A 110,827-nucleotide genomic window follows, 5' to 3' on the forward strand; every position below is an offset into this window, starting at 1 on the left:
TTTGGAGACAGTATGGTTAATTGTGCTTTTTCATAAAATTAAATGGATGATTATTGATAAAAGGACCTAGATCAGTTGACAGATAAAATATATGTCATATTTTGAGATTATAATTAAAAAAAAACATATTTATTGTTATTTTAAAAATATATAATGTTCATTAATATTCTCAACTAACATATTTAACACAAACACTGTTTTGACCAAAAACTTGGTCCAATATATCAATCGAAAATAGATCGGATATATATTTACAATAAAAATTAATATTTTTTATATAAAAATAATATTTTTCATCAATTAATTCAAATATGATATTTATTTCACAAAATTAATTTATAAAACTGTTTATAAGAGTTTTCGTGTGAGTGATATTAAAAAAATAAAAAATCTCATGTATAAATATTTAAAAAAAAATCTCGTTTTTTAATTTTAAAAAAATTAGATATATTTAATTTTACGTGAAAGTTCATTAATTTCATATGGATGCACATCGTTATCCGGAGGCGTGCATGCAAATACTTACAAAATGGGACCAAAAATTACATAAGATAGCCCTATGCTATGGCTGAAGCTCATCAATATTCTTTCATAAAAGGATGCAAAGTATTAATTAAAATTCGAAAATTTTAATGGAACATACATTTCGTGGTTATATGATACACAAAGATTTATATTTATAAATTCTATAAATATTAAAGTAAAGAAAGTCCACCGTCTCCAAATTTCTCCGGTAATGAGATGCTACGGTAATCCAATAAATATCATTTATCCAAAGAATTAGTGGATTTATTCTAGGAGAACTCTCAAGGAAAATTCAAGTGGTTTATTGAAACGGATAAAATTATAGGGAAAATGAAATTAGTGTTGGATCCCGGTTTTCTACACGCCCAAACGCAGCGGAAGTTTTAAAATTTTTATTTTATTTTGACAATCAAAATATGTTTTGCTTTGGACGCTCGTATGATTTTATCATAAACATTCATAGGATGTTAAGTAATATACCTTTGGTGAACGATTCACACGGCTCCAACTATTCTGGGGTTAGCGGAGATAGCTCTTGATGAATTCCCTACGAACTTTCTTCGAGTCTTCTTCTAACAAGTCCACGACCAGAAGATTTGTTCCTCTTTCAAATAGCACTAGAATATTTGAAAGAAGTTTTTACGTTGAGATCTAAAATTTTTGAGAGAGACTCAAATCTCCTTTCTTGAAAATTGGCCAAAATATTTTGGAGGAACTTTTTAAGCAATTCTCGTGAGTCACAAAGATTGGGAGACTTGGAGGCTACCACTTTTTATTTATATATTATAAAACAAGATCCTTTAACCTAAATTCCATAATTATGGATTTAGGTTCCTTAATTAAATCCAATGGGCTTTGTTAATTAAATGGACTAATCAAACTAGTTTAATTAATTATATTAAAGTCCATTAAGAACTTTAATCATTTAATATGTTGGACTTGTACTCCTACAAGCCCATTAAATATATCTCCCATCATATTTAATTTAATATTTAATAAACTCAACTTTTGAGTTTAATAAATTAAATTCATAATAAATTCAACATTTGAATTTATTATTAAAATTATAAATTCAACTCCTTGAATTTTATCATCTCCGAAATTTAATATTTAATAAACCCAACTTTTGAGTTTAATAAATTAAATCAATTATCAATTCAACATTTGAATTTAATATTTAAATTATAAATTCAACTCCTTGAATTTATCACCTCCAAAATTTAATATTTAATAAACCCAACATTTGAGTTTAATAAATTAAATTCTCAAATTTTATAGATTCAACTCCTTAAATTTATTATCTTCAAATTTCATAAATTCAACTCTTGAATTTACTATCTTATAAATTCAACTCCTTGAATTTATTTTCTCAAAATTTAATTATCATAACCTCAACTGCTTGAATTTACAATATCATAATATAAATTCAACTCCTTGAATTTATTCTCTCAACGGGAACAAACGATCCAGTGCTTGTGTGACCCTCAATGGTTCAGGGATACAACTAGCCGTGGGTTCACAACTCTTTGTGATTAAGGACATAATCCTTTATCCGGGCTTACCCTAGTTAGCCTCATTCTTTTCATCAACACCTTGATCAAGAATGTCAGAACTCATTTCTGATTGCACCCATCGGATCATGGTAAGAGCGTCTAGTAGCATCGCCCCATGATCCCCTAGGTATCACTGATAGTGCCTGCAAGAACCAGCCGATTATGATTAACGTACATTACGGTCCATTCATCTCATATATCCCGATCGAATCTGCAACCATTGGTTCATCGAGGGTTGCATATTAATTCGATAACTATGTGATAACTATACTAGTGACATCGCGTGTGCTATTGGAGAACTCCTTCTCCAACGTACATCTCATACTCTGGCCAGAAATTCCATGCACTATTATTTCATCAGATCATATAGGATATCCACACCCGTAGGTGAGCGGTGAATCCCCGACTACAATGCACTGGCTCCTATATGTGTCGCAACTGTACCCAACGTCGCCACCTGATGACTCTCCTGGAGCCGGTAAACGAGTCAAAGCACAACCCTAGCATATAGAGCCTCAGTGTTGTCCCAGGTCGTAAGGACTAATGGTGTACAATCATAACCACGGACTCATCCTCTCGGTGAATGATAACCACTTGGAAAGTCCGAGGGAGGGTTGTTCGGTATAATCATCATATGACTACCCATCTGCATGTTTGGACATCTCCATGCCCTTACCAAGAAACGCAGTACACAACATCACAGATGCTAGTCTCGAGCTCAAGCGGCCTTTATCCCTGTTTTAGGCGGCTGAATCGACTAGGAACGAATTTAGAATATGCAGTGTTTACAAATGAGTTTCAACATCGAATTACGATTCATTTGTATTAAAGCATAATCAAGGACTTTATCTATGCTGTTTGCATGGGTATACAGATAAAGTATAACAAGACCATAAAAAGTTAAATTATATTAAAATAAAGATTGTTTATTACAACTGAGTCAATAAATCACTAGCCAACCGTTGGCTTGCAGGACATCTACTCTAACAATCTCTCATTTGCCCTAGAGCCAACTACCCGTAATCCCATTGCTTCGCGATGCTTTTCAAACAATGGTCCTGGCAAGGGCTTTGTAAGTGGATCAGCAACATTTTCTGCAGAGGGGACTCTTTCAACTGATATGTCTCCTCTTCCCATAATCTCCCGGATGATGTGAAATTTCCTCAGTACATGTTTGGATCGCTGATAAGACCTTGGTTCCTTTGCTTGCGCAACGGCACCAGTGTTGTCGCAGTAAACCGGGACTGGATCAACTCCATTAGGAATAACGCCCAACTCTTGGACAAAATTCCTCATCCAAACTGCTTCTTTCGCTGCAGCAGATGCAGCAATGTACTCAGCTTCAGTGGTGGAATCCGCAACGATGTCTTGCTTGGAACTTTTCCAAAAGACAGCCGCACCATTAAGCATGAATACAAAACCAGAGGTCGATTTCGAATCATCTACATCACATTGGAAGCTAGAATCAGTGTAGCCTTCCAATTTTACTTCTCCACCCCATAGACCATGAACAAGTTCTCCTTCTTAAGTACTTAAGAATATCTTTCACGGCCTTCCAATACATTGAACCAGGGTTTGCCTGATATCTGCTTGTAACACTCAGAGCGTAAGCAACATCAGAACGGTCATCAGTAAAGGTAATGAAGTAGGATTGCCCATATCTTGTGCTAACACTTAGCGGGCCACAAACGTCATTGTGGATCAAATCCAGTAGACCATGTGCACATTCCACGTTTCCATTGAATGGAGTCTTGGTCAATTTTTCTTTTAGACAGGACTTACAAGTAGGTAGAGAATTTATGTCTGACAAGTCAAACATGCTTTCTCCCACTAACTTGTGCATCATTCTTTGGGAAATATGACCTAGTCTAGCATGCCATATTTGTGTGGGATCTGGATCATCTAACTTTCTTTTTGTTGAAATCATATTTACTTGGACATTCACTCATCATTTCCAGAACATTTCTGGCACATATAATTTCTTATGTCCGGACTTCTTGCAGTAAAATAAATATATTCTAACTTATCGAGCTTTGTAGGCCTTTTAAGTGTCTTTCAGAGTTTGCTTCTTATTGAGATTGTTTTTCTTGTGAGGGGTAGAACGTTTCTTTCCCTTACCTTGTGGGCCATTTTCGTCTGACGAGAGGGCCATAAGAAAAATAACAATTCCCTGTTTTATGGTGATCTCATAAGTTATAAGCGTATTGACTAGCTCTGCAAGGCTATCATCTATCTTATTCAAATTGAAGTTCACCATAACCCCGTCAAATGAGGATGAGAAAGACAACAAATTGATGTTATCTAGTAACTCATTAGAAATCACATATTCCAGGCCCATCACATTCTTAATAAGCCCAGTCATACGTACACCATGCTCATGGGCCAAAGCCCTGTCTTGCATTCGTGTAGTCATGAGCTCCTTGAAAGTGGTGTGCATAGTTTCATGCACCATGCAACTCTTGCACGTACATTCGAATGTCAGCAGCATTCAAAATTTCCTCAAACTGTCCCTACAGTCCATTTGACGTAAAAGCGAGCACATCACACTTTAGCTTGCATACTATGATCCTACTATCTTGTATGCTTTGTCAGTTCAACATGACTGACATTAGTGTGTATGCCATTTTCTCTGAATTCAGAACAATTTTCCCAACCAGTCTTGAAAATTAGATTCGATTAGCTTGTTAATAACATAATAGGATTATGTGACGAAATAGAAAAATATACTGATGTGAAAACAGAATAATTGTTGCTGATTATTTTAAAATAATTTTAAGATATAAAATATGGATTTTATTTCATAAATCTCCCCCCCACTATTTTGACATTTCCAACACCCTCTGATTAAAAAGGGAAATCGTATTTCCTTAGTGGGCACGTAGAGTCCAATTAGCCAATTATAATCCCGAATAATATCAGCCAATTATAATTTCTAAAAGGTAGAGTCCAATTGCATCCCTATGCAACCTCCGCGTGTTTTGACTTACGTTTAATAAGGACCCAATAATATGACGTCGTTTATTTTCGCGTGTCAAACCAACCCATCAATATTGAACTGTAGTAGACGGTCGCCATGAGTTCCCCCAATAATATGAGCCGAAGTCATGGGAGTTCCACTCAATTCACATCATATGTCCGGTGGAAGTCACAGCTTTCCGGCGTACAGGCCTCCCCAATAATATGAGCCAGACACTGTCCGCGGGTAGCGATCAACATGCAACCCCGGTTGATGGAAGGCAACGAAAAATTAAACTCCTTTAATTTTTACTTTTACGGTTTGATATGAATTTTGAATCATATTCAAAATGAGGGATTTTAATTTTAAAATTGTCTCATTATTTTAATTTAAAAACGTGTGCCACGAGTTTGTATGTTTGACGGATTCATGCAACCATTGGTTCATCGAGGGTTGCATATTAATTCGATAACTATGTGATAACTATAATAGTGGCATCGCGTGTGCTATTGGAGAACTCTTTCTCCAACGTACATCTCATACTCTGGCCAGAGATTCCATGCACTATTATTTCATCAGATCACATAGGATATCCACACCCGTAGGTGAGCGGTGAATCCCCGACTACAATGCACTGGCTCCTATATGTGTCGCAACTGTACCCAACGTCGCCACCTGATGACTCTCCTGGAGCCGGTAAATGAGTCAAAGCACAACCCTAGCATATAGAGCCTCAGTGTTGTCCCGGGTCGTAAGGATTAATGGTGTACAATCATAAGCACGGACTCATCCTCTCGATGAATGATAACCACTTGGAAAGTCCGAGGGAGGGTTGTTCGGTATAATCATCATATGACTACCCATCTGCATGTTTGGACATCTCAATGCCCTTACCAAGAAACGCAGTACACAACATCACAGATGCTAGTCTCGAGCTCAAGCGGCCTTTATCCCTGTTTTAGGCGGCTGAATCGACTAGGAACGAATTTAGAATATGCAGTGTTTACAAATTAGTTTCAACATCGAATTACGATTCATTTGTATTAAAGCATAATCAAGGACTTTATCTATGCTGTTTGCATGGGTATACATATAAAGTATAACAAGACCATAAAAAGTTAAATTATATTAAAATAAAGATTGTTTATTACAACTGAGCCAATAAAATTTCTAGCCAACCGTTGGCTTGCAGGACATCTACTCTAACAATTAGCATACAAATATAGTAACTTCGAAGGTCTCTAAAATTTGTTATTTTCTTGTTTTTTTCTATAAATCTATTATAAAGAACAGTTCATCAATTACTCATGCAAAGTCAGCATATCACAGCACACAACAGCAACAAACAAGAAAGAATATTATTTTCTGCAAACAAAAATAATAATAAACAAAGAGAATCTAGATAAAGCTAAAGAAGGACAAAGTGAAAGATCTGAAACGTTGATGGGGTGAGTTCACTTTAAAGGAGAAAGACCGAGGAGCTGCTGAGGTGGGTGGGTGCCTTTTTACTCTTCCGAAGTTCGCGTTTCTTTTTCTATTTCTGGGTAAATTTTATTTTGATCAAAATAAATTCTTTAACTTCTAGTTCAAGTTGATTCTCAGTTAGTATGTCTGTGGACGTATGTAGTTTTTTTTTTCGGGGAAATTTTGATTATCCGAGGTTTAGAATTTTTGTTTGATCATTAAATGATTTGGGATTCTTGAATTATGGGATTTTTGTTTACTTCTTCCGGTGAATTCTGAGAAATTTAGATTATGGAGCAGTTACTGTTGATAAGCATGTCGAAAGTTATGTGTTCTTGATTGTAATATCATGATCCCTTATAAATTTTCTTTCCACTAGTTGCAGAAACAGGGACAGCTTGAATTCTATATTCTGTCTTAATATTGAACTGGTTTCTTGAAATCGGTATCATTCAGTTCCGGTTCAGCTTCAAATTTGCTTTGCCGGTGCCATTGCGCGTCTGTGACTCGTCAAGATGGCGCATACGGATTCGAGGAGAATGTATTCTTGGTGGTGGGATAGCCACATTAGCCCGAAGAATTCAAAGTGGCTCAAAGACAATCTCACGGGTATAGCTTCTGATAGTTAATTATGCGCATATGTGATATCTTAAATTCCATGCGTTTAGAACATAGTATTTCTTTGTGCTGTTGTAGATATGGATGCCAAGGTCAAAGCTATGATAAAGCTGATTGAAGAGGACGCCGATTCGTTTGCAAGAAGGGCGGAGATGTATTATAAGAAACGGCCCGAGCTCATGAAATTGGTCGAGGAGTTCTACAGGGCATATCGTGCTTTGGCAGAAAGATACGATCATGCCACTGGAGTGATTCGGCATGCCCACAGGACAATGGCAGAAGCGTTTCCGAATCAAGTTTCCTTGACGTTTTCTGATGATTTACATTCGAGTTCTGTTTCAGGGACAGATCCTAGAACACCTGGGATGCCAACCCCATTATGCATGATAAGTGAAGCTGATAGTGATATGCAGAATGAGGATCTAGGCTCAATCTTTTCTAAGAGCGACTTTACCGGTGAATCGGATTATGTCACAAGAAATAAAGTTTTGAAATTGAATGATCCATTTGGTTCGATTGATCGGGTGAGAAAATGTCTTAATTTTGAGGGGGTGGTTCAGAACAATAGGAACATTTATGTCGAGGATCAAGAATTGCCAGAACCGGATCATGCTAGTGAATCTGAAGATACTCAAACTTGGGAGGATTTTCGAGTACTTAGAGACCGTGCAGAAAATGCAGAACAGGGTGTCGAAATTCTTGAACATGCCATTTCCAAATTGACCGAGGAAAAAGAAGCTGCAGCTTTGCAATATCAGCAATTAGCGGATAAAATTTCTAGCCTAGAACAGACACTTATATCAGCACAGGTGGAGGCTAAACGTCTCAATTCCGAAATAGAGGATGGAGAATCCAAGTTAAAGGGTGCTAAAGAACAATGCCTCGTGCTAGAAAGATCGAATCAATCTCTTCATTTTGAGTTGGATTCTTTGATGTTGAAGATGGGAAATCGAGAACAAGAGCTTACTGAGAAACAGAAGGAACTGGGAAGACTCTGGGCTTGTGTTCAAGAAGAGAGATTGAGCTTTTTGGAGGCTAAAACAGCTTTTCAGGAAGAAATTCGGTCCAAGGCTTCTAAGCTACAGAATAAGGCTCAACTTTTGACCGTTGCAGAGACCAGTGTCCGGAGCTTGGAAGATGAAGTTCGAAAGGTTGAGGAAGAGAACAAGCAGATTCTTGAGAAAAATTCCATTTTGGAGTGCTCCTTATCAGATTTGAATGTAGAACTAGAGGCGGCTGGAGGGAAAGTAGAAGCATTGGAACAGTTCTGTGAATTTCTTATGAATGAAAAATCCACTCTTGTTGATGAGAGAGCCACACTCATGACTCAACTTAAGGAAACAAATGGCAATCTCGTAAACCTCTCGGAAAACTACAGTGTTCTAGTTAAATCCCTTTCGGGGTCACGCCATCAGCTTGAAGCTTCAAAGGCTAAATCAAAAATCTTGGAAGATTCCTGCCAGTTGCTCGTAAATGAGAAAGCCGATCTGATCAATGAAAAGGATGGTTTGAAGCACCAGATGGAAAACAAGCAGGTAAAACTAGAAGAACTTGTGAAAATTCGTAGTGAACTGGAACATAGATGCATAACTCTTGAGAAAGAGAAAGAATCGAATTGCCGCAAAGTTCTAGAGTTGCAGATTTATTTGGATGCAAAGAGAAAAGAACTTTCGAGTTACCTTCAAACGAGTCATACACAGTTATGTGGTGTTGAAGCTGAGAGGGGACTCTTGAATGAAGAATGTCGACGGAGAAAGATAGAACTTGCTCAAGTTCTAGACAAGGGCATACATGATGAATTAGAGATATTCGTCTTGCGGATAACGGTCCGAGAGCTGGAAGAAAGTAAGCGGGACTTGTTGATGAACAATCAGAAACTGGTGGAAGAATCCATTCTCTCAGAAAAGAAGATCTCGAAGTTGGAGGAATTCAAGTTTCATCAAGAAGTGGAGATCAAATCTTTAACTAATCAAGTTAATCATCTGAGGGCCAGTACTTTTCGGTTATTGAAGTTTGTTGACACTGTTGAGGATCATCCATGCAAGGATGAAACTGAACAAGACCAGCTTTATGCCAACATGCTGTTGAATAACGTTCAGAAAATGAAAGAATCTCTCTGTCAATTTATGGATGAGATTGAAAATGGGAAAACCGTGCTGCATCAGATGGGGCTAGAACTTCAGAAAGCAGAAAAGAAGATTACTACAGCTGAAAAAGAGAAACTAGAGTTGGGAAAAAAAATCAAAGATCTCAGAATAGAATCCACTGTCATTAAAAAGAGTCGAGATTCCCTAAAGAATAGGATTGTTGAACTGGAACTTGAGCTCCATGAATTGCATCAAGAGAAGAACAAGAGAAAAGGCCGAGAGGGTGATTTGCATTCTCAGCTTCAAATCAAAATAAATGAGATAAACGAGCTGGAGACTCGGGCTGCATCAGTATTTGCTCAATTACAGTGCTCTATGGTCATTCAGCTTCTTTATGAGCAGAAGTTTCATGAGCTCCACGAAGCAAATCTTGGCTACTTTGATGAAAACGAATTTCTCAAAGCTCAACTTTCGTGCATTGGTTCTAAAATTGTATCCTTGAAAGAATGCACATCGTCCCTGGAGAACCAGACTGACGTACATATTAAGTTTCAGAACCCCGAAAACGAGGAATTACAAGTACTGCATACATTTTAAGATTTATCCATAGTTTTCTTCCCTCTGCTTTGTCCATAAGTACTGGCTTTAACATCTGTTATGTTCTTTTCTTATTTGTTTGATTCAGGGTGCTCAATTTACAAGTGTTCCCCATAGCATTAATCTGAACAAAGAAAAGAAAACCCCAGCGACAGACACGCTTGCTGACTTGCAGGATGTGCATGCTAGGCTTCAAGCTTTTGGAAAGGCATCAGTTGAGATGAAGGAACTAATGGTTCAGGAGAACACGAATCTACATCTCAAGCTGGAAGCTTTGACGAAGCAAGTTGAATTGTTAAAATCCAAGGGTGGGAAATATAAGAGAAATTCCAAGCCTACATCTGAAATCTCTGAGGCAGATCATAATGTTCTTTTGACAAAAGACATTGTCCTCGATCAAATCTCTGATGATTCTTCTCACGGGATCAGAAAGAGAGAAGAACCGGTTGGCATAGAGAATGAAATAGTCGAATTATGGGAAACTTCTGATCCAAATGGCACAATTGGTCTTATGGTTGGAAAATTGAAAAAAGTTTCTTCTTCTTCTTCTGCACTCGATAAGACTGATATCAACCATGTTAAATCAATGAGGAAGTGGAAAGGTGAGATTTTGATTCCTGATTCAGATTCGCTGGTTGAGAAGGAGTTAAGTGTGGACAAGTTAGAGATCCCGAAGCAACACGAAGATCCCCTTCAAGGAACGAACAAGAGGAAAATTTTAGCTAGGCTGGATGCAGATATCCAGAAACTGGCCAATCTCCGAATTACAGTTCAAGATTTGAAGAGGAAACTCGAGGTTACAGAGAAGGGGAAACGGGGCAAAGATGTTATTGAATGTGAGTCGTTGAAAGGACAGCTTGAAGAAGCCGATACAACCATAATGAAGCTCTTTGATCTTAATGCAAGATTGACTAAAAACGTAGAAAATAGCACATTTTCCGAAGTTGAAGCAAGTACAAGGAGGAGGAGATTGCCGCAGCAGGCACAAAGAATGTCTGAAAAAATTGCAAGGTTACAGCTGGAGATGCAGAAGTTACAGTTCGTTTTACATAAACTCAACCATGAGAAGGAAGAAAAAACCGAAGTTTCTGAGACAAAAAGAAGAGTTCTTTTGCGAGACTATCTATATGGAGAAGGAAGAGCGAGCCATAGGCAGAAAAAAACACAATTTTGTGCGTGTTCCCAGCCTCAGACCTTTCAAGATTGAGAGCTTTTTATTCCTGCTCTTAATATTTCGACAGCTCTACGTATATCATATCTGTATATGCTACCCCTCTTTTAGGTACTTTTATGCTCTTGGCCTAGAACAGCATATTTACGGTTTACATTCTTTACAGTAGATTTTTATGCAGTGTTAGCCGCCAGGAACATTTCTTACACTAAAACTTGTGTGAAAATTACACTTGAAATTTGCATACCTTGCCTTTTGGTTCAAGTGAAACGATACAACAGTAGCGCGTAGAACCATTTTTCTTCAACTTTTTTATTTTTAAAAGCACTGAAGCTGTACAAGTAATCGGTACATTATTTTTTTTATGCTACATAGATTATTTTGGTGGACAAAATTGTTTCCACAGTTTAAATCTCAAATATAAACTGCATGCTGTTTCTCGGGCATACTTATATATATGTATACTCGCACATAAATACCCTATACATTGCTGCTATAACTTTCTGGTTGATCTGGAGCCATGATTTCCTTGCAAGTGTGAAGCATGTAATTGCATGCCCCAACAGCTTCTCCCACGGTTAGAAAGACCCAATCCTGGCCTATAGTTTCGAGGAACTTCGACTTGTTTAGCTTCTTCATCACCTCGGCTCCTGGATTGGCCAGTGCTAGCTGCTCAATATCACACCAAATTCCAATCAAGAACTGAAATAATCTTGAATATTGTTCCAAGTTATTAGTAATTTATTGACAAGCAATGGATAACAGAAAGCTGATTTGAATTTACATTGAGCCCTCTTCGATCGATGATCTTCTTTAGCTCGTCAAGCATGCTGATTCCACTTGTATCGATGTTTCCAACAGCTGCCAAGTTCAAGAATTCGATTGGTTGATATGTTAAGCCTTTACATCTAAATTTAGAAATCTCTAAGACTCACCACTCATATCGAGTATAATATACTGCAATCCCGTTTCTCTCAAAGACTTTATTCGGTCTTCCTCGTCATCTATCCATCTCGAAATTCTGGAACAAGAAAACCATGATTTGGGTTCACAATTGATTGATGATTGTGATGAATTAATGACCCAAACAACAGTTTTTATATTTTTTTTATGTGTGTATTGTTGTTACCTCTCTCTCAAGTAGCTTGCATTGGCAAAATAAATGGGAGCAGTCAATTTCAAGAATTAGAACTCCGGGAACTCTGCTGGTATTGGAATACTGATCCACATTTCTGTAAACCTTGGAGTTGGTAATATTACCAAGAACCAATGTCTTTGGTCTTGCAATAAATAGAAGTACTCTCAAAATAGACAGTCCAATCTGCAAATCTAACTACACGTATTAACGTCATCGTATTCGAAACTTTGAATGGGGTGCAATTTAACGTACTTACAGCCATGACTAAGCCAATTTCGATACTGGCGAAGACTACGCCAAGGTATGCACTCATGCACACGACAAAGTCGAATTTGTCGATCTTCCATAGATGGATGGCCGCTTCATAGTCAATGAGGCCAAGCATGGCGGCGATTATGATTGAGGACAGGACCACTATCGGCGTATAATGGAACAATGGGATAAGGAACAACAACGTTAACATGACAGCAAATGCCATTACAATGTTCGAAACTGCTGTTTTACATCCGGCGTTGAAGTTGACGGCGGAGCGGGAAAACGGGCCTGAAATCAATCAACAGACAATTATGTTACTCATTTTCCTTCTGTATTAGTTTTTTAATTAGAAATTCTAATATATTCAAATCCCAAACCTGTAGTGAGGTAACAAGAACTGCAAGAACCAGCAATATTCATCATTCCAAAAGCAATCATCTCTTTGTTTCCATCAATGTTGTAATTCTTAAACATTGCAAAGCTTCTACCCACTGCTATTCCCTCCTGTCCAAATTAAGATATTATACATTAATTACAGCTTTAATGATATACATGTGCTACACAATAAAGGGTGGGAGATTATTTATATAAGTGGGAGCGAAAATGGCGTACGGCGAGGGCGATGATGCCGGTGACTATTCCTGTTTTGATAGTTGTCGGCAGATACTGTGAGTCGAAGTTTAGATTCATTATTGATGGTGGATTTATTCCTTTCTTCAAATGTCCAATCTGTAAGTTAAATTATTTCAGAACCATGCAAGATCAGATTTAAATATTATTGTCTAAACATGCCCAATGAAGACATGCATGAGCAATTCAATGATTATTGTAAAGAACACAATGAAATATAAAGGGTGGATTAGGTTGTATATAATATTCAAGTCGAAGCAAGCTCAAGAAACGCCAAATTCGAACTCACATGATCAGGTAAGGCTAAACCGGATTTAGAACTGATTCAATACTTGCGACTGGATTAACTCGATTGCGCCGAAAATTGGGATATTAAATTCGATACTATTAAGTGATGAAAGGGAAGGGTGAGGCTCACCACTTGGACCCCATGCTTCTCAGCATGGGTAAGGTATACAAGAAGGCTTCCCAATATCACAGACGTCAATGGAGCCATTGCTGAAATCCAGAATAGATTTGGCTTCTTTTTGCTCTGCATTTCAATTACCAAATTCAATAAAACGTCATTAAAAATCATTGGAAAAATAAATTTATAGCTATCATCTGTTAATTACAATATTTAAAACACAATTAAATTTTTATGAGTTATATATATAAATTGGAGAATAAAGTACAAGTGTCCTACACTTGATTATAAGAATTGAATTAATTCAGACAAAGACACAATTGTCAAAATTTCGAGTTTGACGTTTGTAATTAATTATATGTACACATTCACAAGTAATTAATTATTATACATATTTTGAGGCTCAAAAGGTATTAATAAAGGTAATATTGATTTTGCACTCAATGCAAAAGCCGCCCACCCAATGGCATCTACTTTTATCTTTCGTTATTATGGAGTTGGCTGAATTTGAAAATATTCAAGCCCAGATTGGAGAAAATACTTGAAAGGAATAATATTTTAATTTTTTTTTTAAAAGCATTCTTACATAGCTAAGGTGGGGATTTAGATGACGACAGAGCAAAGAAAACAAAATTCCCTTACAAGAATTAAACATGTATATATAAATATTCCTTCTTCTAGAAAAATGTAAAAGTTCTACTAATATAAGAGTAATAATAATTCAATACGTGAAATATATGCATGCAAATAAAATATAATATAGTATTCAATTTTGAATTAAATTAACCTTCAAAAAAAATTATGACTTAAATTTAAATATATTTAATTATTTAACATTGGCGATAATTTGAATAAAAATTGGATATCGTATGCATGACTAGATAAGCTATGAAAATGTTTTTTTTTTAAAATAAATAATTAAACGTGAAGATTAATATACAGTTCTTGTATGAGATATTAATACGACACCGAATATATCATTGAGATGAACTTACGAAGTATCTGGACAGCAAGAGGTAGAAAAGGAAAACAAATCCAAGAACAGCACTCTCCCATTTCCACTGCAAATTATCAGATACAGCAAACTATTAAATAGACAGATTATTTCAACTGTAAATTCAAGAAAAAGAGATAAATAAACAAGAAGAACCTGATGAATCTGGGTAAAAACAGAGCGTATAACGTCGATAACATCAGTAGAATGAGTGAAATGGGATAATCCAAGTATCCCTTTCAACTGCTGGAGGCTCACCACCGTCGCGGCTCCACCCATGAACCCTACTATCGTTGCATGCGACAGGAAGTCCACGATAAAACCTAATCTGAAGAATTGTACGCAAGAAAACATGAGTAAATTTATCATCATCGATCCAAAAAAATTTCTGAAACACGATTTGGTAAGGATCCCATTACCTGAAAATACCTAAAGAAGCTTCAAAAAGCCCGGCGAAGAGAGTAGCAGTAAAAGCAAGATGAAGATAGAGTGTAGGATTCTCGTTTGGATTCACCACGGCGCTCAACATAGAGGCTGTGAGCAGTGATCCGACGGCCACAGTCCCCACTGCTAAATCTCTTGAACTCCCCATTACAGCATAAATTAATGGCGGAACAAAGCTTGAATCTAATAACAAATCGTCAAAAAAAAAAATGTTAGCTACGAAATTTATTTATATAATAACATTTTCTAGTCAAAAAAATTTATAAACTTTTGCTCACAAAGGCCAAGAATTGGAGGCAAGTTAGCAAGCTTGGCGTAACTAATCCCTTGAGGGATGGCGAGGCTGGCTATGGTGATTCCGGCAATGAGATCAGATTTAAACAAGTCCAATGTGTAACGGGGACCCCACTCAAATACTGGAAAGATGTACTGTAACCCTAATGCAAACTTCTTCCTCGGTGGCTGGTTTTTGAATTGGCGGAGGGGGTCATCGGGGAAAAACGTTTCTTTTAGAGTGTTCTTTAACGACTTTATGAATGATTGTGGTGGAGGAACCGCGGCACGGTGTCTCCCTGCTGGGTCGAGGATATAGTCGTCGTTCGGTGACGGATAAGTATACTCGGCCCTAACCATTTTAGGTTTAGCAAAATGTTCAAAAAAATTCACTTGTAACAGGGATTTTTAAGAATCTGAGAGTTGTGGAGTGAATGGTGCATGGAGGGGAATTTAAAGTGGAGGGGGAATAAGTGTGTCTCTTCGGAGTGTCTACTTGGCAGGGACAAGAAAATAAAATAATATAATATTTTTAAAAACAATAAAGTGTGAGTTAATTCATTTTTATTGGTAGTAGAAAGGAAATTCATCTTTTGATATACCCGTTTAATTAAATATATTGGAAAAAAAATAATCAACCAATTAAATGGAAAAAATATCACTAAAAACATTATTTATTCTCTATTTTTTAGGCCAATAATTATATATTCACATTTAATTTTGATGTGATTGTATTTAATTTATACAAGTGACTACATAAAAACAAACAAACAAACGTGTTCTATATATGTAATATGGATTTGGATAATTTGGAATCTCCTTCAATTTTTATCATTTAATAATTTTTTTTATGATTGATATAAAATATTCGTAAATTGAAATGGAATAATTATCCCACTTAGAGATTCAACTAGTTTATAATTAATCATATTAATTTGAACTAAATGTCGACCAGATTCGAAGATTAAAAGCTTAAATCTAATTTAGTTAATTCTTGTAGCAAGGTGGGCAGTCTTCTTTCTATTGTGGGTTTAACTGTAGGCAGTCAATTGGGTGGGTTCTATAAAACGTGTCACATATCAAACACGTTTACTGCACAACAATACTAACTACTTTTGATTGGGCTTTCTACCATGCCCCAATTAGATTAGTATGATCGCGTTCGTCATTGTTATATAAAGTAAGACGATTCTTACTAACTTTTTTGGTCGACATGTTATATCAGTATAAGTAATACATGAATATCCTCACGCATTAATGTGAGAAGTAGGTATTTTGTGAAACGGTCTCACGAATCTTTATATGTGAGATTGGTCAACCATACCGATATTCACAATAAAAAATAATATTCTTAGCATAAAAAGTAATGATTTTCATGCATGACCCAAATAAGATATTCGTCTCACAAAATACGACCCGTGAGACCGTCTCATACAAGTTTTTGACTAATGTGAGAGTCGCATATTTATAAGACAAATGATTTTTTTTGAAAAAAAAATGGTCTCATTTCTAGGTGAGATTAAATCAAATGCAAGTTTATGCCATTATTAATAGTATTCAATACAGTTAACGAATTCTGTTTAGTTTGTATCCCGGCTAATTTTGATTAATGACGAATATTTATTCCACACAGTAATTATCAGTGTAGGTCGCCGGGCCAGATAACAATCCTTCGATATCTGACCTTTCGGAATATCAAACCGTTCCAGTTCTACCTTTATTTCTGCTGGGTTCTTACTATTTATTTCTTTTCTAAAAATAATTATTTTTATTTTGACTCGCCATCGTGTGATTGGGCAAGCAATTTGAAATCAATTTTGACTCGAAAAAACACGTAACTAGTCTTTGATTTGGGTTGCAATATTTGAAAATTAATGTGTTGAAACTGATGGGCCACGTACAATTCATGTAAATAACAAATCATTAAAAATTAGTTTTGGAGAATTGCTTTACCAAAATAATTAAATAAAGAACGAGTTTTATTTTATTTGTTCCGTATTTAGAGCTGAAAGTATTATTTTTTTGCATAAAAGTAATGCATTTTAACATGTCATATCAAGTAGATGATATGTCCCATAAAATTAATCCATCATACAGTTTCATAAGAGTTTTGTGTTAAAATTAAGAGCATGTTATTATGAAGGTAACAATTTAATATGTATAAAAAAATTTATTTTATCTTCGTGTCTTAATTAGTTTAACTTATATTTTTGCATGTTGTTTTAAATAAATGAAATTGCTAAATCACGACAGTACGATAAAATTATGATTAAAAATTTTCTGATTCTTTAATAATCACGTGGGAATTAGCGGTCAACTAAGGGTCAAAATTGCAAGTGCTAGTTTACGGCGTTCGCGCTTTTGAATAGTGGATATATATTTGATACTAAAATCTTTGTCATATTTATACAAAAAAATTAATAAATATATTAAATAGTTTTATTAAAAATGTTATATTTCTGGAAATAACGAATTTGAAGGGGAATTTTAGGAAATCGACTCAAAATTAGGGGTATTTCGGGGAATACAATATATATAGTAATCGAAACATTCATCTATTTGAGGGGTTTCCTGTTTTAGGAAAACGATTTCTCCTTGGCTTCTCTTATATATGGAGAGATTCGCCACGATCTTAATCATATTGTAAACTCCAAAATCAATTTTATCACGTAATATTATTTTAATTATAATAGTTTTTTTTAAATATAATTATGATAATTAATGAAATCTTTTCTTTTTCTCATTTTACGAGTCTCATAGAACAATAATTGTCTCTAACGAATAAATGACCAATACAATAGTGTTTGAATTGCTCTATTAATACTAACGACAGTTTTTTATATATCAACTAGTGTTTGATCCTTAAATAACTACGACAAAAACTTGTATGAGACGGTTTTACGGATCATATTTTGTGAGACAGATCTCTTAGTTGGGTCATCAATGAAAAAGTATTACTTTTTATGCTAAGAGTATTAATTTTTATTGTGAATATCGGTAGGGTTGACCCGTCCCACCGATAAATATTCGTGAGACCTATTTTCCAAGAGACATACTCAATAACTACACTTAAAAAAATTATAACATGATGATGAGTTGAGTTCTACAAGGGATGAAGAATTTTGTATGTAAAATTTACAAAATCGAATATCGATAGTTTATATAAAATTGTGTTACTATGTTTCTTTAAATAAAATAAAGTATAAAGCATGAGAAAGAGACACAAAACCTTTGCCCAATTTGAAATACAAAAGTAAGTTGACTATATGTACCACTTGCTTAGCAAAAGGTCCCGAAAAAGAATTCTACGAAGAACTCTAATTTGTTGACTATTTTATTAAATGGGACCATACTACTTAATCATTTTCCGAACTTAAATATAATATTCGGTTTTTTTATATTTATAAAGGCAAAAAAATAATAAAAATTGCACGTAAGAACAGCTTGTCAACAAAGTAAAAGAATCCAAAAATGACTTTACTTGTGATTTGTTTTATTTTTTTTAAAAAAAAAATCTATTTTTAATTAATATTTAAAATTTTCAATTAATTACAAGTAAAATCAATTATGTAATATATACTGAATTTGTTTTATCAAAAAAATTCAAGTTCGAAAAGTGGTGTTTGGCGATTCAGGAGAAAAATCTACAAGAAAAGAATGTTATATATGTATAGATAAAAAATCACGGGCATACTTTGACAAAAAGGACACCAAAAATCAAACAGTACCTAAAAAGTATCGATTAAATATTAAACTTATGACTATAATTTAATTTCCAATCTTATTTATAATAATCTACATCATTTATATATTATATAATACTTTTTGGTGCCTTGTAAATTTACAATTATTATTTTTATTGAAGAAAAAAGATGTATTTTCTCACTTATTTTTTTAGTGATTATTGGAATTTAATTAGAATAGCCAACTGGATATTTCTGTTGGGAACGACATATTTGTTCAACATTTTTTTGCTGCACAAATATATATAGAAGATTATACCTACATGTCTTTGCATAGTAGAAAATATTATGAATAGACATATATATTATATTTTTAACTGTTGTCACTCTAATACAAAAAAAAAATACATTTATGATTTATGTATGGTATATTTGTCTGTACAAAATTTATATATGCGGCATCTTAGCACCTAACCAAAGAATTTAGTGTCTTTTATATATATATATATATATATATATATATATATATAAAATTCAATTCGTGTGCGGCATCTTAGCACCTAACCAAAGAATTTAGTGTCTTAAACTCACAAAAAAGGTTAAATAATTTAAGTTTGAAGACTTGACTTTTTAGTTTTTACCAAATTATATGGAAAACGTGAATAAAAAATGATTATTATATCGAATGAGTTCAATATCGAAGACGAAAGCGCATCAATTTCTAGTCTCATTTTCTTACCCAAAATGATTGCTTATTTGAAATGAAACGAACTCACTTCACAATTGGACTTAGGTAAATTTGAAGTTTTTTATTACGAAGAATCGATTGTGCTATTAGAAATATTACTAAGTTGGCCAGCCTTCTAATTGGTTAATTAGATGTATTTTTCATACTACAAATTTTTTTTATTTTGAAATTTGATTATGTGTTTTTTTTTTTCCACTTTCACTAAACATAATAATTGATGTGATCAAAAAATATTAAAATAGCTAAAAACCACCTATAACTATCCATCTTGGCTTTGCAAGACTTTGTGAATAATTACGCATGCACTCCCTCAATTAACCTAATAATTTATTGCAGATATTATTTCGATGTTTAACTTTTCTGTCGGGAAAACACCTACTCAAGTTGAACATTTTACCGGATAAAACCTGTCAATATAATTTTAAAATAAACATTATATATTTATATTACCGTGGTAGTTATTTTCAACTATTTATACAGTAAAATAAATTGTTAAAATAAGTGAAAAGTGCGAGCATGGTTAATAATGAAACTTTTCAGTACTAAATTACAATTTCCATTAGTTTGCTAGAATGCAATGTGGAACTATTAACTTTAAATTAATTTATTTTTTTTCATGATAGTGACATTTTTGTGTAATGAATTCTAATTGCTATTTTAATTGCTAAATTTGTAAAATAATTCAATTACTAATTAAGGTTGACAATAATAAATGTATATGATCCAAATATTTAATATTCATTAGTATAATTGATTAACTCCAAAAAACATCCAAATTTTTACATGTAATATAATGTTTTCTTGAATTAATTTGACCCTTCATGCTCGAATATCAATTGCATAATTCGCTTTTAATTTGTGCAAAAGAGGAAAAGAGATCGAGTGAGTGACATGGAAATCACGATCCCATTAATGTGGCCTCTATTTGGTGGGTCGAGAGACTCTGCATTCGGCAATAATTCACACTTTAATCATACAAAAAAAATAAAATTAAAATTAAAATATTATCGCTATTTTAAACAAACATATTATTGCATTGCTATAATTTGGCGATCCATATTGATTTTGTGCTAATAATTGAGAGAGCGATACATGTTCTGTGGTCCTCAGTGATCAAAGGTGGGAAGACTGTACACCACGGCATCGCGTAATCAAAAAGTGATGATATGATTTGTGTTAATGGACGTACTATATGAAACAGATTTATACTATTACATCCACGAGAATATATGTAGATTAATACCACAATCAATTGTAGATTAATACCACAGTATGTTAAACGTTCAATTTTACAATTGATATCAGAACCAAAGTCACGAGTTCGATTAACATAGATTGTAATGAATGTAATTTAGTGGGATGATGATTGTTGGACTGCAATAATTGTCTTTATTATGAGAACTATTGAACTGTGACATTTTAAATATCGTACAGTTTAAATATATGCTTATCCTACAAATGAGAAACTGATCTTATAATTATTGTAAAATGGTAAATAATCGTACACATTAGAAAATAAAATATTAAGTTATAAAAGGCTTATTTACCTTTAATACAAAGTACAACTATCGTAATAATATTAGCAAAATCCTTATAGACTAGAGGCTCTTGATAGAATATGAAGTAGAAAGGACAATCTAATTGGGAACAAAAGAATTGAAGTTCATAAAAATCGATTATAGACTGTTACAACCAATTACATTAATGACAAAAACTCTTCTGACGGCGGTTTTATAGATCAATTTTGTGAGATGTGTATTCTATTTGGATCACCCATGAAAAAATATTAATTTTTATACCAAAAATATTAATTTTTATTGTAAATATGGACATGATTGACTCATATCACGAATAAAGATCCGTTTTATAATTGGTTCTGATACAAATTATAGAATATATGGGAAGGACTGCTAGAGAAAATTAATACCACATATCTTTATTCCAGAATCAAAAGATCTAACTAAATAAAGAGAAAATAAAGAGTCAACAGCTCAGCCAAGCAAGACAAACATGCATGTATACATGAAAGCATGATCAAATATTTTAAGCCGAGATTTGAATCAGTTAGCCCAAAAGAGAACATTTTGCTTCGTGATTCCTCGAGTCACAAATAAAATTTCCCCAAGTTGGTAATAAACAAGCGGGGGAAAAACCCATGAAGATTGATCAAATCTTCCCAACAACTCTTTTTGTTTATCCGAATGCCACGCTTCTCACGTAGTTTATTTTAAAATTAACAATCATTGAGCACGTATCTATCCATGGGGATTAGAATTGCCCCACTATAGTAATAGATAGCATTCGGGAAAGATCAGACTGTAGTGGTGGGCATGCAAGCCCACTCAATTACAGATCGTGGATGCCAAATTCAATAGGACCTTTTTTTTCCCCTCTTCGCCTTTCAATATTTTATTTCATACTAGCACGGGTGAAATCAACATGCCAAGCTTCTCACTTATTTTTTGTAAGAATATTAAGTATAATTGGTCATAATTTGGACCAACAATTTTTTTTTTTGTTTTTTGAGGGGAGGAGATGACTGTCGCAATTGGGTTTCGAACAGGAGACTCGTTCCAAACTTGAGATCTTGGATACAAGATGAATTTGTTGGATTGAACTTTCGATTCAATATTTCCCCTTCACCGTCGATATGTGTATGTCAAATGAATGGGCCCTTTTTTAGACCAATTTATTAGGAAAGCTAACCAGATCAGCTAGAGGCCATCCAACATGGTTAGTCTTTGGTATAGTGTTGTCTTTTTAACTTGAGAATGAAATTTCATGTGGGTTTCAACTTTCGGGGTCTTGTTTTATTTGGAGATTATATAACCTGTGCTCCTATCAACTCGTTATTTTTTACATGTATTGATCATTGAGTTTACCCCCATTGTCAAGTCAGGCTTTCGAGTAACTGAGCTACTAGCTGCTCGGACCGAACCGACAGGTGTCCGTAAAAAATATGTTCATGAAGTGATATCATTAATCAAAATTATTTTTACTTCATGAGATATTTCTAATAAAACAAATTAACTATATATCTACATTTTTCAAGAAACATATATATATGTATATATGTGTATGTGTGTGTCTCCAACGCTATTTTTTTCCCTAATGGGCTATAGGATCATGATCCACATTCCGCACCCAGCCCATGGTGTCAGCAGGCCCAAATCTGGTTCTGGGTCCATTGGGTGAACGATTTGAAAAGCCCGAAAATAGATCTTTCGGTTTCAGGTATGGGAGATACCAGTGATCTCCTCCAACTTCAATACTCCGATCTCGTACAATTATCGATCGATGAAGTCCCGGCATCTCCCTGTGAAACCTAACGGCTAGAGTTGTTATCTGATCAAGTCTTGCATGACATCTGCTACCTTTGGCGCGAAAGCTCTCCCTTCTCAGTAACCCAAAGCGCGGCTCTCCGCCGGAATCTGCTACCTTTGGCGCGAAAGCTCTCCCTTCTCGGTAACGATGATCGGAAACAGATTCTCATGGTAAAACCCCTTTCTTATAATTAAATCATAATTAATTTACGTTCGCATTTTTTTACTGTGGATATCTGTTTTTGGTGAGTGAGTAGGAGTATAATCTGGGAAGTGGTGTGCCGCTAAAGAATTTGAATAGAATTGTGTCATCTTTTGCAATGCAGATGAAGTATGATCAAGAATTTATTGGTGAATTTTGCGAGTCAATGGAAGCTGAGGCTGATGGTTCAGACTTTAGTAATCTAGGGCTTGCATTTCTAGAATTAGGTTCTTGTATGATGGAATTTGTTCTTCTTTCTCGAGTTTGCGGCAAAAGACTTGGTGGGTGCGAGCTAGAGCATAGCTTTATTGCAATGTGGCACGGCTAAAGCCCGTCTAATACATTATCATTCGATTCTCGATTATGTAGTTATCAAAGAAAAATGTAGAGGAAAAGGTCGTTCTGCCTTTGATAGACGTAGTATCGGGATTGACGATGAATCGGATTTGTGGCAGAAGTGGCATTATGATTATGGGATTTTCACCATTTTGACATCTCCAATCTTTATGTTATCCGATGAAACTGATGCCAAAGAAGGCGACGTTGGAATTATTTTGTGGGCTCACATAATTTAATTAATTGTATAGGACAAGCTATCTAATAAAGGAATCAATAAAGTGATCTAATTAATTATGGGTTTCCAAAGTATTAAATAAATTGGTATGGTCCACCTTATGTGTAGAAGCCCAGCCCAATTAGGTCTTCTATGATGGGTTGAAGACTGCTAAGGTTATATAAGGTTATGGTCCCCAAGGCACAGAGAATATAACGCAGAATACATACGGCACACCGTATTCTAGATCTCTCTCCTTCTCCCATCAAAGGCAAGAATAAGGTGGTCAATTCTCTGTTGCCTTGGAAGATCCATAACTCTGACGCTAGATCAATCAATGGATTCTGGTACGTGTTTACTGTTATTTATATTTTCTGATAATTCGACATGAATTCCTGGCGTGTTGTGATATATGGATTTAATAACATGATTTATAGATTTAATATTATTGGATCTCCAACAAGTGGTATCAGAGCCACGTTCATGTTGAATTATGAGAACTTTGTTTATTGAAGGATCAAAACAGAAAAGTATGTTTTATTCTCAGATCTGAGACGATTTTCTTGTCTATAAATTTTTTGGATTCAGATCGATTTTTCTTAAAATTTTCTGAATTTGGATCTGAATAAATTCATACTCTTTGGATCTAGAATTTTCGAATTTTTCATCCAAAACTCAGATTTATTTTCGAATTTTAAAAAAAAACAAAACAAAAATCGGAAATTCGAATTTTCGGATTCTGGGATAGGCCGCCGGATTCATGGAAAATCGGACGTCGACGGCCGATTTCCGGCGACGAATTCTGAGGCGTTTTGTTCGCAACATTCAGGCGCTTGTATCCATACCGTCTATTGATCGAAAAACACCGTAACATGATCGAATTTTCACATGTATCTCGGAACTTTTATCCTCGCGTATTCCGTCTTTTTTTTGGGAGATTTCGATCGAATTCAGAACTCTTGGGTGGTTGGAGATGGTATGTTAGTGGTCGCCATGGTTATTAGACTCCTGGGTAATGTCGCCGCTGACTGGTGTCGCCGGAAGAGGTGGCGGCGCCGTGTTTAGGGTTAGGGTTAGGGTTTCGAATTTTGGAATTGATTTTTGGGTTGAATTTAAGGCCTTGTTTGGTTGTCCAAATTTTGAAATCCAGAATTTGACCTTAATTATTTTTTTGACTTCCGCAATTCTGATTTGTGAAAATTAAATTCGACTATTTCAAAATTTAATTGCATGAAATAAAATTAAAATGGAATTATTCATTATTTCATCGTCTTTGTTTATTTCGATAAAATATTTGTGGATGAATAATTATGAGGTGCAAATATTTTATTTCTTGCAAATTTAGTCTTCATGCTTTATTTGGCCCAATCAAAGTTAAATTAATATCTTGTATCTCAAATTTGGTTAAATTTGTTCATGCTAATAAAGTGATTTTTTGAGATATGTAGATATTGTTCAAGTTCAAAATAAATTGTGTTTCAATTTATGCGAAAAATAGTCGGCCCAAAGGAAGATTATTTTTTGGCCAAATTTCAAACACAATAGATGATTTTAAAGTATATCTAGATCTATGCGGAAATTAATCGGCTTAAAGGAAGATTATTTTCTGACCAGATTTTAGATTCAATATATCTTTTTCAAGTGCATTTATATCTATGCGAAAAATAGCCGGCCCAAAGGAAGACTATTTTTTGGCCAGATTGCAGACTTTATAAAAAAAAAATTGTGTTTATATCTATGCAGAAAATAATCGGCCCAAAGGAAGGTTATTTTTGGCCAGATTATAAGCACATAATTATGTGATCTTAAAGCGTGTCAAAACTATGCAGAAATTAATCGGCCCAAAAGAAGATTATTTTCTTGCCAGATTGTAGACACATTATATGATATTAAATTGTGTTAAATTTATGCGAAAAATGATCGGCCCAAAGGAAGATCATTTTCTGGCCAAATTTTAGCACAATATGTGGTGCTAAATATGTGATAATTTCGGATTTATCCATGCATGCAATTGTCGGTCCAAAGAAAGGCATATTGTTGGCCGAATTTATTATCAATATTTAATAACCATGATTTTTGAGTGTACCACTTACAAATTGTTATTTTTGTTCAAAGACTAAATATCAATGTTGTGCTAGGTAATTTTTTTTTTATGAGCCGACCACCAGCATGATTATATTTTGTGATTTATTTAATTTAAATATATGCATGGACTATATTTTACTGTGAGTTTTTTTTTTTTTTGGTTCTATTTTGTTATAGCATCTTCTATATCTGCCAATCTGAACAACATTCCAGTACTTAATGGCTCAAACTTCAAGAAATGGAAAGAACATGTTATGATAGTGCTCGGCTGCATGGATTTGGACTATGCGCTAAGGGAAGATCGCCCCGCACTTTTGACCAGTTCAGGAACTGCTGATCAAAAGGGTTCTTTGGAAAAGTGGGAGCGATCAAATCGCATGAGTCTGATGATTATGAAACACTCCATTCCAGATACTATAAGGGGCGCAATTCCTGAAGAAAATGATGCCAAAAAGTTTCTTACTCAAATAGCAGATCGTTTCGCTGCAAACGAAAAGGTCGAGACAAGTACTATTCTGAATAAACTTGTCTCAATGCGGTACAAAGAGAAAGGGAACATAAGGGAGTACATAATGGAAATATCAAATCTTGTGACTCAACTAAAAGCATTCAAGTTGGAATTGTCGGAAGACATAGTCGTGCATTTAGTCTTGATCTCTCTGCCTGCGCAATTTAATCAATTCAAAATAAGTTATAATACCCAGAAGGAAAAGTGGACTTTGAATGAGCTTATTGCGCAGTGCGTTCAGGAAGAGGAGAGATTGAAACAAGATGTGATTGAAAGTGCTCACTTGACATCTAACTATCAAGGTAATTGCATCAGTAAGAAAAGGAAATGGAGCAATAAGGAAGGAAACTCTGGGACTTCACAGCATATGGAGCAACAGAAACAAGATAAAGTGATCACTTGTTTCTTTTGCAAAAGGACTGATGGGCATGTGAAGAAGGATTGTCCCAAATACGCCAATTGGCGTGCAAAGAAAGGGTTGTCTAAGGAGCCGGTTGCCAACTGATGGTGAAAGATACATCTTATGGAAAATGAAAATAAAACTGTTGGTGTTTTTTTTCTAAAGCTTTATTTGGGAACTGAGTTTTTTTTTATTTTATGGTATTTGAATTTGAAAAAAAAGTCCCGGCATCTCCCTGTGAAACCTAACGGCTAGAGTTGTTATCTGATCAAGTCTTGCATGACATCTGCTACCTTTGGCGCGAAAGCTCTCCCTTCTCAGTAACCCAAAGCGCGGCTCTCCGCCGGAATCTGCTACCTTTGGCGCGAAAGCTCTCCCTTCTCGGTAACGATGATCGGAAACAGATTCTCATGGTAAAACCCCTTTCTTATAATTAAATCATAATTAATTTACGTTCGCATTTTTTTACTGTGGATATCTGTTTTTGGTGAGTGAGTAGGAGTATAATCTGGGAAGTGGTGTGCCGCTAAAGAATTGCAATGCAGATGAAGTATGATCAAGAATTTATTGGTGAATTTTGCGAGTCAATGGAAGCTGAGGCTGATGGTTCAGACTTTAGTAATCTAGGGCTTGCATTTCTAGAATTAGGTTCTTGTATGATGGAATTTGTTCTTCTTTCTCGAGTTTGCGGCAAAAGACTTGGTGGGTGCGAGCTAGAGCATAGCTTTATTGCAATGTGGCACGGCTAAAGCCCGTCTAATACATTATCATTCGATTCTCGATTATGTAGTTATCAAAGAAAAATGTAGAGGAAAAGGTCGTTCTGCCTTTGATAGACGTAGTATCGGGATTGACGATGAATCGGATTTGTGGCAGAAGTGGCATTATGATTATGGGATTTTCACCATTTTGACATCTCCAATCTTTATGTTATCCGATGAAACTGATGCCAAAGAAGGCGACGTTGGAATTATTTTGTGGGCTCACATAATTTAATTAATTGTATGGACAAGCTATCTAATAAAGGAATCAATAAAGTGATCTAATTAATTATGGGTTTCCAAAGTATTAAATAAATTGGTATGGTCCACCTTATGTGTAGAAGCCCAGCCCAATTAGGTCTTCTATGATGGGTTGAAGACTGCTAAGGTTATATAAGGTTATGGTCCCCAAGGCACAGAGAATATAACGCAGAATACATACGGCACACGTATTCTAGATCTCTCTCCTTCTCCCATCAAAGGCAAGAATAAGGTGGTCAATTCTCTGTTGCCTTGGAAGATCCATAACTCTGACGCTAGATCAATCAATGGATTCTGGTACGTGTTTACTGTTATTTATATTTTCTGATAATTCGACATGAATTCCTGGCGTGTTGTGATATATGGATTTAATAACATGATTTATAGATTTAATATTATTGGATCTCCAACAAGTGGTATCAGAGCCACGTTCATGTTGAATTATGAGAACTTTGTTTATTGAAGGATCAAAACAGAAAAGTATGTTTTATTCTCAGATCTGAGACGATTTTCTTGTCTATAAATTTTTTGGATTCAGATCGATTTTTCTTAAAATTTTCTGAATTTGGATCTGAATAAATTCATACTCTTTGGATCTAGAATTTTCGAATTTTTCATCCAAAACTCAGATTTATTTTCGAATTTAAAAAAAAAAACAAAACAAAAATCGGAAATTCGAATTTTCGGATTCTGGGATAGGCCGCCGGATTCATGGAAAATCGGACGTCGACGGCCGATTTCCGGCGACGAATTCTGAGGCGTTTTGTTCGCAACATTCAGGCGCTTGTATCCATACCGTCTATTGATCGAAAAACACCGTAACATGATCGAATTTTCACATGTATCTCGGAACTTTTATCCTCGCGTATTCCGTCTTTTTTTTGGGAGATTTCGATCGAATTCAGACCTCTTGGGTGGTTGGAGATGGTATGTTAGTGGTCGCCATGGTTATTAGACTCCTGGGTAATGTCGCCGCTGACTGGTGTCGCCGGAGGAGGTGGCGGCGCCGTGTTTAGGGTTAGGGTTAGGGTTTCGAATTTTGGAATTGATTTTTGGGTTGAATTTAAGGCCTTGTTTGGTTGTCCAAATTTTGAAATCCAGAATTTGACCTTTAATTATTTTTTTGACTTCCGCAATTCTGATTTGTGAAAATTAAATTCGACTATTTCAAAATTTAATTGCATGAAATAAAATTAAAATGGAATTATTCATTATTTCATCGTCTTTGTTTATTTCGATAAAATATTTGTGGATGAATAATTATGAGGTGCAAATATTTTATTTCTTGCAAATTTAGTCTTCATGCTTTATTTGGCCCAATCAAAGTTAAATTAATATCTTGTATCTCAAATTTGGTTAAATTTGTTCATGCTAATAAAGTGATTTTTTGAGATATGTAGATATTGTTCAAGTTCAAAATAAATTGTGTTTCAATTTATGCGAAAAATAGTCGGCCCAAAGGAAGATTATTTTTTGGCCAAATTTCAAACACAATAGATGATTTTAAAGTATATCTAGATCTATGCGGAAATTAATCGGCTTAAAGGAAGATTATTTTCTGACCAGATTTTAGATTCAATATATCTTTTTCAAGTGCATTTATATCTATGCGAAAAATAGCCGGCCCAAAGGAAGACTATTTTTTGGCCAGATTGCAGACTTTATAAAAAAAAAATTGTGTTTATATCTATGCAGAAAATAATCGGCCCAAAGGAAGGTTATTTTTGGCCAGATTATAAGCACATAATTATGTGATCTTAAAGCGTGTCAAAACTATGCAGAAATTAATCGGCCCAAAAGAAGATTATTTTCTTGCCAGATTGTAGACACATTATATGATATTAAATTGTGTTAAATTTATGCGAAAAATGATCGGCCCAAAGGAAGATCATTTTCTGGCCAAATTTTAGCACAATATGTGGTGCTAAATATGTGATAATTTCGGATTTATCCATGCATGCAATTGTCGGTCCAAAGAAAGGCATATTGTTGGCCGAATTTATTATCAATATTTAATAACCATGATTTTTGAGTGTACCACTTACAAATTGTTATTTTTGTTCAAAGACTAAATATCAATGTTGTGCTAGGTAATTTTTTTTTTATGAGCCGACCACCAGCATGATTATATTTTGTGATTTATTTAATTTAAATATATGCATGGACTATATTTTACTGTGAGTTTTTTTTTTTTTTGGTTCTATTTTGTTATAGCATCTTCTATATCTGCCAATCTGAACAACATTCCAGTACTTAATGGCTCAAACTTCAAGAAATGGAAAGAACATGTTATGATAGTGCTCGGCTGCATGGATTTGGACTATGCGCTAAGGGAAGATCGCCCCGCACTTTTGACCAGTTCAGGAACTGCTGATCAAAAGGGTTCTTTGGAAAAGTGGGAGCGATCAAATCGCATGAGTCTGATGATTATGAAACACTCCATTCCAGATACTATAAGGGGCGCAATTCCTGAAGAAAATGATGCCAAAAAGTTTCTTACTCAAATAGCAGATCGTTTCGCTGCAAACGAAAAGGTCGAGACAAGTACTATTCTGAATAAACTTGTCTCAATGCGGTACAAAGAGAAAGGGAACATAAGGGAGTACATAATGGAAATATCAAATCTTGTGACTCAACTAAAAGCATTCAAGTTGGAATTGTCGGAAGACATAGTCGTGCATTTAGTCTTGATCTCTCTGCCTGCGCAATTTAATCAATTCAAAATAAGTTATAATACCCAGAAGGAAAAGTGGACTTTGAATGAGCTTATTGCGCAGTGCGTTCAGGAAGAGGAGAGATTGAAACAAGATGTGATTGAAAGTGCTCACTTGACATCTAACTATCAAGGTAATTGCATCAGTAAGAAAAGGAAATGGAGCAATAAGGAAGGAAACTCTGGGACTTCACAGCATATGGAGCAACAGAAACAAGATAAAGTGATCACTTGTTTCTTTTGCAAAAGGACTGATGGGCATGTGAAGAAGGATTGTCCCAAATACGCCAATTGGCGTGCAAAGAAAGGGTTGTCTAAGGAGCCGGTTGCCAACTGATGGTGAAAGATACATCTTATGGAAAATGAAAATAAAACTGTTGGTGTTTTTTTTCTAAAGCTTTATTTGGGAACTGAGTTTTTTTTTATTTTATGGTATTTGAATTTGAAAAAAAAAACGAAATTTGATTTTAGTTTCATGTTTAGACAAATCAAGTTTTTCATTTATCAATGCGGTATTTTCAGTTTTTCGAAATTCAAATATGTTTGGTATGAGTTCTTTGATTGATAAGCTTGATAAATTGAACATCAATATTTTAAATGACATTGACATTATGCATGCATGAAATTTTGAAATTAAATGCAAATTAATTTCGTATGTTGACTTTAGTGGGAGTGAGTAAATTGGAAAGTCAACATTGAGAAATATATATTGATGTTTATGTGTACATATGTGCTGGTATAAATTTTATCATGTGGTAATCTCATTCGGATTTATAGAGAACATTGTTTAGATATTGTGAACATCATTAGAATGTTGAGCAGATATTTAAGAAACCCGACATTGGATTATTAATCGGGTTATGCGGTACATAAAGTGAACTAAAGATTTTATGCTCACACATCGGAAATCTGACATTTGGAAATAGTTGGATATTTGGAATCCGAATAAAGTTGCAGAATTTTATCACCGGTAATGATCATTGGTTTAAGAAATCATTGAGGATCAATTGTAATAATAAAGCCGCTATATTATACTTAAAGAACAACTGAAACTTGTCAAAGTCAAAATATTTTGATATGAAGTTTCCAGTTGGAAGGAAATAATTCAGAGTGGTTATGTGTCAATTGAGCTTGTTATTGCAAACTCTATAATTGCGGATGCGTTTGTCATGGGTTGGCCACCCAAGATTTTTTGGGCATGTGACACACATTGGTGTTGTCCATATAGTTGATGTGCCTGTACAGTGGGAGTTTGTATTCGATTTGAGCATTGACTCATTTGACATGATTTAAGTTTCTGTACAGGCTAAGGTTTATTTGCATTACTCTGAAATAAAGTGATGACTTTCATTGCGGTTTAGCATTTGGTTGAAAGTCTGTTATTGGACTCTTTGAGTCATTAGGAGGACCAGTTGGAAATACAGGTTTTATTCTGGGATCACATTTATGTATTTCCATGCTACACATCCATACTTGATCTATGTTATTGATTATGTTAATATTGTGATCATTGATGGGTCTAGTGATTTTAAATGTAACGATGACTACTTTGGTTCGATATTGGTATAATCGATAGACCAGATTGTTAAGGAATATTTTGGTTTAGATAGCAAGAGCTCACTCCAGTTTTTGCATATACAATATCCGGATAACTTATGTGGCCCAAGTGGGAGACTGTTGGAATTATTTTGTGGGCTCACATAATTTAATTAATTATACATGGACAAGCTATCTAATAAAGGACTCAATAAAGTGATCTAATTAATTATGGGTTTCCAAAATATTAAATAAATTGGTATGGTCCACCTTATGTGTAGAAGCCCAGCCCAATTAGGTCTTCTATGATGGGTTGAAGACTGCTAAGGTTATATAAGGTTATGGTCCCCAAGGCACAGAGAATATAACGCATAATACATACGGCACACGTATTCTAGATCTCTCTCCTTCTCCCATCAAAGGCAAGAATAAGGTGGTCAATTCTCTGTTGCCTTGGAAGATCCATAACTCTGACGCTAGATCAATCAATGGATTCTGGTACGTGTTTACTGTTATTTATATTTTCTGATAATTCGACATGAATTCCTGGCGTGTTGTGATATATGGATTTAATAACATGATTTATAGATTTAATATTATTGAATCTCCAACACGCGACTCTCCAATGGGCCACACATATTTGCAAATTCTTCATCTGAGGAAGAGTCTCGTCCTTTCGGTGAAAGCTGCTGAAGGGAGTTTCATTGTTCAGGTGGGGAATCCGCGGATGTGTTATCAAAAGGGAAGCTTCGATCCACTCTTCATCGTGTTTCTAGACAGACTTTTGTCATGTTTTTGCAGCCGGCATGGAGCAAGATTTTTTCCCTTAGAGAATACCAAATTGAACACTTCAAAGAAGATCAGAATTTAGAGTCGGATTGTGAGGGAACAGGAGATACTGAGCATGAATCAGATGAATTGATTCGAAATATTAGAGGAACGGTTCCACCACTATCTTCGCGGTTGAAGGATGGGATGACATTTACTGATTTTGTGAAAGAAACCACGAGGAAGTATTATGGCAGCTGTGGATTGCAATCAAGCAGATAGGAAAAGATAATGTTCGACTTACACTGAGTTCTGCTGTGCACTGATGTAGTTATAGTGGGAAAAGTTCATATATGAACAAGGTATTGTCAATAATGCAAGTCTTGGAAAATATCAAGCCGGATTGGACGGTTCACGACTATGGTTGCCTTCAAGGTCCAATGGCAGTTGTTAAGGGTGAGCTCTATATCAAGAGTAACGGCCAAATTTACGAGCAGGAACTGATTCGATGCACACTGCTTAAGCTCAGAGGTTGTCCATTCGGCCACCCCATATAATGCTTGTAATTTGATAGTTGGGGCCAACCTTTTTTGGCATTCCAATACTTTGGATTGAACCATTATGTTGTTCTGTTCTCCGACGTGGATGTTTCGACACTGGGAACTCCTTGTTTCTAATCTTATCCATGATAAAATTATAACTCAAAGATGGCATTTAAAAAAAATTATATCAATATAGTTACACTTTATATAAAAAAATTAATATTTTAAATTTTTAATATGAATATATGTATCACCTGCTTTAGTTGTCTGGATCAAGAAGCTTTTTAATCAATGAGTTGGTATCTATAAGAATAGTTATGTTGTTTTTCTTAAAAAAATTAATATTTCGACGGAGAAAATATTTTTCTTACTGTGTTAAAAAGACAGGTCTTATTTTAAAAATAATAATATTTAAAAGTACTGATGTATCTTCAAACCAGCCCATTACGATTATTGGGTCCGGAAGCAGGCCAATACAATCAAAGCCCTGGATGAGCCCTAATTATCCTCGTTTCTGCGAATCCTGGTTCGAAGAGAATGGAGGAAGAAAGCCAGCAGAAGCTGGAAGCGAAGGTTGTTCCGGCCCTTATTTCAGTCCATCCGGCCCATAAATCGATATCCGTATCCATCGGGTCAGATATCCGGGTTTTCGATCTTGAGTAAGGGAAAAAATGGTATTTTTTTTTTGTTAATATGAGCAAGTCTGCAGTACGTCATGCACTGATTCAATAATTGATTTGAAGAGAACTCTGTGGAGTTACCCTGGTTGATGAAAATGGTGGGCATAAGGATTCAATTCGGGCAATTCGTTATAGCTTAAACGGGGAGATTTTTGTGTCAGCTGGAGATGATAAGCTAGTCAAAATCTGGGATACTAGTTCTTGGCATTGTGTTTGTTCCGTGTAAGCATTTTACTGAGTTTAGAAAACTTTTCTCTAGTAATCAAAAATAGTATGCCGTAGTGTTTACTGAATTTCGGTGAATGATCAGGATTTCAGAAAAAAGAGTGACTGCTGTCGCGATCACCGATGATGGGTCTTTTATATGTTTCGCCGACAAGTTTGGCGCCGTGTATGTTGTGGACATAGGAGACTGTGACAAAAATAGTATGTCTGCAGTTCATAAGAAGGCGGTTCCGACTCTTTCTCATTATTGCAGCATAATTACTAGATTGGTATGGAATTTTTCACCAACATTTATGTGTTTTTATCCTTACTGGTTCTTGTGCAGTGGAATATCATTTGATGTTTTAGCTGTTTTAATTGTTACATTCATTCGGCATTAGTGCATACAGGTTGTGTTCATTTCTTATATTTGAGCAGCATGATTTGTTGTTTCAGTTGCGTTTTTACTCTCATCATGTAATCCATTTTCTTGCTTCAACCAAGATTCTCTTGCAGTTCAATTACATCTGTGATCATTGTGCAGGAGTTTTCACCAGATGGACGATACATCGTTAGTGCTGATCGAGACTTCAAAATACGTGTAAAACAACTTCCACTACTTATCATGGTGCCAGTATCCATCTTGATTTTTGTTATTTGAAACCATTTCTTACAGAAGTTCGTACAGGTCACTTTGTTTCCGAAGAATCCCCTGAATGGAGCTCATGAAATACAGAGTTTTTGCCTTGGTCATACAGAGTCAGTTTCTTTCTTGTCCACTCTTGTGTACTCATAACAATAATCAAGTTCAAGCTTTACGTTCTTTGTTTTGTTAATTGTGGTGGTGTCTCCTGGCTAGTGACTTAAAGAGGGAGGTTAGTTTTTTTGGCTTTGCAGCTTATGGTCGTTAAAGAGTGAATATGAATATGAATATGAAGTATATGTTTAGTTGTAATGGACTCCACTTCTTGCTTGGCTCTCATTCTCTTATGCTGGTTACCAGGTTTGTTTCCTGCCTAGCATTTGTCACTCCTCCGGATTATGGACAGGGCTTTTTGGTTTCTGGAAGTGGTGATTCAACGGTGAGTTAATTGATATACTTCTTCAAAGTTTTATGACTATAACTCCCAAAAATAACGAGCATTCATTTGCCATGGGCTAACCAAATCATGGTGGAATTGCAGGTTCGCTTGTGGGAACATGCCTCTGGTTCTCTTCTAGATACCTGTGAAATTGGTGCTGAGGTAAGTTGCTTGGATTTTTATTAAGAAGTGTATTTCTTGATTGAAATTCACCTTTCCTTGATTCCGAACAACAAATTTGCAATCTGCAATTCGAGCCAAGAATATACCTTGTTGGCTTGTTTTCCATTGAAATTTTCTACGAAAAACTTATTTATTTTTATTTATTTTTTTGGAAGATTGTTATGGCGTTAGAGTTCCTAATTCCAGCTCAATTTCTCTCAATTCTTATCAATAATAAAAATATAAACTTCATGTTTGGTTTAAATTCTCTGTTCTTGAAGGCAGGATTTTTACATTCTGATGGAAGAGAAGATGAGATATTGCCTGCTGTTACAGATCTCTGTGCAACTTCCGATGGTTCACTAGTTGCAGTAGCCATTCAGAGGTATGTGATTTTTGTTGCGTGTATACTTCTGTATGTATGTTGATATTTAATTAAGTTCTTTTCGACCAAAGCTTGTCAGGCGTGATGCTTTTACGATGCAACCACCTTAACCGGACACTCACTAAGATCAAAGTTAGTTCTTGTAAGCTCTTCAAAATTCTTGAGTTGTCTGAGCGAGGTAATTTTCTTTAGTATATAACCCTCTTTTTGAATATTTCTTGCAGGTGGTTTTTGTTGAAGGAGAGACGTTTATTCCAACCAGTGTGGGTGCTTCCTCTTTGGCCCCCATGTTATGGATGGTAATGGGTGCATCCACTTTACACACGAGTGATTCTGAATCTTTGGTTCGTGTGAGGACTATTTCAGGCTTCATTGCAAACAACTTGGAATCAACGGAACATGAGACCCTAGTCTTAGAAGATACTGATCTACCTGGAGGAGGGCCATTGCTTCAAGCGCTTCAAGGCAAGTTATCGATGGGAAAAGAAGCTTTTGTAATAGCTTCCGAGGCAGTGAAAACAGCAACACGGAATTTGTTAATCAAGAAACAATACTCAGCAGAGAGACGGGAGTTGAGAAAACGAGGTAGAAATGATAAGAAGGGCCAAACAACAGCTGAGGAATAATGATTTCTGAAAATCTTGAAGTTTGGCTGGCCAACCTTTAACTTGGTTCGGAAGTCCCATAATATTTTTTGTAGTACATTGAGATATTGAAGTTAAAGTGTGTTAAGAACAGTTGTTCTTTAATGTCGATTTCCTTTAATGTCGATTTCGAGATTAATCATGTAATTCTGTCGTATGTTTTAATAATAAAAAAATTTATATTTTTTGGGACTTCATTGTGCACGGTCTACGCTTGTTCTGGTAAAGCATAATTGTCGTTGCATCACAATAATTTATGCGCAGAATATTTTTAATGATCGAATCATTTCCTCTTATTAACTTACAGTTTGTTTATATTCATCATTTTTTCCACGTACCATTTCTTACTTTCCGATGGTTTTTTTCACGTACCATTTGTTACTTTCCGATGGACTAAGGACTGAATTATTTAACTATTCACTTGCTCAACACCATAACTAGAAGAAATTAATAAAATCGTCACGTGGTCCGTACCATTTCTTGTTTTCCAATATACTTAGGACTGAATTATTTAACTATTCAAAATCGTCGCGCGGTTAGTTGGATGATGCATTTTAAGAAATGATGTTGTTAATTCAAGTATAAAACAAAAATCAAAGAGCACAAAGATGCAAGATGAGAGGATGAGGCATTGGATAACGTACTCTGACGATAGAGAGCTACATAGAGTTTGTAAAATGGTGACACAATATACTGGTACAAATGATATGCTTTGCCCAGGGTCGATTGCAACACAAGTTCAACCGATTTTAACCAAACGAAGCTACGACTCCGTGTTAACTCTGCTCCTGTTAAGAGTGTAACAATGTAAAACAGAACCATCAACACGACTGTTATGAACATTAGTATGCGCAGGTCCATCAAGCGGCGCCTCGTAAAGAAATGTCTTCAATCAAATCCAGCAAAAGCACTGGTTAAGACAGTGAAAATTTCGCATTAGTACAAAGGTGCATGGGGTCAAATCCGAAGGAAACGGGTGAATAGTAAAGATTACCTGTTAACAGCTTCGCGTGATCAACAATTTCCGAAACAAAATGGAACTGATGAACTATGTGGTGTAAGAGATTAAAAACCAAGAGCTAAAATATCATCTAGATACAGGCCACCACTTCAAGAGCATGGGTGACTTTCTCGCCTCTCGGGATATGTTATTTACATAAATATGCAGTAAAACACTGAGCGGAAAGATCATTTGTGTAATCCCATTTTCAACAAAGAACAGACAAAAACTAGCTCAACACAGCTCAAACCTAAAGGACAATCAACTATATCCACTTACCTTCACGTTTTTCTTTTTAAAAAAATCAGAAAAACGGAGAAAGGGAAACACCGCAGGTTAGCACACCAAAGCGAAGATGCAGAGATCAGAACTACTTCTAAAACAACAAAAGACGAAGTTGAGGAAATTTGGATTATTATAAATAGAGAGTGGATAGCAACCTGAAGTTGGTATTTGACCGATGAAACTAAAAAGAAAGGCCAAGTTCAATATGAAGGCTGAGTATGGGTAAAAAAGAGATAGGAAAAACTGCACTGACTGACAGGTTAGGGCTCTATACTATATACATGTATAAGACAAGAACCTAAAATAAAGAAGGAAATACAAATAAACGATTAGGAAAGGAAGATTCTTTGGAGAGCTCAATTGATACTTCCAACCATGTATGGCCTGATTCCAGCTAAATATATTCAGACAAGTAAGCCAAATATCTAATCACGCGGGCTCATCAATCACTGACCAGCACAGCACTTCCATAGCCACTGCCACCACTACTTCAGGAATCCCAAGTGAATTCCTCGTAAGAAGTTAGCTCACGGGCCAATCTTATTAATTCCATACACAATCTACCGCCAACCCCGTTCAGGTTTATTTCATCCTACCCATGTGGACATTGCCCATGATAGGATGGATGGCCAAGATTTGCCCATGCATATATAGGAACCACTTTTTTTTTAAATTGTACGTGTGCCAAGATCTTACACTTTGGTGATTCCTGTGATGAGCTACAACGAATACAGTCTCCATCAGCTCAGCGCACCGAGAAACCCTTCTTCACTCGTTCACAACTAAGTCAAAACTTTACAAAAAGGTATTTTAACAGATTAAGAACACTAAACTGGATCTTAAACAGTCAGAAATCTTAGATCTTCTTCGTAACCACCAAAACCTGATCAGACCTCGATAAACCCAGTACAGCTAAATGCATCCACGACAACCACACCCTGAGTTTCTTCAGATCTACAAGACACCACTCAAAACAAAAACAGAGCAAAATTACAACAGCGACACAACATAAAATAAAAAAAGAAACACAAGTCAACAAAAAAAAAAACCAAAGATTTAGCATATTAATAAATCCCGAATTTTTCAAAAAAAATCACAGAAAAGTTACCTATTTTTTAGTAAGAAACAAGTAAATGGAAGAAATCGGAGAAGCGGTTTCGACTTCAGACTGAGAATATTCGCTCGATAAATATATATGCATGCACGTGCGCTATTTCACGAGTGAAAGAGATGAAGAAGACATTGGTGAAGCTATCCTGTGTGTAAAATGAGAAATATTTGGATCTGAAAATGATTCGAGTCTTGGCGGTACCTTGCTAGGTGGTGAAGATGAATGAAGTTACACAAACACCCTTGCTTGTAAACGCAATTTACTGATTTAAGCGACCTTACGCCGCAAAATTAAATGCCACGCAATCCTATAGATTCCCAATTTTATTTCTTTCCTATAATTTAATTATTATGTATTTATTATTCGTTTGACATATTCAATTTTCGGGGTGTATTCATTTATATTTTCAAATATTTTTAATGATTTTTTTAAATGATAGACTTTCGTGAAGTTTATAGATTTTTATTTACTTTTATGTAATCTTACAGAATTGTAAAACAAATTTCATAGACTCTAATAGACTTTTTTTCAAGATTTTTGTAAACTTTTTCATAGAATATGTGAATTTTGTAATTTATAATTGTGATTTATTTTTTATTAATTTTTTTAAAATAATTATTGGACATAGATAACCTCTTCAATTTTAAATTATTTTTTTTATTTATGAATGTAAATGAATTTACTTACTTAAAATTTAAATCAATTTAATTTGTGAAAAACGACAAATGAACTATCCAATTTATTGAAATCAAAATTTCAATTCTTTATGTCAATTCAATATATTAATGAATAATATTTTTATAAATTCATAATAAACTTTTATTAAAGGAACACTCAAAATAATGAGTAGTCTTTTATAAAAAAAATCTAATTATTACTGACAATTTGATCAACATCGTTATACATTCCATTGGCTTTGATATCCCTCCATGCATTAGCATTTGCTCGTTGTTGTTTTTGAGTATTAAATAACTGATCAAAGTCGTCACCTTCATAAACTTGTGCTGATGAAGACAATTGAGTTTCATTATCTAGTTCAATTTGAAATTCATCAAATTGACACTTCTTTCGAAGAAAATTGTGTAATATAACACATGCCAATACAAGCCCTGTTAGGGTGGGAAAAAATATCGAATTTTCGGTATACCGAGATTACCATAACAAAAAAATATTGAATTTACCGAATTTTAAGTATACCGAAGATTTCGATACGGTACGGTAACAATACCGAATTTTTCGGTACGGTAACGATATCTAATTTGAAAATTTTGGCATATACCGAAATACCAGAAAAATATACAAAAATTTTAAAATATATAATATTTTAAAACAATAAATTATAAATTTTTTAAAATGTAAGGTTTTTTTGGTTCGGTATACCGAAATTTTTGGTATAGTATCGGTATTAATTTGCTTATACAATAATTTAATATATAGATTAACTAAAATTAAAGAAAATAATTAAAAATAAAATGTTATATAATAATTAATAAAAAATTAAATTTTAATTATGTTTTTAAAAAGTACAAATAAAAGGAAAAATAAATATATGGGAAAAGAATGAAAGTTTGTATTGAATTTGGGAGATTTCTCAATTAAATGTACATCCAAATTGTGAGGGCCCGTTATCCTAATAACGATTTATTAGCATGCAATCATGATTAATCAGTAAACAGCGGAAAAGTGAGTTAAAAATTTGCGTTTGGGCCTATAAAAATTTTGGCATGACCTTTCCGTAAATATGACATACCAGAAAATCAAATACTCAAAATAAACAACATATGCCCTCAATAAACATACATCATAAACATGTGCCAACCAGACACGATCATGACATACACAAGCCAAAATATCATAGAGTCGACAAGGCTCGATAATACCATAATACAATCCTTCAAATATATACATATAGTATCTGGGAGACAGCAACGCAACGCAGTACCTAAATACCACTGAGCCCACTGTCAAGGAGCTCTGGTACTTCCTGAGGCTTCCTCTCGAGCGCCTGAGGTCGAACCACCTGCACCACCTGTCATGTCCACATACAAAAGACACGACAACCCGCTCTTGGGGGTCAGTAACCCCAGTACGAGACATCAAGAAACCACGATATATGACATAGAAATGCAATGATGCCATGCATGAATGCAATGCATGAATAGGTGCAAGATATCAAGAGTCAAATGATCGATATCAACAATCATACATATATGCTCGAGCTGGTCCACGACTCAGCGAACCGTGCCTGGGATATGGCCCAGCCTCGAAGCCAGCAACTACCTAAGCCGGACCGAATCAAGGTAGCCAAACATCTCCAGGACACCATATCATATCATATATATAACGGATCTCAACCGAAATATAACTGGATCTCAATAACAGATAGGCTCAATATGATATGTTCAGTGGTATTGATGTGTCTAATCAAAATAAAATGTGTGTGAACCAAAAGAAATATTTTATTTTATTTTGCACATCAATTACCAACTGATAATATGCGAGTCAGCATATAATATCACATAAATCAGCAAATAGCAAATAAATCATACACAGGATCATCAGATGCCTCTGTCAGACATCGTGAAAAATAACTGATCTCTACATACCTCAACTAATTTACCAGTAACTTAAATCCTCAAGAAAGTCCTGAAATTGCCAACTCAGACAAATCAACTGAATATTAATTTAAATGGTCTTATTATCATATAAAAATTCCAGAACCATTTAAATTTACTAAAAATCCAATTTCAACAATTTAGGTATTTTAAATTCCTAAAATTCTAATATTCGACTAAAATGCCTAAAATCAATTATTTCTATTTTATCGTCGCAAAATATTCTTTTTAGCTTTAAATGACGTCAAACTAATATTTAAGCGACTGCGATAAATTCTAGGTTAATCAGATTATAACTTCAACTCGCACAATTCCGGAACCTACAACAATAACCCAATAATTAATCAATAATGATACATTATTTGAGTGGAAATTGAATGAAATTCACATAGGCAACAATTCACACCGAGACAGCTAGTAATCCCAACAACAGTGACTAGAAATCGAGCCTAACCCGAAGCTAACCGGCAACAGGCGGCAAACTCGCCGGAGAAAATGACCGGAATCACGCAGAAAAACGGAGCCGACGGGTCGTTCTCGAAAATTTACAAAAGTAGTACCAAAAGAAAGCTTATGACATAAGGAACAAAACCCTTCAATCAATTTTTACTTTTGAGCGGCGGAACACGGCGATTAAGCGATAAAGCCGGCGGCGTTTTCCGACGGGTTTTCAATAATCACGATTTTACCTAACAAGAGTGGTATCAATGCAATTTCCAACCGTATATTTAGTTTAATTTTTCGATGACTAGGACGGACACAATCGGCTGTCGAAGGGGAAGCGGCGGTTTGAAGATTTTGTATACAGAAAGTTACGGGAAGACCGCGGCTTACGAGGAAAGATGATGATATTCATCTTATATAATATATATATATTAATATTATATGTGTGTTTATCTTTTCTTCTTTTTGGTTCGAACTTGACCAGATCTATTTTATTTCAACTCTCGTGTACTATAAAATTTAAATATTCATTTTAATATCGTCTGTAAACCGATATTCTCTAATACATATTTTTAAACACACAATTTAATTATTTGACTTAATTATTTTAAATTCCTCAATTTAAAATAATTAATCTTAATTATCGTCAAATCACATATAATTAAATCGGGTCATTACACAAATCTTTAGGTTGAATCAAATACTTTTGTTGACATTTTATTGTTGTAACTTATGCTATAATTCTTGTACGTAATAGAATTCCATAGAGTCATTAAAAGTCTATTGACATTTTGAATACCTATAAACTTTTGTAGAGTTTTTAAGAGTCAAGTTTGAATACCACATGACTTTTTAAAACTCTAAAAAAGTTTACATTGAATACCTCTAGACTTTTAAACTCCATAAAAGTCATTAAAAATCTATAACCAATACACCCCCCTTCATCTCCATTTTAACTCGTGAAATTATTGGATTACTCGAGTTCGTGGTAAAAAAAACTTGAAAATGATGTATCGTAATAAAGCTTGAGCTAGAACTTAACCTCGCGATTGAAAAATAAAATTGACTCGTTTTATATAATGTTATTTCATCACACAACTCAATATATAATTACTCGAGGAGTAGATCTATTGTGAAACGATCCCACGAATTTTTATTTGTGAGACAGATCAATCTTACCGATATTCACAATAAAAAATAATATTATTGACATAAAAAATAATAATTTTTCATGGATAATCCAAATAAGATATCTGTCCCATAAAATACGACATGTGAGACCGTCTCACGCAAATTTTTGTCTTACTCGAATAGCTCGCGACCTATTCGAACATAATAATTAAAATTCAGACAAAACTCAAATAAAAAGTCGAGTTTTGATCGAATCTTTAACAAGTTACTCACGAATAGCATGACAAACCTGCTCCCATAGGTAGACTACAGTATCACATAGATAATTTACCTTGAATCAAGATATCGAGTTTGAAATAATATCTCAAATTTTTTACCCAAAAATCATATGATATATTCTCCTCAAACTCAAATATATGAAAATGATAACAACAACAAGAATAATATACTCATTTGCATGTGTTTTGGAGACGAAATGTAGGTGTTATATTTTGCTCAAACAAATATCATTTGCACACATTATTGAAAATTAAACGCATTAAACACCATAGATGAACAAAATATAATTAATCATTGATAAAACATTCAATTTATCTATTTTTTATTAAAAAAATATAAATATTATTTTAATCATTTATATGCTTACAATAAATTTACAGTCGTTTTTTTAAAAAAATAGATGAATCAAATGTATTATCAATAATTAATTGTATCTTGCTTATTCATGACTTTTAACGCATTTAATTTTTAATAATTTATACAAATGAGACTTGTTCGAAAAAAATGTAGCGCGATTTGAAGTACTGAGTATAGCAGAAGATTTTGTTTCTCGTTTTGTGCTTGCAACGCTGAAATATTTATAAAAATGATAAATGTAATGGATGATTTTTTCATATTTTTTTATCATGGATGATAGATTGTCTAAAAATTGAAAAATATAGATATAAATATGATTGAATTTTAAAATATAGATAAAGATATGACGAATGATTTTTTAATATAAAATATATTTTTGGAAAAAAAGGGTTTCATAAATAAATTAATATAATTAAGCATAGTTGTGATTTTAAATAAAATTTCACTTACTCAATTAGAAGATAGTAAGTATAAGATTAAAATTATTTCGTTTATTTATCACAATTCTGATGTCATTATATGTGTATAAAATTTTCTTGAACTTATATATATAAATTGCTAAATTAGCTTTGAAAGCAGCTAAAAACTAAGAATCAGGCTAGGACATATATTTTTGGAACGAGTAGGTCTCTTGTGAGACGGTCTTATAAATCTTTATCTATGAGACGGGTCAACCCTACCGATATTCACAATAAAAAAATATTACTCTTAGAATAAAAAGTAATATATTTTCATGGATAACCCAAATAAAAGATCCGTATCATAAAATATGATCCGTGAACCGTCTAACACAAATTTTTGTGTTTTATAACAAAGGTATCGTGTGTGTCAAGGTGAGTCCGTCTTCCACACGTACCAAGCTAGATCATACTCAAACCTATTCGATTATTAAAGTCTCAATCACTTTTTCAACATTAACAAAAAACGTAGGGGAAATTGATTTCGATGGCAATTTAAACTTAACTTAATATATATGAATTGATCAAAATTTTATTAATCACCAGAAGTATATAAAATTATAACAAAAAAGCGAATTTAATTTTTTAGTGTTTCTTTTTAGTAAGAGGAAAAATAAGATGAAATTGAGTACATGTGCATAAAATCTTTAGAAAACAAGTGCTATGTGAATCTTGTGGATCTCTCTCACAGTTAGTGCCCCACTGTTTTTTTAATCTCTCTTCTCTAGAGTTCTCCCCCAAACTCCATACAAAAACCTTTGCTTCTTCTTATCCGTAGAAATTTTTTTAAAAATCTTATCTTTTTTCAAATTGTTTCTTGGGTTTCTCGATAACCTACTAAATTCTTGATTTTCTCTGAAAAAAAATTTAATCTCGGCTATATCGGCTTTCTTTTTCAGATCCAAGCTTCTTGGTTTGCATGTATATAATCTGAAAACTATATAATCTTTACCCCGATGAAGGTTCACCCCGTACCAAGAAAGCACAACATCGCACTGCGATACGATGTTGCATCAGTGCTCGCCCTTGCAAACAGCTGCCGACAGAAGAAGTTGCGACGGCTGCCCCACATCTTTGAGAAGGTTCTGGAGCTGCCCTTTCACCCAGACGCCGAGGTTTCGATCGACGAAACCGCCGAGGCCCTCCGATTCACAGCCGCCACGGATGACATCAGCGGTGACATCAGGGCCGATGCCGTTGAGATCTGCCCTGGAGTCACTAAGATTGTTATAAGGGGTAACGGCTTCGTTGACTTGTCGGGCACTGAGTTGGAGCTCGATTTGTGGCGGTTCCGGCTCCCCGCTTCTACCCGGCCGGAGCTGGTCTCAGCCGCTTATGACGGCCGTGAGCTGGTGGTGACGGTTCCGAAAGGGGCAGAGGACGACGAAGAAGATGGCCGCGCGGATATTGGAGGTGGGAGGCTTGTTTTTGTACAGTAAAAGCAATATTCATCTACCTTTTCTTCGTATTTGTCGGAGTCTCTATCTTTTAGAAATTACTTAATATATTCGAGTTGTTGAAGTATCAGACATGTTAGAAAAAAAAACTCAATATCGAAGCTTTCGGGGTCGAACAGGAAAAAACAGAAAAGAGCCTGTTTCTGGTTATTTGAGGTTCTTGATTGTTCTCCATTAGTATAATGAATTAGTGAAGTTGTGTTGGCCGCACTACTGCCACTTGGTAAACGTGATTGAAACCAGAAACTATGTTTCAACAAACGAGATTCACTGAAGTTTTACGAGATCTGATTGTTTCAATTTTCAAACCATGAGTTTGGATGCATATTGGGCATCAGAAGTACAACAGTTAGTCCAGTATCTTTCTGGAATGTTTTCAATGTTTATCTCCTGCTACATGATTTTGTATGTTTGTGTTTTACTGCGTTGAATGTGTTCCAGTATAGAACATTTAGAATGAGATTCGTGCACAATGCAATGTTGTGCACTTGTATGTGGCACGGTAATTGAAACATATGGACGGGTTGAAAACAAATACACCAAGATTCAAGGTTTTCGAATTATGTGGCAATTGACGGTGTTGAAATGGCGAAAACAGGTATAACCTTCTCAAGGTTGTGTTGTGTTTAGGTAATGCAATCAACATTTAGCAAAAAACAATGACAATTCTTTCAAGCTTAATCGTGTTGCTCAATAAATGAGTATCCAAGTCAGTGAGTTTTGTTTTGTTCTAGATAGGGAGTCAATTGAAACTTGTTATTGATGAATATGTTATGGTTGATGGTCGAAGTCTTGAGGAGATGGTATAGGCAGGCAATCCATGGCCATTATTAGTTTTTTGTCTTGTATTTTTGGTTAGCTTTATGTTTTAGCAGCTGGCTCACTGGATTATATGGTGCAAAGAGACTGCATTCTCTCAAATTTCTTGAAATTCAATGAAATACATCTAACATTAGCATTTGGAACTACGCCTTCGAAGCCCCAGTATGCCTCCTTTTCTTCCCAGTGCCAATGAACATTTGTATGGTTGTAATCCGCGGCAATAGACCATGCCTGTAGGTTGCATGTGTGTGTGATGGTTCTGTTGTATGCAACGACGACCACCCTTACTTCTTGGCTTCTTGCCCCTGTTACGCATCCAATGGTTGGAAACAATATTGATGAATCGTTTTATACAATGAGAATGGATGTGAAATAGTTCATCCCAAAATTTCATCAATGTCGCTTAACTAACCATTAGATTCAAGGCATGATGAGATAATTCGAGCTTATCATTAACAAGAACATCGCACCACATGCTTGATATTCACCTTTTGAGCCTATGGTTCAAATTATGATTGAGCCGAAACCGGGGAGACCGAAACCATCAAGAACCTAAGCCGCTAAAGCCAAACCGTAACGATTAAAAAACCGGAATCAAACATGTTAGAATCTTCTCCTATTGTTTCCTGAAAGTCCCACTCCTATATCGTTTCTTCCTTGGTGGATGTTGTGTTGGCCCATCGAATTTATGATCCTTACGAAAAGGTGGTAGTGGAGCCTTTTTATTTGTTCTTTTTCCTCATCACACGTATGGACTCAATACCTTCATCTATTATTATTTTCTGTTTTTCGACAAAAGATATAAAGTAAAATCTTAGAAAATATAGATTTTAACCACTGGTTTGAAATGGACGAGGAATATGATATAATATTATCCGTATTTAATTCATGAACATGTCTCTTATGATATGGTCTCACGAAGTTTTATCTGTGAGACGAGTCAACTCTATCGATATTCACAATAAAAATTGATACTCTTGGCATAAAAAATAATATTTTTTCACGGATGACATAAATAAGATATTTGTCTCACAAAATACGACATGTGAGATTGTTTCACACAAGTTTTTATCTTAATTCATTTTTTCGATATTCTCTTTCTTACTTCTAGTTATCGGCATCTTTGTTCAAAAGTTAATGGCCACCATTAGAGATCTATAATTTCTAATGTATTAATTATTTATATATCGATTGGATTTAGAATAATAACATGATATATAGAGGTCTTTGGAAACTGAAACAACTCGAATCTAATTTTAAAATCGAATCAAACCGTATCGTTGGAATCCGTTTTAGACAATCACGGTTTGAATCGATTTTAAAATCAACTAAACCCTAAAAAATGCTTTGGCTTAAGTTTTGGATACAAATGAAGCAAACTAAACAAAAATCGTTAATAATTTTTGTTAATTTTTCTTAGATATGTTTATATTTTATTTGATTTTAAATTTGTATTATATTATTAATGAGCTTTATACCTTCTAATAACATTCCAAATTTATTTATTTTTTCAATTTTAGCACACATAAGTATTACAATCCTAAAAGAAGTTTTTTTATATAGGTTACAAAATTATACTTAAGCATTTTAATATAAGAATTTTATTTATAATAATTTTATTTCGCCATCAAACAAAATATTTACTCAACTTTTATTAATGGTCAACTGTTATTTTTTCCAAATGAATAGATTTAATACACCAATTCTTTATGAAATTTAAAGCTTAAAATTAGTCATTCAAATCAAATCAAATCAAAATTCATGGTTTAGGATAGTCGTAAAAATTTAATGGTTTGATAAACCAATAATATATGATTTAGTTCGCTTTTTATCCAAGACTGAATTAAATAATAGTGAAAAATGTCAGCTAGATGTCAAATAATGGCACTATCAGATCCTTGAATTTTATCTAAGATTGTTCATATACTTTGTTTGAAATCTGTTTTACCAGATTTTAACTTAATGAGGCTTGAGGATAATATATGGAAACATCCTCATTCTTTTCAATTCAAATTAGATTTTGATTCAAGCTATGATTCAGAGAATCAAAGTTCAGTATTGTCATAATTAGAAACTCACTTGGACAGTTTGCGGTGCACAAGCTCTCCTTATTCGTGACCCGTGTTGTGTTTTTGTTGCTGAACTCTTGACGTTACATTGTGGGATAAAATTTTGTTTGGCCATTGACATCTCTAATGTTTGTATTTTCTCGGATTCTTCCGAGTCTGTTCGCTTAGCTCTTAATCTAGATGAGGAGCTTGGTCCAGTAGGGGTTCTAGCCTTGGATGTCAATTTTTTGCTTCTGGACACTAGCTTTATTTTCATTAAGCACATGTATCGTTCGGTCAACTTTGTGGCTCATTTTCTAACTAGCAGAACATTAGATGTTTCTCTAGATTTTCTTGTTTAGTTTTTCGGGATCTCTCGGATTGATTTTATTTTATTTTTTTAATGTTTAAAAAAACATGAATTATTCTAATGAAATAAAAATTATAGCCACGTATTCGCGTGCATGTACAAGTCTGTATTTTGGATATCAATTATTTTAAACTATATTAAATTAATATAATAATTTTGCATCTAATAAATGTCCTTTGACGCTAAAAATTGAGACTGCATACCTATAAGCTGACATAATCTTGCGAAATCTTTTTATAATTTGTTTGTCACCTCTGCATGGACAAATGATCCTCTAGGCAACAGTAAATGTAATTAATGAAGCGAGAAAATCTGAAAATGTCACTAATATATATATCTTTTGTTATATATATACACGCACTGTGTGTCGAATTTTTTTTATATAAGTATTTTGTTAAAATTTAAAATTTTGAAAATAAAATTAAAGTTGATTATTTTTAGTAAGATTTTTTGACATAAATTTAATTTTTCAATTGAAATAAGGGCTGAAAAAGAAGAGGGGTATTTTGGGGATTTTAAATATTACATCCAAATACTATTTTGCTTCTATTTGACTCGACTATTATGCATGCACGCGATGCATGTTTACACAAGTGAAATAATTTTAATCGATTTCTGTATATATTTTTTTACTATTAAAGATATCTAAAAATTTAATGATATAATTAAATAAAAATAGATAAACATTTCTATAAATTGTAAAACTTTTGAAAGTAGATAAGATATATTATGTCAATAACATCAAAATTAGTTAGTCCAAAATTTTCGTGTTTATAATATAATATAGACTAAGGCTACATGCTTTATAATAAATAGGATAAATATTATATATATATATGACAAAATAAGAAACATTTTTTTAAAGACTTTTAACAATAAATTATATAATAATTTGGGTCTTTGGAAATTTGAAGTTTGTCTGGGCTGCAATTTATATACGGGCCTTGAATTGGGTAACGATTGGATCAGATTACATGAAATTAAGCAGCCCGATTAAAAAATCTATTTTGTGCGCGGACTCGAGTTAGCTCAATTTATTCTTTATTATTGCGTTGTGTTGGATCTGCATTGAGGACAACACCTCACTACAACTTCAAAATATCATATTTTGTGCTAATATTTTCGAATTGTTTAGACTCTGATCTTGCCTAATTCTGTGCATATGCATAGCAAACGAACCTCAAAAATTGCTCGGGAGTTTTTAGCCAATTGGTTTGGTTCATCCCGAAAGCGGCTTTCCTTTTTTAAACCAATTTGTTTTTCGAAGAATTCGAAAAACAAATTGGAATTTTTTTTTAAAACAGCTCAAATGTTATTGTACGTGGAATATGTTTCAACCTAGCATAACAATCTATATTTTTTGTGTTCTTTGCATAGATTTATATACAATATTGATATAAAAGAGATCATCCAAATATTAATTATATACGAAATAGACATGACGTATTATTTATTACCTACTTAAACGAGCGTATGTATAGGCTACAACCATGGTGCACTGGTTGTTTCAGGCAGCTAAAAAATAAATGCTTCACCTAATGGCTTAAATCTCAACCAGACGCCATATTTATTGCGTAGAATAATTTCCTCCTAGTTAATTTTTTAAGCTCAAATTTTGGGTAGAAAGGGATTGTTCTCGGGTTATTCGATGCTACTCATATGCATGCATGATCAACCATTTGTTCGAAAAGTATATTTTTCTCAAAACATATTTTCTTTATTATATAAATTTAATTAAAATTTATAAACAAATATCATTCTCATTAATGAAGCAAGATGGTAGGTGAAATGGATGGATGATCCGATCCCCACCATGTGTGATGGAAGATGTTGCCTTTGTAGGGTTATAAAGTTAGTTTCTCCTTCTTTTTTCTCCTTTCTTGTTTCAAAAGCTTTGGAAATCTAAGTAGTATATTTGAAATATATAGTAAGAGGTAACGTAATTGTTTCATTTTCGTTCATTTCCATGTTCCTCGTTCAAAAATTGATTTATGGTGGATTTGAAAGCTTTTCTTGAACTTTTTAAATAATATCAAATTTACATATATAATAAAATTGAGGGTGATGTTAATTTGAGCTAGCAATCTTGGAAAGCAACTTTTGAAAGTAAATGACAAAAGACAGAAAATATCAACTTTTAGAAATTTGTTCCTTTTTTTTTTCTTTTTTGCTGTACCGTTTCTTTTAGGTTTAGGTATTTTCATTAGGAAATAGGAATTACTGATTTTAAAGATATCTACTTTGATTTCATGATATACGTAATACTTTTTACAAACTGTAACAATATGGTCTATATATAATAAACTCCATCTCTAATTTTTCTTATTAAATGTTACTCGATACAAATTATAATAACGTTTTGTTCATGATTCTATTGATTCTTTAATTTGTGCACGTATTATTATTTTATAATACATCAAGAAATATATAAAAAAGACTTCTTTTAATAACTTGCAATTTTTTTATGATCCATCCGATATTCGATACAAAAATATTATATTCAAACATTTTTAATCTTTAAAAAACAACCTGTATGATTTATGATAATATCATAGAACGTAATACCCGCAACCAAATTAAATACCTAATAAAAAACGATTTCTCCCCGACCATAAATACATGCCACCCTATGTCTAAACAGTAACACAACTGAATCCAACTTTCCCCACTTTGCTCCCAAATTCTCTCGATGCCAATGCCAAGAAACCTCAATGGCTGCCTCACCACCATCAAGTCCCTCTCGTCCTCCGATCCGTCAGCGTCGGGAATCAATCCCCGCCGTCTATTCTCCACCAATTTCAACTCCCTCTACGACTCCACCGCCGACTCCGACACTGAGTCCACCTCCACACCCGACTTCGCCACCGCCTTCGCCTCCCAACGCTTCTTCTTCTCCTCCCCTGGTCACTCCAACTCCATCATCGACTCCTCCTCCTCCCTCGCCTCCACCTCATTCTCCACTTCTTCGAACCCGCCGGAGAACCCCGCGATCTTCGGCGGAAGCATCGCCGTCCCCACCTACTCGCCGGACCCCTTCATGGACTTCCGGAGATCCATGCAAGAAATGGTGGAGGCGCGTGAGCTCCACGACGTTGATCGAAACTGGGACAACCTGCATGAACTTCTGATGTGCTACCTCTCTTTAAACCCCAAAAGCACGCACAAATTCATCGTCGCTGCTTTCGCCGACCTTCTCGTCAGCCTCCTGAAGGCTCCGCCGCAAAAGGGTCACCGGAGAAAGCATCTTTCCAATGGCAAATGCAAGACTTCACGGCATCAGTAGTAATACTACATGTAACCTTTTCATTTCACAATTTGCTGATCATCAAAATGGTTGGATTCAAGTATAACATTATTTTTATCATATTTTTTCAACACCTTCCGCTTAATTAATAACTAATTTATAAATAATAAATAAACAATATAATATCAAAATTGTAAATGTTGACAGTTCATTATGTGCAGGACGATATTGTGTTTGGCCCCCACTCCATATTTCCATCACCTTATCTTTTCACAATTATACTAACACAACTCATAAATGTTAATATATAAATTTTGATAATTATTTATATTTTATTTTGGTCCCATTTATACATATTTCTCATCTACTTTCTGCTATAAAATCGATGGGACGGGTTGTCTAGAAATTAAATAACCAATAACTCTTAATTAATTTACTGCAAAATCTTTAATTTACTTTGAAAATTCAGGTTGAGCTGACAAGTAAACTAGCCTGATTTGTATTCTGAGTAAAAGCTGCCATTATTGAAAAACCAATATATATATATATATATATATAGCATAATCAATGTTCATTTGCAACGGTTATATTTATATTGATTATATATTAGTGTAGTTTTTCTTAATTATGCCATATATTAAACAATTTTATTATATTTTTTAAAAATGTATGTATACATAAAGTGCGACATAATATTATAAAATATTTTATCATTAGAATACAATATTTCAAATTTTTTTAATTAAATTGGTTGATTAGGAAGCTAGCGAACTGATTCATTTGGCAGAAGCACAACAATTATGCCTAGGGGTGGAAAAAAATACCGAAATATCGAAAAATCGTATCCAAAAAAAATATCGAACTTACCGAAAAAATCGGTATACCGAACATTTCGGTACGGTATCATACCGTACCGAAATTTTCGGTATCGGTATCGGTATGAAATATTTTTTTTTCGGTATTTCGGTATATATCGAAATACCGAAAATAATTTTTTATTATTATTTTTTTTAAATTTAAGTTCGGTATACCGAAAACATTTTCGGTATACCGACAAAATTTTCGGTGTTGATACGGTACCGGTATGAAATTTTTCCATACCGAAAATTCGGTATACCGAATGTGCGGTATACCGAATTTTCGGTATCGGTATTGATATGAAAAAATTCCATACCGATATTTTCGGTACGATATACGGTACCATAGTTCGGAACGATATACCGTACCGTATCCACCCCTAATTATGCCGAAAAGTGAAAAGTTTCCGAATGTACTTTAGTGACAGCCAAAAACGTAAAAATATGGGCTTATAATATTTTTTACGAATACACCAAAAAAATTCCAACATTGCAAAAAAGTTGAAGTTATATCATGCAGCCATTTTGGCATAGACGGAGACAATTAATTGATTAATAATATATATATATATATATATATAAGACATTTAATTTAAAGATTTTCACGTGCTATTATCGAACAAATCATTAAAAATGGTTGGATGACTCGGCTTTGTTCAAGCAAAGGACAAATATTTGGTTAATAAAGACAAACAATTGTCTTAGAACACTCGAATGGGTGTGTAAACAAGAAACTAAAGAAGGGAATCTTGAAATTGTTTTGCCGCTCTTTGAATATTATTTTTAGTACTGAGAATTTGTTGTATAGGCGAGTGGATCACATGGGGGAAATTGTTCAAAGAAAGTAATTAATTGTAAAACTATGTGAATGGTATATTGGTTGACTTGGTTCTCCGACGACAAAATGCTGGTCTGAATGCCTGATGGTGGATTTTTCAATGAAGACAAGAGATTGCAGTGCTTAATCAAGTCAGTAAAAATCACAGAACACACACACACACACATATATATATATATATATATATATATATTATACAATGAAACGATCATGAGTTATTTCGATTCTTAACTTTCATAACTTGAGTTTTATATATGTAAGTCGGAGCTTGAATTCAAATTGTACCTAGACCCGATTTCTATGATGAAAACACAAATAGATGGTATCCTATTTTTTTGATATGGAGGAAAGGGAGGCTCCAAATGTCTCGAGTATGAGTGTCACAAGGGTTACACAAGCTTGTGGCATATCCAATTTTGAATGCTATGAAAAGTCAAATTCCTTGATAAGTTCAAGAAATTGATCTTAAGATTAAAAAGAAAACACACGTTCACTGACAATGGAAAATTATGGTATTTTGAAAGTCATCAAGCTTTACAATATAATAACACACAAAACATTTTTTTAAAAAAACGAATTATAGATTGCTTTTTTGCATACGTTCAACTATGTCATCAAGCATAGATACAACCAATCAAATAGGGTACGTAGTAGATGTCTTAAGCCAACGAGCCTGTTTACTTGCTGTGAATAGTACACTGGTTGTTGGTTTGGATTCTTTGTAAGATACTTCTAATGAAAATGAAGAATTTGATGATTTGTAGGAGAAAGGCAACAATAAAAAGTCCAGTGTATCAAAAAAGACAAGGCCTTGGCAACTAGATAGTGGAGACGGATTCTTTTGTGGTGGTTGATGCCATTTCATGCAAGCTCCTAACGCTCCTGCTGGCTCGATAATTAACGGGTTCCGTGTATTTGTAGTCAACATAGTTCTGGCACAGTTCAATATTGCCCACGTATAACAAACAGAGTGCACACAGGCTCGCTAAGCGACTCGTGCTTTTCGTAAGAAGTGTGGTTTTTGTGAACTCACTCACTTTGTTTCACGATCAGTGTAAACATGGATATTTTGTATGGCCCTTAAGTTTCAACGAAACTAACCTTAAAACCAAAAAATAATGGTCTTGCTCAAAAACTAAAATACTGGAGTCTAGACTCATTTGCCTATTCCAAAGACAATTTGGCAAGATATGAAAATGTACTTTATTTTTTGCCGTCCAAAATTCCGCGTAGGGCTGATATTTTATAATCATCATTAGTTTTTTCCTCATTTGGGTTTTTTCTAATTTGTTCCTTTTGTAAAGTCTATTTTAAAGCTTCCCTGGGCTAACCCTCGTCCAACATATCAACATGTTAAGTAAAATTTTTAGTTCCATTTTGGAGCAAGAATTAGTTAAAAATGTAGTATTAGCAAGGGCACGGTGTTGCGATTCCTTCATCGAATTATTACCAGAATAACTTTCCAAGCTGAAATTTCAATAAAAACAAAAATCCAAGACTTGAAAACCCATACAATGTGTGCGTTTAACATTAAAAAGGAGATTCATCGAGATGAAAACACCAAAAGACTCTTCCAAATATCAAATTATATGAGCACAAAAATTGGAAGCAACTTATTTCTTCTTGCCAGCCTTGGCAGCATCTCCCGCCTTTGTCTGCTCAAATATAGTATAATTGTAAGTTGAACAGCAGAGGGATTTATAATAAGAAAAAAACGGTGGTGATTTCTCCTTGGAGAGAACGTATTTACTATTTAGAGAACATTGCAGTAGAATATTGTATCGCCAGATGCAGACAATATCAAGGATCTTGACAAAAGGAAGAACGTACCTTCTTAACACCACGGATCTTCTTGGCTCTGTTCTTCCTTTCCTTCATTTGCTTCCTCGACTTCTCAACCTTGGTGTCGAGACCATTCTGCATACGTCAGTTCAAGAGGTTTTCAGAAACAAAAAATAAATAAAAAATAGAAGATTTCTATAACTATTATGAATACTAGAAGTTTCTGTATTATGATCCTCTTTCCCGGTCTTAACCACAGAATTGAAACACCAGCAAAAAGACACCAATTAAGTTTCATTAGTGATGAGTTCAAAAGGCAGAAAGAATGCCTGACATTCTTAAAACCAATACGCATGAGTCATGACAGTGCATTTTATCAGCAAACCGCATGAATGAAATGACCATATTGTGTCATTCAATTCGACAAAAGAAAATAATAGTATGATAGTATAGTAGATAAATGAATTACCCTGATGAGCCTGTATTTTGGCTCAAATTTCTTGGCATTTTCGACAGAATCATATATTAAACCAAACCCAGTAGACTTGCCTCCTCCAAAGTGGGTCCTGAATTTGAACACAAAGATGGCATTTGGATCCTTCACCTCATACATCCTCGCCAATTTTTCCTTCAACTCAGCCTTCAATAATAATATCTCATATCAGAACATTCTCAGATGATTGAACCCGAAGGATCTAAGCCGTATCTAACATAGTGTTGAGTTAACAATGATCAAATTGACCTCAGAAAAATATTTATCATCTAATTCTCGACAAATAAAAACAAAAGTTAAGCTGCGTGAACTAAACTGAGATAATTATGGAAAATTTTCCAAAAAATTACGAAGAATACGAGGTTTATACTTGTGCTAGTTCCGAATCAAAACACAATCGAACTGTAATTGAAGAGATGGGCAACAATTGTGCCATTCCAAACTATATCTCCGCAGTCTGGTAGAAGTAAAACCAATGTAGTGTTTCCACTATTGTATTTTTTTTCACATTACGGCAAAAAAGTAACAAACAGATGTCTTCAAACTAAACCCTAGAAGTGAAATGCATCTGGAAGCCGCATAACATAAGGGTAACATAATTAAGCACCAAAAATTGACCATAAAACCACCAATAAATGAAAGGAAACATCAAATGAGGTCATACCTTAGAAACATTAGGCCTTCCTGGATGCAACACATCAATAATCTGCAGAAATTAAATTATATAAACGAAAACGAGTAAAAAAAATTTAATCATATAGAAAGTAAAATAAAAAGAACATACAAATTGCTTCCTGGAAAGCAGACGATTGGTCATGAACTTCCGTGTTCTGATCGTCACTGCCTTGTCCGCCATTTCCTGCACACAACACAAAAACAGCGAATCTATGAATTTTACTGAAAACGTAAACAAAGGGGAAACAAAGGGTGGATATATGTGGTTACCGTGTCGTTTTATCAGATTCACGCTGCCTTGCTCCGCTGCTCGTCGGAAGCCGAGTGGTGAAGTCCGCTGTGGAGGCGCTTCAATTTTCTTGAAAGGGAACTAAGTTATTAGGGTTTTGACTTAAGGATTTAGCGTTGAAGTTAGATCCAATAATTGTGCAAAGTAGGCCCATTTCTTGTACATCACGACTCATGAGTATAGAATGAGATCTTAAATTCATGACTCAAAACAATTTTCGAAAACTGGTCAAAAATTTGGATGGATGTGGAATTTGTTGAGATATTATGAACGTGTTTACTTGGACAGGTCTATGAACTAAAATGTTTTTTTTTTTTTTTTTTAAGTTTATTGTTCGACTACAAAATCTGTTCAAAAAAATGCTTGATGTTTTTTAGAAGTCAAAATTTCTGATTTCTGGGCTTCTATTTAAAATAAAAATAGAAGCGTTTTTAACATTTATATAAAAGTCAAAACTGCATCTGCTTTTATTAATAAAATCACTTTATAAAATTATATCATTTTTGTTGTGGATTATTGATAAATCAATTAGATATATCTTGGATATTATAATTAAAGAATCAATATTTGAGAGTACTATTTTACGCACGCTGGTTGTGCAGCTACGAAAAGGAATTATTTCTTTCAATTAATGACGAAGTGACCTCAAGAAAACTGGTGTATGTAATATAAATGGTGCATACATTCTACTAGATCAACTAAATAATTTTTATATATGATTCATCGTCAAAATATATAAACATAACCATTATCCTTGAACCCAGACCCTCACCGTTCTATCATTATCAAGCCCAGCAGAAATAATCATATTCTCCAAGGGATGGCACGATACAGATATTACTGTATCAGTGTGGCCTTCGAGTTTCTGAACCATATTTTTACCCTGCAAATCCCATAGGTATACACAGCGATCCTCCGACCCGCTGACTATATACTTTTCGCCTGTCACTGAAAAGGTCGGCATCAAGCAATATACTCTGTTAGTATGACCTGTGTATATCTTCAAGAACTTTCCAGCTGAGTAGTTCCACAGCTTCTACAATCACACAAGTAAAACAACACGATGTATCAGAATTCTTGAAAATCATGATCAAGCAACCTGGGAATTGTTTCCAAAAATCCTATTCGAGGCAGATTTCAATATGTTGAGCAAATAATGGAGTGAAAAATAAAATACAATAAAATTGCAACTTACAAGAGTATCATCAAGGGTAGCGACAAGTATAAATTTCCCATTGGGCGAAAACTTTGCAAACGAAACAGCAGGAACCTTATCATCAATCAGAGTCTTTAGCAAAGCTCCAGTTGCTGTATCCCAAATCTTACAGGACCCATCATGGCTTCCCGAAACAATCAAAGATCCATCCCTATTAAAATTCACCGAGGTGACTGGCATCAAGTGCGCCCGAATTACATGCATCGACTTACCAGTTTTAACATCCCAAACCCTGACTGTATCATCAAAGGAGCCAGAGGCAATAAGATTCGACTGCGGGTTGAAGCTCACACTGAAAACAAAGCCGGAGTGGCCCTTGAGAGTTTTCACGCAATCAGCGGTGCGTGCCTCCCAAATGCGGAGAGTGCGGTCATCGGAGGCAGAGCAAATGTACGTGGAGTCGGAGGACCAGGATAGGTCATTGATGCCTTCAGAGTGGCCGATTAATTGGGATATTTGGGTTAGTGTTTCGGCCGAATAGATGACAAGTGTTTTATCCAAGGAGCCAGAGGCAAAGAGCTTGCCATTGTTGGAGAATCTCACGCACGAGACTGCACGAGTGTGGTTAGTGAGGATTTTTTTCAGCCGATACGGACGGTGCGGAGGTGGTGCGAGGTGGTTGGACATGGCCGTTGGAAAAGAGAAGAAACCAGCGGTGCACACGAATCAGAACACCTGGAACATTTGTGTATTATAGACTGTATCGGTGTGTTCACAAATTCATGAAAGCATCCTATTACAAATGAATGTGATACGATTGTTTGAAAGAAACCAACTCCCAGGTTTTTGAGGTCAGAGAATAATCAACAACGATTTCATTTTTCAACAATCCCCTCACAGATTAACAAAGAGCAAAAGCAAAACGTTGTAGATTGAACAAAAACCCTATCTTGAATTGACTATGTATCTCTGTCCTTCAAAATTAATAACCGAAACTCCGCCGACAAATTTTTTTTTTTATTCACAGGATTTGAAACCACCCCAACACTCAAATTTCATTAATAATTTCTCCCAGCACATAGATCTGCAAACTTAAATTTTTACACTAAACTACCAATTCAGATTCTTCAAAATTGCAAAAGTCAGCCAACAATTAATCATCAACAATAGCAAGATGATAATAAAATTACAAACAAGAAAGCGGGAGATTGAGAATAAACACTTACGAAGATGAGAGGAGATTGAGATTCTCGCCGCTCAGGGCAATCGGGAATGCCAAAAAGGGGAAATTTAAGAATTTGGAGTGAATCCGCAGATAATTTTGAAGAGACGATCGGGCAGTCTAGGTTAGACCCGATTTATCTAGGTTATGGTTAAGCCGGGTAAACATAAAGCCCATTTAGTAAATTTATATTTACATACTTTTAGAAATTATTCAAAAAATTTTTTATTAATAAATCATTTTTTTGGAAAAATATGTATATATACAACACATAAATCGTGCATAATATTTATGTTTATACTATTTATTAATGTTACACGCTATTTACTAACTTTGGTACGATGATAAATTTTTTAAAAATAATTTCCAAAACACCTTCTAACCATCCCCCAACATATACAACATTTTTCTTTACATTTTATTCTTTTTCCTTCCATTTCAATTTCATAAATTATTAATTTTTCATTTTAAAGTTAAAAAAAATACTTCATTTTTTTTAAATTTTTTTACAAAATACAAACATTGTGTTTGCTACTATCCACTGATATTTATTATATACATGCATCCCTTATATAGTATAATGCTAGTAATATATTATATTTACTGTTTTATCTTTATTTCTTTACTATTTTATAAATAAAAGTTGATCACTTTATGAAAAGTGCTTTGGTAAGTCTGTCACACCAAAACTTTCTTCCAAATCCGCCCCAAAATCATCGCAGACTTATTGGTAAATTTGACCTCTCAACTTCTCCTTTTTTTTTCTCATTTGCATCACGTTTGTTCTCCTCCCTTCAGGTTATTGTGTTTCAATAAATTTCAGGAACGGTTATTTTGCAAGACTAGAAAAGCATTTTGAGGATAAATTCGATGGTTTGTGAAGAAAACTTCTTTTTTTGTTTACGTTTTCTTCTTTACCTTCTTATGATTTCATATATTCTATTTCATCTATACATAATTTTCTTATACATCAGCTAATCAATAATTTCACTGTTGGCAGGACACATGAGAAAAGCTAACGATGAAATGGTTACTGTTAAGGAATAATGCTCGACAGATATGAGTTTATATGATAACAGTAGTGTCAGATTATGAATTTGTGTTTTATCAGAATTGAGTGTTGTATTAAATGTTACAACTTTTAAGACAACATGCAGCGAGATATTAGAATTTGTAACACAAATTTACTTTAAAATAACTAAATGAACACGATGAAATTTGCACAAGTATAAATACTTGTGTGGTGCCTCAGGACAAAAATTAATCACTAAAAAACCAATAAGTTTACATGAAAATTCTATCAATAGTGATTATGACTAAAATCAATTTTCTCAACACGTTGAGAAAATAAATGATTTCTAAAACAAAATAATCAAAATAAAACTTATTCAAGAAAGCAACAAAAACGTGATGCCAAAACAGAAGCAACAAAAACAATCTTCAGGCAACTTTGTCATGAATGTTGTTTGTAAATGTCTCCAACATTCAAAACAACACGATGTATTTGCACTCCTTCGATCAGCAGCGACGTTGTGAATAATTTTCTCTGAAAAACTCGATGACTTCTGCCGAAGAGTGAAAAGCTAGAATAATCGAAGCGCCGCCTCCTTTGTTTTATTCTTTCTTATTTATCAACAATTTTTTCTCTCTTAAGAGAATCTATAAGATTAGGAAATCAAGAGTTTATTAGTGCCAACTTCCTTTTAAAAATCAATATCAAAATCTTTTTCGTATACAATATCTAGAAATGTAAAACCATATTTAACTTATTCAAAATTATATAAAGAAAAATCAATCTTGAAAAATAAATTTAATTAGGAAATTATATTTCCTTTCAATAGGACTAGGTATCGTCACCTCAATTCTTGAGGTGTTTGCCCAAGTTTGCAGCTAATTGTTTAGCATAGTAAATATTTTTAGTATTATTGATATGTGAGATAGATACGAAACACCCAATATGATTTCATACACACATAAAAGAGATTCCCCAACAAGAACAATTTTTGTGCCAAAAACTATCACCAAGAACAATACAGTTTTGCCTACCTATCAATCACATATAATCAGCACTTCCTGTTCCCTGACGATGAAAAATAACATGAATATTTTCTATGGTTGTGTAAAGATGATCTTCAAAAGAAAAAGATACAAAAACACAAAAGAGAAGGTTATTTAAGTTGAAAACATCTCTCTTTCTAGCGTCTCTGAAATTCAGAGCAAAGGCCAACTATTTCTCAACAATCCAAAAACACCACAACTTTATAAGTTTTCAAGAATCATAAAATTTCTGCATCTAAATGCGAAGAGTATCACAATATACTTCAATAATTAAAATCCCATTTGAAATCCAGCTTGACGGTCAATTCTGATCCTGTCATAGAACTTTAATTCAACTCACAATCACGAAAAAATTATGCTAGTTCATCAAGTTTCAATATCTTTTCTTTGGAAAAATATCAACATGTAACACAAAAATCAGAGGAGCTGATAAAGTAGCAAAGCTTTCAGGTTAATAGTTGAAACCACGCCACAAATAACTAAACAGTCAATCCCAACGCCACAATCTCAAATCACCAAAAAAATTCAAAAAAAATAAAAAACACAATACAGATAAAAGATACAATTGCACAATTTCCTCCAATTCGCCAAACTATAAGCACACAAATCAACCAATCATCAACAAAAAAGCGGATAAAAATACACAAATGAGCAGTCAAACGATTAAAAATGAAACAATTGGAACAAATATCAAATTACGGTGAGGGTTTCTTTCATGGTAATCGGAGCCTTAGCGGCCGCCATGACGAGCGAGTACTCAGAGCTTCGAGATCGGAGATCCAGATCTGGAAAATGATGGGGGAATCGAGAGCCAAAGCCGACAGTAGATTGGCCATTACATTTAGTCACTGCTCCGTCAATCCAAGAGAAGAGAACACCCCGAGACAAAAGCACGAAGAGGGCAAATCCGATGATGAAGAAAATTGGAAAACAACATAACAAAAACAAGATGAAAATAACAAACACAGTATGAGGCAAGTTATATCCATAATAGAAATCCAAAAATAAGTGAATGAAGTCATGAAAGAAATTAGAATAATAGGATAGACTCCTTAGTTCACATTCCTTGTTCTTTGCTGTGGATATATTGATCTACACTTTATAATATGTTATTTTTGGATTTTAGCTAATTTTTATATAAAATTACGAACAATTATGTTGAAAATATTTGTGAGTAATTTCTTATACTTTCAAATTATATAGTTTGGATGATGTGTGATTTTTTTAAGAAAAATAATGTCAACTATATCAAACATATTTGTAATTTCCATGAATTTCTGAAAGTGGATTAGATGTGAGTTATGAAGTATAAATTTACCAATGGTTTTTATGATATTTTTTATTATATGAAAAAATATTGTTTTGTGAGTTGACATGAGTATTTTTGTAAAATTCAATTGGTGACTTGGTTTCATAGAACTGGACCACTAAAAGTCTCACACTTGATATATATAACATAAATGATAAAATAATTAAATGAATAAAAATAAAAAGATGTGGGGCACATAAAGTGAATTTATGGCCGTAATGAGATCAACATAGCAGAGAAACATAGATGTGATTACATTTAATGACTACATATCTAATGAGCAGGAAAGGGCTGAAAACATTAAAACATAATAAGTAAATATGCCACCTGTTTGGAATGTCCATGAACCAGAGCTATAGTCCAGATGGTATTCTTGCATCTTAATCGAATCGCTTGTGTTAGAAAAGCATTCCAAACAAACATGTTTCATATGACATCCCTTCTTCTCCTGTTGATGAAACATTTTTCTGTAAACTTTGCAGGATATGTATAGATATAGAAAAAATCTTTTGTCAAATCGACACTGGATAAAAGCTTTTCGTACTTGCAGACAATGAGACAAATTTTAGCTATGAATAATGTATAGATATTGCCTTTAAATCAATCGGTAATAGACATGCACCTAGTGGTATTTTTTCATGGATAATTTATGAAATCCTTCGTATATTTTCCCCAACAAACCATAGGCAAAGAGACTAAGCGACGAAAACTTTGTCCATGGAGAGGTGAAATGTGTGATTTGCTCCAATATATATTGAAGACAGTTGATACTAAACAGATCATTCTTGTCCAAAATTGAACTAAACAACATGCACAAATTGATATTTTGGTTAATTAAGATTAATCGATCTTCTCCCAAGATCATATAAATAAATAAAATTCAAATCTCAATCTAAGAAACCCCACTTGGCATAAGAAGAAGAAAGTTAACGATGGATGTTCGTGTGATGATAACCACACTAAAAGGGATCATGTGTCCGATGACATGAGACTGGTAAATAAAATCATACACTGTTCCAATACTACTATGGCAAAAATTCCTATATAATGCATTAGTGTGTGATGGAAGTAAATAGATAAGTCACCGCAACTCCGTTTTTGAATGAGCAACATCAGTTCGAACTTAAACATGTGGAATGGTAATTATTTGGCTCTCATCTATACTATATATAGCATGGCCACAGATACATCCAATCTGTCGACGCTTTGTCACCAGTATTGGATAATATAATTCCAAGAATTTAATGCAGCCTTAAACCACCAAAAAGGATGAAACCACAATGAAAAGATTATACAAGGGCACAAAGCAACCATTCTATTCTAACATCATAAATACATTTGATAAAACTGAACTTCTATGAGAGCTTTATTATCTTGACTTACCAACAATGCCATATACCTTGGCAAAAATTTAACGCTCCAGTGGCACGATTTTCCTCAGCAATTCTTTGCAGCAAGCTCTTGACTTCTTGAGGAGGATAAACCACCAGGTCTTCACTAATATAATATTCAAATTCGAGGGCTCCATTATGTCAATCTTTAGCACCCTAAAAAATCTCTTGTTCCTACCACTTCCAATCAAATAAAACCCTGAAAATAATTGAAGGAAACATCAGACCGCATTAAAAATATGCATTAAAAGCTACCATTAGCCGAATATATTGTTTTTTATGTTCATATATTCCAATACCTCTGATCGGAAGAGGGGCCATATCCCGTATGACATAAAACTTTGTCAATTGCATCTTAAAAGTTTAAATAAAACTATCAAACGAAATGGAGCTCTAAAATTCAAATTTTCAAATCATACTCACACAAAATTTGAATGAGATTATTTTCAATTCTAAGGCTTCAACTATTTGTATCCAAGTACAATGTGAGTTCACCTCGAAGATCGTATAGAGCACTTCCTTAGCAATGCAATTAGAAATGAGCAAGTCAATGCAACAAAATAGAGCGGTAAAATTCTCAGTCACCCAAATTTCAATCAAATCAATCTTATTAAATATTGATTGAAAAAAAAGAGAAAATTAAAACCGATAAACTATACACCCATGATATATACCAAAAAATTAATGGCAAAATTATGCACTGTCAAATGTCAAGCAGAACAATTCTAGTACACCATTCAATTTCTTAAGAAAAATAAACGAACAACAGCGGAAACAAAAAGAAAAAGAAAACTTCTGAATAGAATCTCAGCCATTACTTTCATAACAAAAAGAAACCTCAGCGGTCAAATTCGCTAGCTTCAACTTCTACCATGGAGAAGCTGATCGGTACGAACAAAAAAAGCAAAAACTGACCACGAATCCACTATACACATGCTATTAGCGGAAAAAGAATTCTCCTTTACCTAAAAATTACCGCGCGAGTTCCGTACAGTCGGAATTTCTCCAGAGAGTACGAGTTCGGATCGGGCGTGCTTGCCGGATCATTGCGCTGACGAATTTTCATAGAATTAGGTATGGGTTGCGGCTTAAGATTCACGGAATTTGATTTCACTGTCTTGAGTCTAGCCATTTTGAACTTATCCAAGAGAAAATGAGCTTCCCACTGATAACTTGCTGAATTAAAATAAAATTGGGGAATTACAACAGGTCCTTCGTTTAGACCTTGTGCATTTACAACTTTCCTTCTTTCCGCCATTTTGCCGCAAACAGGTAGGGTTGAAAAAGAAGGAAGATGTGGAGAGAATCGATTGCAATAACCTCAACAGAGCCCTCCTCTTTGACAGCACAAACTCTTTATTTTGTTGGACAAAGAAATGTAGGACGCGTGTTTTTTTTTTTACCGGAAACTGTACATAAACTGGCCCATCAAAATTTATGAAAGCATTGTTGGACAGAGAAATGTAGGACGCGTGCTCTTGCTTTTGACCGGGAACTGTACAGATACTGGCCAAATACAAATTATTGAGGCTTTCATATAAGCAGATATGTAGTTTGTCGTTTCCGTCTCATTTGTTGTTTATTTAATGAATACTTCTACGTGATTTCCCAAATTATGAAGTATAAACACACACAATAAATAACTTCAAATATTTCAAAATTAAAATTTTAATGTATATATCCGAAGTTTAATATCCGCACGTGTAGCATGTGTCTGACTGCTAGTGATGTTAGAATGGACAAGAAATGGAGCGATCGTCATTGAGATTCAAACAAAAGGCGAAATGACCAAGTGATAGTTTTGCGTTCGTTATTTGGATTAAATCATTTCAACTGAAGATCAATTTAGTCAAGAGTTCAAAACAAGGCGGACATTGAAAAATGATCATTCTTGGAAGTTTAATAGCATATCAATTCAATTGAAATTTAAGACGATATGATATCATGAGATGGATGAAAGTTACAGTGTATTATGAGTGACGTCCTCGTCGCAGCCTGTATTTTGATCCATCGGTGTCGGAAATCTAAAGATGACTCATTTTCCCCACATATTCAAGAGATGACTCTCACTTACGTAATACTTTGTCGTACATAATACTTACGTAATTGTTTTGACCAAATTAATGTTCATATATGCATCGAGGTACTTTAAAGAAATTTTCACAACTGTATAATCTCATTTTCTTTCTTGAAACTTAATTATAATTCCACAAATCGACTTATTTAGATGTGTAGATTTACATATTCACATAACTCCTTCAAAGAGTACTTTGGCGATGTGAAAATTGATGGTGCCTGGATTACAATAAGCAACGTAATAAAAACTCCTAGCAATGGCAAGAAAGTTGTGCTTGGTATCACTATCTAAATCCTCCGAGGTTTTGGTCAAAACTGATTGCACTAATTCTTGCATGTCCAACTCGATTTCATCGGTCGTGATTTCCCCCATATCCGTCACGCACCCATTCGCATCCTGCACTTGATCATACAAATCATTCGAGAAAAAAAACGAGTCATTTGTTAACTTGATCTAATTAGACAAAATTTGATAGCATATATATGTATTTTTTATGATCCTATAAGAAGAGTTAACCACGTCTAACCTTTCGGGATTGGAAACTACGAAGTCGATGGCAGACTCTGCTAGTGATCTCCAATAGGTTTTTGTACTTAGGATGAGACATTAATAGCTCCTCTGATATGCAGCCGCTGCTACCTCTTCCTCCACCACCACCGCTGAGATTCAACGTGCGCACTAGCAATTCGGCATCTCCTGTCCCCGTGTAGCCTCCCTCCTCCAATGTCCTCAGCCACTTTTGCCACTGCAAATAGACAAAGTTACTATCTAGTAAGTATTATGGGCGGTAGAGGTTGTTTTAGTGAAGAAGATAATCAAATGTATTATGTTGCCCATCTTTTTTCTATAGTAAAGACTTAAAACACAATATTCCATGCATTAATAAATATTTGGAAACCTGCAAAAATATTCACGCAAAAGGACCAATTTCACTCTCGGCGTCATATCAATATTCCGACGAAAATAAAGCAAAAACTTATGTGAGACGGTCTCACGGTTGTATTTTGTGAGACTGATCTCTTATTTGGGTTATCCATGAAAAAATATTAATTTTTATGCTAAGAGTATTACTTTTTATTGTGAATATCGGTAGGGTTGACCCATCTTACAGATAAAGATTCGTGAGATTGTCTCACAAGAGTCCTACTTCGAAAATAAACTACTCAAAGAATGAGAATATGAGGATAATGTATAAAATAATCAATTTTTTAACTCAAATAATTGTAGGTACTCAAATTTATATTAAATAAAGATATATTATCCTATCCTTGACACCAAACGTGAAAATGATATAAATATCAATCACAAGATGATGATAAAAGACGTGTACCGCATGATATAATTGTTGATGGATGTCTCGGCCGCATGCCAAAAGGGTGTCCAAAGAGAGCTGGTTTAAGGTTCTCAGTAAAGTCCCCACTAAACTAGTTCTTGTTTTGTACCTTCAAAAATCAATATACGTATTTTTTTTCGATCATTTGAGAGGCCACATTTGAATCCACGCCCAAATAAAACGACACAAAATTATGTCTTTTTTCCCAATGTCAGTTGTCTGATCAGTGTAGCGGGCTAAAAGACCTTATCTAAGAAAAAACTTTGGAAATGTAAAATATGATACTCACAATTGTGCGGTGATCCCGAAATTTTAAAAACGATTCTTGAACCATATAATGAATATTTTATACGTGTACGAGTATGTTTCAACTAGATAACCAGTTGTTTTGTGCACTTGTAAAATTAACTTTTTGTGAAATTTTTTGTCCGGATAAACATATTAACCCGCTAGAGATTTCTACATGCATATATGCATAAACTTTATCCCTTTTTTTCATCTGATATTGTAACTCAAACAGATTGAATTTCTAGAAATATAAGAAACGAGGTGCTCACCTTCCACCAATGACGTACTTGAGGCCACAGGCATACTCGAATTCGTCGATAAAGGAGCGTTTTTGGTCCTCGGAAAATTGCCGTCCGCTAAAATGCGACACTGTCGTCTCCATTAAAAGCGCTGTTTTAGCCCAAGCCAGCCTCACTACAGAATTTTCAGGCTCGAATATACTTGCGGCGGCTATAAAGTATGATAAGATTAGGCTTCTCTCGCTCAATCCAAACTCTCCGAGGCTACTATCTCTATACCATCTACACATTTTTTTAAAAAAATAAATAAATTAAAATCGAGAGTTGTATAATAATTTTAAAATTGCTAAAAAAAAATTTATTTAACTTTCATTTACTTTTTAATGCTTTTCCACTCTTGCTGATGCACGGCTTGGCAATTGTTGTAGTCTAATCTCCCCAAGTCAAGATACGTGTTGTTGTTAACTTTTGACATCCTACAAGATAATTAACGAATATTAACTCTTGAAATTCAGAATAAACATTATACGTGGATGAAATAAAAAAATTTAATGATTAATTGTTATTTATCTGGTACTGCACATGAAATAGAAGATTAAGATAACATTTTTTTTCATTCAAATAAATGAAAGATGTGAACTTATTATAGAGAAGCGTCGATTATACCAATAATTCTCCTCAAACATCTTCAAATTTTTATAGATACTTGCCCCGTGTGCACGTAAGTACTTTTGTTAAATTAAAAAAAATGAAAAATTAAATAAAAAAATTTAAAATTTTCTGATTTTTTATATTTTTAAATTCATTATGGAAAAGGGAAATATATATATATATATATATATATATATATATATATATATGGTTTGTATGCCGCCATATTTGTTTTGTTGCTCGAACTCTTTGCTAGGACCACATTAGGCTCTTGTTTTTTCCATTGTATTAAAGAACAGTTCGGTTTTAAGTAAGCCATCTTATTTTAATTGAAAACATATAATATATGATTTGAATAAGTATAATATATACTTTTAATTTATATATACTAATGAGAAATAGAAATGAACCTGTATAATGTTTTGCCAATCCAAACATCATCCTCACCGCCGTATTGTTCCAAGTAGAACCTTGTTTCCACTCGAGATAGGTTGGCGTACCAAGGAACATCTAGTGCATATCCAACCTGTAAAATATAAATAATTTTTATGTCTCCAACTTTACTACAATTTTTTTTTATTTCTAATAGGAAAAAAAACTCAATTCGTGAGTAGTAAATCGACCCACTAAAACAAATAAAAATTGCATGATTACTTGTAGTAATAGAAGGAAAACGAGTGGGCTGGCATATTCGTTCCATTATGAGACAAGCTTATGTGTTTGTGGCAAGTGATTTACTTCCCTATCACCCTTGTGTTTAGTTGTATATAGTAAATATTTAGTTGTATATAATTTTTTCGACCCGAATTAGATATGTACCTCGCCCGGGAGGTCTTTGGTGATGATCCACTTATCGAGTAGCTCGTTGTTGGCTCGTTTTTCTTGCAAGAAGTTGGATGAGAATGTCCTAGCTCTTGCAAGTATGCTTTCTCGGGGGAATGTAACTTGTGAAGCTCTGTACAAATTATACATTCCTGTCACGGCTTGGGTAGACTGACCGGCGAAGCAGAAGAACTCCCCGCTTTCCTCAAAATGTTCGAATACATCTGCATGCCATACAGGCTAATTAATAAACGGTGATATTTTTTACTAGAATTAATTGATTTGAGAACATGTTAAATCCGCGTGCCTGCCGTGTTTTGTCCTTTCTCGATTTATATTATTTCAAAAGTTTTTTTAAAAAATAATAATAATAAGTGAAAGACTTATACCTGAAGAAACCTCGTACCCGTACAACCTCAGCAATCTAAATGCCATAGCTGTGTCATCGATGTCCTGAACCACAGAGTTTCTTGCCCAGCAAATCCCTTTATTTGTCCAATGTCTGGAATTTTCATAGTGTTATTACATAATTATATATCTAGCATAATAATAATAATAATAATACTTATTAAAAAACTAGCAAAATCATGATTAACATACCTATGAACATAATCGACGCATTCCTCAATCTCCGGCTGAAAATACCGGGAAATCCCAAGCCTTCGCACCCTGTCCACTGCCCAAAGGTGCTCGAACAAGTCCACCGGATACACATTTGGAACTAAATCACATATACAAGCATCATTCAAAAAAGATAACACTACATATAGTTAGATTTAGCTAAAATATAAAACTTTTTTTTTATTTTTTTAATAATAATATAATATATATACCTCCACCATTGAATTTTTGAACTTGGTTATTTAAGTATTTGAGGCACTTGAGATCTTTAGTCTGGTGCAGTGCAAAAGCGGAGGAGGATGGCGAGAAAAGAAAAGAGCCATCTGCACACTGTAATTTTAAAAGCTCATCCCAATCAAGCCCACCCATGCCTTCCAAGCTGTGAAGCAATGTTGTGGGCACTTTGTGTAGTATGTCCCTCGGTATCCTACTCAACACACACGTATATCACAAATTTAAACAAATCAAACCATATTTTCATATCCATCTTAATAAAACACTCGAGTCGTCTTTCGAAAAATTTTGTTTGCAAAAAAAAAAAAAAATTGTTCAAAATATATAAATGCAGATTAAGAGCAGTCCTGTTTAGATGACCAAACTATAAATACGTATAGGGCAAATTTATAAGATCATTTTTTTCCCACGTAGAATGATATCTCATGGATGGGCCCACTACCTATGGCCCATTGCAAGCCCAAATGGAAGACAGGCCCATCAAGGACCCATGTATTCTCCTATAAATACCAGGTTTAAGTGTTCAGTTAATTCATTCACTATATCGTTTTCAGCAGCACCCTTAGCTGCTCCCCCCATATATCCTCAGTCTCTGACTTGAGCGTCGGAGCGTCTGGACTAGTGACACTTGCTGGAATCAAACCCTAAATTTACCGTGAGTAGCACTTGGCGCCGTCTGTGGGAAAGTTTGATTTGAGACGTAGAGATGGTAGGCAAGAGAGGGAGTAGAAGAGCTACCTCAGCATCATCGCGTCCTCAGAGGGGACCCGAACAATCTCATCTAGAGACAAGAGCCGAACAACCTCGTCAAGAGACCAGGGTCGAGCAACCCCGTCCAAATGAAAATGTGCGGAACTTGACCCTGGAGCAGTTGGGTCAATTTATTACCCGGACGGTGGACGAGGCCATGAAGAGAAATCAAGAGTCTATGTTTGCTGAAGGACAAGCCACTCGCCAGGAGCGAGAGGAGAATGCTGAGGGTCATCAGAGCAGGGTTGAAGAGACGCAACCCCTCCAAGGTGGGGAGAATCCCGAGATAGAGGAGATGTGGAAGGAGATGAGAATTTTGAGGCAACAATTGGGAAACAGAGCTCCAGTGTCCAAGAAGGAGTCTCCTTTTTCCCCCGCCATTTTGGAGGAAGGGATTCCTCCAAGTTTTCGACAATCAAATGTGGGAGAGTACGATGGTCGTACCGACCCAGAAGAACATTTGGGAAGGTTTGAGAACACAGCTCTGTTGCATCAGTATTCAGATGGAGTTAAGTGTAAGGTGTTTCTGGGCACGTTGGTGAGGTCAGCTCAGCAATGGTTTAACACCTTGCAGCCCAACTCTCTACGATTTTTCGAGGATTTTTTCTCTGCTTTCTTGCACAGATTCGCTAGCAGCAAGAGGCACCAAAGAAATTATTTGAGCTAGTTTGTGATAAAACACCAAGAAACTGAAACTCTGCGAGAATTTATCCAGCGTTTCAACGATGCAGCGCTGGATATACCAGATTCTTCCCCTGACATCATGATAAGTGCCTTTACCCAAGGACTGAGGGGAGGAGAGTTCTTTAAATCGTTGGTCAAGAAACCTCCATCAAGTTATGATGATCTATTATCTCGGACGGAAAAATATGTCAATCTAGAAGATGCCCAGCGGCATAAGAGGATATAGCAGCGGCCCGGGGAAAGTAGAGTTGAGGGAGCGGAAAGAGGAGGTAAGAAGAGAGGTGTGGGCGAGAAGGAGGAGGATAAAGCTAGAGGCAAAGGACAATTCTCATCACATGTTCTCCTGGATAGGAGTCGTGACGAGGTGATGGAGGTGAGGGAGCCCGCGGGGAGGTGGAAGAAGTCACGAAGGGTTGATTACAGTGCTAGATTGCCTTCGCGGGACAGACGAGAAAGATCCGCACCTGGGAGTCGACCGAGGTCTCGCCCGTCCCCTAAGCGTGGTCAAGGCCCCCCATGGGTGAATCAGAGGGTTGGGGAGCAGAGAGGAGAAGGTCGAGGTCAAGATGTCCCTCAGGAGCCCGTCGAACCGAGGAGGGGAATGGATGAGGATAACCACCCAACGAGAGGAATTATTCATATGATCTCGGGGGGTGATACTGACAGAGATTCCGGGTGAGCTCGGAAAGCGCATGGGAGGAGATTGGAAATCTTTGAAATATCTAGGGGTGCAGACTTACCACAAGACCCCGTCATCATCTTTGGCCCTGAAGACCTCCGAAGCGTTGTGACTCCACATAACGATGCCTTGGTGATGACGGCCACCATTGCCAATTATGATGTGGCGAGGATATTTATTGATAATGGAAGCTCCGTGAACGTCTTGTTCAAGAGCACGTTGGATAAAATGAAGATGGAAGTATTTGAGTTTGAGCCGGTATCCACCTCGCTGTATGGGTTTGCAGAACACGTCATCCCGTCTTTGGGTCAGATTGTTCTTCCCCTATCCTTGGGGACTGATCCTCGGCGGGTAACAAAAATGATAGCCTTCACCGTGGTAGATACCCCGTCAGCGTATAATGCAATTCTAGGACGGCCGTCCCTGAAAGATTTTAGAGCCGTAGTTTTCAGTTATCATTAGAAGCTTAAGTTTCATGTGGAAAGTGGAGTTGAAGTTGGCTGGTGTGAGGGTGCGCGATGTTGTGCTCGGGCGTAGGCGGGGTAGAACTGGTGAGTGAATTGCAGAGGGAATTATGTAGGGAAGAAGTGAAATTGAAGTGAGGAAGGTGACCTCTATTTACAGGGGAAGTCCAACCAAATCTTTCCTTTCAAAGCAGGATTGCGATTTGATTTGTTTCCAAATTTTTGGAGATTAACGAACAGCTGGAAGAAAATGCACAACTCGCACCCAGTAACCCGAGGGCAGCACAACTAATCTAACTTCGAACCTGCAATTCAGTTCGACTCGGGAGGGGGAGACTGGTGATATCCCATGGATGGGCCCACTACCCCTGGCCCATCCCAAGCCCAAATAGAAGACAGGCCCATCAAAGGTCCATGTATTCTTCTATAAATACCATGTTTAAGTGTTCAGTTAATTCATTCACTATATCGTTTTCAGCAGCACCCTTAGCTGCTCCCCCCATATATCCTCAGTCTATGACTTGAGCGTCGGAGGTGCTACGCCAGAACACCCTCCTGGCCCCCTACTAACGATCTTATTTGTGATTTTAGGCTCATGGTAATTTCAAAACCTGCGTCTGGACTAGTGACACTTGCTAGAATCAGACCCTAAATTTCATGTGAGTAGCATAGAATATTTTATGTAAAATTTATTAATGTCTTTAAGAGAAATATATTATGTATTTTGTTTTTTTAAGATTATGTATTTTAGTAAGTCGATAAGTGGTATTTATGAATTTTTTTTTCTTTTGGAAAACACAAATTTCAACATATTTTGAATCGTTCCCTTTTTCGAAATAGATATAGCAATTACTATACCTCGCGAGCTTTAGATCTCTTCTGGCGTTAATCTCTTTCATTCCTGGAGAATCATCAGGGATATCGATGCCCAACTTTTTGGCAATTTCGATAAGTGATGGCAGCGCCACTTCGAACCCAATTGGCATGTGCTCCTCATCTTCATCTCCAAGTTTTATTATATTTTCTTGTATATAACAAATCCCTGCAAAAAAAATTCTTATAATTTAATTCTTAAAAAATAATTTAAAAATATATAAATTCTTTAGTAATCAAGACAAGATGTGGGGATGCATTATCAAATTAACATGTAACATCGTAGTAGGTAAGAACTCATCCGGTGGCCACACGACAGATTTCTTTATATTGTCTCCTAAAAAGATAGGTAAGATCATTTATTTTGTCATTCCATTATGTTTTATTTTTATGGATACATAAAGTTCATTACTAAATTGTATTTAAATTTACTTTATAATATGAAAAAAAATCAAATTTCATCCCCAAAACACATTAAATTTTATATCTTTTTTATGTTTCAAAAAGGGCAGCTTAAAAAATGGTTTAGTTAGTTTAGCTATTATAAAATTAGGTTTAATTTGACATAATGATTAGCCACAAAGCGTGACACATTTTTCAGATATATAAAAAATTTTAATTAATTAATTAAATTAAATGGGATAAATTTGTATATAAAACCTTTATCACTTTTGTCAGAGTGCATGTTCCATGATCTCAATGCAACCACACACGCTAATGTGTTGATTATCCGGTCGTGGGCGGAGAAGGTTGTGGCGTCGCCCCACGACCCGTCGGAGAGCTGATTATTCGCAATCCACTCCAAACTCGAAGGGAACTGCGGCCTCCCGCTTCCGCCGACATCCCATACCATCGCTACCCACGCGGTGTCATATGCGGATACGCTTATTTCTCCGTCGTCCATGGAGGACAGCATTGATCCGATCGTCTCCACCAAGTCCCTTATCTTGTCGGATTTTGTCTCCTATTGGATTTTGTTACAGGGCAAGAAAAGGAAAACAAAAATCATGGGATTGGACAGGAAAATCTAGTGAATGTTTTGTGAAGTGACTGAATCGGTGTATTTTGGCGACAACAAAATAAATGGAATCCTTGGTATTTAATGGTTACCTGATGTATATCTTTTTCTGTGTCATGATCCACGATAGCTTGCCACTTTATGCCTGCCAAACCATTCTGAATCACATCTATATGTTCTGCATTTTTAGCATAAATATATACCAGATTATAAATGCCACAAAAAAATAAATAAAATTAAATAAAGAAACACAGACGAGATTTGTGTGTGTGTGTGTGTATGTACAGACATATCTGTCTGCTACCTCCAGTTCTTTGCCCGGAAATCGCGTTGCATTGGGGAGATGTACTGGGAGTAATTGGTTTCCAACAGGGAAAAACTCCTGCGAGAATCAAGTATAAAGTTGATTAAGCAATCACAATTTATATGAAAGAATTAATTTTATATCGTGTTATATTATGTATGTTATATTGATGCAAAAGCCAACGGAAAAGAAAAATAAGAAGCCAAACTCTCATAGTAAATAACATACCGGAGGAGATAGCGGTGATGCGTGTCCCATGGCAGGGCGCCGCCGGAGAAAGAAGGCGGTGGATGGAGGATGAATGGAGCAGAAACTTGGAAGCAGATGACATGTTTTAATCTTTTTTTCCTGAATATTTAATTAATAAACAGGAATAAAATATTGTATAAATTGATCTGCTGTTTGTGTACGTGCCCTGTTTTTGAACGAGGAAAAATAGTAGGAGAGGAGCTTAAAAGGAGAGAAAGGAGAAGGAAAGAGACAGAAAGGACTTCCCAATAGATTCCAGCTTATGTGTGCATGGGATCATTCCAAATTCATGAAAATGAGTGAACTCCAATTCTTCTTCTTGGCTATTGCTTTGTATATATAGATAAGAAAAACATAATATCATCGCCTATTTATACACACATAATTATTCTTTCTTTCTTTCTTTTTTTTATCGTGGATAACTTATTGAAGTTAAGTTTTGAACTCGAGACCTCGTCTTAAATTTGAGACATTGATATCATATAAACTATAAAAAAAATTGGGTGTAGTTATATAATTTTTGTAAGGACCGACGACTCGGCTGCGGCCCCACTGCAGCTCAAGTGGTTACCAAGATTCAAAGAACTATGTACTTAGCCTGGAGGTGATAGGTTCAAATTTTGGGAAGGCAGGGACTCCAGTGCCATGGCTGGGGAGTCCTGTGAGTGGGGCCGCAGCCGAGTCCTTACAATTTTGATGCAAGAGTTTGTCATATATTTTTCAGGAAGGTTGTACATATAAGATATATATGGTAATTGCACGATTGTTGCACACTCGATTTGTCTGGCTTAATTTAGTGGTGTAATTTTATATGTGTGATTATGGACAATTTGAGGTAATTTTTGGAATATTTTTTACTTTTGGAGCGTGTATTGGTAAAATACGTGAGGTGATTTATTCATTTAGGGAATGATATTGTCTACAATATTGAAACATTTTTCACATATATTATAGTGATTGGTACTTGACACTTTGTTGGATAAGGCAAATTGGGATAATCTTGACAGCAACAAATAAATATATTAAGATTCCATTTAAATTAATTATATATCACATTTTAAAGTGCATCCATAAAGCAGGGAAATATTGTATGCTATAGGATATTTTATGTTTTTTAGTGTAATAAAATCAATTTTAATTTATATATATATATACACCTGAAGCAGATCCTGACTATTCATGCTCTTTTTTCGTTTTCTGAGATATATATATATATACACTATAACCAAGATTCAGGTTTATTTGGTTCTGAGCCGTATGAGTTTGGTCCAATCCCTTCAACTTTTGGATATATATATATATATATATTTTCCCTAAAATTACAGATTAAATTGCATTTATTTATTCGGAAAATTGGGATCGTTGGACCCTTTTTTGCTTAAAAAGGTGAACTGATTTTAAATTTTCGTCTCTCCACTCCAACAGTGTAGAAAATTTTGACCAAAAAAGTAACAAGGACAGACAAGCGACACTGTAAATATTAGTGTCACATTTTATTTATATTTTGTGCCATATATACACAGGGGCGTAGCCAAAATTTTAAAATAGAGTGCGTTGGACATTGAAAATGTAAATATTATTTAATGTATTTTTTAATTTTTTTTGGTTATATTTTGTATAATATGAACTAGATAACTTTTTAAAATTATAGTAAGAATTTAATATATCAAGATACATAATAAATATCATTTATAATAATAAACTTTTAAAATAAATTCATGGTAAAGTAAGTAAAAAAATTGAATGTACATATGACATTAGTCATTCAAATAATTTAGTTATACAATTTTGTACTCTAATAATTATCACTTAATTTTATTATTATTTAGTATTTATATTTTTTATTTTATTCAATATATTTATGTAAATACATAGTTATAATCAGAACAACACAAATATATATATAAAATGTAGAATTAGAATGAGTAAATATATAAATTAAGATAATCATATAGATACCGAATAAGCTCAAGTGCTAGATTATTTTAAACTGATAGAAATTCATGTATAAAAATTTTGCTCAATGACTAAAATTCCTAAAATACATAACTATATATACATATTAATTAATCTCGAGATTAAGTTGGGTAAAGCCCACCCTAACCCCTGGTGAAGCTAGGCACCTGCACTTGACATTAATTGAAAACGGCATGATATCAAAAGAAAGTCAGATTTCCGATACATGGGGTGCACGAGCTATCATATAAAAATACAATATTTTCAATTTTTTGGCCGCTAGATGTGTACATATATTATTATAAAATTAAATTAAAATATAAATTGAAACTCATGCGTACGTACGTAGATTTTACACTAAATAGCTTGGCGATACATGCATGTCCCAAAAACTTAAGGTTAGTTAAGCGACTTGCTTAGTGATAAACATAATATTAGTTAAACATAGTATAAAGCAAATATCATTTCCAGAGCATAAAAGAGTGTGGTTTTCTAAATGGAATAGAAGAATCTTTCATTTATTCACACGTTAAAATGGGCTTTTATTCATTCTACTCTTAGGAGAAATCAAGTTCAAGAGCCCAAAATCCATTCAGACGTAACTGGACCGTTAATAATTAAGCCCGTTAAAATGATAAGCAGACCATAACAACGAGAAAATAAGAATTACTGGGCTTTAATCAAGGCCCGTAAAATAGTGGCCCATTGCAACTATAGCTTACACGTACTTAACATGTGACAACTACTCAAAGATCACGCCAAAACAATGGTTTCTCTTCGCTCCCCTTCTCGTTTCCTCAGACCCCAAAGCTGCCCATCTCCGCCGCCTCTAATGCTTCTTCACGTCCGTTCTCCTCATTCGCCGCCGCTGGCGCGTTATCATTCTCTGCCGCTGGCGTTGCTATCTCACAGAATATCAACAGCCCATTTCTTCAAAACGCACTTAATTTATTGGCGTCTAATTTCACGCACAACGGAAGCATGCTAAATCCCTTGTGGGGTTCGCTTTCTCTTTCTAGGAATTAGTCTCCGGTCGTTGAATAGAGGACTGGAATGTCGTTTCGGCGCTTCTGAGGGATTCCCAGAGCCTCCTCGGAATTGGGCTGCAGAAACTGCTAAAGTTCCTCAGTGAGAAACATTTAGATTCTTCAGTTCCCAAATTGAATGAGGAGTTGATGGAGGATCTCATGGAGAGTGATGATGTTAGCATGACTGTGAGGCTTCAAATAGTTTTTGGAAGACTAGTATTCTGTCTGTGCGGAGTGCTTCCGAAGAATCTTTTGGTCTCTGATTACAGAAGTTTGGGGGTTGGGATAACAACGAGTTGCGTCATGGATAACACTTTGGTATTGTCAAATGGCTTTATAGTCAAAGGTCAGCATGTGAATCATTAACCTGATAGAAAGTCGATTCCACAAGGAATGCTTGTTTACCACTTTCATGTGTCATATTAGGCCAAAACCTTCTCGACTACCCTCACCACGAGGACGAACCTAGAAAAGTAAGATTAAAAAAGAAGAAAGGAACCAAAATTTAATATGATAACGTGACGTGATTAATTATGTTTTAGAAAGAAAAGAAGCACCAATGAAAACAATTAGAAACTTGCGATAAGAAGACAAGAAATATAATTTTATGTACAAAAATTTTTAATGTAACTGCAAATATACTAAACCAATCCTTTTCATTTTTCTTTTACTTTTTCTTTTTCTCATGTTCTTTATCATTGCGATTACAATAACCGGTAGATTTATTGAAAAAAAATTCAGTACAAAGGGAATTAGACACTACAGGTAGGGAGAAAAAAAATCGCCACTAGGGCCAGGGCGTCACCCTACAACACGTAGCATCCAAGTTTGGGTCCACGGATCCGTGTCTCCTTTGATCTTGCTCTAATTTTTCCCAAATAGAGACACTTGTTAAAGACAATGATATTATAAAGTTTATGTTAATTAACATACAGATTTAATTCAACAATCTTTATTTAATTATTAAACAATACTACAGGTAATGCGCCAACAAAGATATATTTCAACTGTGATGGCCTCCTCTTGAAAACATGTCTCGGCCCTTGAGACTTTGGAAAGGAAAATTGGTGCTTAAATTCAGAAGGAAAAAGATAAAACATGTTAACACTTATCATAAAATCAACGCCGCATATCTTTCCTCAGGACAGAAAAGCAAGTGTCATGGTCCCACCTAGCTAGCACCTGGAATTCCCACCTATCACAAGTTGAATAATACAAGACAGCCTAAAATAATGAAAGAATGGGATGACATGATAAGCACAATCAAGTCCTCGTGCACCAAAGGCGTAAAAAATTAAAAATATATTCCAAAACAATAGGATTAAATAGTATTAATTTCAAAAAAAATCAACCCTACTAAATTCAAAAAATTTGAATATAACTTGACGTAATATGTGGTCCTAGTATAACCAAACTTGCAAGCAAGCATTTTTTTCAACGCCATATCTTCAACACGCAAAGCCCCAACATGTAAATATCACGTGCTTCTCGCTCGTCAACTATACACTACCTGTCAATCTGTGGTTCCGGTTCACGCAGCGGAGAAGTTTTGGATATAAAGGTTCTCGAAAAATTCAGTTCTTGAGCTCCGAGATTTGGCCAGAACACGTGCTTAAGATGGATGGCACATTCCCTCGACAAGCAGGGGAGGACTTCTGGCTGGGTCCGTCAGGAGAAGCCTCTATCTGTTGGGATGTTAATGCTGAGATTGTTGAGTCAGCATTGACAACATTGGATCCCTTTCTTTGGCTGCCACCAGCGTTTTTAGAGATAGAGGAGTCAGCTGTCGACCCAATTGGTAGCACTGGCTGCTTGTTGGCGACGATTTGCTGCCCTTGAGGTGTTGCAGCAGAGACCGAATGACCCCCGAAATAACTTTTTAATTCGGGGATGTTTATCAGGCTTAAGTTTGCAGTTTGAGATATCGCTTCAGGAGCTGCGGATCTAGGCAAGTTCTTCCAATGGTGAGGATATGATGAATCGTTGGTTTGAACAGAAACTTCTGAGAAAAAAGGGTTTTGTAGGAAACTACCAGGAAGGAAAGATCCAGGCAGTACGTTACCGGTTGAGGCGTTGATTTTACCTGTTCCTGTCTGTCGCATTTGCTGCATATAATGCTTCTGGAGTTGAATCGATTTCTGCTGATGCTGATGAAGCTTCGGTGATACACCAGATGCCTGAGCAATTGAGGATGCAGGGAACGAATGTGGGTTTCCACTTGCAACGGAAGGAACAAAATTGACACTTCCAGCTAATCCATCAACTATGGAAGTTCCCATCATGGAAACAGGAGACACATCGTTGCTGGAAGTTTTACGACCATGGGTTTCTGACTTTCCCATGATACGTTTTAATCCATCATCGATCTTTGCTGAACCAATTGCACTTTTCCCGTCAAATGTCTGAAAATTCTTCTGTTTCGCCATCTGGTAACCATTCCAAGCCATGTCAGGAAGCACTGGGAAGATAGCAGAGTTTTGTGCCATGGCAGAGAGGTTAAGGGGCGGACATGATGAAGCATTTAATCCATACGACGCGGCAAAAGGTCGAGGGATGAGTTCAAATCTATTTTCAGTACTCATTTGATGTGTATCGGTATACAATGCACTACCTTTCCTTACAATTTCTTGGGCAAACTTGCTGGACGAATGAGACGGTGGCAATTGCTGCTTCTCTGTCTGTGTTGAATGTGCAGCTGCTAGGCTACGATAATTATTGTCAGCGACTTTTGTACTCGACAGCTTCTGACTTTGAGAAACACTGAACGTTGTAGATGAATAATGAGAGGAGTGGAATGAAGGCGAAGGAGGGGAATTCACTCCTTTAAGCTGAGGCATAACCATGTTTGTTGAAATAGGAAATTGACAGCCATTGTTTTGCAGCACAGCCATATATGGAGCAACTTCGTTTGAAGCCAAGCTTGGAATACTGAAGCTCGTAACAGCTTCTTCACCAGGTAAGGACAAGTTTACAGAAGGTCCCCCAGCTGAATTAGAATGCAGAGACATGTTGCTACTAGCAAAAGCAGATTGGGCCGGTCCAGAGGATTTAGCGGGTGCCATCACCGTCGTTTGATGGTTACCAAGTGGGAAGATAAAGGCAGGATTCTGCTACGAATCACAAGGAAAAATACATGAAACACAAAAAATCATAGCTGTAATTGTGATTTAAAGATTCAAAGGCAAAGAGTACACTGACTAACCGGAAAATTATTGGCTGTGGTATGGAGTGAAGACTGTTGAAGCATTAGCTCTTTATTTTTTGACGAAATCAAAGCCAAGGGAACTTCAGAGCCTTTATCTTTTCCATTTCCCACAGTAATAGCACCCAGATTCTGATTTCCCTGACACGCACCGATTGCAGGGCTTCCAGGAATCAACCTTTGCGTCGGTGGCATGGTATTTGGGTTTAATGGCATGGTTCCACATAAAGTAGCGATACCAGTAGGCCCAGACAACAAAGACTTTGTGATAAGTTGCTGATGTTGTTGAATACTGCGGGCAATGTATTGTTGAGTTGCACATTTCTTTGGAGGCGGCTGTGAGAATGTGAATTTTGGGGGCTGCAAATTTTCCATGTATTTGGCAAGTTAACAAATAACTGAAACAAATACATAAACAAAAGTTCTAAAATCCCCATGTATAAAGTACCTGCATTGCAATTGGAAATCTGATGCTGTCATCCATGGGCAAAACTGCTTGCTGAGATTTCATATATCTGCATATAGAACTGGCTGAGCAACGAGCAGCTTCGATTAAAAAAATAAATTAACAAAACCTCTCAAAGATATGCAACATACCCTGGATGGGGTAGAACACTGGGCCATCCACCGAGAGAAATTTGGAAAGGTGACGAGGAAGTTTGCACTGCGAAGAGAATGTTCCGTTTAGCCGAAAATATATCTCCGATATGCAAATGACCAAGTCGATTTACGAACAAATAAATTCTTATTCAGAAATCAGAAGCCTTACATTGATTTTTCTGCTCCTTCTGACCCCGCAGCAGTTGTTTCCCACCATCTCTAACACTTGATTTATCATAGTGCTTTTCCAAATCAAGCTTCGGCAAGCGATTGATTGCCTCTACGGGACCATCCCTTGAAATTGTTTCACTCTTCTGTATCAGAGTAAGCGGAATAGTCTCGGTCAAATTAAAAAAAAAAAATTATAATGATTTTAAAATTTTGTAATAATAATAATAATATATAAATACAAGTAAATTAAAAAATCCTGGTTAGAAAAAAAATGAAACGCATGAAAGATCTTCACACCTTGTGAACATCGTAAGCCTTATATTTAGGAAAGGGGTCCATATCACCCAAAACATCTTTTTCCGCGGATGACGTTAAAGGTGGAGGAACCTGTCAAAAATACATTTATCTCCAGTTTTTTCTCCTTCATAATTTCAGTATTTATATTTCAAGAAAAGTATTCTGAACTCAGTGCTCACCATTAAATTAATCTCTAACTTGGCTTTCTTCTTGGTCTCAACAACAATCGCGGGATCGTCCCCGCCAATTCCACCATAAAAATAATCAGAATTGCTGAGAAGATGGATGACATATAATGGTAAAAGATACAAGGACAAGTAAGAAACAAAGAAGAAAATTGAGGAATGCTCACGCTCTAGTCACTTTCGGATTCTGTACTTCATAAGCATCTACTTTAACACATGATGGCGATTCGCTTTCTTTTGGAGACGTCGCTTTTTCTATGTTCAAAAACCTATCTCCACGCTCTGGAGCTGAGTCATATGGAAATTTCTCTTTCTCAATTCCTTCGTCTTTCTTAAATTCCGCCATTGAATCATCCACAGCAGTTTCAGGATCCACTTTTATTAATTTCCCGTACCGATGTAAAAATGTTTTATCCTCATCTTTTCCACCCTTTGTCAACCCTGCAATCCACCAAATCCACCACAAATTATGAAGTGACATTTGGAGAAACAAACTTCGAATAACTTACGATTCAACACACAGGTAAAAAAGAACGACGACCGACCTTCATCAGCAGCGTTTACGCTATCTTTATCAAATTTTTCTTCGTTCTTGGAAGACTGAGATAGAGATTGAGATTGTTTCATAAGATCGAACAGAGCTTCGACGACCTCGATCTCTATGTCATCTTGAATCTCTGAAGAAGGCCTTGGAGTGATTTTACTCTTTAAAGCACGTGCTCTTGGCTCTACCGTTTTCTGCAAAACCATACAGAAAACAGGAAATCCCAGTCAAGCAACCTCACTAATATACAATTATAAAAAAAACCATATAAAAGAGTACCGTTATCTTTCTCATAGAAGCACCGGAAGCCTGTGACGATGCGCCGCCGGCACAAATGTGACTCGCCGGAGAAGATGAAATTCTCCGATGACTCGAATCCTCCCCTAATTTCCCGCTGCTTGAATTACGGTAATCATGAAACCTCTTTATTGAAGCTGTAAAGAATAACAACGACAACCAAAATCAATCAATAGAAACAGATTAAGATAAAATAAAAAGTTAAAAGCCAAAAAGCTACCAAAGCCTAAAAATACTTAAGTTTAACACCATACTTGAGCGAGCTCTTCGAGGAATGAGAACACCGATCGTCTCATCCACGGAGGCTCTAAGCACAGGGGAAGACCAAAGAGTACGGAGGTTTCGTCGCTTATTCGAAAGAGACGAAGACTGCACTGATGGCTGAGCCAATCTACTAAGACAATGAATTCTCGAATCTTCCTCGTCTTCAACGTAGTCCTCATCACTCGCGTCAGTAATCTCGTTCTCCCTATAACCTTCACCACCAATCTTCTGCTGCGTCGCGTACTTCTCAATCCTGCGTCTCTTCGGAAACTCCCGATCTCGATCCTTCTTCTGCAACCGTTCTCGATCTCCTAACCTGACATCTTCATGCAATTCCATCTCCCTTTCCTCTTTTGAGTAAAAAAAAAATCAATCAAATAACAGAATCTCGAAAATAACTAAACAAAACAACAATCGAAATACAGAGATTTCAAAAGAATTTCTCCCAACCAGCTGAATCTTTCAGAGAGGTGACTCTCTGTCGCCTCCTCGACAAACCGTTGGCGGCAGAAGTAGTCGGAATCCTCAAATCTCCGCTCCTCTCCATTACACAGCCAATTTCCTCCCAACAATCGCATAATTCGCTCGATTTCCAGCCATCTCACCAGCCAAAATGAACAAAAACAGAGAAAACAGATACACCGAAATCTTGCTGAAAACAGTCGGAGATTCAGAAACGAAACAGAATTCGTGGAAAATCTCCAGTTTGCAAAATCTCTATCCTCTCTCTCCTTGCTTTGAGTGCTCTTTCTCTCCTTCACTCTCTCTCTCTCTCTCTCAAGTCTTTATCTAATCTGTTTTCTTTGTCATATTTAACTCACGCGAAACCTACTGCATAAAGCTAGATGAAATGAACCGCATCGATTCCTCCATCTCCCTCTTCACCTCATATTTCACCCTTGGATCTAATCATCGTCTGACGGTCACGATCATCTCATGACTACGTGGCAGTTTATGCCACGTGGTTCATTTACAATCTGATATCTGTTAAATCTGCGATATATACGACAATTTATTATTTTACAATCCTGTACTTAATTGTGCGCTCTTTTCTCTTGTCTTTTACATTTAATAATTACTAATAATGTTTATATTGTAGTTTTTTAAATAAAGCAGCTGGCAGAAGATTCAAAGCTTTCAAGTTTCAACCCTTCAAACATAATATGATTGTTAAAATGACTTGCATAAAAGTCAAAAATAATTTAATTCAAAAATAATTTAAAAGGTTAATTAAATTATTTTTTACTTTTATGACAAAGGGGTTAAACGAATAACCTTTTAAATTAATTTGACTTTTATCCAAGTCATTTAATAATCATATTAGAAAAGAAAATTAAACAAACCCTTTGCTAAATAGTATTTTTCATGCCTCGTACGATAGTTCGATGATAAGGTATGATTAGCATCCTGTGAACAAATAAGAAGTTTCCATTTGAGTATAGTTTTTGGTACAGGATAGGATAAATACGTGATATATAATATAAGGATAAGTTAAGGATAAATAAGATGTAGGATATTATATTTAATGTTTGGTATGATTTTAATAAGAATGATTAAATTTATATATTAAATTGTAATGACAAAATTAATCTTATCATAATAAATTTTATAATTTCAAAGTTGTTGCTTGAGTTCATATTTTTTACTTGCATGATTTATTTATTTTTACTTAATTTTATATATTATATAATATGATAATTATATAAATGAATTCGATATAATTATATAAATAATTTTTATAAATATCGATAAAATTATTAGTATCACTCGATTAACCTTAAAAATTGATATTTGACTTGACTTACAAAATCAATTTATCACACCTAATAGAAGAGACATTTTATCCTTCTAAAAAATTATTTATCAAGAATATCATGGGCTTTTTAAAAAGGTACCAAACATGGGATAAGGATGATTATTTATCAATCCTTCCTTTATTCTATGAACCAAACTATGCCTTATTGTTTATGTCATCCCAATTTTAAACATATATTTCATAATTTATCTTATCAACATGATTTATTGTGTTGATTTTAAAAAAAAAATTCAAGAAAAAAGTAAGTTGTATTTTCAACTCATACTTTTTTTAGAATATAAAATGTAAATTCTATGAAAATGAAAGTAAATGAGACAAATATATTTTGATTTAAAAACATATATATAATTTTAAGAGTATTTCACTTCTGAGACAGGTCTCACGAATCATTATCGGTGAGACGACTCAATCCTACCGATATTCACAATAAAAAGTAATACTCTTAGCATAAAAATTAACATTTTTTCATGAATGACCCAAATAAGAGATACATCTCACAAAATACGATTCATGAAATTATCTCACACAAGTTTTTACCTAATTTTAAACGATATATAGTTGGTTTTACGTATGAGGGTTGATGTTCATTTTGACTTTTTGCATAGGTTTACAAAATACGATTTCCCCAATAAAAGTACATTTAATCAATTTAATGACATTACTCGATTAAATATTGACATGATCAACTATGATTCTCCTTTCAATTGTGATAATTACACAACCTAACAGTCAAGTTAATTCCCTTATCAATAGGGATATTTGTCACAAATTTTTATTTATTTATTAATATTAATTATTAATGATCTCGTAATATTCATCACACAGATTTATATTATATAATTTTTACAATTATATTCATAAATCTAATGAATCTATATATTATACATCTTGAGCTGTATGTTCTCAATATTTGACTGCCTAGGAATATACTATAAGAGTATTTATTGCTTTTTATTAAATCATGATATATTAATTAAAAATTTTAAAGCCTGATTTACGGAATAAAGACATAAAATCTGATTTCCAATAAACTATTTATCCATATTTAATTATTGAGAGTGAGATATAGTTCAAGATTGAGTGTATGTAACGGATGCCCAGAACATTTAATATGTGTAAGGACAAATTCATTCATACACCAATCGGGACATACGAAATGGTCCAAACGGGATCAATTATGTTCCTCGTAAGTTTCATACGAGACTGATCCCGTGAATTTTTATCTGTGAAATGAGTCAATCTTACCTATATTCACAATAAAAGTAATATTTTTACCATAAAAATAATTTTTTTTATGAATAACCCAAATAAAAGATCTGTCTCACAAAATACGACTCGCGCCGTCTCACACAAGTTTTTGTCTTTTTGTTACCATCTACTATATATATATATACATATACATACACAGAAGAACCCCACAAATAATTTACTCTATGAAGTAAATTTAAATAAATTTGCAGATTAATGTTGATGAGATTTAATTATATGTATATATAATTATAGTGGAGATGATTAGTAAACACAAGTGATTACAATATTTTTGAGTTTTTTTAAAATCTTTATATTTTTGATAAGTTTTATTTTTTGTATTCAATTTTAGGGATAATAAAATTTATTTGATAGTAAGTTTGTTCAATCCCACGTAGGAGAAAGAAAGCCAAAACTTACCGTCCGCCAAAGCACACCGACGACGATCAAGATGCAACGCTTTTTTTTTTTTTTTGGTCGATTTTTGCTAGAAGTTAGATTTGAATAATTTATTTTTCTTGTGATAGAGACCTCTGTGCGGTATTCTTGTTTGAAGTTTTTGCTTTATTATTTTGGATATTTGAAGCGTTGTTCCATGTTGTCAAAATTTTATTAGAAAGTTTTTTATTTGAAATAAGAATTGTTTGAAAATGGGATTGCTATAACCAAAAAGATGGTCATCTTTTCCGATGTATGAATAAATATGCTGGTAATTGCTGGAAATTATGGTATGTTTTTCCGAGTTCACTCTCATATTTAGCATTATTACTTTATTTAATATATAATTATATATTAGTTTATGAAAACATTGAATTAGTGAAATTTCTTGGACTATGTCTGGTATGATTATTATTATTTTTTATTTTTTGCCTTGCTGATATTGAATTTGGTGTACAACAAGGTAAATGTTCTTACTTATTTTCTAAAAAAAAAAAAAAATTGGGTCGTTATACCTTATGAATTTTGAAGACTATTATTTTTATTTATGGACACACACTTGACTTCTCTTGGATAAGGGGAGTAGATCTCTTGTGAGACGATCTCAATAATCTTTATTTATGAGACGAGTCAACCCTACAGATATCCACAATAAAAAGTAATACTTTTAGCAGAAAATGTAATATTTTTTCATAGATGACCCAAATAAGAGATCTGTCTCACAAAATACGACTCGTGAGACTGTCTCACACAGGTTTTTACCAACCAAAGGAGACTGCACCAAGGTTACAACTCCATTTTACATTGGCTATTTAATTGTGAATCTGAAGTCGACACAAAATATGACAATTCCGACATAGTATATCGTTATATCAGTATAATATCTTTTACATTAGGTACATAACTTGGTGATGTGAGTGTAAATTTTGAGTGGGATGGCAACATATCATTGACACAAAATATAATAATTCCGATATAATATATTGCAATTCCTGTGTGTGATCTTTAATTTGAATTTGGTTAATAAACTTGGGAAATCGAGTATAAATTATGAAGCGTATCGTCGTGGTAGATCTAAAATCATATGTATTAACTAGTTAAACGTAAGAAAACAAATAAATGATACTGACAACATTATATTATTAGCACAAACTATGACAATTCTGGCATAACATATCCAATTCTAATGTAAGCTCAGTTTGATAAAATCAACTTACATTAAATTCATAAGTATGACAATGTTTTTTTTAGTTAAATTGATCTTATTTTTAAAAAGTATAAATTCATCTTACACTAATTTTTTTCTTCCAAAAAGTCAAATTCACTAAATCGGGAAAAAAAATTGTGAATTTAAAATTAAATACATTACTTTTCGTTTTCTTAATTGTTTGTGATGCTGAACACATCGTTCATGTCATATAATGAGTTGAAACTGGAAATCGCTTGTATCAATCCTTGGTTAAAAGAAGGCTCCACATGATAATTAATCAGTTACATTCAGTACGCACGTAATAAAAATCAAAGGGGTTAGGCCGTATACAGATTACATAGACAAAAGACAATACCACTAAATCTCCCTTCAAACATGAGAATAATGCCTGAGGATTTACAATTGTACACCGTTGCCCAATGATTCTTCTGGGCTTCATGATTTGTATGATCAAGAACATGGGCATGACCGAAAATAAAGATGACCAAATGTAGAGACCAAAACTTGTTATATTGTCAGCAACTACTGAAAGACGTGAGAAAAAGGGACGCAATGGGCGGAGGTCAAATTTTAAGTGTTTCCGCTATAAGTTGTTCAAAAAGAGGAAGAAGCTTCAATGAGTCTGTGATATGAGATGAGTACCTTCTCCTTTTGTTTGTAGATCGAATCAATCTTCTTCATGTACCCGTCTATCACTTTCTTCTGCATACCGAGATTCAAGAATCCAATTTTTATTAGGAGTAATTGGATTTTGATTGTGAAGAGAAAAGATGGTCAGACAAATCTTACTGATGTGCAGTGATATTGAATTATAAACCATATAACAATTCCTAGTTCAAGGTAATGAACATGAAATGGGTAGTGATACCCCCATAAGGATCCGGGTCATTTCAGCGATGACCCGGGTACCATCAAGAACCCGAGCACTTTCTCATCTTCCCGGGCAGTCATCACAGCCCGAGCTCTCATCCAAATACCTGGGTAATCGACTACCCGGGCTAACTCGAGAATTGAACCACACTCGAGCATGATTGATACAGATCGTCTAATCTGTCAGAACAACTTGGGCTTGGAGTGTCCTAGAAGCCATCAGAAGCTAGAGTATGGGCAACCGACTTGCCATACTTAGTAGGTGGTACTGAAATCGAGGTACCTACCTCATTTTCTTACTATAAATAGCAGGTATTAATGTCATTTATATATGGGGAAATCTTTGAACCCGAGACAATATACATATTTTCTCTCAAATATTGCTTGTGTTCATCTTCAACCTGCTGACTTTAGCATCGGAGTGGCTACGCCGGACACCCCTCCGGCGCCCATTCACGAGTTCTTTTAATTGTTTGCAGGTGCTATCACAGCCATTATCCTCACTCAAAATTCCCAAACACTATAAATTGTTGATTCGATCCGATGGAGCACCCGACCCTGCTCATCCATTTCACTATGATCACATCATTGGCGCCGTCTGTGGGAAACTTGAGTTCAAGACGTTGATATGGCTCGTACAAGAAGAACCAACCAAGATAATTCTCGCGCCCAGGATGATGGAGGGCAGACTTCAAGACAAGTCGGTGTTAATAACACTTGACCAAATCTCATTACTTTAACCCCGGAGGAGTTACAAAAGATTGTATCCTATGCCATAAAACAAGCTATGGCCAGGAAAGAAGTCTCTCATCATGTTACACCACCCAGGGATAGACAAGGGCATGAGCAGGAGCAGGAGCAGAGGGAGGATGAGATGGGAGGAGAAGACGAGGAATCCAGCGCCGGGTCCAAATCTCCTACCGTGGCAGAAGAGTTGTTGGAGTTGAGACAGAAGATGAAGGTGCTGGAAGGACAGTTAGAGAATAAGGGCACTTCCCGGGCAGTCCCTAGGGGATGCCCGTTTGCTGAGATCATTGTCCGGGAACCTCTTCTCGGGAACTTTAAATCAGCCAAAATAAAGGATTATAATGGCAACACAGACCCAGAGGAACATTTGGCCAGATTCGAGAACATGGCCATGCTACACTGTTACACTGATAGAATCAAGTGTAAGGTTTTCCTGACAACATTGGTGGATTCGGCTCAAAGGTGGTTCGAAGGTTTGGCCCCCCAAAGTATTAGTTTTTTCAGAGACTTCCAAAAGGTATTCTCACACCATTTCAGTAGCAGCAAAAAGTACAAGAAGACTGCTTTTAGTCTTTTCGAAGTCAAGTAGAGCCCGGAGGAGAGTCTGGGGGCTTATATTCGAAGATTCAACAGAGTGGCTCTGGACGTTCCAACTTGTGCCACTGAAACAAAAACTACCGCATTCACCCAAGGCCTGAGAGAGGGTGAGTTTTTCAAATCATTGACTAAGAAGGTGCCCGGGGATTTTGAGGACTTATTGTCCCGGGCAGAGAAGTATATTAACATAGAAGAGACTCAGAAGCAGAAGAGTGAGGCTGTTAAGAAGGAGAGAGGAGATCGGGTGTCTAAGCCCGAGGAGAGGCGGGAGAAGAGGGGTAATCCAGGGCATTTTTCTCAGCACGTGCCTCTGAAGATTGCCCGGGAAAGGGAAGTACAAGAATGCAGTAGAGACCTGGCCCCGGACCATCAATTATCCTTGCAAGAAAAGAGAGGATTTTGCACTTTCCACAAAAAGTGTTACCATAACACTGAAGATTGCAAAACATTAAAGGGAAATTATGTCCCATCTTCCATCCCCGGACCCAGTCACAACAACAGAGAGCCGAGATTGCCACCTTGGACATCTCGGCAGCCAGGGTCCAGCGCCCGGGGAGGAGGTATGAGGAATAGTTCGAGAGGAAATCCCGAGAGAAGAAGAGAGCCCGAGCTTGAGAGAAAAAAGAATTCACCCCCTGCTACGGGGTTGATAAAAATGATATCATGAGGCTCTACTGACGGAGACTCCAACCGGGCGAGGAAGTCGAGGAGTAGGAGGGAGTGTATGGAGGTAGAAGGAATGAGGAGGAGCGAGGCGATCATCAGTTTTGGCCCCGAGGATTTAAAGAGAGTGAATCTACCCCACAATGATGCCTTGGTGATCCAAGCCCGGGTGGCAAATTATGACATTCTGAGAGTCTTTATTGACTCGGGCAGCTCTGTAAATGTAATTTTTAAAGATGCCTTCGTGCAGATGGATTTGCAGGGCTATCACTTGGAAACTGCCCTCTTTGGCTTTGCTGGCCATGTGGTCTACCCGGAAGGGGAGATTGTCTTACCACTAACCCTGGGCTCCCAGGATCTCAAGAAAACGGCGATGACTTCTTTCACTGCGGTGGACTCCCCATCATCTTATAACATCATTCTAGGGAGGCAGGCCATGAATAAGCTGAGGGCTGTAGCATCCACCTACCACCAAAAGATAAAGTTTCCTGTGGGAGCCAGGGTGGGAGAAGTCCGGGGAGATCAGCCATCTTCTCGGAAATGCTATGTGGAAGCGGTCCGGGCGGATCAGAGCAAATCCAAGAGGGAAGGGAAGAAAGCCAGAGTGGATGTTAGCAAGAGGAAGAGTGGTGGAGAAAGGGGAAGTGCATTTTGTAACAGAAGAAGAGCAGGAGATAGTAGAAGTCGGACCAGGCCAACAAATCCGGGTGGCTCGGGATCTCAGTACATCCACCCCGGTTAGTTTAATTAACTGTTTAAAAGCTAATATCCATGTGTTTGCCTGGTCCCAACAGGAGTGACAGGGATTTCTCCCTTAATATCGGAGCACCAACTGAACATTCTCCCGAGATCTCACCCGGTAAAGCAAAAGAAGAGACACTTTGGTTCTGAAAAAGACAGTCATTGATGAGCAGGTGAAAGAACTCCTAAAGGCCGGCCACATTCGGGAAATTCAATTCCCTACATGACTCTCGAATGTGGTATTGGTGCCCAAATCTACCAACTGAACATTGATGAGAAATCCCTGTCACTCCTGTTGGGACCAGGCAAACACATGGATATTAGCTTTTAAACAGTTAATTAAACTAACCGGGGTGGATGTACTGAGATCCCGAGCCACCCGGATTTGTTGGCCTGGTCCGACTTCTACTATCTCCTGCTCTTCTTCTGTTACAAAATGCACTTCCCCTTTCTCCACCACTCTTCCTCCTGCTAACATCCACTCTGGCTTTCTTCCCTTCCCTCTTGGATTTGCTCTGATCCGCCCGGACCGCTTCCACATAGCATTTCCGAGAAGATGGCTGATCTCCCCGGACTTCTCCCACCCTGGCTCCCACAGGAAACTTTATCTTTTGGTGGTAGGTGGATGCCACAGCCCTCAGCTTATTCATGGCCGGCCTCCCTAGAATGATGTTATAAGATGATGGGGAGTCCACCGCAGTGAAAGAAGTCATCGCCGTTTTCTTGAGATCCTGGGAGCCCAGGGTTAGTGGTAAGACAATCTCCCCTTCCGGGTAGACCACATGGCCAGCAAAGCCAAAGAGGGCAGTTTCCAAGTGATAGCCCTGCAAATCCATCTGCACGAAGGCATCTTTAAAAATTACATTTACAGAGCTGCCCGAGTCAATAAAGACTCTCAGAATGTCATAATTTGCCACCCGGGCTTGGATCACCAAGGCATCATTGTGGGGTAGATTCACTCTCTTTAAATCCTCGGGGCCAAAACTGATGACCGCCTCGCTCCTCCTCATTCCTTCTACCTCCATACACTCCCTCCTACTCCTCGACTTCCTCGCCCGGTTGGAGTCTCCGTCAGTAGAGCCTCCTGATATCATTTTTATCAACCCCGTAGCAGGGGGTGAATTCTTTTTTCTCTCAAGCTCGGGCTCTCTTCTTCTCCTGGGATCTCCTCTCGAACTATTCCTCATACCTCCTCCCCGGGCGCTGGACCCTGGCTGCCGAGATGTCCAAGGTGGCAATCTCGGCTCTCTGTTGTTGTGACTGGGTCCGGGGATGGAAGATGAGACATAATTTCCCTTTAATGTTTTGCAATCTTCAGTGTTATGGTAACACTTTTTGTGGAAAGTGCAAAATCCTCTCTTTTCTGGCAAGGATAATTGATGGTCCGGGGCCAGGTCTCTACTGCATTCTTGTACTTCCCTTTCCCGGGCAATCTTCAGAGGCACGTGCTGAGAAAAATGCCCTGGATTACCCCTTTTCTCCCGCCTCTCCTCGGGCTTAGACACCCGATCTCCTCTCTCCTTCTTAACAGCCTCCCTCTTCTGCTTCTGAGTCTCTTCTATGTTAATATACTTCTCTGCCCGGGACAATAAGTCCTCAAAATCCCCGGGCACCTTCTTAGTCAATGATTTGAAAAACTCACCCTCTCTCAGGCCCTGGGTGAATGCGGTAGTTTTTGTTTCAGTGGCACAGGTTGGAACGTCCAGAGCCACTCTGTTGAATCTTCGAATATAAGCCCCCAGACTCTCCTCCGGGCTCTACTTGACTTCGAAAAGACTAAAAGCAGTCTTCTTGTACTTTTTGCTGCTACTGAAATGGTGTGAGAATACCTTTTGGAAGTCTCTGAAAGAACTAATACTTTGAGGGGCCAAACTTTCGAACCACCTTTGAGCCGAATCCACCAATGTTGTCAGGAACACCTTACACTTGATTCTATCAGTGTAACAGTGTAGCATGGCCATGTTCTCGAATCTGGCCAAATGTTCCTCTGGGTCTGCGTTGCCATTATAATCCTTTATTTTGGCTGATTTAAAGTTCCCGAGAAGAGGTTCCCGGACAATGATCTCAGCAAACGGGCATCCCCTAGGGACTGCCCGGGAAGTGCCCTGATTCTCTAACTGTCCTTCCAGCACCTTCATCTTCTGTCTCAACTCCAACAACTCTTCTGCCACGGTAGGAGATTTGGACCCGGCGCTGGATTCCTCGTCTTCTCCTCCCATCTCATCTCCTGCTCCTGTCTATCCCCGGGTGGTGTAACATGATGAGAGACTTCTTTCCTGGCCATAGCTTCCTTTATGGCATCGGATACAATCTTTTGTAACTCCTTCGGGGTTAAAGTAATGAGATTTGGTCCAGTGTTATTATCACCGACTTGTCTTGAAGTCTGCCCTCCATCATCCTGGACGCGAGAATTATCTTGGTTGGTTCTTCTTGTACGAGCCATATCAACGTCTTGAACTCAAGTTTCCCACAGACGGCGCCAATGATGTGATCCTAGTGAAATGGATGAGCAGGGTCGGGTGCTCCACCGGATCGAATCAACAATTTATAGTGTTTGGGAATTTTGAGTGAGGATAATGGCTGTGATAGCACCTGCAAACAATGAAAAGAAATCGTGAATGGGCGCCGGAGGGGTGTCCGGCGTAGCCACTCTGATGCTAAAGTCAGCAGGTTGAAGATGAACACAAGCAATATTTGAGAGAAAATATGTATATTGCCTAGGGTTCAAAGATTTCCCCATATATAAATGACATTAATATCTGCTATTTATAGTAAGAAAATGACGTAGGTACCTCGATTCCAGTGCCATCTACTAAGTATGGCAAGTCGGTTGCCCATACTCTAGCTTTTGATGGCTTCTAGGACACTCCAAGCCCAAGTTGTTATGACAGATTAGACGACCTGTATCAATCATACTCGAGGGTGATTCAATTCTCGAGGTAGCCCGGGTAGTCGATCACCCAGGTATTTGGATGAGAGCCCGGGCTGTGATGACTGCCCGGGAAGAGGAGAAAGTGCCCGGGTTATTGATGGTACCCGGGTCATCGCTGAAATGACTCGGATCCTTATGGGGGTATCACCACCCATCCCTAAAATAGTCGGGCTAGAGCTTGACTCATTGTCCCAACAAGTCATACTTGTAATTTTGTTGAAATATAACTCAGAGTGAATAAGAGCATCGGGTCTTCGAATATTTCACATATGAAATGGGATACCGGGATCTGATACAACCCGGGTTTTGAGTAAGATGCCGGGGCCTCCTCTCTCCCGGGCTCTCCAATTCTTGTCGTTTAATATTCTCGATCAGTCCAAGAGGTGACATAATGACGCGTGCTTTAGCATTTACACCGCCGAAAATCCTTTCATATTTCGAGGCAATAATGAGCATGTTTCCTCGATATCCGTACACGCCCTTTCACCTGTCTGCGCAATTTCCTAGATTCGTCTTGTTTAAACGGCGGAGATTGATTTCTTCTTTTATATATAGTAACCCACCTATTTTTCAATCATATTAGCAAATTATTATCCGAGAAGTATAATGGCAGGTTCAAGTAGCTCGAAGACTCCTGATATGGCGGAGGAGTTCATGAACGCAGCTTTTGAAAAGCGAAAAGCTGAAATAGAAGATGAAGTCTTCCAAAAGATCCTTCGCTACTGGGAGGAGCTGCAAGGACTGCAGTTTCTCTACGAATGTGGAGAAGCTACCACTGCTCGACTGGTGGCAAAGCTGGAGAAATATCGGGAACGCCTGCACGTTGCAGAGACCGTGAATCTCTTTGAAGATGACTACGTCTACCAGCTGATGCTTCACAAGGAGAGGAAGATTCTGACGAACATCACCGACTCCGATAGTTTCCTCAAGACGTCCACTGGAGAAGTAAAAAAATGGATGACCATATGGATGGCTTTTGTAGAGGAGGAGTATTTCAATGTAATCCACAAAAATTTCTTTAAATAAATAAAATGCTTATCTAGTTTATCTTTGTTTTTTACTTTGCTGCAAGAATTTAATTTTATCAGTTGATATATATATCATTAACTGAACAAAATAACTGACATAAGACTAGCTGACAATAACTGATAAATGACGAACTGAAATGCCAGGACTTAATATCCCCCGAGTTTGAAATAAAGTGTCGGGGCCTCATATCTCCCGGCTGTCCTCGGCCAAAATATGCTCCGGGCTTGTGATAGCCTTTCGCTTCCTCTGGGTCAGAGGGCATGATCTTCAGAATCCTCCCGGGATTCATCATGGGTGGCCTCCTCCTCCCGATGGGCCTCGGCCCGAGCCCGTTGTGCTCGTTGGGCCGCCTCCTCGGCCTGTTTCTTCTCCAAAGCAGCTTTTCTGGCTGCCAGCTTCTTTTCTTTGGCCGCCTTCTCGGACGCCCATTTCTTGGCAAAAGCCTCCTGCATTCTCGAGTTATCTAAATAAATAGGGAAAAGAAACGTCAGTACAAATTGCAAATTCGCATAAGAAATATTAAAAGACGGGTATAAAAGGATATGTACCAGGTTGAGCACCCGAGCCAGCAGCCTCGTCGATCACCCTGTCCAAATGGTTCTCTGCCCGGGCACTCAACCCATAAGCCACCAGATTCTCGTTGGAGATGAGAACGGAGGATGAATATTTGTGGCCCTCCACCAGGGTTTGACTTGCGAGGAAAGGTTCCTCAAATTTATAAGCCTGGGGAAGGGCGGGTTGCGTGGGGAGAGAAGGGAGAAACCCGGTCAGACAAGGGAGAGGACCGGGGAGTTGAATAAAGAAATATCTTCCTTTCTACCCTTTCTGTGAGGAAGAGATGTCATCAAGGAATCGGGCATTTTGCCGGGCGATCAAGAAAAATGCATTATCCCCAAGCCGGCAAGAAAAATAATAGTGAAGAACAAGGGGGTTGATAAGAAGATTATTCATTTTAAAGAGAATATAAGCCGAAGCCATGATACGAAAGGAATTGGGGTGGAATTGGTTGACAGGCACACCAAAAAACTTGGCGACCTGAATATAAAAAAGAGGGAGGGGAAAACGAAGACCATTTCTGACTTGGTCCCGGAAAAAGGTGGTATAACCATGGGGAGGGCTGTTTGCCCTATCAGAGGCCCCGGGGATTATGATAGAATAGGACGAAGGAATAAACCCCAGAGTTCTGAGTTCCTCGTCCGCCCCCGAGCGCAGAGAGCTGCTCATTGAGAAGAACCAAGGAACTCCCGGGGTCTTCGTAGAAGGGTGGCCAGAAGCCCGGGCTTTGCCCTTACCCTTGTCCTTTTTAGAGACACGGGAGGTGTGAGGCCCGGGGCCGAAGAGGGCGGGGGGATGATCGCCGGTGCCATCAGTTGCACGGACAATGAGCGGCTCCTGGCAGGCTTCTAGGTGGAGGGAACATGAATGAACCGACCCACACGGGAATGAGAGGGATTCCGAGACTGTTCAATGTAATGGACTGTACAGTTGAAGAGGGCTTAAAAGATTTGATTTGTACTAGTCATATCACGAAGGTGCATCTTCTTTTCGGTAGCTCATCACATAAGAACTCCAAAGTTAAGCATGCTTGACTTGGGGCAATTTTGAGATGGGTGATCTCCTGGGAAGTTTCCCAGGGTGCGTGTGAGTGAGGACATAAGCACGCTGAAAAGACTCGTCTTGATACAGTGAGGACAGTCGTCGAATCTGGGGCGTTAAAGTTGGGTATCAGAGCCGACCTCTCTTAGTACGGTGTGGTTCGGGGACGAACCAAGCGGAAGCTGGTGGGCATGTGAGGCCCGGGGCCGAAGAGGGCGGGGGGTGATCGCCGGTGCCATCAGTTGCACAGACAATGAGCGGCTCCTGGCAGGCTTCTAGGTGGAGGGAACATGAATGAACCGACCCACACGGGAATGAGAGGGATTCCGAGACTGTTCAATGTAATGGACTATACAGTTGAAGAGGGCTTAAAAGATTTGGGGCAATTTTGGGATGGGTGACCTCCTGGGAAGTTTCCCAGGATGCGTTTGAGTGAGGACATAAGCACGCTGGAAAGACCCGTCTTGATACAGTGAGGACAGTCGCCGAATCTGGGGCGTTACAGTTGGTATCAGAGCCGACCTCTCTTAGTACGGTGTGGTTCGGGGACGAACCAAGTGGAAGTTGGTCGGCATGTGAGGCCCGGGGCCGAAGAGGGCAGGGGGTGATCGCCGGTGCCATCAGTTGCACGAACAATGAGCGGCTCCTGGCAGGCTTCTAGGTGGAGGGAACATGAATGAACCGACCCACACGGGAATGAGAGGGTTTCCGAGACTGTTCAATGTAATGGACTGTACAGTTGAAGAGGGCTTAAAAGATTTGATTTGTACTACTCATATCACGAAGGGGCATCTTCTTTTCGGTAGCTCATCACATAAGAACTCCAAAGTTAAGCGTGCTTGACTTGACGCAATTTTGGGATGGGTGACCTCCTGGGAAGTTTCCCAGGATGCGTGTGAGTGAGGACATAAGCACGCTGGAAAGATCCGTCTTGATACAGTGAGGACAGTCGTCGAATCTGGGGCGTTACAGGAGGTGCCCGAAGAGGAGGGTTTGGTTTGGAAAGTTTTTGATTTTTGAGAAGTCTGGGAAAGGAGGCGACGGCGAGGGGGAGATGAGGAGGAGTTTGAGCGCAGCGCGGTGGACTCATCACTGGGAGAGCCTCGCGCATTGGCTCCAGAAGTAGAGGAAGTAGAATTAGACATGGTTGGGAGAAAAAACTTGCGATTTTAAAGAGAGATGGGTGGTGGCAGCGACGGAAGTTCACCGGAGAAGAGGGAGTTTGCGCAGAGGAGACTTCGAGAAAAAATTTTGCAAGAGCTTCGCCGAGTTTGTGAATTTGAAAGTGTTTTTTTTTAAAATAGGAGGCCTAGTATATATAGGCGGTGGGGGAAGATCTCAGCCGTTGATCTAAGAACACGTGGACGATCGTGATGAGCCTTGAAAATTGTACCGGGCATATGAAAGGACGTGCACGATTATCAATGTGTCAGACTTATCGGATTCTCGGAATGCGAAACGATTTTCGGCGAGAGTTTAATGCTAAAGCATGCGCCATTATGACACCACATTAATTGCCCGAGAATATAAAACGGTGCTATATTCTAAGCCCGGGAGGTATGAGGCCCCGGAACTTTATTCTAAGCCCGGGAGGTATGAGGCCCCTGCACTTTATTCTAGGCCCGGGAGGTATGAGGCCCCGACACTTTATCTAAGCCCGGGAGATATGAAACCCCGGCATTCTATTTTAATCCCGGGAGATACGAGGCCCCGGCATTCTATTTTAATCCCGGGAGATATGAGGCCCCGGAACTTTATTTCAAACTCGGAGGATATTAAGTCTTGGCATTTCAGTTCATCATTTATCAGTTATTGTCAGCTAGTCTTATGTCAGTTATTTTGTTCAGTTCATGATATATATATCAACTGATGAAATTAAATTCTTGCAGCAAAGTAAAAAACAAAAATAAACTAGATAAACATTTTATTTATTTAAAGAAATTTTGTGGATTACATTGAAATACTCCTCCTCTACAAAAGCCATCCACATGGTCATCCATTTTTTTACTTCTCCAGTGGACGTCTTGAGGAAACTATAGGAGTCGGTGATGTTCGTCAGAATCTTCCTCTCCTTGTGAAGCGTCAGCTGGTAGACGTAGTCATCTTCAAAGAGATTCACTGTCTCGGCAACGTGCAGGCGTTCCCGATATTTCTCCAGCTTTGCCACCAGTCGAGCAGTGGTAGCTTCTCCACATTCGTAGAGAAACTGCAGTCCTTGCAGCTCCTCCCAGTAGCGAAGGATCTTTTGGAAGACTTCATCTTCTATTTCAGCTTTTCGCTTTTCAAAAGCTGCGTTCATGAACTCCTCCGCCATATCAGGAGTCTTCGAGCTACTTGAACCTGCCATTATACTTCTCGGATAATAATTTGCTAATATGATTGAAAAATAGGTGGGTTACTATATATAAAAGAAGAAATCAATCTCCGCCGTTTATCTTAATCAAATCGGACGAACAAGACGAATCTAGGAAATTGCGCAGACAGGTGAAAGGGCGTGTACGGATATCGAGGAAACATGCTCATTATTGCCTCGAAATATGAAAGGATTTTCGGCGGTGTAAAAGCTAAAGCACGCATCATTATGACACCTCTTGGACTGATCGAGAATACTAAACGACAAGAATTGCAGAGCCCGGGAGAGAGGAGGCCCCGACATCTTACTCAAAACTCGGGTTGTATCAGATCCCAGTATCCCATTTCATATGTGAAATATTTGAAGACCCGATGCTCTTATTCACTCTGAGTTATATTTCAACAAAATTACAAGTATGACTGGTCGGGACAACGAGTCAAGCTCTAGCCCGACTATTTTAGGGATGAGTGGTGATACCCCCATAAGGATCCGGGTCATTTCAGCGATGACCCGGGTACCATCAAGAACCCGAGCACTTTCTCATCTTCCCGGGCAGTCATCACAGCCCGAGCTCTCATCCAAATACCTGGGTAATCGACTACCCGGGCTAACTCGAGAATTGAACCACACTCGAGTATGATTGATACAGATCGTCTAATCTGTCAGAACAACTTGGGTTTGGAGTGTCCTAGAAACCATCATAAGCTAGAGTATGGGCAACCGACTTGCCATACTTAGTAGGTGGCACTGGAATCGAAGTACCTACCTCATTTTCTTACTATAAATAGCAGATATTAATGTCATTTATATATGGGGAAATCTTTGAACCCTAGGCAATATACATATTTTCTCTCAAATATTGCTTGTGTTCATCTTCAACCTGCTGACTTTAGTATCGGAGTAGGCTACGCCGGACACCCCTCCGGCGCCCATTCACGAGTTCTTTTCATTGTTTGCAGGTGCTATCACAGTCATTATCCTCACTCAAAACTATAAATTGTTGATTCGATCCGGTGGAGCACCCGACCCTGCTCATCCATTTCACTAGGATCACATCAGGTAGGATTTCCATGTTGCTCGATACTTGATGAAAATCGACTAATCTAGGTACCTGCAAATCACCTGACAAGTCCTTTACATTGTCCTCGGAGAGTTTTTTATCCCGCAAGATTTCAGTAAGAATGAATATAGACATGGTAATTAAACGAGGCGACAACAATTTTCAGACCTTTTCAAGTTTTTCATAGGATTTGATGGCATCTCTTCGTATATTCCTAATAGCAACCTATAAGCATAAATATTAACTTTAAAGCAAAATTTAACATGTTTTCCACGAGATACACAGAGATGTGGACAGTAACCTTTCCTTCTTCAGCCTGTTTGGCCACAACTTCCAACAGTTCCTGGAACAGATCAAGGAAGACCCATATTTAAATGTAAAAGGCAACTCAACTCATAATTTCTCAGAAAAGCAGCTATGCAACTATTCAATTCTACATATGGCGCATTCAAACAGGCCTTGGGTAAATGAAAAAGCAGTTTGTTTAACAAGGCCATACATACACTGTTATGCAAAACTTCCCGATACCTTTCTCCTCTCAGCCGTCAGCTGTGGTAGTGTCAATCTTATAACTTCTCCGTCTATTTGGAGTCAATCCAAGATCAGAACTGACAATTGCCTTCTCTATTTCCTTCAAACTGAAAACAATCTGAATCAAAATTGTTGGATCTGATTGAAGAGTTGAAACAAATCATATCACAATTTCAAAGCTACTTAGCTTATTCGCATAGCTCGTCCAGAGCGTATTATCTTGATAACAAATAAATAAGACGGATTAAGAAATGTGCAAAAACTCTTGCCATTTGGACTCAAATACAGCACCAAGATATACCTGGATTTGTCATATGGCTGTACCATGAGATAACTTGAATTCGGTGCACTGATCTGAGCTATACTCTTAAGTAATACTTGACCTATAAAGATGAACGATTATAAGATAAATAATATTCTGTCAAGAAATTCAATTTTCTATTTTAAGATAGGTTGCACAGGTGTCAAAAGTACAAGATTGCAAACACTAGATAAACTTATTTTCAAGGAAACATAAACAATGCCTGAAGAAATAGGAGGAAAAAAGTGGCATGATGGTATTTGGAGCAGTACAACGTAAAGGTGATTCAGTTAACCCAAACCTTCGAGAAAAGATCATATTGAGGGAAAAGTAACCATGCTATAAGGTCTATAACGTCTATTAGTACAACTTGTCTCATTTTTTCCACCAAGCGTCCTTTGATGCATAAGGCAGGAAAAAGGTCAACAAATGTCCGTAGCCCTCGGAAACTCTCAGTTATACATATGCTTCAAGTCTATGACTTGTTCTAATTTCAAATATTTATTAAATTTTCAGCAGCAAAATTTGGAGAAAACGTCATTAACAAGAAAGCCACATATACTTCATAAAACTACTACTGATAAATATATAGGATCGCGAAGCTGCTAAGCACAAGTAGCATAAGATTATGCTCATGCTGTGGCAAAATAAGACACCAAAGACATTAAAGAACTCAGTTCATACAAAATAAAGTACCAAAAGACAACCCCAAACTCCATATTTCTGCATAAAGATAAACACGGCGTATACAGCATCAACAAAATACAATAACACAAATCAGATATGCTGAGCAAATAACCTCATGAGAGAAAAAAAAGTACCTCCACTTTATCTAGCATTGCTGGGCTGGCTCTGCCCGTTCTTATGGAACTGAAACTGAACCTCACATTTTCAATAGTTTTTTCCATTCTTTCTTTCTGAAAACCAGAGCATAAAATTTAACTCATAGCTTGTTACAATAATTCCCAAGTCCGAACGAAAGATCCAAAACTATTAATGAAACAGCTTATAGCCATTTTCTTACAACATCCTTCTCAATCATAGATTTCTCCGCCTCTATTTCTTCAATAGTCGCGCACTTCAGCACCCCACATCTACAAATCATCAAACCCAAAACGAACAAAAAAATAAATAATTAACAACAAGAAGCATTCTCATTTGGTGATACCATCCCACAGAATAATACACAGCTTCCAGACAAATATTTCGACCCAACTCGCCAACTTGTTCCGTGACTGTTTAACAACCAAAGGCTTCCCAGAAAACCCTCTTGCCCCCACCTGAAAATTTACGTAGCTATAAGACGCACTCCAAGAACCCATGCTCCCAAATTTTGGATAGAATCCGCAGAGAAGGCTAAAGTATGAAACGCACGCAGAGACCAAAAACACAACAAGAACAGAGATTTCTCACCGACCTGGGATAGAAGAGTAGCATATGGAGCGTATGTGAGATGCAGGCGACAATACCATCGACATGGTGGTGAAAAAAACCCGTTCGACGAAATGACTAAGTGAGGTAAAGCATATGAACAAAATTTGAGCATAAGAAGAAAAATCTCTCTCGGAGGGATGGATTTAAATTTCTGAAAAGGGCGGAGATAATATTAATAATAATAGGGGCGGAGATAATATTAACAATAATATTATTATTAGTATTAATACTGATATTAATATTATCATCAATAATAATAATATAATAATAAGTTGAATAACTCGTTAATATTTGTGAAACGAAAATGAAAACGGATGGTGGATGTGAATCCCTGAAGGTTTAGGGATTGCACGAACTCACAAAAACGAGAATCGAGGTGAAGATTATGATTTGATCAATGCGGATGTGAGAATTCTCCAAAATCAAAAAAGAAAGTAGACAATAGCCAGTTAAAAAAAATTTTCCATCTAAATAATCCCCTAAAGAAAATTATGTCATAAAACGTGAGTTAAAGTTATAATAATGTAGACTTTGAATTAAGTATTTTTTTTAAATAAAAGTATAAGCAGAATTCCGAAAACCAAAAATTCTAGCTTCTAAAAAAGCATTTTTTAAAACATCTTTTGCAATAAAAAATGGTAGTATTTACAAATACTCGCAAACATTAGACTTTTTAATAAAAACAATTTTTTTAGTATATCGACTCCTCCAACAAAAAGACTGACCAATCATGCACCGCCACGTAGGCGGTGCTCATGATACAGGTGTGCAGGGTAACAAATTCGTGTATATATATATATATATATATATATAAATTAGAAGTCATGGATGCATAAAATATACGTGATTAATTGCATATTTATTTTGGCCTTTATCCCAAATAATAGACATGCAAAGAAACGCCGGAATATTTCAAATGGCTACCAACCCTATTCACGAAACATTTGTGATTAAGTACGTTCATTCTTTGGCTTTTTTCACCAAACAAAGCTACCAACCCCCTGCAAATTCAGTTATATAACAGGATCTTCTTCTTCTTTCTGCATTCAACTGCTTTTACTCACCTCGCGAGCTAGCTGTAAACCCCCGCAGATTCCTTCGTCTCCCCAGAATTTCGCCGCTGTGCAGTCATGGGCCTGGCGAAAAATGAAGGGTTCCTCTTGATTTTCATGGCTTTCTCGGGATTCACAATGGGCGCTACTGTGTACCGGGTGGGTGAATCTGCAGGATGGTCTGTCGCCGGCAATGTTGATTACGGCAAATGGGCTTCTTCCAAGACGTTCCAAGTTAATGATACTCTTCGTAAGTTGATTTCTCTACCTGAGTAAATTCTTGATCTGTTGATTTAACTTCACAGATTTTTCTTCTTTGAACAAATAAAAAATAGATTCTAGTTTCAATGTTTACACATTTTCAACCCTAAATATTAGAAATCTTAAAAACATGTTCAGATATAGCGAGCGACAAATTTAGCATAGCACAAGTATAGTTAAATGCCTACATCCATAAAATATCCACAGGAGGGCTAAAACATTCATGCATTAGGCCAGATTAAGAGTATAAAGATCATTTACTTGTACCGTTGTTCCACTTTGTATACTTCTAGGGTTAGTTCTCTACATACCTCACACCAATCTGCTTAGAACTCCAAAACAGTAGCAGGTTTGCCATTTGAAAGAGCCTACGGACACAAAGCCGAAGAAAAAATTAAAAGGGATGCCAATTGATAAATAAAGCATGTATAATATGAGGTAAAATTTCAAGAAAGCCGCAACATTCACATTGGAGAATAAGCAACAACTCTTAAGCTGCATTTAAACGAAGGATTTAATATAGGTAGAAGAATTTGATTTGAGGAAATGGTTTGAAACTTGGATTTCGTATGATGCCAATATTAGGCGTAATGTTTATGCAAAAGCATAAATTGAGCGGGGATAAATTAGAAATCTCATCTCAAAGCACCCATACAACCAAAATGGATTTGGGATCTCGTTTTCAAATGATTCAATCTAAACACAACTTTAGCACATTGAATGACGATTAACACAATATGCATACACCTGTTATTTCCAACACCTTCACTCTTGATAAATATCAAAATTTTAAATTATGTAATGTAAAACTAATTAAAACAAGATCAAGCTCTAATATAACTCCATTTATATATCAACTTAGCAAAAATCTTCATACAACAAAGCTGCAGCGGGAGGTCTTTCGATGACACCAAAACCGAGCCGTCCCGATAGAAAAAGCCCAACTACTGCAAAAGTTGAAACAACAATCATCATGTTAACATAATATTTACAAATCATAACTATATAATTGATATAAATAAATTTGAAATGCAGATCTAGAAGAAATTTTGTTTTTTCAATTTTTTTCCGAAGCTTTCTCGTGCGTGCGCCATTCTTCTTCGGTAGTCGGCTGGTCTTTTTTTTTCAATAATGATTTTACAACACATGATAACCTTTTGAATTGGACTTTAAATCTACATATTTAATTTACTCATTTAAATTGGGCTTTAAACATTAATTGGACTTTAAAATTCAATCCATTCTTTTCTTGTTTTTGTGAGATAATGGTTCTACACATTTAATAAATATCTCTAAATAAATTGGACTTTAAACATACATACCTAAGCCTAAAATATAAAAAATATCTGCTAGGCTTATGCCCAGCTTTGCCCACAATGTTCTCCGTCCCTGCACATATGCCCGCATTATTGAAACAAAACCAGCTTGGGATTAGTTATAATCATGCATGCTCACTTTCTTCTGATGTATGTGTTCTAATTTCAATCCGCCATTGTCCAATATGTTATATGCCCGTGGTTTTGATTACAAGAAGTTTAATCTTATTCATATGCACTTTGTGATGCGATTTAAAAACATAAATCTGTGTGTAGTTTTCAAATTCGACCCACAGTATCACAATGTGCTGCAAGTGAGCCGCTCGGACTTCCACTCGTGCGACGCTACTGCTCCGATCGCCACCTACTCCACCGGAAATGACTCGTTTTTCATACGGAGCTCCGGCCACTACTTCTTCTTCTGCGGATTCCTGGGCCACTGCCAGGCAGGACAGAAAGTCGATATCCGGGTACCCAAGTCTATTGGTCATGTTGGAATTCCAGTTGGAGGCCCAATTCAGCCTCCTCGGGCCTCTACTGATGAGCCGGTGGTACCAAGCCCATCCAGTGGTGAATCTATCATATGTAGCAATAAAATTTGGCTATTGTTGATTTTTCTCATGTGGGATTTGTTTTAATGATCCCCTCGGTGGGATTGTGCTTCATGTTAGGAAGTGAATGTTTTGGACAAAAACTATGGTTGTTGGGTGGTTAGTTGCTGGCTGATTCAGAAAATCTACAATTCTAACTCGGATCTCGAAGTAAAAACACCTATTGCTTAAAAGTTCGTTTCTTAATCGTGCTTAGAAAGACATGGAAATGCACGTAACAAAATTAAGAGAGAATTTGCCTCAAGAAGAAGAGCAATACTCTGAAAGGGCCTATTCGTTATGGCCCAAAGCAGCGCTTCATCGATTAAATTCCTCTTGATTTCCATATATGTTCTCTGTTTAAGTATCGAAGTAAATCAAGAAGACGAAGGAAGTGAGGATAGATGACAAGAAGACCACCCAACCTACCTCAATGAAAGACTTAATCATCAGAAATATCATATACAACTTCGATCATCGTCATACCGTCGTGCTCCATTGTTTCGGATCTATTTTTGCATTCTGGATAACATCGAACGGAAATAAATTAAAGAAAAAACCTAACATGATATAGAAGAGCTCGTCAACATAGCTAGAATGACCTGCGTATGTTCGACAATTTTCAAATCGAAACCATCTCGATTTGTTTCCTAGGAATGCAGGAAAGTCATTCTTGGCTACTTAAAACGTCTGAAACTCTCATCTCTCTTCCTTGGTACGAGGATATATAGATATTTCCCATTTGATTACCTTTTATAGCAAAATTAAGAGCACAATATTGACCCTACCTTGGCCAAAATACCTCATCCATAACTTATGCATGATAAGATTGCAACCCGTGTAGGAATATTTATATTCTTTCGAACTCGAAAAGGGAATCTTTAAAAAGATATCAAAATTTTAAATCTTCTTTTCCATATTCATATTACATTCTCTATTTTACATACGAGTAGTACGTTTTTTTTTTAAATAAAAAAAATTGAATTGTTTTCTGAATTTTCGTTTCAAGCCACTTGTTTTGGGGAGATGGAATGTCAACTATAAATCTCAAGGAACAAAGAACAACTTGAAACTGACATGAGAGGAGGAGGTGAAAGGTCAGAAATTCTCGATTTCTTTTTTTTTTTTCTTTTTTTTTTCTTTTTTTGTTTGAGAATAATTTTTTTTTCATTTGAATCACGAAGGAAAGATTTGAAAAATATCCTTTAAATTCAATGAAGTATTGAAACAAGTTATCCACTTCACTCAATAACGTTTCTAACTTATAATCGTTGTTCATATTAATGTTTAAGTTTTATTATCTCATAAGTATTCAACTTAAAATTATATAAATTAATTTATCCCGTATTTTTATTTTAAATAATACTCGATTAATTAAATTAAATTATTTGACTTGTACACTCATTTTTCTTGACTATTAAATTTAAATAAAAAAAATTCAGTTCATTAAAATAAAATCTTCATTAAAAGGCCCAGATCATATATGAAACCAAGAAGGAGATCATAAATTTCGATAAAGGAGAACAAATTTGGCAAAATTTTGTGATTTATAAAATTTAATTTATAATTAAACAAATCTTTTTGGATCTAAGAATCTACGTAATTTTTTTCTCTTGTGGGTTCAATTAATTATTTTTACACAAAAACTTTTGTGAGACGGTTTCGTGAGTAAATTTGATGAGACGGATATCTTAGTTGAGTCAACCATGAAAAAATATTAATTTTTATGTCAAAAGATTATTTAGTTTTGTAAAAATAGACAGAGTTGACATTTCTCACGGATAAAGATACGTGAGAACATCTCACAAGAACATAATATTTTTTAATGGAGTCTTAATGAGGTAAAAGGCATTTTATGTCAAAGTATTTTGTTCCCTTTTATTTTTTCATCCAAATTTAATCTTTTTTCCAAGTGTTATGGATTGTTACCAAAACCTACCAAAACAGTTACTAAATGTGTGTCCAATTTTGTAAAGAAGAACTATTTATATACATATGGGTTCGCTTGGTGTGTAGGATGTGATAACTGAATTATTGATAATTTGGTTGATAAATGTTTGATAGGATAAGATATTTAATTTGAAAGATATATAATATCATGTGTGGTGTGAATTCAATAAGAGTGATAAGATCATGACAAATTTATTAATGACCAAAATACTCTTTAATATTTTATTTGAAAATATTTCCGTATTATTCTGAACCGAAGATCTAACATAAAGCATGAACATGTTTTTCTGATAATTTTTTTTCAGGTGAGCTCAGAAATTAAAGCTACAACCCTGATTCGAACCCGTACAAGAAAGCAAGATCTACCTGGGAGAAATGAGGATCTACGGTTGTGCACTTTCAATTTCGGATGTACTGTGCGGTGGTCGCTTCTACAAGAAGAAAGAAGGACAATGGAGTGGACCAAACCCACTTGCAATTTTTTAATTGACATTCAGGGCTATTTTGGTCATTTCACTTTCTGAATGTTGGATGATAAATGTTATCCAGCTTTAAAGCATGGATGTATTCTCCAGGAGAAACAGTCAAATTTGTCTAACACGTAGTCAATGCAACTTTAAAAACGCGAGCAAACATAATACTACTAAATAATCCACCCGTAATAACACTCACCAAACTGGGCGATATATTATAAATTTATAATGCTTGATTGACGCTATTAGACCGAATGGATCCGATGTTGTGCACAGCAGAGGATGTAGACTTTTGGTATGATTTATCACTCGAGAAATAGGTTTAAACCTCTGGAGATTCAAATGGAAAAATTATTCTCATCCGAAAATAAAATGAGAATTTTTGCCTTTCACCTCTGTCAGTTTCAAGTCGTGCTTTGTTCCTTGAGATCTAAAATATAATAGTTGACATTCCATCTCCACAATATCAGATTTATTATATCAATCACAATCTTCGAACGATCGAATCTAAATTGGATTTTCCTTTCTTATTTCACACACACAATTCAAAAAATAACAAAATATACATCGAAGCGAAAATAAATTAATTTGTGGAGTAGAAGGAAATCTAAGATCTTGATTTACAAAAAAAAAAAACACACACACACACACAAACATACACACACAAAAAGATCACTAGGAGGTCAAACGAATATATTCCTTACAAGGGTCGTAATTACAACCTTATCATGCATAAGTTATGGATGAGGTATATATTTTGGCTAAGGTAACTTGGCTATAAATACTTGCCGAATCGAAAACATATATCCTCGTACCATAATATGCACAAGGAAGAGAAACCTTACATGAAAGATGAGAGCTTTAGTTAAGTAGCCAAGAATGACTTGCCTGCATGCCTCACACACAAATTGATATTGTTTCCAAGTCTAAATTCGTTGTAGAAAGCTAGCTAGGCAGTCATTCGGGCTATATTTGCGAGCTCTTCTCTATCATGCGAGGTCTTCTTTTCCATGAGATGTTGATCTCATAAACACAAACTTAGATTCGGAACGATAGAGCACGACCGCGTTAATGGTTCCGAGGATTCGTGATGTTATTACAATGTAAGAGAAATATTCAAATATATTCAAACGTATTTTTTTATGACAAAAACTTGTGTGAAATGGTTTCACAGGTCGTATTTTGTCAGACGGATCTCTTATTTGGGTCATCCATAAAAATGTCACAAACTTAGATTCGGAACGCGTCAATGGTTCGAGGATTCCTGATGTTATTACAATGTAAGAGGTTTCCTAATCTTTATTCTAATCAACATTTATAAATTGAGATGTCCGATATTTGTTGCCATGTAAGATGGCAAAGAGAGAGAAATTCAAATGTTATATAAGATTTTATATTAATTTGGATGAATTTCAAATTTACCCAATAATAAAAACATTTGAAATTCATTCTATTTTTTGTAACTAAAATATAAATAAGTAAGTTATTTAATCTATTATTTCATTATTAGCGATAAAAATATAAGAGTAATAAAATCAGATTTTTTACTTTTCATTTCTCGTAACAGTATAAGGACAAATATTTCTGAAGTTTGAACATTTCTCAATTGGGCCGCGGTTGCAGGGCCTTACACTTTCGCAAGCCCTGAATTTTGTTAAGCTATATTATTTGGTTCCGAAGTTGTTTTTAGTGAAAAGACTATATTCTAAAAATTAGAAAATATGAAAATAAAAAATAAAGCATATCA

General features: G+C 36.0%; 7 protein-coding genes, 4 long non-coding RNA genes and 4 pseudogenes across 24 annotated transcripts; 6 read left to right on the forward strand and 9 right to left on the reverse strand.

The window, feature by feature from the left end:
* Window positions 1-6,359: 6,359 nt before the first annotated feature.
* On the forward strand, window positions 6,360-11,235 carry LOC142522912 (protein NETWORKED 1C-like). 9 transcript variants are annotated; one of them, XM_075626507.1, is made up of 4 exons: window positions 6,360-6,578; window positions 6,878-7,107; window positions 7,195-9,782; window positions 9,889-11,235. In XM_075626507.1, the coding sequence occupies exons 2-4, from the start codon at window positions 7,014-7,016 to the stop codon at window positions 11,005-11,007; spliced, it is 3,801 nt and encodes a 1,266-aa protein (XP_075482622.1). In that variant the 5' UTR covers window positions 6,360-6,578; window positions 6,878-7,013; the 3' UTR covers window positions 11,008-11,235. The 9 variants fall into 9 exon arrangements, with proteins under 9 accessions (XP_075482622.1, XP_075482639.1, XP_075482646.1 ...); XM_075626524.1 differs by having other exon boundaries at window positions 6,884-7,107; XM_075626531.1 differs by having other exon boundaries at window positions 6,360-6,531; window positions 6,884-7,107.
* Window positions 11,236-11,305: 70 nt separating this feature from the next.
* Window positions 11,306-15,547, reverse strand: LOC142522961 (sulfate transporter 3.1-like; annotated as a pseudogene).
* An 11,317-nt stretch (window positions 15,548-26,864) lies between these two features.
* Window positions 26,865-33,361, forward strand: LOC142537137 (uncharacterized; annotated as a pseudogene).
* Window positions 33,362-33,660: 299 nt separating this feature from the next.
* LOC142522967 (uncharacterized) lies at window positions 33,661-36,543 on the forward strand. The gene is made up of 10 exons (XM_075626587.1): window positions 33,661-33,853; window positions 33,938-34,096; window positions 34,185-34,368; window positions 34,623-34,679; window positions 34,767-34,837; window positions 35,082-35,160; window positions 35,263-35,322; window positions 35,604-35,707; window positions 35,779-35,839; window positions 35,932-36,543. The coding sequence occupies exons 1-10, from the start codon at window positions 33,732-33,734 to the stop codon at window positions 36,331-36,333; spliced, it is 1,299 nt and encodes a 432-aa protein (XP_075482702.1). The 5' UTR covers window positions 33,661-33,731; the 3' UTR covers window positions 36,334-36,543.
* A 360-nt stretch (window positions 36,544-36,903) lies between these two features.
* On the reverse strand, window positions 36,904-38,921 carry LOC142522976 (uncharacterized). 2 transcript variants are annotated; one of them, XR_012814559.1, is made up of 3 exons: window positions 38,745-38,921; window positions 37,346-38,603; window positions 36,904-37,261 (listed from the first exon to the last, which is right to left on the reverse strand). It is a non-coding gene; the product is annotated as an uncharacterized LOC142522976 (long non-coding RNA). The 2 variants fall into 2 exon arrangements; XR_012814556.1 differs by having other exon boundaries at window positions 37,346-38,590; window positions 38,745-38,920.
* Window positions 38,922-40,356: 1,435 nt separating this feature from the next.
* On the reverse strand, window positions 40,357-42,069 carry LOC142537224 (uncharacterized). Its single transcript, XR_012818501.1, has 3 exons — window positions 41,660-42,069; window positions 41,354-41,420; window positions 40,357-40,776 (listed from the first exon to the last, which is right to left on the reverse strand). It is a non-coding gene; the product is annotated as an uncharacterized LOC142537224 (long non-coding RNA).
* A 9,214-nt stretch (window positions 42,070-51,283) lies between these two features.
* On the forward strand, window positions 51,284-52,202 carry LOC142537225 (transcription repressor OFP16-like). Its single transcript, XM_075642776.1, has one exon. It carries the CDS (start codon window positions 51,418-51,420, stop codon window positions 52,009-52,011), a length of 594 nt encoding a protein of 197 aa, XP_075498891.1. The 5' UTR covers window positions 51,284-51,417; the 3' UTR covers window positions 52,012-52,202.
* A 2,920-nt stretch (window positions 52,203-55,122) lies between these two features.
* On the reverse strand, window positions 55,123-57,031 carry LOC142537226 (small ribosomal subunit protein eS24z). Its single transcript, XM_075642777.1, has 6 exons — window positions 56,888-57,031; window positions 56,727-56,801; window positions 56,607-56,648; window positions 55,919-56,089; window positions 55,498-55,584; window positions 55,123-55,322 (listed from the first exon to the last, which is right to left on the reverse strand). The coding sequence occupies exons 2-6, from the start codon at window positions 56,796-56,798 to the stop codon at window positions 55,281-55,283; spliced, it is 414 nt and encodes a 137-aa protein (XP_075498892.1). The 5' UTR covers window positions 56,799-56,801; window positions 56,888-57,031; the 3' UTR covers window positions 55,123-55,280.
* A 476-nt stretch (window positions 57,032-57,507) lies between these two features.
* On the reverse strand, window positions 57,508-59,429 carry LOC142522982 (COMPASS-like H3K4 histone methylase component WDR5B). Its single transcript, XM_075626611.1, has 3 exons — window positions 59,289-59,429; window positions 58,102-58,797; window positions 57,508-57,942 (listed from the first exon to the last, which is right to left on the reverse strand). Exons 2-3 carry the CDS (start codon window positions 58,747-58,749, stop codon window positions 57,655-57,657), a joined length of 936 nt encoding a protein of 311 aa, XP_075482726.1. The 5' UTR covers window positions 58,750-58,797; window positions 59,289-59,429; the 3' UTR covers window positions 57,508-57,654.
* Window positions 59,430-61,267: 1,838 nt separating this feature from the next.
* LOC142522991 (uncharacterized) lies at window positions 61,268-65,404 on the reverse strand. Of its 3 annotated transcripts, none has more exons than XR_012814564.1 (3): window positions 65,008-65,404; window positions 64,051-64,241; window positions 61,268-63,099 (listed from the first exon to the last, which is right to left on the reverse strand). It is a non-coding gene; the product is annotated as an uncharacterized LOC142522991 (long non-coding RNA). The 3 variants fall into 3 exon arrangements; XR_012814561.1 differs by having other exon boundaries at window positions 64,035-64,241; window positions 65,008-65,401; XR_012814563.1 differs by having other exon boundaries at window positions 64,035-64,241; window positions 65,019-65,396.
* An 818-nt stretch (window positions 65,405-66,222) lies between these two features.
* Window positions 66,223-75,588, reverse strand: LOC142523019 (ent-copalyl diphosphate synthase 1-like). The gene is made up of 15 exons (XM_075626660.1): window positions 75,308-75,588; window positions 75,080-75,157; window positions 74,868-74,953; window positions 74,418-74,721; window positions 73,743-73,926; window positions 70,286-70,500; window positions 70,053-70,173; window positions 69,842-69,954; window positions 69,450-69,676; window positions 69,041-69,156; window positions 68,357-68,455; window positions 68,010-68,261; window positions 67,450-67,561; window positions 66,646-66,864; window positions 66,223-66,515 (listed from the first exon to the last, which is right to left on the reverse strand). The coding sequence occupies exons 1-15, from the start codon at window positions 75,408-75,410 to the stop codon at window positions 66,288-66,290; spliced, it is 2,457 nt and encodes an 818-aa protein (XP_075482775.1). The 5' UTR covers window positions 75,411-75,588; the 3' UTR covers window positions 66,223-66,287.
* A 2,428-nt stretch (window positions 75,589-78,016) lies between these two features.
* On the forward strand, window positions 78,017-79,614 carry LOC142537138 (fatty-acid-binding protein 1-like; annotated as a pseudogene).
* Window positions 79,615-79,816: 202 nt separating this feature from the next.
* On the reverse strand, window positions 79,817-84,745 carry LOC142523001 (protein TIME FOR COFFEE). Of its 3 annotated transcripts, none has more exons than XM_075626645.1 (12): window positions 84,323-84,745; window positions 83,863-84,222; window positions 83,591-83,745; window positions 83,313-83,505; window positions 82,935-83,208; window positions 82,762-82,855; window positions 82,583-82,672; window positions 82,284-82,428; window positions 82,112-82,178; window positions 81,963-82,029; window positions 81,515-81,874; window positions 79,817-81,419 (listed from the first exon to the last, which is right to left on the reverse strand). In XM_075626645.1, exons 1-12 carry the CDS (start codon window positions 84,417-84,419, stop codon window positions 79,887-79,889), a joined length of 3,435 nt encoding a protein of 1,144 aa, XP_075482760.1. In that variant the 5' UTR covers window positions 84,420-84,745; the 3' UTR covers window positions 79,817-79,886. The 3 variants fall into 3 exon arrangements, with proteins under 3 accessions (XP_075482760.1, XP_075482750.1, XP_075482764.1); XM_075626635.1 differs by having other exon boundaries at window positions 79,817-81,422; window positions 84,323-84,738; XM_075626649.1 differs by having other exon boundaries at window positions 79,817-81,422; window positions 82,762-82,821; window positions 82,934-83,208; window positions 84,323-84,738.
* A 4,141-nt stretch (window positions 84,746-88,886) lies between these two features.
* On the reverse strand, window positions 88,887-103,610 carry LOC142523025 (ribosome-recycling factor, chloroplastic-like; annotated as a pseudogene).
* LOC142523035 (uncharacterized) lies at window positions 89,291-101,519 on the forward strand. Its single transcript, XR_012814575.1, has 2 exons — window positions 89,291-89,442; window positions 101,172-101,519. It is a non-coding gene; the product is annotated as an uncharacterized LOC142523035 (long non-coding RNA).
* Window positions 103,611-110,827: the final 7,217 nt, after the last annotated feature.

Source organism: Primulina tabacum, chromosome 2 (genome assembly GCF_025594145.1).
Source record: "Primulina tabacum isolate GXHZ01 chromosome 2, ASM2559414v2, whole genome shotgun sequence".
NCBI classification, from domain to species: domain Eukaryota; kingdom Viridiplantae; phylum Streptophyta; class Magnoliopsida; order Lamiales; family Gesneriaceae; genus Primulina; species Primulina tabacum.

Excerpts from the sequence above, each read along its gene's own strand:
- LOC142523019 (XM_075626660.1), bottom strand. The coding sequence starts at position 75,410 with ATGTCATCTGCTTCCAAGTTTCTGCTCCATTCATCCTCCATCCACCGC. Across the intron at positions 70,501-73,742 it reads AGAGATCTAAAGCTCGCGAG|GATACCGAGGGACATACTAC; the intron begins GTATAGTAATTG and ends TGTGTTGAGTAG. Across the intron at positions 68,456-69,040 it reads ATTGGCAAAACATTATACAG|GATGTCAAAAGTTAACAACA; the intron begins GTTCATTTCTAT and ends ATTATCTTGTAG.
- LOC142537226 (XM_075642777.1), bottom strand. The coding sequence starts at position 56,798 with ATGGCGGACAAGGCAGTGACGATCAGAACACGGAAGTTCATGACCAAT. Across the intron at positions 56,649-56,726 it reads TGCTTTCCAGGAAGCAATTT|ATTATTGATGTGTTGCATCC; the intron begins GTATGTTCTTTT and ends TAATTTCTGCAG. Across the intron at positions 55,323-55,497 it reads AGATCCGTGGTGTTAAGAAG|ACAAAGGCGGGAGATGCTGC; the intron begins GTACGTTCTTCC and ends ATATTTGAGCAG.
- LOC142522982 (XM_075626611.1), bottom strand. The coding sequence starts at position 58,749 with ATGTCCAACCACCTCGCACCACCTCCGCACCGTCCGTATCGGCTGAAA. Across the intron at positions 57,943-58,101 it reads CTACCCTTGATGATACTCTT|AAGCTGTGGAACTACTCAGC; the intron begins GTAAGTTGCAAT and ends GTGTGATTGTAG.
- LOC142537225 (XM_075642776.1), top strand. The coding sequence starts at position 51,418 with ATGCCAATGCCAAGAAACCTCAATGGCTGCCTCACCACCATCAAGTCC.
- LOC142522967 (XM_075626587.1), top strand. The coding sequence starts at position 33,732 with ATGGAGGAAGAAAGCCAGCAGAAGCTGGAAGCGAAGGTTGTTCCGGCC. Across the intron at positions 34,097-34,184 it reads TGGCATTGTGTTTGTTCCGT|GATTTCAGAAAAAAGAGTGA; the intron begins GTAAGCATTTTA and ends GTGAATGATCAG. Across the intron at positions 35,323-35,603 it reads CCTGTGAAATTGGTGCTGAG|GCAGGATTTTTACATTCTGA; the intron begins GTAAGTTGCTTG and ends CTGTTCTTGAAG.
- LOC142523001 (XM_075626635.1), bottom strand. The coding sequence starts at position 84,419 with ATGGAGAGGAGCGGAGATTTGAGGATTCCGACTACTTCTGCCGCCAAC. Across the intron at positions 82,856-82,934 it reads AATCCGAAAGTGACTAGAGC|CAATTCTGATTATTTTTATG; the intron begins GTGAGCATTCCT and ends CCATCTTCTCAG. Across the intron at positions 82,673-82,761 it reads AGTTAGAGATTAATTTAATG|GTTCCTCCACCTTTAACGTC; the intron begins GTGAGCACTGAG and ends TATTTTTGACAG.
- LOC142522912 (XM_075626507.1), top strand. The coding sequence starts at position 7,014 with ATGGCGCATACGGATTCGAGGAGAATGTATTCTTGGTGGTGGGATAGC. Across the intron at positions 7,108-7,194 it reads GCTCAAAGACAATCTCACGG|ATATGGATGCCAAGGTCAAA; the intron begins GTATAGCTTCTG and ends GTGCTGTTGTAG. Across the intron at positions 9,783-9,888 it reads CCGAAAACGAGGAATTACAA|GGTGCTCAATTTACAAGTGT; the intron begins GTACTGCATACA and ends TGTTTGATTCAG.